The 144,179-nt window shown below is 45.0% G+C and overlaps 1 protein-coding gene and 1 long non-coding RNA gene across 2 annotated transcripts in view; one reads left to right on the top strand and one right to left on the bottom strand.

Annotated features, from left to right (window-relative positions):
• LOC123365285 overlaps positions 1–6,153 on the bottom strand; it is a 14,995-nt gene extending 8,842 nt beyond the window's left edge. Inside the window, exon 1 of the long non-coding RNA XR_006577515.1 lies at positions 6,060–6,153. This is a non-coding gene — a long non-coding RNA (uncharacterized LOC123365285). The remainder of the gene's footprint in view (positions 1–6,059) is intronic.
• A 20,681-nt stretch (positions 6,154–26,834) lies between these two features.
• Positions 26,835–142,688, top strand: LOC123363289 (patched domain-containing protein 3-like). Its single transcript, XM_045004154.1, is given in 6 exon segments — positions 26,835–27,048; positions 29,306–29,796; positions 30,811–30,932; positions 139,712–139,857; positions 140,454–142,012; positions 142,014–142,688. Coding segments are annotated over 6 exon segments (2,607 nt in total). The 3' UTR covers positions 142,089–142,688.
• Positions 142,689–144,179: the final 1,491 nt, after the last annotated feature.

Here is a 144,179-nt window from a genome sequence, read left to right as displayed (position 1 = left end):
TCCTCTCCCGGAGCCTCAGCCCATCCAGCAGCGTCCCGGACAGCTGCAGCGGCGTGGTGAGGGGGCGGGGCTGCGAGCTCCAGGCTGAGCGGAGGAAGCTGAGCTCAGCGTGGAGCTCCCAGCCCCTCCCCCTGACCACGTGGCTCTGAGCGGGGCAGGGCTCAGGCCCCGCCGGAGACACGCTGCCTCTGTTGAGCAAAGCTCCTGGATGCGCTGAGGATCTGGGTGAGAGGGGAGCCTGGGGTAAGGGGCCAGGGCTGGGGGGGTTGGCTAAGGGGCAGGAAGTCCCGGGGACAGCGAGGGGGCAGAGGTTGGGGGGGTGATCAGGGGACAGGGAACGGGAGGGTTGGATCGTGGGCATTCCCAGGGTCTGTCAGGACTCAGTGAGTGGGTGATAGGGGTTGGGGCAGTCAGGGGACAGGGAGCAGGGGTGGGGTCCTAGGGTGGTAGTGGAGGGTCTCTGGGGGATGGTGAGGGGGCAAGGAGCAGGATGGGTTGGGGATTCTGAGGGGGGCGGGCAGTTGAGGGGCAGGAAGTGGGGGAGGTCAGATAGGGGGCAGGGCCAGGCTGTTTGGGAGGCACAGCCTTCCCTACCCTAAAGCTCATTCAGCAGTTTGAGGCTTGCAGAAGAGCCAAGCTGTTAGCTTTTCCATTAGGGCTACCATCCCTTTCTCTTCTCAAATTCCAAATTATAGTCTATATTTAATTTCAGTGCCATAGGGATATTCATGTCAGGGGAGGGTAGCTTCATTTAAAATTAGTCACTGGGGGCGGGATCACATGAGAAGAGCAATATCCTACACCACCTACCTCCTTCCCAACCCTACCAAGGGAGACCTCCCCTACATTTCCTGAGGCTCCAGATGAGTTAATTCAGTGGTTCTCAAACTTTTGTACTGGTGACCCCTTTCACATAGCAAACCTGTGAGTGTGACCCCCCCTTATAAATTAAAAACACTTTTTTATATATTTAACACTATTATAAATGCTGGTGGCAAAGCAGGGTTTGAGGTGGAGGCTGACAGCTCGTGACTCCCACTAATAACCTCGTGACCCCCTGAGGGGTCCTGACCCCCAGTTTGAGAACACTTGGGGTAATTTAATTTTAACACCCTATGTCCATTCACATGCATGTGCTATTTTGAGCATTTCAGTTTTCACAACATAGGCTCATCCCAGATTTGGAACAAGCTCAAATGCTCAGTTCGTGGAGTATGTACATGAGATATACTAAAGACAAACCCACAGTAACCATTTCCAGTTTGTGAGGGACCCCATGGAGCCAGTCTCTAGGAAACAGATAAATGCATGGAGGTTAAGTCCATTAATGGCTATTAGCCAGGATGGGTAAGGAATGGTGTCTGTAGCCTCTGTTTGTCAGAGGGTAGAGATGGATGGCAGGAGAGAGATCACTTGATCATTACCTGTTAGGTTTACTCCCTCTGGGGCACTTGGCATTGGCCATTGCCGGTAGACAGGATACTGGGCCGGATGGACCTTTGGTTTGACCCAGTATGGTTGTTCTTATATTCTAACCTAAATGAACCCAAAGTTATGGAGACAGATATGAGTCAAGGAAGCCAGCAGAGTATCAGAAACCTGGAAAAATCTCTGATTGGATGGGCTCAGGTGTTTGGTTACAAGCTGAGGTGGTTCAAAAAGTTTTGGATTTTTTTTAAGCGGAATTTTTTTATTGTTTCTTTAAACAATCAAACACAGCAAGCAGCACTTTGGCCACACACTTCTGAAACCCCGAATCGTATTCAGGTTATGGCAGACTAATTTCAGCTTTTCAATTAAAAAAAACCACAACAAATTTTGGAGGAAAGCAGACGTTGTCCGTGATTTTTTTCTGCTTTTTAAAAACCCCTAGTTTTCGATCCAGAAACGGTTTTGACGGCACATATTTGTCCAACCCTTTTAATGAGCTTTAGTGCCTTTTAGCACTAGTTGATGCTGAGAACCAGTGATACCTTGTAAAGAAGTTTTCTCAAAACTGGATTTGTGCCAAGATGCAGAAGGTTTATTTTTCCCAGGGCCACCCATGGGGGGGGAGGAGCAAGTGGGGCAATTTGCGCCGGGCCCCACAGGGGCCCCCACGAGAATATAGTATTGTAATTTTTTTTTATGGAAGGGGCCCCCGAAATTGCTTTGCCCCAGGCCCCTTGAATCCTCTGGACGGCCCTGTCTGCAGCACAGGGAGTCCCCCTGCACCCTGGCTCCGGCTGCCCAGCAAGGTTTTTCCGCCCCCCCGCCCTTGCTTTGCCGCTCCGGCCACACCGTTGTTTTCCACCCTACTTTGCCGCTCCGGCCATGCCCCAGGGTTTTTTTTTGTTTTGTTTTGTTTTCTTTCCTTGCTTTGCCACTCCAGGAGCGCTGCAGGTTCCTCCCCCCTCCCCCCGCTTTGCTGCTCCGGCCACACCACAGGTTTTTTTGTTTTTTGTTTTGTTTTTTCCCCCCTCCTGCTTTGCCGCTCCGGCCATGCCACAGGTTTTTTTGTTTTGTTTTTTCCCCCTGCTTTGCCGCTCTGGCCGCCCCCCTCCTTTTTTTTTGTTTGGGGCGGCAAAAAAGCCAGAGCTGGCCCTGCCCCCTCCACCAAGGGAGAGATATTTAAGGGAAAGACTAACTCTCAGAACCCAGAGGCTAGGAATGACAGGTACCCTTCACAGGCCTCATGTTGCCAACCACAAGATGGCAGGCCTCTAGATAAGACAGACATGCATGTAGCCCATCTGTTGTTTAAAAATCCTCTTACTTGTGTTATGCTTTTGTTCCTGTTAAGAGCAAGCAATGCTTTGGCTTATGGGGGCTGTCTGTTCATTGTATTCACCACTGGTCACAGACACCCACAGATGATACTCAGGGTCCTGTCTATAAGTAGCAGAATTGCAGGATTCCACCTCAGAAGAGATAAAGGCACAAGGCCTGACACCTTTGGAGATGCACTTGAAGACCAGAGAAGGGAAAGAAGTGAAGCTAGCCCTGTAACCATGATTCCCACAGCCTTCCTGAAATACACTAATTACATGAATCAACCAATTATTCCAGACTGGTTATATGGTATGACTTTAAGTCAGATATACTCAAGCAATCAAATTCATTACCCTATCCTTCCTTGATTCAAGAGTTTAGTGACTCCTGGTGTCCATGCAGTGTTTTAATTAGATCAAATGATGTAGTCAACAACTATCTCACAAATAATGTGTGTTTGTGTCAGTGTTTGATCTAAAAGATAAGAAAATTGTAGTGGTGCTGCTGGTGGGGGGAAAATCTCCTTCCTCCATAAGAAGCCATGCCCTAAAGATTGGAATGAGTGTTATTGGAGCTCACGTATTGAAAGAGGCAGATATTAAACCATTCAAACCATCAAGAGAAGAATTGAACCAACTAAATTAGGCTGTATGGTAAATCTAATTTTAGCCTGGCAGCCAAGACACTTTGAAGATTATGATTAAGTGGTTGATGTGTAAGTTTTTATCCTTCACTATCAAAACAGACATTTCAAATGGGGCTCCTCAAGCCTACAAAAACTTGACTACGAAGGTAAACTTTTCACAAAGTTAGACCCCAGCACATTTTCTGATGTTTTTCAATCTGTTCCTTCTCCACCTCTGGAGATAGCTCACTCTGCAGAAAATGCATTTCCATGGGTGTCAGCAATAAGGCTTCAATCACAGTTTAGATACCCAGCATTAGCAATTAATTTATTTTCCCCTCTTATATATTTTTCTCTCATTTTCATAAAAAAGTCATTTTATAATCTTGACCTTCCACTTAGGTACTGTACTTCTGCTAACAGGGCAGAATATGTCAAACAGAAAGGGGTTTAGCTTCATTTCCACTCATTCAGAATCATTTCCTTAAGAAGCCTTTCAGCACATAAGTTTAAACAATAAAGGTTTACACAGGTTGTTTGTATGAAGTCCCATTAGAGAAATGCATGAGTTTCAAGAAGAGAACACACCCCTATGGATACAGTCCTGGAGTTCTTCCACATCCAGTGCTGTTCTCTACCTCCAGCAATAGCAAAGAAAACTGTGTGCTGTATAAATTATGCAAACAACACATACCTACTTTGACCTCAGACAAAGAATACAATACCTCACTTCAAAAGTGATATTATTTAAAATAAAAACATGGTTTTCTAACAGACTAAACATATTAACTCTTTCATTTTTGTACTAGGTGGTTGCTTTGTTCAGTTACACAATTTCCCCTTATTATTACAGGAGTTCTGCCAACAAATCATTAGAAATAAAAAGGAGGAACATTAGAAAATACAGCATTATTCATCTGTTTTGCCAACATGTAGCAAATAGGTATAATCCATCATTTCCAATGTCCCTTTCAATTGTATCCTTCACTACTTCAGATAATTTAACAATCACAATGACAGTCTAATTCCTTCCTTGAATAGCCAAGATGTTTTCCAAGGTAACATTGTTTTTTCTAGTAGCATATTCTGGATTCTCTGCTACAATACCATTAGAGGCAAAATGCCTTCCTTTACTTGGGACAATTTCAGGAATGTTGGAAAGATCTGGAAAACACATTTTCATTTTTCAGGTAACTCAGAAAAATCCCCACAATCTGCTCATCATTTCTGTTCCTTTTACAATCAATCTCATACTGGAACAGCACTCTGATTCTGGAAACATTTAGTTAAACTGTTTTGCTAGCTGTGAGCTCAGGGCATTTGATTGTGGGCTCTCCTCACCCATCTCTTTTAGTGGAGAAAGAAGATTATTTCTAGCAATGGGCCAAGTGTAGATTACTTGATGCACCTGAGTATCCAGCATACTTAATGGTAGGCACATGGAGTGATGTGTGTGTAGCTTCCATTACTGCAGTAGTTCCTTGCTAACTTGCACTAATGACTGAAGACCCTATTGTTTAGCATCTGCAAACAGAATTTAAAAAACAAGGATAATGCAGCACAAAAGTAATCTCGTCATTTGATAAGTGTAGCTTAGTTTGCAGCAGCAACTAGCTCTCTGTAAGATTATTTAAGTAAAATACCTGACCTACTTAGAGCCCTCTAAACAACCCTATCCTATGGGGAATAATTGTCACCACGCCTGTTATTTGTAACCTTTTATAACATAAGACATTCTAATCAAATGTGCTTATGACTAGGCCAAATGTTTGATCTCTTAGAAATGTGATATGCACTTAATAATCATGGTATAATCATGGTAGACCAGTTATACTAAGGGGACTCAGTACTAAATACCTCTCATTCTATAAAGGAAAAATAGACAAATACTGTACTCTATGGACATCCTATGTCGTGACTCAGAGTCAAGTTGTTTTTCTCTTTTAGTCAAAGGAGTGTCAGCTGTTTATTGCCTGATAATGTCATTAGCACTAGAGAAACATTTTAAAACTACTGTTAGTGTTTTTCATCATTTCTCAGGGTGGCAGTGATATTAATAGGCTAGAAATTCAATAAGAAAGTCAAAAGTTGGTTTGCTTCTGCAGCACCTCATATAGCTTCCATATATCATGCATGTGCTGGGATTTCAAGTGTCAGTTCTTTATAAATACTGATCATCCACTTTTCAAGAACATTCATTTTCTGAAACAGAGACATTGGTGATCAATCTGCAGCAACCATGTTGATGTAACAACATAGTGTATTTTATTGATACAATACCTATTCTGCTCAAGAATTCTGTAGTAGATGCCTCACCCAAAAGAGACAGGAAAACTAAAACATTGCTAATTGTTTTTAAAATTACACAAATGACCTTCTGGCAAAAACTTCAGGATATGAGTAGCCCCATTTAAACAAGACTATGTCCATAGTACTATTTATATCAGAAAGCAAGGTATTCCAGCAGAAAAAGGCTGCAGCAGCAAAAGAAATATGAATCATTTAAAAAAAGACAAACAGGAATGGGAAGCATAACAAGTATGCACTGTGGGTTGCTATTACTATGAGAGCCTCTGACTTGTAAGAATAGTAACCTTCAATTCAATCTCACATTTTCTATTTTGAATTTCCTTCTTTTTTAGGATAGAAGAACTTTAAAAAGAAAAAAACCTTAAAGACTTACGTTTTAAGAGCTAAGGCCATGGCAGTTATCTCCAGCAGCCATTGTAGTGTTGAAATATTTTCCCACACTGATGTGTCAGTAGAAGAGGTTTTAGAACAAATTGATTAATAAGACCGTAATAAGTCCCCAGGACCAGATGGTATTCACCCAAGAGTTCCAAAAGAACTCATATAAAATTGCAGAACTACTAATTATGGTATGTAATCTATCACTGAAATCAGCCTCTATACCAGATGACTGGAGGATAGTTAGGGCTTGAGAGGTGATCCTAACAATTACAGACAGGTGAGCCTAACTTCAGTACCGGACAAATTGGTAGAAATTATAGTAAAGAACAGAATTATTGAACACATAGATCAACAAATGTTGCTGAGGAACAGTTAACATGGCTTTTGTAAGTAAAATTTTCTGAGGGTGTCAACAAGCATGTGGATAAGGGTGATCCAGTCGATATAGTGTATTTGGATTTTCAGAACACCTTTGACAAGGTCCCTCACCAAAAGCTCCTAAGAAAACTAAGTAGTCAGGGGATAACAGGATAGGTCCTATCAGGGATCAGTAATTAGTTAAAAGATAGGAAACAAAGGGTAGGAATAAATGGTCCGTTTTCACAATGGAGAGAGGTTATGGCAGCATCCTGTAAGGAACTGTAATGGGACCTGTGCTGTTCAGCATATTCATTAATGATCTGAGAAAGGAAGTGAATAGCTAAGTGGCAATGTCTACAGACAATATACAATGATTCAAGATAGTTAAGTCCAAAGTTGATTGCAAAGAGCTACTGGGGGATCTCACAAAACTAGGTAACTAGGCATATGCAATTTGACATTGATAAATACAAAGCAATGCACATTGGAAAAATAATCCCAACTACACATATATAAAATAATCAGTTCATTAGCTGTTACCACTCAAAAAAGAGATCTTAGAGTCACCATAAATAGTTCTCAGAAAACTTAAACTCAATGTGTAGCAGTGGTCAAAAAGGCTAATACTAGGAACTATTAGGAAAGGGGTAGAAAATAAGACAGAAAATATATATTCATGGTGCATCCAGACCTTGAATACTGTGTTCATTTCTGGTCACCCTATCTCTATATAGTGGAACAAGAAAAGATTCAGAGAAGAGCAATAAAGACAGTCAAGCATACAGAATAACGTCTATAAGAGGAGATAGTAAAAAGATTAGGGCTGTTCAGCTTGGAAAAGAGATTACTAAAGGAGGGATATGAGAGAGGACTATAAAATCATGAATGGTGTGGAAAAAGTGAATAGAGCCGTGTTATTTATCCTTTCCTACAATACAAAAATCATGGGTCACCTGATGAAACTTATGGGCAGAAGGTTTCATATAAACAAGAGGAAGTACTTTTTCATACATGGCACAATTAACCTGTGAAACTCATTGCCGGGGATGTTGTGAAGGCCAAAAGTGCAACCGGGTTAAAAAAAGAACTAGATAAGTTCCTGAAGGATCAATGACTATTGGCAATGATAGTCAGGGATGCAATCCAATGGTCGGGGCAACCCTAAACTTCTGAAACTGGGAGGAGAAGAGAGGCGTGGATCACTCCAACTGCCCTGTTCTGTATGCCCCTGCAGCTCTGGTACTGGCTACTGTCAGAAAGAAGGTACTGGGCTATGTAAACCACTGGTCTGACCCAATATGGCAGTTCTTATGTTGCTTCCAAAATCCAACCGTCAGCTCTTCATCCCATGGAGAGAAAGGATGGTCCAGTGGTTGGTGGGCTAGTCTGCAACTTGGGAGAGTCAGCTTCAATCCAACAGACTTTCTCCAACAGAGCAAGTCATATAAGTTTGTGACTCAGTTTCTCAGGTGTTGTGAGGCTAGAATAATGGACATTTGAAAAGTGTTTGGAGAATCTCAGGCCCGGTCTGCACTAGTCAGTTATTTCAGAATTAGCCAAGTTAATTCGGAAAAAAAAATGATTCCGTCCACACGACCAAACTGTTTTTTTGCGATTTAACAGGCTCTTTTATCCGATTTCTATACTCCATCTCGGCAAGTGGAGTAGCGCTTAAATCGAGATTGCAATCCTGGGTTAAAGGTATTGTGGACGCAATTTGACGTTATTGGCCTCTGGAAGCTACTCGAGAACGCTCCCTTGTGACCGCTCTGGACAACACTCTCAACTCCGATGCACTATCCAGGTGGGCAGGAAAATCCCCGGGAACTTTTGAATTTCATTTCCTGTTTGGTCACCATCAGCACTGTTCGTCATCACAGACGACCATGCAGAGTCCAGCATCACAAGAGATCACACAGTCCCGGATTAGCAGATGAGCTCCAACATGGTCCGAACGGGATGTACTGGATCTCATTGCATGTTGGGGAGATGAATCTGTTATGGCAGAACTACGTTCCAAAAAAAGGATCACAAATACTTACGCTAACGTCTCCAGGGCCACGACGGAAAGAGGCTACTCCAGGGACACAGAGCAGTGTCGTACAAAAATCAAGGCGCTCAGGCAAGCGTACCATAAAGCCAGAGAGGTGAATGGGCTCTCTGGGTCACAGCCCCATATGCTCCGCTTCTATCATGAGCTGCATGCAATTATGGGGGGTGACGCCACCACTACCCCATCACTGTCCGTGGACACCTGCAAGGGGGGAGTTGCATGGAGTGAGGAGGAAGAGTCATTGGAGGACGAAGAGGAGGAGGAGGAGGACAGTGTACAGGTGGCAAGTGGGGAATCTGTTTTCCTCCCTAGCCAGGAACTATTCTTAACGCTGGAGCCAATAGCCTCCCCTCACTCCCAAGGTGGGCTCCCAGACCATGACCCTGGAGAAGGTACTTCTGGTGAGTGACAGCCTGATCGCAGCCACGCTGTGGGGGGCAGGGGAGAAACCCAGGCATGCTGGGCTGTTTGCGTTTAGTTTAAAGGGCTCATCCCTGCTCAGAGCCTCATCGGAGCCATGCGGTGGGGGGGAAGGGTGAAGCGATCATCCCAGAGAGCCTGCAGGCCCTCCTTTTATATGGCAAACCCACCAGGCATTGCTTGCTATGGGAAAGGGGGCCCAGCAGTTTGAAAGCATTGAAATGAATGTAGAAGAAGCAGAACCCCGCGTGCCCCTAGGCTGCCTGCAAGCTGAATTCTGTTGCCCAGCCGAGTGTGATGGCTTACTCACACCAAAGTGGCAGGCACTTCAGTATAAGAGGCAAAATGCTAACTTGTACAGAAAGAACATGTGCTGTGTACTATGAATTGCCTGTTTCACTGCGAAGGAGTTCTCTCTTTGTTCTCTGAAATGTATCTTTTAAAATACTACCCTCCCTTTTTCTCCTCCCGCAGGTGCAAATGTTTCAACGTGGCCCCTATCTACTCCTTCCCAGAGGTTGGTCCAGATTAGAAGGTGGAAAAAACGAACTCAGGACGACATATTCACCGAGCTCATGAAGTCCTCCTGCACTGATAGGGCCCAGCTGAATGCATGGAGGCAAACAGCTGCAGAGTCGCGTAAAGCATTACAGGAATATGAAGAGAGGAGGGACGCACGCCATGAGAGCAGATAGGATGCTATGGTCAAGCTCAGGGGGGAGCAAACTGGCATGCTCCGTTGTATGGTGGATCTAATGTGGGAAAGTCAGCAAGACCACAGACTGCCGCTGCAGCCCCTGTATAACCGCCCGAGTTCCATAGCCTCCTCACCCAGACGCCCAAGAACTCGAGGGGGGAGGCTACGGGACCCACAAACAACCCCAGAGGATCACCCAAACAGCAGAAAGCTGGCATATGTGAATTTTTGATTTGGTTTCTGGACTTGTTCTTCCCTCCTCCTCCACCCCCCTAACCCAATACTCCCCCCTCCCCCAGTCTACCTTCTGATTTCTCTCAATATGTTGTGCAACAAATAATAAAGAATGGTTTTTAAACAATTTTGACTTTATTTCCTTTCATGTATATATAGGGGGCAGGTAACTTCAAAAGAACCAAACACAACTGTCACACCGTACCCTGACCAGCCATGAAACTGGCTTTCAAAGCTTTTCTGATGCGCAGCATGCCTTGCTGCGCTCTTCTAATCACCCTGTTGTCTGGTTGTGCGAAATTGGCCACCAGGAGAGTTGCCTCAACCTCCCACCCCACCATAAACATCTCCCCCTTACTCTCACAGCTATTGTGGAACACACAACAAGCAGCTATTACAATTGGAATATTGGTTGTGCTGAGATGTAACCGAGTCAGTAAACTGCACCAGCGTGCTTTCAAATGTCCAAAGGCACATTCTACCACCATTCTGCACTTGCTCAGCCTATAGTTGAACTGCTCCTTACTACTGTCCAGGGTGCCTGTGTAGGGCTTCATGAGCCATGGCATTAAGGGGTAGGCTGGGTCCCCGAGGATAACTATAGGCATTTCAACATCCCCAACAGTAATTTTCTGATCTGGGAAGTAAGTCCCTTCCTGTAGCTGTTCAAACAGACCAGAGTTCCTGAAGATTCATAGATTCACAGACTCTAGGACTGGAAGGGACCTCGAGAGGTCATCGAGTCCAGTCCCCTGCCCTCATGGCAGGACCAAATACTGTCTAGACCATCCCGAATAGACATTTATCTAACCTACTCTTAAATATCTCCAGAGATGGAGATTCCACAACCTAGGCAATTTATTCCAGTGTTTAACCACCCTGACAATTAGGAACTTTTTCCTAATGTCCAACCTAAATCTCTCTTGCTGCAGTTTAAGCCCATTGCTTCTTGTTCTACCATTAGAAGCTAAGGTGAACAAGTTTTCTCCCTCCTCCTGATGACACCCTTTTAGATACCTGAAAACTGCTATCGTGTCCCCTCTCAGTCTTCTCTTTTCCAAACTAAACAAACCCAATTCTTTCAGCCTTCCTTCATAGGTCATGGTCTCAAGACCTTTAATCATTCTTGTTGCTCTTCTCTGGACCCTCTCCAATTTCTCCACATCTTTCTTGAAATGCGGTGCCCAGAACTGGACACAATACTCCAGTTGAGGCCTAACCAGCGCAGAGTAGAGCGGAAGAATGACTTCTCGTGTCTTGCTCGCAACACACCTGTTAATGCATCCCAGAATCACGTTTGCTTTTTTTTGCAACAGCATCACACTGTTGACTCATATTTAGCTTGTGGTCCACTATAACCCCTAAATCCCTTTCTGTTGTACTTCTTCCTAGACAGTCTCTTCCCAATCTGTATGTGTGAAACTGATTGTTCCTTCCTAAGTGGAGCACTTTGCATTTGTCTTTATTAAACTTCATCCGGTTTAGCTCAGACCATTTCTCCAATTTGTCCAGATCATTTTGAATGATGACCCAGTCCTCCAAAGCAGTTGCAATCCCTCCCAGTTTGGTATCATCTGCAAACCTAATAAGCGTACTTTCTATGCCAACATCTAAGTCATTGATGAAGATATTGAACAGAGACGGTCCCAAAACAGACCCCTGCGGAACCCCACTTGTTATACCTTTCCAGCAGGATTGGGAACCATTAACAACTACTCTCTGAGTACGGTTATCCAGCCAGTTATGCACCCACCTTATAGTAGCCTCATCTAAATTGTATTTGCCTAGTTTATCGATAAGAATATCATGTGAGACCGTATCAAATGCCTTACTAAAGTCTAGGTATACCACATCCACCGCTTCTCCCTTATCCACAAGACTTGTTATCCTATCAAAGAAAGCTATCAGATTGGTTTGACATGATTTGTTCTTTACAAATCCATGCTGGCTATTCCCTATCACCTTACCACCTTCCAAGTGTTTGCAGATGATTTCCTTAATTACTTGCTCCATCATCTTCCCTGGCACAGAAGTTAAACTAACTGGTCTGTAGTTTCCTGGGTTGTTTTTATTTCTCTTTTTATAGATGGGCACTATATTTGCCCTTTTCCAGTCTTCTGGAATCTCTCCCGTCTCCCATGATTTTCCAAAGATAATAGCTAGAGGCTCAGATACCTCCTCTATTAGCAGCTTGAGTATTCTAGGAATACTCAAAGATGCGAGCGTCATGCACCTTTTCTGGCCATCCCATGTTGATGTCGGTGAAACGTCCCTTGTGATCCACCAGTGCTTGCAGCACCATGGAAAAGTACCCCTTGCAGTTTACGTACTAGCTGCCCCGGTGTGCCGGGGCCAAGATAGGGATATGCGTTCCGTTTATCGCCCTGCCACAGTTAGGGAACCCCAGTGCATTAAAGCCATCCACAATAGTCTGCACATTTCCCAAAGTCACTACCCTTGATAGCAGCTGTTCAATGATCGTGCTGGCTACTTGAAGCACAGCAGCCCCTACAGTAGATTTGCCCATTCCAAACTGATTCCCGACTTACCGGTAGCTGTCGGGCTTTGCAAGCTTCCACAGTGCTATGGCCCCTCGCTTCTCCACTGTGAGAGCTGCTCTCATTTTGGTGTCTTTGCGCTTCAGGGCAGGGGACAGCAAGTCACAAAGTTCCATGAAAGTGGCCCTATGCATACGAAAGTTTCGCAGCCACTGGGAATCATCCCAGACCTGCAACACTATGTGGTCCCATCAGTCTGTGCTTGTTTCCTGGGCCCAGAATCAGCATTACACGGCATGAACCTGGCCCAATGCTACCATGATCTCCCAATCGCCACATGCCGCGCTTCTAGGGATGTCTGGGTCCATGTCCTCATCAGTATAGTAATCGCGCTGTCATCGCTTCCTCGCCTGGTTTTGCAGGTCCTGCACATACTGCTGGATAATGCATGAGATATTTACAATGGTCAAAACTGCAGCAGAGATCTGAATGGGCTCTGTGCTTGCCATGCTATGGCGCCTGCATGCGTAATCCTGGAAAAAGGGCACAAAATGTAGGAGAGCTGTTCAGTTCAAGATGGTTGATAAAAGGCAGTAAATGGTTGTCTTCTGTAGCTTTCATGGAGGCAGGAAGCTTGCTAGAGCTGCAAGAGCAGGAGAGCAGAGTTTGTGGCAGAAGCTGTGCGGCTCAGTTTGCGATGGCCAAAAAATGGCAGGGAATTGTTGCCTTCTGTAGCTTCCATGGGAGCCCAGGACAGACAACATGGAGAAATTAGCTAGTGATGCAAGAGTGGGAGAGCAGAGTTTGTGGCGGAAGCTGTGCTGTTTGGTTCACGGTAGCTGAAAAAAAGTGGGAAATGGTTAGATAAAAAAGTAGATAGAAAGACGAGAGGACATGCAAGATGGATTCATAGTACCAGGAGACAGGTGGTGCACCGTTCTGCACCGTCTGCTAGCAGTATGGCATCTGCTGTAGCTTTCATGGAGGGAGGAGCGAGTGATGACACACACCCAGAAACATCATACACTGGGAGCTTAACCCAGAATTCCAATGGGCAGCGGGGACTGCGGGAACTGTGAGATAGCTTCCCACAGTGCACTGCTCCGACATTCGATGCTAGCCTCGGTACTGTGGATGCACTTCACCAAATTCATGCGCTTTAGTGGGCACACACAACACCAAATGTATAAAATCACTTCCGAAAATTCAATTAGAGTAAGTTCGAATTAATTTTGTACTGTAGACGTACCCTCAGATGGAAAGTAAAGTATTCTTATTAGCAGAGGGTGCTTGCATGTGTAAATGGCTCATCAGGTGGCAAAATAGAAATTTGTCTGCTCAGTTGAAGCAATTGTGTGTGCATTTTTGTGCAAGGATATACATACTTCACGCATATGATAACAAAACAGCTGTTAAGCATAAAATTATATTAGGCTTTAATAAATCATTATAAATGTGTACATTTAATTTAACTGAATTCTTTATACATTATCTACTAGCCAGCATAACAGATCCATGTATTAAATTTCTCCAATCAGTGACAGCAGACACTGGTACTTAGACAATTTTTTAAAATGTGCATCATTTATTTGCAATTAACTCCCCTAGCTACATTGATATTCAATGTCTTTTAAAAGTCAGAAAGGAGATTTAGGAAGGGAGCAATGTCCAGGGCAGAAGGAAGGGGATGGGGACGTAGCCTAGAATAGTGTATATGAGAAAGAGAGAGAGCCCATCCAAAACCTAGGCATGTACTCAGGGCTGCTAGCCTCTCCCAGACTTGTGCCACCACAGCTACACTTCTATTGTTAGTATGCTAGCTCAATCGGAGCTAGTGCACGTATGTCTCCTCAAGCTGGAAATGACACCTTCCATATCTAGCATAGAGATGAGTGAAGGCATGTGCTCCCTTTGCCTCAGTGAATGCATGTGGCTTCACAGCCAATTGGGTGTGTGAGACCTTCTCTGTTCATACTAAGGAACTTTTCAGAGATGTATCCCCTCATGTAATCACCTGCAACTTCACAAGAGACTCTGTTTACTTTTAACAATATATTAACTGGACATAGGGTTGCCAACTTTCTAATCGCAGAAAACCAAACACCTCTGCCCCGCCTATTCCCTGAGGCTCCACCCCTGTCCCGCCTCTTCTCCATAGCCCTGGCCCCACTTACTCCATCCCCCTTCCCTCCGTCACTCGCTCTCACCCACCCTCACTTACTCACTCAGTTTCACTGGGCTGGGACAGGGTTTGGAGTGCAGGCGGGAGGGAGTGAGGGCTCTGGCTGGGGGTGCAGGTTCTAGGATGGGGCTGGGGATGATGGGTTTGGAGTGCAGGAGGGGGGTCCGTGCTGGGGCCGAGGGATTCAGAGTGTGGGAGGAGGCTCCAGACTGGGGCAGAGGCTTGGGGTGTGAGAGGGGGTGAGGGCTCTGGCTGGGGGTGGGGGCTCTGGGGTGGGGCCGGGGATGAGGGGTTTGGGGAAAATGAGAAGGCTCCGGGCTGGGGGGTGGAGCCAAGGGAGTTGGAGTGTGGGAAGGGGCTCCAGGCTGGGGCAGGGGGTTGAGGTGTAGGAGGAGATACAGGCTCTGGGCTGGGGGTGCAGGCTCCAGAGTGGGGCCAGAAATTAGAGGTTCAGGGTGCCGGAGGGAGCTCTGGGCTGAGGCAGAGGTTTGAGGTCCAGGAGGGGGTTTGGAGTGTAGGCTCCGGGAGTTTCGGTGTGGGAGAGGGATGGGGCAGGAGCACAGGACGGGGTTGGGGCACAGGCTCCAGGTGGCGCTGACCTCAGGTGGCTCCTGGGAAGTGGCAACCTGTCCCTCCAGCTCCTAGGCAGAGAGACTGCTGGGGGCTCTGCACACTGCCCCTGCCCGCAGGTGTTGCCCCTGGAGCTCCCATTGGCCACGGTTCCCAGCCAATGTGAGCTGTGGAGCAGGTGCTCAGGGAGGGGTAGTGCAAAGAACCCCCATTTCTGCCCCTTCTCTTAGGAGCCAGAGGGACATGTCAGCTGCTTCCCGGGAGCCGCGCTGAGGTGGGCAGGGAGTCTGCTAGCCCTGCTGCACCACCAACCAGATTTTTAACGGCCCAGTCAGCAGTGCTGACCAGAACCACCAGGGTTCCTTTTCGACTGAGTGTTTGGGTTGAAAACTGGACACCCAGCAACCTAACAGTGGACAGCTGAAGTTTTGAGAACCACAGGTCCTCCAAAATGAAAAGAAACAAGCACCGAAGCCACAGAGTTCCTGCTGATGACTTCTCTGAGCTAGTAGAAGAGTTTTTTCTGCATATTCCCACAGCGCTTTCTCCTCCTCTCTCCCTCCATAACTGTGATTGTTGCTATTTTGAAGAAAATGTAGGTGTAACTGTAGATAAATGAAACACATGGCCAGGAGAGTCAGCCTGTGTGACATGCTGCATTGCTTTCTTACTGCTAAGGGTTTGGTGCCGCCATGTGGCTATTTTGATTTTTGCACATCAGAAGCATAGCTCTGCTCTGAAAAATGTGTGGTTATGGTCCACATGCCCAGCTTGATTTGTCACAATCGTGTTAAAATTTGAGGTGTTGGCAGTTAGAAAACCACTCAATTTTTCAATGAGCAAGTTTCACCTGGAATTCAGTAGGACAAAATAAATATGGGACCACATAACAGTCTTTTTTTAAGATAGAGCTGCACCTAAGAACCTGATTTCTTTTTAAAGCCTGGCCTTAATCAGACTTTCCATATGGCCCAATGTTCCATGGAATACCACATATTCAAAAGGAAAATAAAAACACTGGCTTACAAATCATGAGTTATTTTTAAAAAATACTAGATTTGGGTTGTATTGGGATTTTATTTGCCTTCTGTTTTTTGAGTGCTTAAGATTCACATTTTCAAGCTTTTCCAGACAACCATGACAGCTAAAAACTTACTTGAATTAAAAAAAAAAAAGAATACTGAGATTCTCACATAATCAGATGACGCCAGGAGCTGGGGGCTTTAAAACAAGACCAAATGTCATGAGATTTGTGATAAAATCATGCGAGCTGGCAATACTGAGGGCTGGTCTAACTAGAAAATTAGGTCGACCTAGTTACATCACATCCCTTGAAAAACGTAGTTAAGCCAACCTAAACCCCAGTGTAGACAACGCTAGACTGATAGAAGAATTCTTACAATATGCTAGCTACAGCCTCACAGAGAGATGGATTTACAACAGTGACACATGAACCCCTTCCATGGCTGTAGTAAGTGTTCAAGCTACAGTGGTGCAGCTGGAGGGCTATAGCTGTGCTGCTGTAGCATTTTTAGTGTAGACATACCCTTAGTCTACAACTAATTGCAGTTGTCATATGTGCCATTTAGATGTTGAAGACCTCCATTTGCAGGCACAGAAAGTAATATCAGCTTTGGGAAATCTGTCCCTAAACCTACAAGAAAGAAAAGGTGGGTGAGGTAATACCTTTTATTGGACCAGCTTCGGTTGGAGAGAGAGACAAGCTTTTGAGTTTACACAGAGCTCTTCTTCCATCTTGTATTTAGACACTGACTTAAGTTTCCCAGACCCGAAGAAGAGCTTTGTGTAAGCTTGAAAGCTCTCTCTCTCTCTCTCCAACAGAAGTTGGTCCAATAAAAGATATTACCTCACCCACCTTTTCTTACTTATCCTGGGACCGACATGACTACAAGACACCGTCTAAAGCTACAATACATTTCGTGATAACTTTTAAAAAAATACACTTTTCCATAAGAAAAAGGCAAACCTTCTTTGGAAAAGATGATCCACCCCGAATCCCTCCTTCCCCTTTCCCAACTTGGCTCCCCCTTTTAGACTTAAATATGAACCAAACATTTTATGAGGATCTGAAATGTTATGTTAAGGACACTTCCCCTGGGCATCTCCTTTCCAGGATGCACATACAACAGTCTGTACCTGCCCTGTGCAGGATCAAGCTTTTATTGTAGGTCTTATGCTCTTTTAATCCAGGTAGAAACCTGTGTTTCTGGTGCTGAAGGACCAAGGCTTTTATCCTGGTTTCCCAGATGAGAGCATGCATGTGTCATCTAATAATTGTGTCTATTTGTAGCATGTAGATTCCTCATAAGGAATCACTGGGCACCATAGGACTTCTGAGGAGAGTTGGTCCCAGTGCTGTTGACTTGCAAAACTAATTCGTCTCACAGTTTGGGGGCATTTCTAAATGCTGCAGTGCTCATAATGATGCAAGCAGCTGCAGGCACCTGGGGGAATTTTAAGGGTGCACTGCTGGGTTATGTTGCAGTTTCCAATGCCTGCCAGTGGTTGTTGCCCTTGCCTAGTTGCTGTTATCCTAACTCAGCTCCCCTGCACATGCTGCCTGTGATGGGCAGCCCAGCCCAAGCTGGGAGAGCAGCAGAGAAGGTAGCACCATGTTGTATCCCCTCCCCTCCCCTCTCCTCCCACCCGACTTACTGCTACAGTGAGAGAGGCAAACAAAGTAGAAATCTCCACAGTGAAGTGACTCCCTGCAGGGCCAACTGCTCCTACTCTGCCTTCTGCCTCTCTTTCTGCTGGCCACCTCCTGTATGGGGGAATGAAGAGTGCTCAGCCAGGAAGCAGAGGGTACAGGGCTGCTGGGGATAATGCTCTAGTAGGGAGAGTGGTGCGAAGGAGGGTAGCCAGCCAGGAAACGGGAGGCGGAGGATAAGGAAGACTGACCTCTGGAGGAGTGTGAGAAGGGGATGGGGAAGCAGATGTAGATACTTAGGAGGAGCAAGAGAAGAGGATGCCCACAGGAGGAGCAGGGAAAGGAGTTCAGGGAAGCACCCATGGGACACTGGGGGAAGGGCTCTTCCCACCAGTAAGGAAGAAGACTGGGAGCCCCTCCCCATGTTGGTGTGTGGAGTCTAGGTCACATTTCCCACATGAAATAAACACTCAACAGGGAGGAAGAAAGGGGAGCTACCCCAACTGTAGTGTATTAAATTGCTCTCCGTAGGAATATGCTACTTATGGTGTATTGAGCATGCTCAGTTCATCTGAGCATGCTTAGTACATCTGCTGATGCCACTGCCCTTTACCTTGCCCTTATTAGCCCTAAGATTCTGCAGACTGCTTTTGACAGGGGCTAAAAAGGGGCAAAGGGGGTGAATCGGAGGGAGGGGGGTGGCCAGGTTCTGAGCAAGGGGTGAAAATTGACTGGTCTGGGGGGTCAAGCAGCTGGAGGCAGCATTAGGAGAGGGGCTAAAGGGCAAAATCAGGAATGGGGGAGAGGAGGCGGAGTTAAGCCCAGGAGTGAGGCGCTGGCAGAGGTGTCGGAGGGCAAAATCCTGGCACACGCAGGGACAGAGGGGGTAACAGTTAGCCCAGTGGCACTGAGACACCCGTGCTTTGCCAAATAGTTTGTGGGGGGGGGGGGGAAAGAGGCATTTTTATTTGAGCAAAGTGGCTTTTGTGTATGGTCACATGAACTGAGCATGCTCCGTAACATCTGCTGAAGCCACTGCCCTTCACCCTGCCCTTATTAGCTGTAAAAATCTGCTGACTGTTATTTACAGGGATTAAAAAGGGGCAAAGGGGGCGAATCAGAGCGGGGGGTGGCCAGGGTCTGAGCAGGGGTCAGAAAGAGACTGGTCAGGGGGGTCAGGCAGCTGGAGGCAGGATTAGGAGAGGGGCTAAAGGGCAAAATCAGGGCTGGGGGAGAGTAGGCGGCGTTAAGCCCAGGAGTGAGGCACTGGCAGAGGGTGACAGAGGGCAAAACCTGGCACAGGCGGGGCACAAGGGGTAGCAGTTACCCCAGTGGGACTGAGAGACCCGTGTTTGCAAAAATGGTGGGGGGCAAAGGGGCTTTTTTATTTCCCCTCTCACAGACAGCACCTCTCAGCATCGGCTTCCCAGGGCTGGGTTCTTAAAGGCACAGGCATCCCAATGCCTAATCAATTCAGCTCCTCTTTGTCTGATCTAACCTACTGAGGCTATGTCTACACTACAAAGTTCAAAGCGCTGCTGTGAGTGCCAGTGCTCCTGGTAATCCACCCCGACGAGGGGATTAGCTCCGACCCAAGCCTGTCCACCATAGCGCTTTAAAGCACTCAAACTTGCTGCGCTCATGAGGGTGTGTGTGTGATTTTTCACATCCCTGAGCCAGCAAGTTAGAGTGCTTTAATTTGCCAGTGTAGATAATCCCTGAGATTTAATTCAGTGAAACATTTTACACAGATCCCCTCAGAAACAAAGAATCCCTTATCACTGTATCTGACTGCATAGAGTCTCCGAGCAGTTTCCCAAGCTGTCTTATCTGCTGCTGGGATTCCCTGAATTCCCTGAATTTTTAAATTTAATTTTTTCTTTTCATTTTAGAGCTCACTGAATTTCTGGTCTAGTGTCAAAACTTTGTTTTGAGTCAATCCACCAATGGGGATTGCATTTTGGCAACTGTTATTTTGCCTCAGTCTAGCCCAGGGGTGGGCAAACTTTTTGGGCCGAGGGCCACATCTGGGTGGGGAAATTGTATGCAGGGCCGGGGCGGGGGTTGGGGTGCAAGAGGGAGTATGGGATGTGGGAGGGGGTGTGGTGTGCAGGAAGGGGCTCAGGGCAAGGGATTGGGGCAGAGGAGGGGTGCAGGGCATATGAGGGAGCTCGGAAGGGGGTTGGCGTGCAGGAGGGGTGCCAAGTGCGAGAGGGGGCTCAGGGCAGGGGGTAGGGGTGCAGGAGGGGTGGGAGGTGCAGGCACAGGGCTTAGGACAGGGAGTTGGGGGGCGGGTTGCAGGAGGGGTTCGGGCTCCGGCCCGTGCCACTTACCTAAAGTGGCTCTGGGGTGGCAGCGGTGCGAACCGGGGCCAGGGCAGGCTCCCTGCACGCCTGCCCTGGCCCCACGCTGCACCGTTCCGGAAAGCGCTGTGGCCCCTGGGGGAAGGGGGGTGGAGGGCTCCGCATGCGCTGCCCTTGCCGCGCCTCCAGGTACCTCCTCCAGAGCTCCCATTGGCCATGGTTCCCCGTTCCCAACCAATGGGAGCTGCGGGAGGCAGTGCCTGGCGGCAAGGGCAACACATGGAGCCCTCTGCCCCCCCCCCGCCCCTGGGGGGCTGCAGAGAAGTGGTGCCGGCCGCTTCTGAGACCGGTGTGGGGCCTGCAGCACCACGGGGGACAATCCCACAGGCCGGATCCAAAGCCCTGAGGGGCCGGATCCGGCCCGTGGGCCGTGGTTTGCCCACCCCTGGTCTAGCCCTTAGTGTTTTTCTGCATGCCATTGTGTACAGCATCAGTCTCAAATAATCAGTAAAGGCAGGATACTATCTCCTATAACGTCTTTCTCCCTGGAAAAAAAATCTATTGTAATTTTTGCAGAAAATTAGAACTGCCATCATGGGTCAGACCAATAGTGCACCTAATCTAGTATCCTGTCTTGTGACAGGGCCAATGCCAGGTGCTTCTAAGTGTAACCCTTCTGCCCCTCTGAGTTGGCAGCAACAAGGGCCGGGTTCAGTATCCAGGGGTTCCGTTTCAATAACACAATGCAAAACCGGTTCGAGCCTCCACCCAGCGACCTGGGACAATTACATACCACCTCCCCGGGCGCCTCTAGGAGGTAATACTTCCCCACTTGCAAGCATGGAATCTGAGTGTAGCAAAATCCTTTTAATAAAGGAGGGAAACAATGCGGCATCACATTGAAGAAACACCACTAACAGGATTATAACACAAACCATAAGCAACAAAAACCCACCTCCAAGTACATTTGGCAATGTCCTTTCCCCCTTAGGGTCTTAAGTCCAATCACCCCAGAGTCCAACAACCCGAAAGTCTCTGGTCATTGCCACCCTAGAGTTCAAAAGTTTATCTGCAGAGTTTTACCCCCCCAGCATGGGTGGAAATGGGGGGGGCACACACAGGGTGTTAAGGGGCACCTTACGTGGGCCAGGGCCAACTGCTCCGCCTCTTTGTGGAGTTCTGCTGCAGCCTTCCCCATGACCAGCTCCACTACACCAGCTATGCCACTCCTCCAGCCGACCCGTGAGCAGCTCCAGACGTCCCCACAAACCGCTCCACTCCGCTCTGCTCACTGTTCCATGGGCTGCTCCAACACGCTGCAAACTGCTCCGCTCTGCCAGCTGCTTGGCAATAGATCTTCAGGCTCCCCCACTAGTTAACACAGCACTCAGTGATCTCAGCTCAGTAAGCTTAGCTCTTTTAGTGATTTCAGCTCTTAGTGATTTCAGCTTGTAGTAGGGGAGCCCCAGTGCTGGTGCACTACTGACCCAATGTGAATTCAGCTCAGCTGTCTCTAGATGGATTCCTAATGGAATCAAAATTAGCTCTGCTCTTTAACAGTGGAGAGAGGAGGATGTGTAATGGGTGTTCCAGGCCCTCAAAAGGGGCCCATACCATAAGGTGCACACATCAGTCTCCAACCTCTCTCATTTCACTGGGTTTTGGCACCCATGTCCCTTGTCTAGCAAGTGCTACTTAATTGATTGTAAGACTCTTTGTCATAAAGCAGTCTCATAGTTCCTCATTCACATAATCAGGGTGACACTACTTTATTCCTCCTGCCCCAATAACAAAGAAATTGGGGATCCCAAAGCTGTCAAAATAACCATCCCAGGCTGCTGTGGGCTATGGTAGGTGGGGTGGGAGTGCCAATGCAAATAACTGAAATGCCAATGCAAATACCTGAAATTCCTTTCCACTCTCCCCATAATTTACCAGCAGATGTCAGGGTAGAGCTCATCCTGACTCTGCTTACATCAGGGAATGATCAGACCAGGCAATGACTCAGGGTTTGGCTACACTGGAGAGTTGCAGCGCTGGTGGTGGGTTTACAGCGCTGCAACTTACTCACCGTCCACACTTGCAAGGCACATACAGTGCTGCATCTCCCTGGCTGCAGCGCTGGCTGTACTCCTGCTCTGCCTCGGGTATAACTATTGCAGCGCTGGTGATGCAGCGCTGCTCCGCCAGTGTGCCCACCAAAAGCACTGTTATTGGCCTCCAGAGGTATTTGGAGGTATCCCAGAATGCCTGTTCAGCCACTCTGCTCATCAGTTCGAACTCTACTGCCCTGGCCTCAGGTGACCCGCCCTTTAAATGCCCCGGGAATTTTAAAAATACCCTTCCTGTTTGCTCAGCCAGGTGTGGAGTGCAATCAGTGAGTCTTTACAGGTGACCATGCCTCCACGCGCCAAACGAGCCCCAGCATGGAGCAATGGCGAGTTGCTGGACCTCATCAGTGTTTGGGGGGAGGAAGCTGTGCCAGAGCTGCTTATCTAAAAAACAAACACAGCTACTGTTTGCTGTGAATGAGGTAGGCAGGGGGCTGAATGTCTACAGCTAGTGTTTGCTTGAGGAGAGAAACAACGGGGGGGGGAAGAGAATCCCTCGGAGCAGCTGCTTATCTGGTCTGCAGGCTATTTGCATTTAAGAGTGAATGAGGAGTTGGGGAAGTGGTCAGAATTTGCAAGGCAGGGAGCTGACACAGTGTCGGCTCCAAAAATCCACTCTCTCTCTCTCCCCCACACTCCCTGTCACACTCCACTCCCCTCTTTTGAAAAGCATGTTGCAGCCACTTGAACGCTGGGATAGCTGCCCATAATGCACTGCTCCCAACACCGCTGCAAATGCTGCAAATGTGGCCACACTGCAGCGCTGGTAGCTGTCTGTGTGGCCACACTCCAGTGCTTTCCCTACACAGGTATACGAAGACAGCTGTAACTCCCAGCGCTGCACACCTGCAAGTGTAGCCAAGCCCTCAGTGAACCATCCTATTCTCCACTCCCAGCATCTGGCAGTCAAGGGACAGTTTAGGGACATGCAGAGCATGGCCCTGCATCCCTGATTATCTTGGCTAATAGCCAATGTACTTATCCTGAGGGACTGATCTAATTCTTTGTTCAACCCATTCATAGTTTTGCTTTTCAAAATATAATGAACACACATCTACAACCCCAAGATACCTTTACAACCACAAGAATTCTAAAATCATGAGTTATACACCCTCGAGTCAAGAAATTTTAATAAATAAATTATATCTTTTTTTTTATGTGCCTCTTTGTTCCTGAGCCTGTAGGGCAGGGCCACCCAGAGGATTCAGGGGGCCTGGGGTCTTCGGCGGCAGGTCCTGGAGCGGAAGGACCCCCCTGCAGGTCTTCGGGGCACTTCGGCGGCAGGTCCCGGAGCAGAAGGACATCCAGCCGCCGAATTGCCACCGAAGACCTGGAGCGGAAGAGTTTTCCGGGGCCCCTGGAGCGAGTGAAGGACCCTGCTCCAGGGGCCCCAAAAAACTCTCGTGGGGGCCCCTGCGGGGCCTGGGGCAAATTGCCCCACTTGCTCCCACCTGTGGGCGGCCCTGCTGTAGGGTGCAGTAAGGCCAGTTCCAATGCCTTGAGCCTAAACACCTGAATGAATCTTAGTCTACCCTCATACTTTCCTGTTACTTCTCCCAAACATTTAATATACTTAAGGCCATATCTACACTTTAAGTGTGGGTTAACTCAAGTTATGTCAGCATAGAGTCACTACGGTTACTATGCCAAGTATCGGGGGTAGCCGTGTTAGTCTGTATCCACAAAAACAACAAGGAGTCCAGTAGCACCTTAAAGACCAAACAGGTCAGACAGGGGAGGTTGTGGCCATGGGATCCAACTTCATATGATGCATTGTTAACTATCCACTAATATCAATATGTATCCCATACAGAAACGTATACATAATGTTTACTTTTTTTTTCTAAACCCACAGACATGCCTGGCCCACCTCTCTGTCTGCCATCTCACACAGAATCATGGAGCTTGTATGGCTCTGCACTATTGTCATGAGTGTTTGTACCCAAAGGTGCATACTCCTTTACTTTGCAGAGCAGAAAACATACATGTGGGGTGTGACATTATACTCTACATTCTTTATGAAAAAATGCTTATGATATGGATATGACATAGCTAATATATACTTTATGCAAGATGGCTGATGTGGGGTATCATTGCAAAACTTAAGACCTATTGACTATGTTTATCCAACCTGTATGCATGTAACATTTATCTCTGAGGCTAGAAATATTGATCATATCTCTGCATTTCAAATGTGTTCTGTTGGATGAAGCCAGACAATGTTAGTGGCTTATTGATGGAATGCACAAAGACATAAAGATTACCCCAGGAACTGTGTGCAATAGGAACCTCTGAATGATAGTGTTATACAATGGGGACTACTTGACCATGATCAGATACCTCTGCACAGTGGATGCTCTTTGACCCAGGTCACAGCACAAGAGCCTTCCAGAAATTGTGGGGAAGAAAGAAAAGGTGGACAATGACAGCCTACAAGAACAACCGGAAACACCTGAGGTACAAAGACTGAACAGTGAGAAGTGATTGTCCCAGCAATCTGGATGATGGGAAGACAGACATTTCAGCTCTGCTCAGCATACTGAGAATGAGAAGGATCTGACATTATCAACTACTGAAGAATAATCCAGGTGTGTATAATATATTGTATGTCCCCATTATGCAGACATAGACCTTTTTCTCACTGCTAATAAAACTAATGAAAACAACACAAGACCAGTTAAGTTTTAACAGTGAAGACAAAGGCTAAAGAAAATGTCTCAAAAATTAAATGAGAGCGCAATGAGGTGACATGTGATTACCACAGTTCTGAGTGTAATTTTTGTGGTGATACCTCTTTGCTTCTTATGTGTGTGAAACAGTGACAGAAGTGGAAGTCTGTATAAAGCACAATGGTAGATTTTCTGCCTGTGAGCTTGCTTTCCAAAGGAATTAAGTATTTCACATACTATTTATAATGTTTTTCACTACTCTCAATGTTTTGTGTGCATTCAATTTTTTTTTATTAATAGACTGTATGACCTACTATGCAATGGAAAGGCACTAATAAAGATTTCTTTTTAAATGTTCAGACTTTCATTAAGGTTTTTCATGCAATAGCCATGAAATTCCACTTGCAAAATGTTTTTTAAACAGTCCTGAAAATATAGGAATGTCGGGTTGGTTCTCTCTTCTCCAAAAATGTGTTTGGTATCAAGTGTTTGTCTAATGGGTATTTTGAGGATGGCGATTAAGCATCTTGTCATACAGCGAAAGTATCACTTAAGATTTCTTGAGTAATAAACATGTACATAAGGCTGTGACACTGGCCCTAAACCATGGTGGATTTGATTTAAATCGTTAGTCAGGAAGACTCGATTTAATCATGGTTTTCTAGATAAAAGTGCATTCTTGTTGGTTGTTATAGCCTTAATACATATTCTTCACAACTCAGAGTTAGATATATGTTTCATTTCTAGAAGGTACACACTATATATTTTTAAATAGTGATTTATTTAGAAAACCTTTAAGAGTCGTTTTACAGCTATATCAGAAAATGAATGTGTGACATTCTATACCTTGGGGGAGTGTGCCCCATGTTCCTCATTTTCATATAATTGTGATCTTACATATAAAGCATGCCATATAAGGTATCAGGGGAGAGAGTTAGGGTTACACACCAAACCTGTCCAAAGAAAAGTTTATGGCATATGGTTTTTCCTTTCAGCTTAACCTAGAGATATGCAAAAAATTGGGACTACAACATAGCTTTACCAACCCATACCATCCACAAACCAATGGACTAGCTGAAAACACAAATAAATCCATCAAAAGGTAATTTTAGGGCAGGGAAAATTACAGTATTAATAGAAAGCAGAATGCACTATGACAGAAGCTACAAATTGCTTCAAACGTTTAGTGCATTGAAACTCAACTTGTCTTTTATTTAAAGTAAAAGGAATTATCCCACTGCACTAGGATGGCCTCTTTATGCCTTTGATTGCATACAATTTCTCTCAGTAAAGACAGTCCTTTCCCCTTCCCCCACAAATAATCCATCCCCATTTTTTACAGAGCATTGCGCAAGTTGGTTGATGACAGTGTGACTAATTGTGATGAATTTCTTGGTGACATCGTATTTTCTTTGAGAACAAAACCAAAACATAACAACCAAATTGTCACCCTATCAACTACTGTACGGCTTTGAGGCAAGAGTCCCAGACCAAATGTCAGACAACTGCACGGTAAGTGTCCTTCATCTTTCAGGTCCATATGTTATTCTGCGATTATTCTTTTTACAAACATAAGTCCTTCTCCATTTGTTTCCAAAGCCAACAGATTTTGAGGAACTTGATGAATAATACTACAAAGAGTACATCATGAAAATTGAAGCTAGATGTGATGCTGAAACTAAACTGGCTATTAATAATATTTCAAAAGCACACGAAAAGCAACAAATACAGTATGCCAAAACTAAGACTCATTAACATGGAGAAATAACATTCAAGGTTGGTGACACTGTAATGTTACTGAATGCGAGAAGGAAAACAAGAAAGGGGGGCAGCTACAACCTACCTATGTTGGACCATACAAACTGCCGCTGTAGAGGGCAAAAGAGTTAAATTAGAAAACAAGTTAGGGAAAGGTTTAGCAAAGTTGTACAGTATCTCCCAACTAAAAGTATTTTAAAAGCCTCCAAAATTAGGTGAGGAAAACATATCACAGAGAAACATGGAAAAGGAAACTGCTGTGGATGACACTGTGAAAACCTCAGAGGTAGGAGAAATGGGAGGGAATGTATCTAACAAGCCTCACAACAGTCAAGTGGAGGTCACACACATGGAAAAGGAGGAGTGTGTAATGTCAAGAGTTTCAAGCAGTCATCCAGGTGATTTTGATGACATGGTTACGGAGGATGATGAAGACAGTGAATGGCTTCTCAAAGGTATTGCTTACCACACAGTTGTTTTTAAAGAATTTGTTGACACACTTCCGTTTATCAAGCATGTCAATAGTTTCCATGTAGGAATGGAATGTTTGCTTGCAAAAATCATTTCTCTATCTCTTTTGTATACTACACCACACAAGAGAGGTGGGAAGCACACCAACTTCTATCTAACACCTGGTGATAGTGAAAAGATCTGCTGCTGAAATCAGAATTGTAGCTGGCCTATTTACTCTTGAGTTAACAGTGCAGGGGGAAGTTGAGAAGACAAACTGGAGTCACACATGGTGATATAACTTGCCAAAGGTTACACAGCAAGTCAGTGGAAATCCTGGCTCTCATTTCTCTGTACTTTTCTTCAGAATCCCGAATTATAAAATTTCTGGATTTCCCTGGTAAATTCTCAAAAGGCCTGCTCAGTGTAATCTCTCTGGTATATTCCCCCACTATATTTCCAGCAGCAGCAGCTATTATCTGGCAGGTTAATCAGCTGAAACTCTCATCTTTCCAAATGTCATCTTGTGTGTATTTCGTTTTGTGCGGAGTGAGAGAAGCCAGGTGAAGGTAGGGAGTGTGATTGGGCTGGGCATGTGCAGAGTTTAGCAGAAAGCTCTTCTAACAAGAGAGAGATCTGTGTGATACTTGTTCACATCACATTTTGTCAGCTGCAGTATTCAGCATTAGTTTCTTTTGCTCCTAATAAAAATAGCAGGGTAGGTTTGATTATTGTGCTAGGCCAGCGGGTTTCAAAATATGCATTGCAGCTTGTAAGGGAAAGCCACTATCTGGTCACGGAGACACTGTTTACCTGAGCGTCCACACTAGGGCACTTTGCAGCTCTCAGGAACTGCTAATGGTAAGAATTCACTATCTCTCTACTATAGGTTGCAAATTGCTACAGATAACAATCTCACATCCCTATGGTGTGAGAAACTGCTATCTGTAGGAATTCGCTTCATCACATATATCGCAGTTACAGGCAGCACATCCCCCTACAGGTTGCAGTTTCTTTCACATGTGTCTGTCAGAAACTGCTATCTGTAGACATTCACTTTATCACATATATAGATAGCAAGTGTTACAGGTAGCACATCCCTACAGATTACAGTTTCTAACATGTATGTGTCCGAAACTGCAATCTGTAGGACTGTGTTACCTGCAGCAGCAACAGGTCCTACTTTGCTAAAAAAAAAGGCCATCTGATGTAGCTAATTCAAGCAGACAGCAGTCTCACATATCTCTACGGTGTGAGAAACTGCTATCTGTAGGGATTATCTTAATCAGATTGCAGTGTTACAGGTAGCACATCCCTACAGATTGCAATTTCTTATAATGTGTGTGTGTGTGTGTGTGAAAATGCTACCTGTAGGACCGGTCTATCTTGCCCTTAGTAAGGCCTTTGATACTGTCTCCCGTGACCTTCTCATAAACAAATTATGGAAATGCAACCTAGATGGAGCTAAAATAAGATGGGTGCAAAATTTGTTGGAAAACAGTTCCAACAGTAGTTATCAGTGATTCACAGGCTGAAAGGGCATAACGAGTGGGGTTCTCCAGGGATCAGCTCTGGATAATTTCTATTCCAAATTTTAATCAATGATTGAGATAATGGCATACAGAGTACAATTATCAAGTTTGTGAATGATAACAAGCTGCATGCATACAAAATGGGAAACGACTTCCTAGGAAGAAGTACTGCAAAAAGGGATCTGGACCACAAACTGAATATGAGTAGTCTGGAAAGGGATCTATGCAAAAAAACAGAACATCATCCTGAGATATCTGCTCTACTCTGCGCTGACTAGGCCTCAACTTGAGTATTGTGTCCAGCTTTCTGAGCACCACATTTCAGGAAAGATGTGGACAAATTGGAGAGAGTCCAGAGAAGAGAAAAAAAATGAAGGTCTAGAAATCATGACCTATAAGGGAAGTAGCATCTTTTTACAAAAGTGGTTTCTTACAAGCTATACGTATACATAACTGCTACAGATAGCACATTTCCACACGTAGCAATTTCACATAGATTACAGTGCAAGAAACTGCTACCTGTAGGAATTTGCTACATCAGGTAGCAGTTTACTACAATAGCAATTTCTTACAATCCATTGCGTATCAGTAACTGCTACCAGCAGCACATTCCTACAGGGAGCCGTTTAATACACAACACGGGCCCTGAGTGTGACGGTTCCTGCCAACCGCCCCGGAACGTTCCCCCGCACAACGCACCTGTGCCCCGGCTCCCGGCCTCCCTTTCTTTGAATCCTCACGGAGGGCGCCTTCGCCTCCCTCATCGCGGTCTCCGCCTCCGGCAACAACCTCCTGACGGCGGGAGCCTTCGGGGAGCTCCTGCGGCTGGACGGGGCAGTGCAGCGCCTCGCTGTTCCCGGGGGGGGCCCAGGCACCCAACTCTCCTACCCGGACCTGTGCGTCCGGAGCAACGGGTCCTGCAGCAGCCCCAACCCGCTCCTGGCGGCCGTGCAGGGCGAGCCGGCCCGGCTAGAGCCCCTCCTCCGGCAGCTCACCTACCCCGTGTTCGGGAGCCGCGTTTTCATGGGCACCTTCTTAGGGGGCGTTCAGCTGGCTCGCGGAGCGGGCGCCTCCCGGGTGCAGGCGGCCAAAGCCCTGAGGCTGGTTTATTACCTGCGAGAAGACGACGCCGCGGACCGAGAGAGGAGTTTGCAGTGGCTGGAAAACTTCCTCAAGCGCATCCCGGCTGAGCTGGAGGCTTTAAATCTCACCGCTGTCCAGGTACGGTGCCGAGCAGCCCCCTGGGGCACGGAGCCCTCCCCGGGCTGTGCAGCGGGACGGGAGCCTCCGGCTGGAGCCTCCCCGCTTCGGGGGCGCCGGGCTCTGTTCCCAAACCCGGCACCCAAACATGGATCCGGCCTGGGAGGAAAGGCGCTGAAATGCCGAAGGGAGGGGCCGCTCGTGCCCTGGGCTAGGTCGGAACGTGCCCTCTCCTTGTGTTCAGTTTAAGGCCAGACGCTGCTGGCACTGAAGCTAAAGGGTTTTTTCCCTCAGGACTTCAGAAAGTGCAGGATCGGGCCACAGACACTGTGCGGTTCTTGGGGCAGGGAGGGGTCCCGTTTTCCTCCGTCGATCCCCTCCAGTGAAGGTACCTCCTGAAATGTGCTGCCAGCCAGTTTCAATTCTCAGTGATGTCATGGAGACTGAGGGTGGTTAGCAGGCAGGATGAGGCCTTCACACGCTGAACTGTGGTACAGTATGGGAAATAGCATCATTCTAGTATGTTTAAGAAGCTAAAATTTAGTTAGCTAACGTGATCCTGTATTCCTAGTGCACCTCATTCCTTCTGTTGATTTCAAAGTGTTAGAGGATGTACCTGTACAATTGGACCCAGACCAGTTTCCCTCTTTAAAAAAACCTGAACATGTGGCATGCTTTAATTCAGTCTGTTCTTTTCCTTGAAGAGTGTAAAGGCAGAGGGTGAAACTAGCATTTAGTTCAATGGGAATTTTGCCTGAATAAAGATTGCAGGCCTAGGTCCAAACTATTTCAACCAAATGCTTTGCTCACCGTCATTCATCTTCTCTTGGGCTGTGTGCTTAACTGTGTGCTAATTTCTTTCTAATCTTTATGGGTGATTTTAGCTATGGCTGACAGCTAATTACAGCTAAAATGATAATGAAGATATTAAAATAGAGTCTTTGAACCTTATTCCTATAATGTTTTAAACACAGGCATACAATACAAGAGCAGTGACAAATGTTATTTAACCTGTTATATTCTTTTTAATGGCAGGTGGCTTACTTTACCTCAATATCCAGACAAGAAGAGTTTGAAGGAAATACCAGGAAAGTGATCCCCCTGTTTTCCATAACATACTTCTTAACTATAACCTTTTCCATTATTTCTTGTTTAAGGTAAGCTCTTTTCTTCTAAGATTATGAACTTATTTTTCTTATTTTTTATTTTTCTTTACTTTTCCACATCCTTTATATATTTTATATTTTATTTAAATTGCCTTTTACTTGAATTACAAACTCTTCTTTTCCAGCTGAAAAATAAGAGTTTGTAATTTGAGACAACGGCTCTCTTGCCTAGTAGTACAACAGAGCCCTAGTCCTTGGTTGAGGGTCTACTCCTAATAGTTAAAGTGTATGACTATTCATATTGATACAAAAATGGTAGGTGAGCCTTAAAGTCTTACTCATGCGAGTAGCTGTAGTGTAGTCAGACATCTTGCCCGAGTGAGAACTACTCACATGCGTAAGAATTTGCTCAAACGTGCCCATATCTATATTTTTAAGGCGAGAAACATGACTTGATGCAAATCTGGTACTGAAAAGCAGATGCATTATGACTGAAGTAATTTAGCACAGATGGACCAATCCTGTAGTAGCAGTTGCAAGGTACAGAGGGCCATGGCCACCACAGCAGGTGTGCAAAAGGCCACCACAGGTATGTGGACAAGGCAATGCTTTCTATGTACCTATGTTTGAACACTTACACAGGACACTTACACGGGACAAAAAAAGTGAAGGTGGAAAAATAAGGGGTGTGTGCGCTTTCATAGGCTTCCTTATAGCTGATCCTGTCCTCCATCAAGAGTGTGAGGGACTATTTCCTATATAACTAGTTATACCTGCTCCATTGCAGGAGAATCTGAAAATATGGATTGAAGGCAGTTGTCAATGACCAAAATGAGGATCCTGGGCTGCCAGGTTCCAAGGTGCAAAGCTTCCCTTCCTGAATACTATGCAGCTCTAGTTTTGGCCTATGTGAGATCAACCTTTCATTATGTTATCCTTGAATGGAAGAAAACATTTTTACAAAACAAAGAAAAATAGGTATGAAATGTTCAAGAAAAAGCTGTAATATGAATGTGTGCGTTTTGCTGAGTTTCATGTTTTGCTGAATTTTCTGTTTTTTCTAGGGATAGGAAAATCTCTTCTTCCAGGTTTGTTTGTGAAACCTGTAGAATCTGTTTGTTTGGTTTTAGGATTCAGTACACCAACATTTCATGTAAAGCAAAAACTAGAAAATGAATTGTTCCAACTATACAAGAATGTGTTCTCCATTTTCAATAAAAGCTAAATTAGGAAAGGTTTAGTCTTCTAACTGTCCCTGTGTTGGAATTAACTTAACCATAAATTCCTTTATTAAATCCAAAGGCCAAATGGTCTCTATGAAATTGCTTGAAACACATCTAAAAAGCCTAGACCAAGGGTGGGCAAACTATGCCCCCCGGGCTGGATCTGGCCCGTGAGCCGTTTTAAGATGGCCCGCAAGCTGCACCATGTGGCTCAGCCCTGCTCCGGCACTCCAGCCAGGGCACTGGGTCTGGGACCACGTGACTCAGCCCCGCTTCGGCGCTCCCGCCGGTGTGCAGGGTCGGGGTGGCATCACGTGGCCTCTGGAAGCCGTGGCATGTCCCTGCTCCAGCTCCTACGTGCTCCAATGGGAGCTGTAGGGGCAGTGCCTACGGATGGGGCAGCATGCCGAGCCACCTGGCCGCACCTCCGCATAGGAGTCAGAGAAGGGACATGCCACTGCTTCCAGGAGCCACTTAAGGTAAGCACCTCTCAGAGCCTGCACCACCTGAGCCTCTCCTCATGCTCCAACCCTCTGCCCCAGCCCTGATCCTCCTCCCACTCTCCAAACCCATCAATTCCAGGTTGGAGCACCCTTCTACAACCCAAACTCCTCATCCCCAGCCCACCCCAGAGCCTGCACCCTCTTCCACACCCCAACCCTGATTTTGTGAGCATTCATGGCCCACCATACAATTTCTGTTCCCTAATGTGGCCCTCTGGCCAAAACGTTTGCCCACCCCAGGCCTAGACTATAAGTAATTTACTACATCCAATGCAGTAACATGCATTCATAATTATATGATCGACTATACTTACAGATAGACCAGACCAAAGAACAGTCCTCTCATTCTGCTTTGCCTCAGCATGATTGGGCTGGATCTGGTAAAGATTCTCCAGGTTCATGGCTCTCTTTATATCCTTCAGCTAATTTGCTAGAATTAGCAAAAACCCAGTTTGAAGCAATTTATCCTTATTCCACCATGGCCTTTCTTTATTATCTCCTCCCCCCGCCTTTGCTTACCAGTAAAAAAGTGGGAAGGTTTGTGCTTGTTCCTTTTAAAACCTCTTTTATTTGTCTTTGTGATGGGTTGCCACCTGATGTACTAGGGTTTCACTGAGCCCACTTGCTCCACCAGCCTGGGCTCCCTTACACTGTTTTGCAGAGCCAGGCTCTCTGGCCTCCTCCTGCGCGCACGCATACACACACACACAGGTAGGGACACAGCCAGCTGAAGTCTCACACAGACACTGCAATGAGCTCTGCATGGGAAGACTCGGCTAGGAAATGGCCCAGCACTCAAGTGCACACAGCCCTCTGGAGGATAAATGCAAAATTAGACCATCTTGCACAGCATAGTAAACGTTACAGTGTAAGCTTATGAAGTTCGCCCCCTCCCTCAATGTGGAGAGAGATATGCACAGCTTCCCCCTCCCCCGTTATGAATTTCACAAACTGGGTTTAGATAAAACAAAACAAGTTTATTAACTACAAAAGATAGATTTTAAGTCATTATTAGAGGTAGCAAACAGATCAAAGCAGATTACCTAGCAAATAAACAAAATCGCAAATTGAGCTTGACACACTAGATAGGTAGGATATGAATTAGGAAATTCACACTTTGAATGATAATCAGGCTGGCAGAGTCTTAAGGCACAAGCTGCCTTGGCTTCCCCAGGTTTTCATTCACAGACTAGAAATCTCTCTAGCCTGTGACCATCACTTCCCACAGTTCAGTCTTTGTTCCTCAGTCTTTCCAGGTGTGTTGTTGTAGGGGGAATGAGATTGACATCATGAGGCTTTGTCCCCCTTTTATATCTTCTTCCCACTTGCTGGAAAGCTCTTTTGCTGTGACCTGGTCAAACAGTTCTCATTGTGTAGTGCTATCTCTGAGAGGTTTCTATTGTACACAGTTCCTGGGGTAATCCTTGTGCTCGTGTGCATTTCCTCAATAAGCCAACATCACATTTGGCCTTTTTACTGTTGTACCTGAAAGGCTGCTTGTGGGAGTTTTCAACCTCACAACGTGTTTCAGTAACACATACATAGCCAAACTTCATAACTTGACATATGACGATAGCACATACAATCCAATGAGATATTAATGTCTAGCAGATCAAGACTTTTAGAATGATACCTCACAAGGCGTACTTTGTACAGAGCATATCCTAATTACTTGATAGTGGTGAATATTGGGGTGCCAGGGTGTCACAGTCTTGTTATTGCAGCACTTTATTCTATAGTTACTTTTTGAACCATCCATCCATCCCATACTACATTCTAATCTTATAAATCATCATTCTCAAAGCCTTCTTTTACTTGTTGATTGGGGCCTTTTCCTTACTAACCTCAAATCATAAAGCAAATATATTATTTTCTTAACCAAACTTAAGCTAACTTTAAATCTTTAATTTCATAACTATCCCTACACCATTTAAAAACACAAACCATTTTAAAGTTAGTCTTTAAAAAAGTCAGACTAAAAATGACAAAATTAGGACTAATTGGCCTCTGTCCTCAGTTAAGAACTTCCATTTGTTCTTGAGGAATGAATAATTTAGCCCTAATTGACTTTTCTTTATTTGCATTATTTAAATCAACTTTTATTACAGGACTATTTTTCTTGTGTTTTAGCCTGTATTTAAATGGCTGAACTGTATATTGTTTAACTCTGCCTTTTTGATTTTTGAAAGATTTTTGAACACATACAATTTTCAGAAATCCATCATGCGATCAGTCTTTTGGTGAGCACAAAAGAAAGATTTCATGTTCATACTTACATTCCTAAAATAAATCACAGCAAAATGCAGCTCTTTTATCAATATTACTCTTTAATATTTCAGAGGTTTTTCTCTTTCTTGTTTAATCTAATATACAATGTACTCACTGAATGTATCATGACAATAATAAAGAATCACAGAAGCAGTCACTTTTCTTTAACACTGAAAATGGAACTTTTTTCTAATAAAGAACACAGTATTATCCCTAGAGCTACCCTGCCTCTCTCTCTCTCTCTCTCTCTCTCTCCCCCCCCCCGCTTCACTTCAGCGCTTCTGCCCAGAACCTTTCCCTGCCTCATCCTGCTAAAATGTAACAAAATGGCACACACATCCTCACATTCCTGCCACCAGCACACACACTTTTTTCTGTATAAAAATGTTTTAATTAATATTTAACACTATATTATAAATCCAGAAGAGTCACCAACTTCAGTACTTAGCCAGATTTGGTCATCTTTTGGCCTTCAGGAGGGTTTTTTCAGTTGATTTACTTGAAATATCAAATCTCTGCAGGATAGATTCAGACTCAGTAGGACTGACATTTCTCAACAGGATTATCTCCTTGCACTAAGGCTGTGGTGTGAGTACCATTTTCCAGTCACACAAGAAGTCATCTGAGTTAGGAACCAGGTAAAATGCCCCCTGTTACTTCTGAACGGGTACTTTGAACAGGTCCTCCTTTATAGTGGATCACCACACTGATTTTTCCAGCGTTTTGTGAGAACCATCTCCATGGATTATGGTTTGGTCCATGAGGCTACTTGCAGTAACTCCACTAAGGACAAACAGATCAAACACATACTCCTTGATTTTTACAGCTAGTCCAGACTTTGAACTGACCCATCAACTTATTTATCATGTGGGGCTGTTGAGCACAGTAACTTCTGCTGGTCCAACTTCAAAGTGAAACTTATCTTGTTAAAAGTCTCTTCACAAAAAAAAGTTTCCTCTGCTTCTGAATCAATTTTTAATTTAACAATAATATTGTAAATTTTGAGATCAAAGCCTGTTCATGAATGCTGTCTTTGAAAAGCGATTGCAGAAAATAGGCACTCTTGCTTAGGATATTTCTCTGACTTCTTTGCTTCCATAGACACATTCCCATATCCTTATTACTTTTTCTTAGGGCTGTCGATTAATCGCAGTTAACTCACATGGTTAACTCAAAAAAATTAACCGCAATTAAAAAAATCAGTCACGATTAATAGCACTGTTAAACAATAGAATAACAATTGAAATGTATTAAATATTTTTTACGTTTTTCTACATTTTCAAATAGAGTGATTTCTGTTACCACACAGAATACAAAGAGTACAGTGCTCACTTTATATTATTATTTTTATTACAAATATTTTCACTGTAAAAATAAAATAAATACTATTTCAATTCCTCACATACAAGTACTGTAGTGCAATCTCTTTATCATGAAAGTGAAACTTACAAATGTAGATTTTTTTTTGTTAAATAACTGCATTCAAATCAAAACAATGTAAAACTTGATCCTACAAGTCCACTCAGTCCAACTTCCTGTTCAGCTAATCGCTAAGAGAAGACAAACAGCTTTGTTTACATTTACGGGAGATAATGCTGCCTGCTTCCTATTTACAATGTCACCTGAAAGTGAGAACAGGCGTTCTCATGGCAATTTTTTAGCCGGTATTGCAAGGTATTTATGTGCCAGATATGCTAAACATTCGCATGCCCCTTTGTGCTTCAGCCACCATTCCAGAGGACATGCTTCCATGCTGATGTTCATTAAAAATGTAAGGAGAGTCTGAATGTGCTCACCCCTGACACCTAGTGATGAGCTGTAGAAGAGGACTTCAGGAGCTGATCTCCTTTGCATGGGCACACTCACCCTGCCTAGGTACTCAGCATGATGGGATTGCTTGCCCAAATGATCACTTTTGCCTGGTGTTGGATCCCCTGTCTTCTTGTTATTGGACACACACCTGCTTGATGATGAGTTCCCAATTGCAATTACATTTTGTGAGCTGTCAGGGAGTTTTTAGTCAACACCCCTTAACCGGTTTTACACTTTAAATCATAAGTCCCAAGTAAGAGAGGGATGGGGGTAAGTTCCCTCTCTTCTCTCGATGGCTCGTAGCAAATTGAGAGGTCTTTCCCCTCTGTCGGGACCTGCCAAATATCGTGGGAATACTAAGGCAGACGGATCAGAGGTGCAGTCCGGGAGAGTCAAGGGGACTGAGATAAGGTATCTTTGAGCTGTTCTGACTAATTGCAGCCTTTTCTGGTGGCAATTAATACCTTGCTTTGTCAACTCCCCCGCCACCATTAGTGTGGATCATCGGATCCAGTGCTACTGCTAATATCTTAGTGGTACCATTCGTTATAACTTCAACCTTTACAAAACCCCTTAAATGCGCGTATCACTTTAAATAATATCACTTTAATCAAAACTATCACTTTATTTTGCAGTAATATACTTAAAAACCTTACAATTAAACTTCTGAGTCAAAACCACAATACACAACCGGAAATATTGGGACGGCAGCCAAGCCGCAGCCACAGAAAGTTAAGCTTACTGCTCTCTTGCTTAAGAGAGACAGAGTTTGCCAATCACTGTAATTTTAACCATTCACTTATGCTTCAGGGGAGATGTCTTAAGGGTCCAGGGATGCCTGGAATCCCTGAAAATTCCTGTCACACACTCCTCGAAACTCCTGCCTGGCTTGCCAGCCTGTAGCCTGATCTGGGATGTGTTAGTAGTGTTGATATAATTTATCCACTTAATTTCATTTTATTTGATTAATTAATTTTATATTAATAATATTAATACTAATTATTGGATATTAATAGTATGGGCTTGGCTCACCAATATGTTTGATCGGAAGATAAAGTTCGTCCTGAATCAAGCTTCACAGAGTTTATAAAAGGAACTTCAGGGTCATGACAGGAGCTTACACTGAGACAGATATAGTCATAAAGACCTTTTTATTAAAATCAATGAAATGGTAAGCAAATGGTAAAACAGTTAGGATTACAGAATTACAAGTATGACAGTTCTTTAAGAGCTATATCTATGATAATACAATGTTATAAGCTGCAATCTTGGGTAGTACTTATACCCTGTTTTGATAACCCAGTGCTAGAAAATACGGGCCTCACCTGTAGCAATTTCCGTTTTCACACCTCTGGTAGAGGAAGCTTATTGCAGAGCTATTTGCTCTCTATTTCACTATGTATGCTTTAAAATGAAATAGACTTACAGTTTGAAAAGAATCAGAGGGGTAGCCGTGTTAGTCTGGTTCTGTAAAAGCAACAAAGAATCCTGTGGCACCTTATAGACTAACAGACGTTTTGCAGCATGAGCTTTCGTGGGTGAATACCCACTTATTCACTTGCATCTGAAGAAGTGGGTATTCACCCACGAAAGCTCATGCTGCAAAACGTCTGTTAGTCTATAAGGTGCCACAGGATTCTTTGTTGCTTTTAGTTTGAAAAGAAATAATAATACGGCCTATTAATAGTTAATAGCCGTCGTAGGTGGGTAGCATCGATACGTAGTTGAAGGTGGAGGCAATGAAGAGTAGACGGGAGCAGATAGATGGGTAGATTGCCTCCCTAATAGTGAGCTGTCTCACCTTTTTATAGGGCATTAGTCGGAAATCCTTCCTCCTATGCCCAAACTTCATCCTTCTCCCACGGAAATGTTAGGATACACTTGCCCCATAGGCTAGTATGTGTGTGCGTATGAATGACAGGTATGTACGCATTTGTGGTGTACTTGTTAGATTTGTGGGCAAAAATCCCCTTTTTCCACCCTTTACTGTTACTGGTTCAGTCAAAAGTCTCTAGACATCTGCATGGGTATTTTGTCTACTATTAGTTTTCTGAGTAAGGGTCCCAAAATGTGCTAGAGTTGCCTTAGCATCACATACAGGATGTTTGACCTTCTTGCCTTACAGCCAAACTTATTCTTAATATAAATCTATAAGCCTATTACATCAAATACTCAAATTTATAAGTAAGATATTTATACAGACCAGCAGATTAATCCTTAGGGCTACAATCCCCTTCCTTCTTGTTATTGGACACACACCTGCTTGATGATGAGTTCTCAATTGCAATTACATTTTGTGAGCTGTCAGGGAGTTTTTAATCCATTTATAAACATTTACAGCTTCACGCCTCGTGAACTTCCCTGGGCATTGCTGTTCTCTGTGGTAAGCATCTTTATGTCTCAGAATCTTGTGATATGCTCCTTCCACTCAGGGCATTCCATGTAGGTACTGGACTGAAAGACTTGTGGAGAGAAGGAACTTTGGCATTTTCTTTTCCTTTTATGTCCAAAATTAGTCAATGTCTAACATTATGTCATGTGACAAATGTAAGGACTCACAGAAGATGCTGTCCCCTCAGCAGAAAAACTCGATTTGAATAAGGAAAACAACGTTATCACTAAAGCGACACTATCCCTCTCTGCTTCACTGTAGAATTTCTATCTACAACTTTCCCCAACCCTTTCCTGCCTGGTTTTCTGTGACAGCTTTAAAGAAACGGTTCACATAGCCATGCATTCATCATGTGTAAATGATCAGCAGGACATTATCATAGCATCTGCTAGAGAGGTGGATTCTGAAAGGCAGTGAGCATCTCTTGCAAGATGCTTAGATGCTGCCTTGACGGGCATAGTATCAAGGGATTCTGTAGCTAGAGATGGAGTTTTCTTTACTCCTGCTGAATTTAGCGGGCGGATTCACAATCCTCAGGACCTTGCCATATCAAGCCCTGTGTTTTCATTTATGAAAGACACAGATGCACTAAAGTAATGTATTTCACACCGAACTAAGATATACATTCCCAACATAACTTGCATAGTTTCCTTTTCCAAGCAATGTACTAAATGACGAGGCCAAAAGAAAAATTATTACCTACTGTAGTGAGGCGGCCTGGCTCCCAGCCGCCCCAGAGAGGGATGAGTCCCAGATGCCAAAGTGGGCAGAGTCGCTGGAGCCTGCGCCCGCCCCCCAGAGGTCACGGCGCAGGACAGGAAGTATAAAAGCCCAACCGCAGGGCTCAGAAGCTGCCTGGCCACCGGAGAGGCCAGACGCTGATGCCCTAGCTCCTGCTGGGGAGACTCCTGCCACCTGTGACCGACCCAAGGACTGGCTGAGGGCAGTGCAATGACCTTATGCCTCCTGGGCTGGATGCCGACCAGATGCCAGAAGAGCCAGTAAATGGACCAGTACAAAGGGACCCAGAGAAGCTGCCCAGTTTACCTCTCGCTCAGTATCCTGAGGAGCCCATGGTGTTGGACGCCAGGGAAGACGCCGTTGAGATGCAGGTGCTGGTAGAGGGGGAGGTCGAAAGTAGCTCCTTGTGAGTAACTTTTGCTATTGCTTCTGTTGTTGTTGGTGTTGCTGGTTTCATGACATCATACAAGGTGCTCTCTCCACTATATTAGGAGTAATTGTGCTGTCTGCAGCACAAACGTACATCTTCAGAACATTTTTTAAGATTATGTTTCTCGTTATCTTGTTTGGAGCTGTTCATGGTCTTGTTTTTATTCTGGTATTTTTAACCTTTTTTGGAATTTATGGCAATCATCAAACAAAAGAGTAAATATAAAAACAATAGGAAAAAAACAGCAGCTCTTTTAGTAACAGACAAAATCCAATTAATGTCTCAAACAGCTTCATGCTGAAACCAAAGTAAATCCAGATTGCTCATAAATTCACTTACACTTTAAAATACAGCATATCAGCCAAAAAGAACATGTTGAAGGTTTCAAAACATTAATCTGCAGATTTAAATTAGCATTGTATGAAAATGTCACAGATTTGTACTGTTCAAGTTTAACACTTAATGGGAGTAGCTCAAAGCCCACTAGGGAACTTTTAGCGCACTGTAGCAGGGTTCTCATGGACAGTTACTGCACAGCATGCAAGTGTGCTATAGATTAGACCCCAGTTTGCCATGCACAAACTGTTCATCCAGATAAGCCCTTAGATCATAAGAGAAAACATGAGTCAAGTGAAATGATATCATAATATTAGAAAATTACCAAACAAAAAAACTTTGTTAAAATACATTTAACGTTAAAAGCATGTTTCAGTAGAGTCCAGATAAAACCCTTCAGAATGACGCTTTCCCTTACCAAAATGCTATATATACAACATCACATTTGTAGGAGCTGTCCTTGCTTTAAATGGTAAAAGGGAAGAAGGCAACAGACACTGGTTAATTTTCACAAAAGTGAAGGATGTTGTTCAGCCTCATCGCTCCTACTTGTACAACATATGCTGTGTAGGAGGCTTTTCTGATAAATCTTCTGGGGGAGAAGGTGAACATCCAATGAACAAATTCTTTAGGAAATATTATGGTCCTTTCCTTACAAAGATCTGGACCAAAGTGTTTGTGGTGTTGCTGTATGGAGGGTTCCTGGCTACTAGTATTTATGGGTGTACTCAGATGAAGGAAGGTATTGACCTGCAAAATCTGGCTAGTGACGATTCTTATGTCATTCGGTACTATGACTGGGAAGATGAATATTTCTCAGAGTACGGTCCTAGGATTATGGTCACTATCACAGAAAATGTACCTTATTGGAATCTATCCATTCGTAATGACATTGAGAACTGTATGGAGTCTTTAGAAAATAACTCCTACGTGGACAAGAGTCTCTCAGAGTCATGGCTACGAATGTATGAAAATGTTGCTAGAATTGGTTCACTGAATATAGATACTAAGGCGTTTTTCATGGGTAATTTATCTGAACTATATAAATTATTTCCAGAGTTTGAATGGGACATTGATATTCGCTATAAGGAAATAGCAGCCTCACGTTTTTTCATTCAAACAGTGAACGTTACTACTGCAGTTGATGAGAAAAACCTTTTACACCAATTAAGAGACCTGGCCAAGGACTGTAAGATCCCATTAATGGTATATCACCCCTCATTTATATACTATGATCAGTATATCGTAATAGTGCCAAACACCATTCAGAATATTGGAATTGCTACCGGAGTTATGTTGTGTATTTCCTTGCTGCTTATTCCCAATCCGCTCTGCTCCTTGTGGGTAACTTTTGCTATTGCTTCTGTTGTTGTTGGCATTGCTGGTTTCATGACATACTGGGATGTCAGTCTTGATTCCATATCTATGATCAACCTTGTCATTTGCATCGGATTTTCAGTAGATTTTTCTGCTCATATATCGTATGCATTTGTTTCAAGTGAAAAGTCAACTATGAATGAGAAGGCAGTTGATGCACTGTATCTTCTTGGCTACCCCGTGATCCAAGGTGCTCTCTCCACTATATTAGGAGTAATTGTGCTGTCCGCAGCACAAACGTACATCTTCAGAACATTTTTTAAGATTATGTTTCTCGTTATCTTATTTGGAGCTGTTCATGGTCTTGTTTTTATTCCAGTATTTTTAACCTTTTTTGGAATTTATGGCAGATCATCAAACAAAAGAATAAATATAAAAACAATAGGAAAAAAACAGCAGCTCTTTTAGTACCAGACAAAATCCAATTAATGTCTCAAACAGCTTCATGCTGAAGCCAAAGTAAATCCAGATTGCTCATAAATTTACATACACTTTAAAATACAGCATATCAGCCAAAAAGAACATGTTGAAGGTTTCAAAACATTAATCTGCAGATTTAAATTAGCATTGAATGAAAATGTCACAGATTTGTACTGTTCAAGTTTAACACTTAATGGGAGTAGCTCAGAGCCCACTAGGGAACTTTTAGCGCACTGTAGCAGGGTCCTCATGGACAGTTACTGCATAGCATGCAAGTGTGCTATAGATTAGACCCCAGTTTGCCATGCACAAACTGTTCATCCAGATTAGCCCTTAGATCATAAGAGAAAACATGAGTCAAGTGAAATGATATCATAATATTAGAAAATTACCAAACAAAAAAACTTTGTTAAAATACATTTAACGTTAAAAGCATGTTTCAGTAGAGTCCAGATAAAACCCTTCAGAATTACGCTTTCCCTTACCAAAATGCTACAGAAAATATTAAGAAGTTTGGAGATCATTGAAGAGCTCCAACCAGTTCCACACTGCTGCATAATTTTTTGTCACTCATTATAGTCCTGCTTGACATAATCCAGTGACCATCTTTAAGATTATCACTCTCTTGTATTCTATAAAGGATATATGTTGTTGGGTGTATTCTGTTGATTTTATATGTTCTCTGTTAAATGACCAATAAAGATTTCAAAAGAAATATTGTCAAGAATATGTTAAATTGTGCCAGCATTATTTGGGCTTTCTCATAATGTACGTTCTCATGAAATTTAAATGTAGGGTGCCCTATATTACCATGCAAGCAGACAAATTGTTAAAGTGGTTGATTGAAAACCAGGCCTAGGAGCAGCAGCAGCACTTAAGTACTACAGCAACTGGCAACTCAGGTAACAGCAGGTTATTGCACAACAGCAGAAGCACCCCGGGACCTATTGCAGCAGATGGCAGCCAAGTTGCCACCTTTGACCCATCTGGCCTCATCAGCAGCCACCCTGTTTAATAGTCACCCTCTGACCAAAATGTAACCAGATGATTTGGTGACATTTCAAAGGGTTTCCACAGTTTACCTCTGAGAAACCTGCCTGGCCCAGCCCATGTGTAGCAAAGAACAAGCTACCTTCAAGGCGTTGGAGTTTGCAGGAGCTATAGGCTACAATCAGCCAGACTGGATGGACATACCGATGCTGGTTACAGAGTGAAATATCGTCTCCTGGGACACAGCCCAGGTCAGCATGCAATGGTTTGGGGATCTCTGATGGTGGTGGCTTAAACTTGAGATCCACTCTTCTGCAAGACCTGTTTAGTTATTGGTGGTGGAGCGATTTAGAAAAATTCTGCCAGGCTGACCATGAGAATGGAACTGTTGGTGTTATACCAAACAGACAGCTGCAGATGTGCATCTCGTGGAAGACGATATGGCAGCTGAACCCCTCCCAGGGAATGACACTTCCTCAAGGGAAAGGTGCAGGATCTCTTTTGTAACGGCAGAGCCAACTGATTTGACCTGCCTACAGGAGAGATTGTAGTGAATTGAAGGCCTATATACTATTATCCTGGCTGTGGGTGCAGCATATAGAGTTGAAATTGTAGGCTCAATGGTGTTGTGGGTTAGGTTGAGGGCAGCTGAGAAGATGTCATCACCAGTCCATGTGACATTTGAATCAGCTCACCATGTGGGTGTGCTCTTTTGGAGACCAGGTGTGTGCCAGATTTTGGGCAAGCAGCTGATGTCGACTCCACAAAAGATGGCTGCAAGCATCCTTGGTTAATCTTCCATGTGTGTCTGGGTATGCCTCATTCCATGAAGGGCACAAGTTGCTCCATGCTTTACAAGTGCCCCTATGTGGGCCTACTGCAGATTTTCCCTGAGGCAAGCCAGCTGCCTGTTTATCCATGCTGCATATTGCTTTTTTATTCTTAAGGTCTACAGAACCTCTCCATAGAAGCTCAAGAGAGGAGATCATCTCTCGTCAGTTCTTCACGAGAAGTCTTGTGGGGAGTTGGGGTGGGTTCTTCAAAGCCAGATTGGCCAGCCACATCTAGTTGTGATAGGGACAAAGAGGAAGATTGTTCCTCCAGTGAGGGCAGATTGCCATCAGATCAATTTTTATGGTAATGGTGTTCCTGCGTGGCAGTGACAGCCCACTTCCCTCTCTTTGGGCCATTGCAAGTATGGAAGAAGAGATTGGAAGTGGGATGGTAGCTTTTATGTTACAACCATCATCCTATCAGTATTTACTTCCCCCGCATATACCTACCTATCTCATAGAGTTGGAAGGGACCCTGAAAGGTCATTGAGTCCAGGCCCCTGCCTTCACTAGCAGGACCAAGTACTGATTTTTGCCCCACATCCTTAAGTGGCCCCCTCAAGGAGTGAACTCACAACCCTGGGTTTAGCAGGCCAACGTTCAAACCACCGAGCTATCTATCCCCCAGGTATTTGGCCCTTGAGGGAGGATTTGCTGTTTCTGTGATATATTCTAAGAAGCTATGGATAAATATTAAATGTGCATTAATCATAAGAGGGCAGACAAAAACTACTAACCATACTGTGGAGAGCTGTCTGTCCTGGCAGTTCGAGTATGAAGCAGTGATCCTAAAAGCCCCTTAATGCCCGCTGGCAGAGGGCCCACTATAGCAATTTAAAATTCCTCTTTTTCAATAACACTCCAAAGATAAATCATTACAACACAGAGGTTACAATGCACCCTACCTAGACTAACATCACTAACTAGTGATTTGTTGTTTTCCTTTTAAATGAAAAACATAACACAGGATCTAAACCTTCCCTGATATATATATATATATATAAATACCTTACCAAATCAATTCAGGAATTGGAGCTTCTGGCAACTGGAGATTTGCTTTCATGTAGGCCCGCCCTGAGTATTCTATTAACAGTTAAATAAAACACTTAATTATGGAGAATGTGTGGTTTAAAACATCTGAAGGCTGCTCTATATTACCCAGGAACAAATGGTTTGGTCGCAAGCTTCAATGGAACACTGAAATCTATGCAGACGAAAGGGCGAGCCACTGAGAGGAAATGTGACCCTATCTGTTATTTTCTTATAGAGAGGTTCCCTGGGAATCAACAGGATTCACCCCATTTGATCTCCTGTATGGGAGAAAGGAGAGGGGGCTCTGTCATGGGGTGCACTCTCCGGTAGTGGCGCTTCTTCCTGACCATCCTCGGGATTAGATCTGGCCAGGCGTTGTGCCCTCCTCTAGTGGTGACTCTCGCATCATCATCTCACCCTGCAGATCACTCACGCTCTTGGAACCACAGCTTCTTTGAGTGCTTGTTCATGTCAATTCCAATTGTGTGTGCACACGCCGCGTGCACGACAGATGGAAGATTTTCCCCTAGCAGTATCCATAAAGTCAGTTTGTTTGGGCACCCCCTAGAGTCGCGCCTTCATGGTGCTTGATAGAGGGCCCTCCCGACCCACCACCCCTCAGTTCCTTCTTACCGTCTGTGACGGCTAGCTGGAACTCCCCATTGCTCTTGCCTCGGCAAGCTCATGTTCTCCTCAGTTTCCTTTTTAGTGTACCTAGTAGTAGTCAGTTCTTTGTATAGTTAGTGTAAATAGCTCATAAGTTTCCTTTCGGGGGCTTCCCTCCCCCCTCCCCAATGTTCCCCCAGCACCAGGCCATGCCTCAGTCCCTAGGCTTTAAGGCATGCACAGACTGTGGCAGGTCTAGGCCCAGAAGCGACCCACATACTTCTTGCTTGAAGTGTCTCAGTGAGGGTTACCTTAAAGAGCATTGTAGAATCTGCAGCGGGTTCCACCCCTGGACCTTAAAGGACAGAGATCAGCGCCTCCACATTTTACTTATGGAGGCAGCGCTCCAACCTCAGTCAGAACCCGGCACGGGGGAGCCAGCCCCAAGCACCACTTCCTCAATGCACAGTGTGTCAGTGCTCTCGACGCATGAGCCGGTGTTGAGGATGGACTCCTCTAGAAACCCTCAGCACCACCATGGCTTCACACACACAACCCAGACCTCTGTGAGGCAGCGGTCTGAATCTCTGGTGCCCCAGAAAAAGAAGAGGTCGGACATTCTCCGACCAGGTCTAAAGACCATGTGGTCAGTAAGCCTCCATCCGGAGCCCATCTGCCATGGGTCATGTCGACTCCTGCCCCAGAGGGGGCCCAATTGAGTCCGGACCCTGCAGCTCCCCTCCATGCCAGAGGCGTTCAAGGCTGCATCGGACCTTCTGGCACTTACTGCAACAACCTCCCTCCAAAGCAGGAGAGGTTACCAGCGCTGGTTCGGGCCCCAGTACAATCAATGAGCAAGCTGGTGATGAGCGCCCTGTCCCCGACGCATCGCCTCCTGGCACTGGTCGCCCTTGTGGAGGAGCTGCTCCTGTGCCCCAGTTTCCGGCACCCATCTCCGGCACCGAGGGGCTCCGCTCCCCTGTGGTCGTCCCATTTGGAGACCTCAGAGTTGGAAGTGGAGTCATAGTGCTCCAGTAGGAGCAGGAGGTCCCGCTCCCACTGAGACTGGCATCCCTGCCCGGCACCGTGACCAGGCTAGTGGCAAGCTCCTCAGAGGCCATTCTGGATGCTCTGGGCCTATCATGAAGTCCAGGGGCAGAGCCACAGTTCGAGATCGGCATCAGTAGTCTCAGCGTCCTTCGTGCCAATGCTCACACCTTGGCCACTGGGGACTTCGACAGTGACCCAGCCGACCCACATACCCGCGTTGATGGTTCCGGCACCAACTGCAGCATTGATGGCTTCAGCAACGACTGTGGCGGCACCGACTACGGAGTCGAAGCTGCAGCACTGACTATGGCGCCGGAGGTCCTTGCTCCTTGGGACCCCAGAGGAGCCAAGAGCAGAGAGCAGGCTCCTATACCGGTCAGCCTCTCCTCCTCCTCCTCCTCCCCGCATGAGGCTGTGGCCGGCACATCAACTGCCCTGGCCCTGAAGGGCAGCAAGGTCTTACAGCCGCTGCTGAGATGGTTGGCCCAGAACCTCAATATCAAAACAGAGGCGATGGTCGATATCCTTTCCCCTTCTGGGCCATCCCATATCCCACTTCCGCTGATCAAAACTATCAGCGAAACCACTGAGACTCTGTGGCAGACCTCACCCACCGCAAAAAGGTATGTGTGGACCCTCGCCAGACTCCCTGGTAGTGGACGTGGCCAGTCAGCATGAGCACCAGGGCTACCAGGGGCCCACCCTGAAAAGTCAACTGGCCAAAAAGTTTGACTTTTTTGGGAGAAAGGTTTACTCGACGGGGTTGCAGCTCCACATCGCTAACCACCAGTTGGTGGTCAGCAGATATAAGTTTAATACATGTGGGGCCTTGACAAAGTTTACCGAACTCCTGCCATCAGACTCTCGCATAGAGTTTTCCATGCTAGTAGAGGAAGGTAAAGTAATTTCCCTGGTATCTCTGCAAGCAGCTTTGGATGCACCAGATGTGGCTGCACGCACCATGGTGACTCGGGTAGCCATGAGGAGGAGCTCCTGGCTGCAGGTCTCTGGCCTCCCATATGAGGTCCAGCAGACCATCCAGGACCTCCCCTTTGAGGGTCGGGCTTTATTTTCAGAAAAGACTGACTCCTGCATGCACAACCTCAAAGACTCTAGGGCCACCCTAACGTCTCTTGGCCTTCACACCCTGGCCAACCAGTGGAGGCATTTTAGACCACAGCCCCAGCTGAGGAGTTACCAGCCGCAAAATAGGCAGGAGGTGTATAAAGCAGTGACAGAAGGAACAGAAAGAAGAATAGAAACTCTAGAAAGAGACCTCATCCCTTCTCTGGCCAGTCTAAACCCTCCTCAGGCCAAAACCAGACCTTTTAAGATGCGCATGAGGACAGCGCACCAGTACAAAGACTGGATTCATCCCACCTTACCTTTTCGTCCCATCTATCACCTTTCTACCCTGCATGGGCCCGTATCACATCAGACTGTTGGGTGCTCTGCACGGTAGAGAAAGGATATTCACTCCAATTCTCTGCCCTCCGCCCTTCCACCCCTCTTCCCCGTCCCTCTTCAGGGACCCGTCTCACAAGCATCTCCTTGTACAGGAGGTGCATTCACTCCTATTGCTGGGAGCAGTGGAAATGGTTCCTGAGGAGCAGAAGGGCAAGGGCTTCTATTTCCTAATACTGAAAGCCAAAGGCAGGCTCAGGCCCATCCTAGACCTGCAAGAACTCAACAAGTTCATAAAGAAACTCAAGTTCTGCAAGGTCTCTTTGGCCTCCATCATCCCTTCCTTGGATCCAGGGGACTGGTATGCAGCCCTGGACTTGAAGGATGCTTACTTTCATATAGCAATCACTCCATCCCCGGGCTGGATTACCCAATAGGCAGACTAAGCACATGCTTGATATTTGATATTTCAAAAAAAGCATTGAAGTAGTCCTCATGGGAAAAATCAGAACTTTGTTAGACTTCCTTACACTCCACTCCATACTCTTCCCCATTTGTCTGTTCTCTTTTTATTACTTATCCCCACCTAAACCGAGGGGGGTGGGAGGGTAGCGTCCTACTAACGTAGATTGAAATAATGCGAGGAAATCAGATCCTGTCGTGTATTGCAATAAATTGATGTTTTATTATTGATATATACTTCTGAGTTAAACATATTTGATTTGTTTTTTTTCTTTCTTACATATATATTATATATATATATATACATAAAAATAGTGTACGTTGTGTAATTACTATTTTTTTTAAGTTCAGAAAACTGAGATAAGGGGCAGGATGAAACGTAACCAACTGAGTGGAGCACAGAAACGTAAACTGGCAGAAGAAAAGAAACAAAAAACTAGTGAAATTTTCCAAAATCTTCCAAAGTTGACATAATTTTTCAAAGCAAATCCATCAGAAGCAACATCTTCTCTCAGTAGCACAGACATCATTCCAAAACCTGTAGGTGTTTCTGAGACTGACCCTTGTTCTATTGGTGAAACAAACACCATTCCAGAACATGTGGCTGTGTCAGAGACTGTAACTGATTATCCTACTGCTGGTGGTAAAACAGACATTGTTCTAGAAGGTGTGGATGTGTCAGAGACCGAATCTGCTCATGCTGTAAATAATAGGAGAAAAGATCCTGTTGGTCTCTTTCTATTACTCGCTGGGAGGCACATGCAGTGGCAACAAGTGCAATTCTGGAGTCATACTCAAAGATTGTGGATGCATTAGAAAGTATAGCTGAAGACAATCACAAAAGGGAGAAACTATACGAGAGGCAGAAAACATTGCAAACAAGATGCAAGAACTAGAGTTTGTATTCATGTTGACCATGTGGAATGAAATTTTACAACACTTTTACCCCACAAGTCAAGTTCTCCAAAAAAAAGAATTGGATTTGAAAACATGTGCAGACCTCTTTCAATCATTAGCAGACCACTTACACACTTTGAGGAATGATTTCGAAAGATCTGAAGACATATCAAAAGATATCTTGCCTGATACTAACTACAAAGAAGCCCAGTACCACAAGCGAATCAGGAAAAAACAAGCAAATGATAGCAGTGCAACAGAAACAGCATTGAATCCTAGAGACAAATCTCGTGTATCTACTTACTACACTATAATTGATACACTTGAAGCGCATATGAAGAGGAGAGGTGAAGCGTACAAAGGAGTATCAAATAGATTTTCTTTTCTAAACGATATGGACTTATCTGACGAACAATATTCACAAGGTTCCCAAAAGCTAGTTGACTCATACCCTGTTGACTTGAACATGAATCTCTGTGGAGAAGTATGGCAGTTCCACAGTAATATGCACGCAAAGTTTAATGAAACAGGAAAAATGAAATTCAGTCACATTGATCTTCATGATACAATATTGAAAGACGGAAAAATGTATATTTCCAAATGTAAAGATCGCACTACGTATTTTTCTAACATTGATGATTACTAACTGCTCCGCAGAATGCTCTTTTTCTCAGCTGAAAAGAATAAAAAACCCTCAGAGAACAACAATGTGTCAGGACAGACTTGATTCACTTTCCCTACCGTGTATGGAAGCGGACATGCTTCGTCGAGTCAGCTTCGATGAACTTATCTAGAATTTTGCAGTCAGAAAATCTAGAAAGAAGCTATTTTAATTTCAGCATGCATGTGTCATTTCGAAAAATAAAAATTTATTTTACGGTATAGTATTGTTTTTATTTTGAATTACATATGTGGGGGGGCACCGTAATCTTTTCAGTGCTTAGGGCCTCTAAAGGTCTTAATCCGGCCCTGTCCATCCTATACAAAGTACCTCAGGTTTGTGGTCAGCCACAACCATTACCAGTTCCCAGTCCTCCCGTTTGACCTCTCAGCAGCGCCATGGGTATTCACCAAGTGTATGGCAGTTGTGGTCACCTTTCTGCACAGATGGCAGGCACAGATGTTTCTGTGCCTCAATGACTGGCTGATCAAGGGCCACTCCATGGCTCAAGTGGAGGCACAAGTCGACTTCATAAGAATGACATTCGATGAACTGGGTCTTATCCTGAATGTGGGGAAATCAACCCTGACCCCGGTTCAGCAGATAGAATGTCTAGGGGCGGTTCTGGGCTCGAAGCAGGCCAGGGCATACTTCCCAGAATCAAGGTTCCGGGCCATGGGCAACATTATTTGAGGTCTCAGGCAGTTCCCCACCACCACAGCAAGGAATTGCCTGAAACTTCTGGGAAACATGGCCACTTGTACCTATAAGGTGCAACACGCCAGGCTCAGGCTTCGACCGCTCCAATTATGGCTAGCCTCGATGTACTGGCCAGTTCATGGCAGTATGGACAAGGTCATGACTCTGCCTTCTCCGGTCATTGACTCTCTCCTGTGGTGGCTCGACCTGCAGACACAGGGCCGGCACTTTCATTAGGCGACCCTAGGCAGTCGCCTAGGGCACCAGGATTCGGGGGGTGACATTTTGTGCGCTCCCTACGGGACGCACGGGAGCTTCTGGTTCTGCTCCCGTCGCGCTGCCGAAGAAAGACCTTCTGCCGATGTGCCGTGGAAAACAGCGGCAGGCAATTGAGCAGCTCAGTGACTGCTGCTGTTGCCTGCGGCATTTCGGCGAAGGGTCCTTCTTCGGTGGCGCGATGGGAGCGGAACCGGAAGCTCCCATGCGCCCCATGGGGAGCGCACAAAATGCCACCCCCCCGAATTCTGCCTAGGGCGCCAGAAACCCTGGCGCCGCTCCTACGCAGGCAGTGCGCGAGGGAGTCCCTATCACCTGTCTTCAGCCATCCCTTTTGCTGGTGACAGACTTGGGCTCGGGCACACACCTGGGAGACCTCACAACACCTCACAGCCTCTGGTCACAGGTGGAGCTTGCTCTCCACATCAACATCAGAGAGCTGAGAGCAGCATGTTTAGCATGCCAGACTTTCTGAGCCCACTTGGCAGGGAGATGTGTATCAGTTATGACAGACAACACCACGACGATGTTTTCTATTAAGAAACGGGGGTGCACGCTCCTCTCCGCTCTGCCAGGAAACGCTCATGCTGTGGGACTTTTGTGTAGCTCATTCAATACAGCTGCAAGCATCGTACCTCCTGGGAGTACAGAACGAGTTGGAGGGTCATCTCAGCAGATCATTCCATGGCCGCCACGAGTGGTCTGTACGTCCGGATGTCATGAACTCCAACTTCCAACAGTGGGGCTTTCTCCAGATAGATCTGTTAGCCATGTGATGCAACAGGAAGTGCCAGCAGTTCTGCTCCTTCCTGAATCACAGTCCGGGTTCCATCGCGGATGTGTTCCTCCTCTCATGGGGAGGCCATCTCCTGTATGTGTCCCCGCCTATCCCTCTCGTTCACAGCATGCTCCTCAAGATACAGAGGGAAGCTTCGGTGATACTGATAGCTCCAGCTTGACCCTGCCAACACTGTTACACATCTCTCCTCGAAATGTCTGTGGAAGCCCCAGTCACCTTGCCGCTCCTCCTGGACTTAATAACTCAGGATCATGGCCATCTCCAGCACCCAAACCTCGAGTCCTTGCACCTCACAGCGTGGAAGCTCCATGACTGAACCTGATGGAGCTCTCTTGCTTGGACTTGGCCAGATAAGTCCTCCTTGGCAGTAGGAAACCCCCAACCAGGACTACCTACCTGGCCAAATGGAAGAGATTTTCAATCTGGTTGGCACAACAGTGTCCATCTCCGATGCTCATCTCAGGACCCTGGTCTCTTGAAAGTAGAAGTGATTGTTGACTGGCCAGTACCCCAGACCAAAAAATAGATCCCATATTTCATAGGCTTGGTTGACAATTACCGCTGGTTTGTGCATGGGGTCAGTGACACTTGTGTACGATCACAGACTTGTATAAGAAGATAAAGCCAAACAGAGTGGTGTGACCAGGAGGTTTGTTAAGGTAAAAAATATCTTCTCAGAAAAGTCTGCTCTGACCAGTCCGGATTTTGACAAAACATTTGAACGTGCACAGATGCATCAGATATTGGGCTTGGTGCAGTTTTAATGCAGTCAAGAGAAAGTAGCAAAAAGACCTCATTGCTTTCTTGAGTAAAGAACGGACACTCACCGAGAGAATTACTTTGTCATAGAAAAAGAGTGCTATGCCATTGTACGGGCCAGAGCCAGCTCCAGCTTTTCTGCTGCCCTAAGCGGCCAAAAAAAAAAAAAGACGAGCGGCGGCACTTCAGCGGCTGCTCAATCGCGCCGCTTCTTCGGCAGCAATTCGGTAGCGGGTCCTCCCTCTCTTCCTCTTCAGCGGCAGCTCAAAGAGGAAGAGAGGGAATGAGGGACCCGCCACCGAATTCCCGCCGAAGACCTGGATGTGCTGTCCCGATACCGGACGGACTGCCCTTTGTATTCGTTGCCCCAAGCACCAGCTTCCTGTGCTGGTGCCTGGAACCGGCTCTGGTATGGGCAATCCAACAATTCAGGCCATATCTCTTTAACAGAAAGTTCAGGATTCTAACTGACCACTCTCCATTATTGTGGCTACAGAGATCCAAAGACACCAATTCCAAACTGCTGCAGTGGGGCCTGACACTCCAAGAATATTACATGGAAATTGTGCATTTTAAGGGGAAGGAAAATATACTAGTGAATGTTCTGTCTAGGAAAAATGATTTTGACCCAACACCTTTACATTAGTCAATGGCTGACCCTACTGAGTCATTGAAAGAGGTGAGGTGTGACCCTAAAATCCCCTTCATGCCCACAGGCAGAGTAGACAAAGGACTGTGGATTTACCTGTTTCACCCACTTGATTCCAGGCAGAGGACAATGAGAAGTACATTTACGTAATAGGTAAACAAAGGAATCAAGCTAACAAGCAGCAGAGGAAACAGCTTAACAACCACACCAGGGCACATAGTATACAGAAGCTCTTCCTGGCTCATGAAACCAAGACAATGGACTTTGGAAAAGTTCAGGAGTGCAAACAGACATTCTAGTTATCCATCACTTAGGGAACAAAGGGGAGAGTACCTTCTAGCTCTGTGAAGGTTGGGTCCTCTGGCCTGGAGGGCTAGTGATGCTGGTAACTTGATGTAAGTAACAAAACTCCTTAAGCAAAGATTCTAACTTGCTAAAATTAAGTGGGTTTTAATTTATTTTGTTTGTAACTGTACCTGTCTCTTTTTCTCTTGCTTAGTAGCACTTAAATCTATGTTCCTTATTAATAAACTTAGTTTATAGTAAAATTATAAACATCTCAGGACTGGTATATTGAAGTAAAGAGTGAATCCTCAGCTACCTGAAGAGTCTGATACACGTACTGTCTCTTTGGAGGTAGCGAAGTTAATAATTTCTGGGAGTATCCAATGAAAGAGACTGGACATGGCAGAGAGATACTTCTGGAGAACATGGGAACTGGGATTCACTGAATGTTACTTTCAAGCCAAGGATTAGACTGTCTCATGGAGTTTGTTGGTGAGGTGGAAAGGCTGATGTGGCGGGAGCTGACACACAGTCTAAATTCCAACAAAAGTCTCCCTTGCTGAGGCAGAGAGGGTCATACAGTGGCTGACAGTTCTGGTGGCCCTGAGCAGAGCATCACAAAAGCCTTCAGAAATCTGGATGTGTCCCATGATGTGGTGAGGGTATTTTTTTTCAAACTATATCAGTTTAGACTTGTAGTATAGAGGCAATGCTCTTTTTTTGTTGGTGCAACATTAGACAAGAAAATGCAAAAAGATGAGCTGCTAATAATGCTTATAAAGATCAGGCATCAGTGAAAGCCCATCCTGTACAGTCCCTTCCCTTTCTGCCCCACATTCCAGATGCCTCGCTGGTCCACGTGCTGTCCCCATAAGCCACACATGTATTTCATCAGATGCTGCTATAGCGCTTGGGTGGAACTGGGTTTGGGGGTAGGGCAGCAGGGACTGAGGGCACAACACTGAGAGTATGGCACACATGCAATTGCAGTGGGTTTTTAAAACCCCCAAGCAGAGACCTGAGCAGCCAGACACTTTGTACAACCAAAGTCTGACCTGACTTTGGGAAAACACAAATGGCTTAAAAATGTTTTGAATATTGTTTTTTAAGCACCCAAATCCTGCCTAAAGGTGATGCACTGCAGACTCACCTGTGCATCGCTCTATCAGCATTAATATTATTCCCTGCCTCTCAAGCACTCCCAATTTCTGATTCTTTTCTCCACCTGCTCGCCTTGATTTCTCTATCAGAAAAAGGGGGATAAAAATGCTTTCCTTCTCCCACCCTGAGTCTAACTTGTCTATTTACATTGTATGCTCTTTGAGGCAGGGACTGTCTCTCACTCTCCATGTCTGTGCAGTGATTAACACAATAGTGATAAATAATAATATAGCGCTGAGCTCTTATATAGCACTTTTCATCAGTAGTTCTCGCTGCACTTCACAAAGAAAAATCAACATCATTATCCCCATTTTACAGACATTTGGTTTAGGGAAGCTGGAAGGTTTGTGTTATTTTAGTGTGTTTTTTATTTCAGTGAGTTTACATTAAACTGTTGCCAGAAGTGCCTGAGGGTTTCAATCTCTCCATTACTCTGCTCACAAAAAACGGAGGCTGATACTAATAAAGTAGAAGACCCTAGGGTGTCAGTAGATTTTTTTTAGAGACGTGGGACCCACTCAGCAGCATCAGACTGGGTAGGCAAGGACCTACAGGGAAAAGAGGAAAAAGAGACCTCTAAGGCTTTGTCCATCCTAGTCCTCGCTGGACCTCAATCCCTTTGACTACAGTTTTCTTCTTACGTAAAACAGAAGAGTGAAATCCTGACCCATTGAAGGCAGTAGGAGTTTTGCCACTGCCTTTAATGGGGGCCAGGATTTCACCCAGGGAAGGGACACTTGGGATGGCTGTGGTCCGAGGGATAAGAGTTTTGCAGGGTTTCAAGGCTTCCACAAACCTTTGGTACGTGATCCGGTTCCTCCTGGCTTCCTTTTATGTGCCCTGCAAAAATGCTGCTGTTACCAAGGGCTAATAATTTCTAAAGCAACATTATTCTTTTTTGCATATTTGTACATTTGAATTATTAATCAATGGAAATATTTTGACATCAGTTTGTGTGTGTTTAGTGAAATCAATGTTTATTGAGATTTACCAATAAAAATATAATCTTACCAAGCCTAATCATCATAAGCAGTTCACTGAACTTCAGTGAATTCCAACTGGATTATCTTGCAGCATCTGTTGAATTTCAGAGGCTGTTGTCTTATTTTGGTGAAATACTACCCCTTCCATTTTCTCCCAGAGGTATTATTTTAAAAAGGACAATAATAAACATTGGCTCAAAGGAACCTAAGGGAATTTCACTGAGAGCTGGGATCCTAATTTCTTCAGGCTCCTCTAAAAATATCAACCTTTCCATATTACCTTTTTTTACCCTGAATGAAATAAGGGCTTTTTAAAAAGCATTAAGGAGGGAAAGGGGGGAGGGGGAAGAGGAGAAAAAGAACTAAAATAAGGCAGTGGAAAATGGAAACACTTACTAGATTTTTCTTTTCTACTGTATTTATGTGTGTGCTTTTTAATAGTGGATGGATAATAATTGATACAATGAACTGAGATCAACTTGTTATACTGTGTGCTTTTATATAGATATATTCATTCTGATATTTTTCATGGATATGTAAACTTTCATAACTAAAACAGAAAAAATGTAAGCTAGTAGCAGTTGAGACAGCTTTTTCATTTACGATATATGACGAAAAGACAAGACCAGTGTATCCTGGGACCAAGGTGGCTACAACACTACAAATAATATGTGGTAGCATCATGCAAGGCATTTCTTCATTTGAACGGAAATTATATGTATTCCTAAATAACATGTAATAGGCAAGTAATAATAATATAAATCACAAAACAATTGCTAAGATATTGTGTTGTTTTATTTTATTATATTCATAATTTAAGATGCAGATCAATTCATTAATATCCAAAACAGAAAAAATATAGTTTACTTATATTTTATCTCATATACAAATCTGCAAAATAAAGATGTATATACATCAATTTACTGTATTTTTACTAATACAAGTTAACAAAAAAAGTGTGCTACATACAGAAGGTATGAGTAAAGGGCAGTACCAAAACTAAGCTGGTTTGGTGGTAAAGAACTAACATTATCATTCAAAGCTTTACTCTACCCAAAGTGTATGATGATTGTTTTGAAAAATCACTAGGCTCCTAGTAATTCCAAAGTTACCAAATTACTACATGAAATGGATTCCTATAACCAGCTTCCATCATCGATACTTTTTGCTACATGAGTTGTTTTCTCAAGTGATCCACATTCATTAGAACTTTCTTCTAAAAGTTGTACTAAACTTGACATAGTTGTGTGAGGATCAAGTAGTTTCACAAGGGGGATCTCCACCCTTCTTTCATGAAAGATACGATTCTGTAGCGTCATGGCTAACATAGAGTCCATGCCCAGTGATGCAAGTGATGTGTTCATTGTAAGATCACTCACATTTGTACTACTGAGATAACTCACCAGTGAGGTGATATAATCTTCAGAATTGACTGGAGATAAATTCTGAGGTGTACTTTGTTCAGATAGGTCAATCTTACTGCCCAGTTCTTCTGAAATTAGTGTACAGAAGCGACTTTTGAGTGATGCTATTCGAGAAAGAACATGATTGCTTAGCGTTCCAAAATTTAATTTTACTACAGCTTGCTGAGGATTATTCAGAATTAAGCTTTTTTTAAGATATTCATAAATTTCATGTACCTGCAGAATATCTATGCCTTTGGATTCCAAAAGAGTTTGAATGTTGTTTTGATTTAGCAATAAGCCAAGATTCAAGGCACCCCAATTAATGGATTGTCCTGAAAGACCACAATTCCTCCTGTAGTGGCAGAAAACATCCAGGAAAGAATTAGCAGCAGCATAGTTTGCTTGTGTTGAATTTCCAAGAAATGAAGTCACAGAGGAGTAACACACAAAATAGTCAAGTTCCTGCCCTCTGGTAGCCCGGTGGAGATTTATTACCCCTGCAACTTTGGGACTTAACACTTTCTCAAAGTGAGATAAGTTCAGAGCTTCAAGACGTCCGTCATGCAGAACCACAGCACTATGGAACACACCTTTGATTGGGCTCTTTGGAAAGATTCTGTCAATTGAACTGATAGCTTTCTCAACCTGTAAGTGAGAAATAACATTGCACTGCAAACTGACTATTCTGCTCCCTTCACACTGATTTTGCAAAGCCTTGATTTCTTCTTGCTTTTCACTGCTTGGATTGCTCCTTGAAAGTATCGCAATACAGCCCCCTCCGTTCTGGACTATAAATTTCACAGTTTCAAATCCAAGCCCAGTGAGCCCCCCTGCCACTATGTAAACTGCATTCTGCTTAAACATTTTCTTCTCTGCTTCATATACTGGTATGTCTGAAATCCTGTTGGTCGCCACATCCCCTTTCAGCACAGCCAGTGGGATAGATTTGCAGGTGAAATAGGAGGTCGCTGCAATGTTTGTACTTTCAATGTCCTCAGTCTGCTGAAAAACAGAATGTGATAGGTTTTTAAATTGTTTCATTTGCATTGATTTGATCCATCTGTGGACAGCCCTTAGGGATTGTTTCAGAGATGCTTTCTGAAAGATACTGAAAAGTTTCAATATATGAACACGAATGTTTTCTTGATCACTTCCAATAAGGTATCGAAAACATTCAGACTGTTGATTATCATGTACTAAAACAAGGTCTCGGAGATGGGAAAGACGGACTAGAACTTCCTTAGACATTCCATCTACTGGAGGTAGATAAACAAGGGCATTGCACTGATTTACACGTTGCCACTCATCAGACGTAGGTTTTGCAAGTACTGTTCTCCAGCCCATTTCCTGTGCTGTCAGAGTGAGCACTTTGCATAACACTGACTCTGGGTCAGTAGAAATAATACCTAAAGTCCCACTGTGTTTCACCTTCGGTAATGTTTGATTTACAATTTCCCATGCTACCATAAAGTATGACACACAAGGTACATTTCTAAAGCATGGAAACTTCTTGATGTTGAAACAAACTGTCCCTGGAACCTTGACTCTTGATGATGCAACAACTGGATAACATGAAGCCACATGATCTCCCACCTTAACTTTTTTCACTTCACTGCCTACTGCAGTTACTGTGCCACTGAAGTCCAGAGCTAAAAGCTTATGTTTGTCTATTGTATATGAATTCCAATACAATGTATTCCCAAAGTTACAGCTTGAAACGCTAACAGGAAAATAGTCTTCTGAATGGATGCATACTTTATCCATTTGAACTTCAACACTGTGATTTGCAAGCTGAGTAATGGTATTATTGGCTATTTCAGCAGATAAATCTTTCACTTGGTAAGGATCTGTAGTGTATAAAGTGAATGTCTCTGAGTTCTGAAGAGACTTTGAAGGTTGACTGTAATCCACATCTTTAAATGGTGTGCGTCTGATTTCCGAAGTGTAAATTCTTCCTTGATTGATCCAAATTTCTGGATGATCCTGTCCTTCATACTTTACAATAACATCTGCTAAGGCTGAGATGTCCAGTGTACTCGAAGAGCTGATGTCAATCATCTGAAATGTGATTTCTGAAACTTCAACTATGCAGGTTCTCGTCATGCCACACAAAGCAAATCCAGGGTTAAGATGATCTACATTTCTATCCGTTGTTCTGTAGGTGATTATTCTAACTGAACAACCGGATTTTTTCTCTCTTAATGCCACAATAATTTGGCGATAAGCCTCACAACACTTAGCTAAATGTGCCACCAATTTGCTTGGGAACTCGTCATTTAACTTCTGAATTCCCCACATGAACAAAACTTCCTGGTAGTCTTCAAGCTCCTTTTTCATTTTATGTTGTGCGGACATTTCTGAACTCTTGGCTTCCAGCAATGTGTCCCAGTCTTCATACATAACATATCTTGACTCATTGTGTAAGTATCTTTTGAGCTGCTGAGCTATTCCAAGTTTGTCAGCAAACACAATGACTCTGGGTGCTTCCCCTAAACTTCCTATGGTCTGAGTGGGAAATATTTCTTTCCACTTATTTTCAAAGAGAAAGTCGTTGTCTCTGGGGGATGTTGGCTTCATAAAGGTGATCCCAACACGTTTCAGTTCTGCCAAAACAGAGCCATGTTTATCTGCAAAGCATCCACAAACCTCTAAGTAGTTCCCAGTTGATCTGCTTGTTTTCAAATATATCATCATTTCCTCCTCCAAAGGTCTGAAAACTACAAGGCTGCCTATGCTAGAAGGAAAGCCTGCTCTGGTTTGGAAAGTTATTGTCGTCATGACAGCGGTCATCTGTAGAAAACAGTCTAACAGCACAGGATGGATACAATAGTCAGACATCTCTTCTCTTGTCTCTCTGTTCACCTTTATGCTGGTTATAGCTTCCTTTAGCTCTTCACAATAAAATACATCACTTAACTGTCTGAACATGGAACCATATTGAAATCCAACCTGAGATAGTGTTTCATAAACCTCATCTGCAGTAACTACTGATTTACACCTTTGAAAGATGTCTTGAAAGCAGATGCTGTTTTCTTCCACTGCAGCTTCAGACTTTTTTGTAATTTGTCCTGATGCGTAAACTGCAGCTGAGGATGACAGTATTTTGAAATCTGTCACTGTTTTTTGTGACGCCAATTCTATCTTTAAGTCATGGGAATTCTGGTTTAAAACACATGGTGCCAAAAAATTGATACTAATCTGACAAGTATTTAAAGGCACTTTCGGCCTCAAACTACTCATCATAGATGCCAAACCGAGCTCTGCAAAAAATGCACCTGGAACTAAAGCAACACCATTGTTCTTGTGCTCATACAAATAGGGTGCTGATGCCTGGGAAACTGGGCAGTTGAATTTGGTGTTCTCGTTGTTCAAACTGTAAATCAAAGGATTATTTGGGTTTACAGCTCTTCGATTTGCTTGTTGATGGATGTCCAAATAGGTCATTAGCTTCTTACGATCAAACTGGTACCTGGGAAAGGCTGCTGGAATACTTTGATACCCTTCATAAAAGTGATGCCAGTCAGGATTATATCCCAGTTCAAACAGATTCCCTGCAAGGCTAAGAAGAGTCTGATATTCTTTTTCAGTTTGCAAGGAGGACAAAACTCTAGTTTCTTTGCCTAGCGTTTCTATTATGTACCTCTGTAATGCTTTTTCTGGGCTTATTTCAACAAACACAACATTGTCCTTTTCTTTAGCTGAAGTCACTATGGCCTGTGTGAAAGCTACAGGATCTCGAGCATGTCGGGCCCAGAACTTGCCCGTAGTGAAATCATCTACAGAAGCAGCCTTCCCAGTCAGTGTTGAAATCACTTCACTTACCGGCCTCTGTTTTTCCAAATACTGTAAATGCTCCATCATCTCCTTTATTATTGGATCCATCATGTGGCTGTGGTATGCAGCTGGGACATGTAAAACACGAAGAAATATGTCTCTCTTGCTGAACACTTGAGCTAGTTCTTTCTGAAGGGCACTCACAGAGTCTGCATCTCCAGACAAGGTACAGGAAGAAGGGCTGTTAAAAGCTGCAATGCACACCTTCCCAGAATACGGGACAAGGGCTTCTGATACTTCTTGAACAGGGATGTTACCAACTACCAACATTCTGCCTCCGGTAACCTTCGCCTGTAACCTACTCCTGTGATAAATTACTTTGACAGCATCTTCAAGGGAAAGAAACCCTCCACAATGGGCGGCAGCAACTTCTCCAACTGAATGGCCAACAGCTGCCACGGGCTTAATTCCCCAGTGTTTAAGAAGAGAAGTTAAGGCAACCTGGAGAGTAAAAAGCAATGGCTGCGCAATTTCTGTCCTCGATAAATCCTCACATTCACTTTCTGTTAATCCCAGGAGGCTGATGGGTACATATTTCTGAAATAACATTTCTATTTCTTTACATTTATCTCTGAATACTGGCTCTGAACTCAATAATGTCTTGCAGATCCCTTTGAAATTTACTCCATTAGCACAGAAGACAAAAACTAGTTGTGGAGTCATCTTTGACGGAGTTATTTCTGTTTTAGCTGCTAATGCAACTTGTTGCTGTAGATGTCGATGAGAGTTTGTAACAAATGCTTTTCTGTACTTGTAATTTACATGGCTTCTTCTACAGGCAGATGTATAGGCCAGATTTGGGAGAGTTACTGAGTTGCTTATGTTTAACTGCTCAGCTGTGTCTTCCATCGTCAATTTAAGGGATTTTCTTGAAGCCGCAGAGAGTACAAATAATTCAATCGGTCGTTTAAAAGAGGGAAGAACCTGTGTTTGCTTGAACTGTCTGACAACAACATGGGCATTGGTTCCCCCAAATCCAAAACAGTTCACACCAGCTACTCTTCCAAATTCTCTCGACTCTTCCCATTTCTCTACTCTTGTTGGAATTGATAGATTTAATTTCTCCGTATTTATGCTACTAATATCCTCTCTGTAGTGCAAAGATGGAACAATTGTTTCATGGTGCATCATTAAAAGAACTTTAATTAATGCAGCTGCGCCAGCAGCTGATTCAGCATGGCCAACATTCCCTTTAACAGAACCGATCTTTAGAACAGGCATTTTAGGAGATCTGTTATTACCAATGATGCTACCTAGGCTCTCTGCTTCTGTAGGATCTCCAGCAGGAGTTCCTGTGCCGTGTGCTTCAACATACTGCACAACTGATGGGTCAACATGAGTCAGATAAATGCCACGTAGTAACTTTTCCTGTGCTGTCTGAGATGGTCTTGTGATTGGAGTCACGGATCTGCCATTCTGATTTATTGCACTGATGTTTATAACTCCCCATATTCTGTTATAGTCTTCTAGTGCCTGTTTTCAAAAAAAGGAAAAAATATATGGGATTATTTGGGATTTTTACAATAGAAAGAAGATCAAGGGCAGACAGAACGTTCTGTTTAACTGTTAAATGTACCCTTTTTATACTAAGGTCAGTGCTTACATATTTTAGCCCTGGATATTAACCTCACAGTAGAAAAGTCCAGAGTTGTGAATATGTCCTCCCATAAGAGGACATATTAGAATGGGAATTGCAGAGTCCTGGGTATTTGGAAATCTTATTTTTGGAAGCTTTATGAAAATGAACCTACCTTTTTTAGTGGCTTCAGTAAAAGAACGCCACAGCCTTCTCCCCTTCCATAACCATTTGCCTTTTTAGTAAAGGGCATACTCATCCCCTCGGGAGAGATCATTTTTGCTTTACTCAGAGATACGAAGGTGCGGGGATCTATAATGCAGTTCACTCCTCCACACACAGCCGCTTCACAGTCTCCTGTGGTAAAATAAATGTGTGGCTGTTTTCCCATCTTCTGTGCATTTCTACAGATTTACATTAATACATTGTAGTAATATTTGGAATTGTTAACATTGCCCATTAGTGATAAAATGATAGAAATTGCAGAGAGATTATAAAAACAGAACTGACCCACTGAAAGTGCATAGACATATTCAAACTTTCAGGCCCTGATACCCAACAGATGGTAAAATTCTCAGTGTTTGGAATCGGCCTGAGTAGACAGCAGCATATTAATAGAAGCCATTGAGAGAGTAAACACTCTTGGTCTTTTATAAAAACAAAAAACATACACCCCTTCATGAATCATGATAATGTGATTTGAAAGAATGGCAGACATTAACAAAGGCTTACACCTTTTATGGGTGCCAAAAATCAGTGATATTGTTTGACAGTTGCTGTTGCCTGTCACAGGTGGTATAAAGCCCTGTAACCCGTACTGGTGGAACTGAGGGTGCAAACTTTCATTTTGGTAATGGCAAAAAACAAATGGTTTTAGCCCTTACCAACTGTGACATTAGTCAAATTCCAGTGAGACACTGCACATATATACCTTAGTAACTTAACTACAGTATCAACCCTAATTTATTTTCTTATTTACTTTTAGTCCCAGTACCTTGTTTAACTGCTTGCGAGGCATAATGCAAAGCAAAAAGAAATGATGAGCAGGCAGTATCGATGGAAAGTGATGGTCCAGTCAGATTAAAAGTGTATGAAATCCTGTTAGCAGCTATGCTTACTGCTACCCCAGTTCCATCATAATGATTTATTTCAGTTACTGCTCTGCTTGATATGATCTCATAGTCTCGATTCATAAGACCTGTAAAAACAGCAGACATGTTTCATGTTAACGAGAGAGATTAAAACATATGATCAGATCCAAACCTAGTGGTGTTCTTTGCTCTTGTAGTTTTATCATGTGCCACCCTACATCAGCACCTAGAGTGAAATCCTGGCTGTACTGAAGTCAATAGCAAAACTCCCATTGACTTCAGTGGGGCCAGGATTTTACTCCTTATCTACATATTTAACATTTGAAATTTGTCTGAAGGTATTAAATGACATGAAGGCCTCGTCTGCAAGAGAAAGTTGCACTGGTCTAACTAAAGGTGTGATTCTAAACTGATTCAGTGACACTAGGACAAACCCCTATTTTGGTTTAACTTAAACGGATTCCTAATTAACTTAAACTAAACCAAAATAAGCCTTGTTTAAAACTGAAACCGAGTCTGTGGAATCTTTTGAACTATTTTAACTGACTGGGTTTTAAAATCATACCTTTAGTGAAACCAGCACAACTTTCTTGTGTAGCCCCGGCCTTAGTGCTCGATACTGGCACAGCCCTATGCAGCCAAGCAGGGCAGTGAGGCCTTATAAGAACCATCCCCATCCCGTGTGGCCATGCAGGACTTAGCTGGCTTATGAGACATTGGGTTGAGTGAGGCAAGAGCAAGAGCTGCACTCCCAATAGACTCCCTATGAGCAGGTAGATGAGGGGAAAGGGGCCGTGTTGCTGATCGTGTGGGCATGCAGCCATGCAGTGGGAGGAGAGAGGAGTACAACCAGCTGGAGCACCAGAAGCTGGAGGCAAAAGGCTGCCAGAGTCATCAGGAGTGCAAGGGAAGCTTCCACACTGCTATCTCCATCCGGAGAGCACAGCGTCCATCCCCCTCCTTAGCCAGGCAGTGCTGTTTGTGATTTATGTAACAATGAACAATACAATTAATTCATTAGACAATGTCAGCTGTTCATAACATACAGTGTGCAGCATTGTTCAGAGCATGGTAGCTTTAGATATTCCATCATTAAATAAATAATGTTAGATAACTATATAAAGTATATGGAAATGTGTACTGTTTTCCAAGATGCTAAGTTTCCGAATTGGTTCACCACTAGACTGCGAGCTTACCAACAAAAACCCCTGTTTTGCTGCCACTGACATGTTCCATCGTGACTCCTGCATCCTCCAGTGCTCTGTACGTGCATTCCAGGAGTAACTTTTGTTGAGGATCCATGCGCTCAGCTTCCACATCACTAATTCCAAACAGCTTGTTGTCAAATGTGTTAAATCTAAGACATACAGATCAGGAAATGGCATGAGATTCTTATAAGGAAGCTAGGGAAATGTGATCTAGGTGAAATTACTATAAAGTTGGCGAATAACTGGTTGAAAGAGTGTAATCCAAGAGTAGTTATCAAAGGTTTGCTATCAAACTGGGAGAGTATATCTAGTGTGACAAAGTTCCTCCTCTACCTTGGTGGGTCCTGCGCTTATTGGCAGATTTGCTCATGTCATAAACAGATAGTTAAGGGTTAATGTCTCTTTTACCTGTAAAGGGTTAAGAAGCTCAGTAAACCTGGCTGACACCTGACTAGAGGACCAATGAAGAGACAAGATACTTTCAAATCTTGTTGGAGGGAAGGTTTTGTTTGCGTTCTTTGTTTTGGGGGCTGTTCACTCTTGGGGCTAAGAGGGACCAGACATGCAGCCAGGTGGGGGAGAGAGATAGCTCAGTGGTTTGAGCACTGGCCTGCTAAATCCAGGGTTGTGAATTCAATCCTTGAGGGGGCTACTTAGGAATCTGGGCCAAAAATTGGTCCTGCTAGTCAAGACAGGGGGCTGGACTCAATGACCTTTCAAGATCCCTTCCAGTTCTAGGAGATTGGCATATCTCCAATTATTACCATTACCAGGTTTCTCTAATCTTTCTGAAACAGTCTCTTATATGTTCAAAATAGTAAGTACTAGTTAAAAAGGCAGATTAGTCTTATATTTGTTTTCTAACTTGTGAATGTGTATTTTGCTGGAAGGATTTTTTACCTCTGTTTGCTGTAACTTTGAATCTTAGAAGCAGGGAGGGAGTCCCTCTAGGTTATATGAACTGAATACCCTGTAAACATTTTTCCATCCTGATTTTACAGAGATAAATTTTACTTTTTCTTTCTTTAATTAAAAGCTTTCCTTTTTAAAAAGCTGATTGATTTTTCTTTGTTTTAAGATCCAGGAAATTGGGTCTGGACTCACCAGGGATTGGTGGGGGGAAAAAGGAGGGAGGGGGATGGTGAATTCCTCTTTGTTTTTTTAAGATCCAAGGAGTTTGGATCAGTGTAGCCTCTCAGGGTGACCAAGGGAGGGAAAGTCTGGGAGGGGAAAGGTGGGGGAATGGTTTATTTCCCCTTTTGTTAAGACCCCAGGGGTTTGGGTCTTGGGTTCCCCAGGGAAGCTTTGGGGGGAATGGAAAGTGTACCAAAACACTGTATTTTTGGTTGGTGGCAGCGCTATCAGATCTAAGATAGGAATTAAGCTTAGAAGGGTACATGCAGGTCCCCACCTTTTGGACGCTAAAGTTCAAAGTGGGGAACAAACCTATGATAGTTCACCTCAGTGATCTTCCCCTCTGGTGGAACCCTCAGTCTGGGTCAACTCCTCCTGTGTCTGATCAGGAGTTGGGAGGTTTGGGGGGAACCCGGGCCCGCCCTCTATTCCGGGTTCCAGCCCAGGGCCCTGTGGATTGCAGCTGTCTATGGTACCTCCTGTAACAGCTGCATGACAGCTACAACTCCCTGGGCTACTTCCCCATGGCCTACTCCAAACACCTTCTTTATCCTCACCACAGGACCTTCCTCCTGGCGTCTGATAACGCTTGTACTCCTTAGTCTTCCAGCAGCTCTCACTCTCAGCTCCTTGCACCTCTTGCTCCCAGCTCCTCACACGCACACCACAAACTGAAGTGAGCTCCTTTTTAAACCCAGGTGCCCTGATTAGCCTGCCTTGATTGGCTGCAGGTGTTCTAATCAGCCTGTCTGCCTTAATTGGTTCTAGCAGGTTCCTGATTACGCTAGTGCAGCTCCTGCTTGGTCACTCAGGGAACAGAAAACTACTCATCCAGTGACCAGTATATTTGCCCTCTACCAGACTCCTGTACCCCACTGGTCTGGGTCTGTCACACGAGTGAGGTCCCATGTAGGTCAGTGCTGGGTCCAGTACTATTCAATATTTCATTAATGATTTGCATAATGGAGTGGCGAGTATGCTTATGAAATTTGTGGATGACACCAATTTGGGAGGAGCTGTAAGCACTTTCAGGGACAGGATTAGAATTCAAAACACCCTTGATAAATTAGAGAATTGGTCTGAAATGAACAAGATTAAATTCAGCAAAGGCAAGGGCAAAGTCCTGCACTTAGGAAAAAAATCAAATGTACAACTACAAAATGGGGAATAACTGAATAGATGGTAGTACTTCTGAAAAGCATCTGGGGATTATAGTGGATCACAAATGTAATGAGAGTCAACAATGTGAAGCAGTTGTGAAAAAAGCTAATATCATATTAGGGTGTAGTAACATGAGTATGCAACACACGTGAAGTAATTGACCTGCTTTACTTGCCAACTTTCTAATTCTAAACATAGTTACACTCTGGAATAGGGTTCCAACGGAGGTTGTGAAATCCCCATTACCGGGATTAAGAACAGGTTGGACAAATACCTATCATGAATGGTATAGGTTTATTTGGTCCTGCCTCAGTGCCGGGGACTGGACTTGATGATTTCTCAAGGTCCCTTCCAGCCTTACATTTTTATGATTCTATGATGTATACAGCATGCACTATGAGAGAGTTTATTTGTGTTGCATATTCAATTGTGATTACATGACAAGCCAAACCTCTGTATCCCTCCAGGAAAAATTCACATCAGAAAGAAGCATGCCAGTTAAGCTACAAATGTACCGAGTACAAATGTGACCATAACGAATGGCTACGCAGGTGGTGTCGGAGAGAAGGCTTTGGATTCTTCGACCATGGGATGGTGTTCCAAGAAGGTGGAGTGCTAGGCAGAGACGGGCTCCACCTAACGAAGAGAGGGAAGAGCATCTTCGCAAGCAGGCTGGCTAACCTAGTGAGGAGGACTTTAAACTAGGTTCACTGGGGGAAGGAGACCAAATCCCTGAGGTAAGTGGGGAAATGGGATACCGGGAGGAAGCATGAGCAGGAGAGTGCAAGAGGGGAGGACTCCTGTCTCAGACAGAGAAAGCGGGACAATCAGCGAGTTATCTTAAGTGCCTATACACAAATGCAAGAAGCCTGGGAAACAGGCAGGGAGAACTGGAAGTCCTGGCACAGTCAAGGAACTATGATGTGATTGGAGTAAGAGAGACTTGGTGGGATAACTCACATGACTGGAGTAATGTCATGGATGGATATAAACTGTTCAGGAAGGACAGGCAGGACAGAAAAGGTGGGGGAGTTGCATTGTATGTAAGAGAGCAGTATGACTGCTCAGAACTCCGGTATGAAACTGTAGAAAAACCTGAGAGTCTCTGGATTAAGTTTAGAAGTGTGAGCAACAAGGGGGATGTCGTGGTGGGAGTCTGCTATAGACCACCAGACCAAGGGGATGAGGTGGACGAGGCTTTTTTCCGGCAACTAGCAGAAGTTACTAGATCGCAGGCCCTGGTTCTCATGGGAGACTTTAATCACCCTGATATCTGCTGGGAGAGCAATATAGCAGTGCACAGACAATCCAGGAAGTTTTTGGAAAGTGTAGGGGACAATTTCCTGGTCCAAGAGCTGGAGGAACCAACTAGGGGCAGAGCTCTTCTTGACCTGCTGCTCACAAACAGAGAAGAGTTAGTAGGGGAAGCAAAAGTGGATGGGAACCTGGGAGGCAGTGACCATGAGATGGTCGAGTTCAGGATCCTGACACAGGGAAACAAGGAGAGCAGCAGAATATGGACCCTGGATTTCAGAAAAGCAGACTTTGACTCCTTCAGGGAGCTGATGGGCAGGATCCCCTGGGAAAATAACATGAGGGGAAAAGGAGTCCAGGAGAGCTGGCTGTATTTTAAAGAATCCTTATTGAGGTTGCAGGAAAAAAACATCCCGATGTAGGAAGAATAGTAAATATGGCAGGTGACCAGCTTGGCTTAACAGTGAAATCCTTGCTTATCTTAAACGCAAAAAAGAAGCTTACAAGAAGTGGAAGATTGGACAAATGACCAGGGAGGAGTATAAAAATATTGCTCAGGCATGCAGGAGTGAAATCAGGAAGGCCAAATCACACTTGGAGTTGCAGCTAGCAAGAGATGTTAAGAGTAACTAGAAGGGTTTCTTCAGGTATGTTAGCAACAAGAAGAAAGTCAAGGAAAGTGTGGGCCCCTTACTGAATGAGGGAGGCAACCTAGTGACAGAGGATGTGGAAAAAGCTAATGTACTCAATGATTTTTTTGCCTCTGTCTTCACAAACAAGGTCAGCTCCCAGACTGCTGCACTGGGCAGCACAGTATGGGGAGAAGGCGACCAGCCCTCTGTGGAGAAAGAAGTGGTTCGGGACTATTTAGAAAAACTGGATGAGCACAAGTCCATGGGGCTGGATGCGCTGCATCCAAGGGTGCTAAAGGAGTTGGCGGATGTGATTGCAGAGCCATTGGCCATTATCTTTGAAAACTCATGGCAAACGGGGGAGGTCCCGGATGACTGGAAAAAGGCTAATGTACTGCCCATCTTTAAAAAAGGGAAGAAGGAGGATCCAGGGAACTACAGGCCAGTCAGCCTCACCTCAGTCCCTGGAAAAATCATGGAGCAGGTCCTCAAGGAATCAATTCTGAAGCACTCAGAGGAGAGGAAAGTGATCAGGAACAGTCAGCATGGATTCACCAAGGGCAAGTCATGCCTGACTAACCTAATTGCCTTCTATGAGGAGATAACTGGGTCTGTGGATGAGGGGAAAGCAGTGGATGTGTTATTCCTTGACTTTAGCAAAGCTTTTGATACCGTCTCCCACAGTATTCTTGCCATCAAGTTGAAGAAGTATGGGCTGGATGATTGGACTATAAGGTGGATAGAAAGCTGGCTAGATCATCGGGCTCTACGGGTAGTGATCAACGGCTCCATGTCTAGTTGGCAGCCAGTTTCAAGTGGAGTGCCCCAAGGGTCGGTCCTGGGGCCGGTTTTGTTCAATATCTTCATTAATGATCTGGAGGATGGCGTGGACTGCACTCTCAGCAAGTTTGCAGATGGCACTAAACTGGGAGGAGTGGTAGATACGCTGGAGGGTAGGGATAGGATACAGAGGGACCTAGACAAATTAGAGGACTGGGCCAAAAGAAACCTAATGAGGTTCAACAAGGACAAGTGCAGAGTCCTGCACTTAGGACGGAAGAATCCCATTCACTGTTACAGACTAGGGACCGAAAAGACTAGGAAGCAGTTCTGCAGAAAAGGACCTAGGGGTTACAGTGGACGAGAAGCTGAATATGAGTCAACAGTGTGCCCTTGTTGCCAAGAAGGCTAACGGCATTTTGGGCTGTATAAGTAGGGGCATTGCCAGCAGATCGAGAGTTATGATCATTCCCCTCTATTTGACATTGGTGAGGCCTCATCTGGAGTACTGTGTCCAGTTTTGGGCCCCACACTACAAGAAGGATGTGGAAAAATTGGAAAGAGTCCAGCGGAGGGCAACAAAAATATTTAGGGGGCTGGAGTACATGACTTATGAGGAGAGGCTGAGGGAACTGGGATTGTTTAGTCTGCAGAAGAGAAGAATGAGGGGGGATTTGATAGCTGCTTTCAACTACCTGAAAGGGGGTTCCAAAGAGGATGGATCTACACTGTTTTCAGTGGTACCTGATGACAGAACAAGAAGTAATGGTCTCAAGTTGCAGTGGGAGAGGTTTAGGTTGGATATTAGGAAAAACTTTTTCATTCAGAGAGTGGTGAAGTACTGGAATGGGTTACTTAGGAGGTGGTGGAATCTCTTTCCTTAGAGGTTTTTAAGGTCAGGCTTGACAAAGCCCTGGCTGGGATGATTTAGTTGGGAATTGGTCCTGCTTTGAGCAGGGGGTTGGACTAGATGACCTCCTGAGGTCCCTTCCAACCCTGATATTCAATGATTTTATAATGTAAATTTAATACCCTCGTAGCGAGGAAAATGACAAAGGAAGCCAGCTAAAGAGAAATTAAAAGAAACTGTCATAAGAATGAAATACTTGCAAACACCATAATAAAAGTTCACACTAAATGTATATCCAAAATTTTAAAAAAGTAAGAGGACCAAAAAAATGCCACCATGACAAAAAGAGGTGGTTAGAAGAAAAATGATATATTTTGAAAATTGGAAGGCAAATCTTACTGAGGAAAACAGAAAGGAGCATAAACACTGGCAAGTCAAGTAAAAGTATAATGAGGCAGGCCAAAAAAGAATTTGAAGAGCAACTAGCAAAAGACACAAAAACTGACATCAAAAAATTTTTTTAAGTACATCAGAAGCAGGAAGCCTGCAAAACAATCAGTGGGGCCACTGGATGATTGAGGTGCTAAAGGAGCATTAAAAGAAGACAAGACCATTGTGGAGAAGTTAAATTAATTCTTTGCATTGATCTTCACGGCAGAGGATGTGAGGGAGAGTCCCACACCTGAGCCATTCTTTTAAAGTGACAAATCTGAGGAACTGTCCCAGATTGAGGCGTCAGAAGAGGAGGGTTTGGAACAAACTGATAAATTAGAAAGTAGTAAGTCACCAGGATCAGATGGTATTCACCCAGGAGTTCTGAAATAACCCAAATATGAAATTGCAGAACTACTAACTTTGGTACATAACCTATTGCTTAAATGAGCTTCTGTATCAGATGACTGGAGGACAGGAAACAGAATGCTGCTTTTTAAAAAAAGGCTCTAGAGGTGATCCCGGAAATTAAAGGCCATTAAGCTTAACTTCAGTATCAGGCAACTTGGTTGAAAATATAGAAAAGGACAAAATTATCAGACACATAGATGAACCCGGTATGTTGGGAAAGATTGAGCCTGGCTTTTGTAAAGGGAAATCATGCCTCATCAATTTATTATAATTCTTTGCGGGAGTTTACTAGGAAGTGGACAAGGATGAGCCAGAAACCCTTTGACAAGATCTCACACCAAAGGCTCTTAAGCAAAGTAAGCAGTCATGGAATAAGTATCAGTAATTTGTTAAAAGATAGGAAACAAAGGTTAAGACTAAAGGGTCAGTTTTCATAGTGGAAAGAGGTAAATATCAGGGTCCCCAAGGATATGTACGGAGACCTATGCTGCTCAATATATACATAAATGAGCTATAAAAGGTGGCAAAGTTTGCAGACAATACAAAATTACTCAAGATACCTGAGTACAAAGCTGTCTGAAGAATTACAAAGGAGGTCTCACAAAACTGGACAACAAAATGGCAGGTGAAATTCAATGTTGATTAGTGCAAAGTAATGCACATTAGAAAACATATTCCCAACTATACATACAAAATGATGGAGTCTAAAGTAGGTGTTACCACTCAAGAAAGAGATCTTGGAGTTATCATGAATAGTTCTCTGAAAACTTCCGCTCAATGTGCAGCAGCAGTAAAAAAAATAACAGAAAGTTAGGATCCATTAGGAAAGGGAAAAATATTGACAAGAAATATCACTATCATAATGCCACTATATATATATATTCACCCACGAAAGCTCATGCTGCAAAACGTCTGTTAGTCTATAAGGTGCCACAGGATTCTTTGCTGCTTCTACAGAACCAGACTAACACGGCTACCCCTCTGATATATAAATCCATGGTATGCTCACACCTTGAATACTATGTGCAGTTCTGGTTGAAATTTGTCCTGTTCTGTTCATTCCCTCTGAAGCATTTGGCACCAGCCACTGTCAGAAGACAGGATACTGGGCTAGATTAATCGTTGGTCTGACCCAGCATGGCTGTTCTTATGTTGTTCTTTTATCTGTTACGCACTCCCTCCAAAAATATTTACCTTTACAACAGTATATGTACCAAATAGCCAGAGGGATTCACTGAAAAAAAACTATATAAAGAATTGAAATAAATAATGGAAGAAAACAAATATTAAGAGAAAAATATTTTTAAATGTTATACCATTAATCTAGGGAAATAAGATTATTATTCACATTTATAAATAATAGTAATATATATATAACTGTAGATATACATTAGATATTGATATAGCACTGTCAGGTTTCACAATAAAAGTGGTTAGACAAATTCCAGTGACACGTTTTTAGTCAGAATTTGCTGATTTGTGAAAATCAAAATGATCTGCCGAGACAGTTTGGTATCAATGAAGTTCCAATAGAACCCAGGCAGAGGATTCCTAGGTGTCCCACAGAGTCACGCTCCACTGCCCTGTGGCTTTTTTTTTTTTGGTTGGTTGGTTGGTTGGTTGTTTAGAAAAAACATGAATGGAAACAGTTTGACTTTTCCAAAACAGAAGATTTCAGAATTTCAGACATTTTGAAATGTCAGAATTTCCTGTGGAATGGAAATTCTGAGTTTCAACCAGCTCATCTTATGAACAAGGGGCCAGATTCTCAGATGGTGTAAATTTTGGTAGCTCTTCTCAAGCCAGTGCTAATCACTTCACTGGGAACAGGATTACACTTTAACATCTAATGTAAGAAATTTGACCAATGATTTAGGAGCATAGAAACAGGCTTACCCATCAATAAGTGCAGCTCGCGTCGTGCATATTTTTCCTGGTTTGGTATCATCTGGATCATACCATTCTCTGGTATTGAATCTTTCTGGGGTTATTTCTATGGTACAGTTTCTTCCCTCCACTAGTACTTGCCAGAAATTGTCGACTCCTTCACCTGTTGCATCAATAGTTTTTAAAACAGGATTAAATGTTTTTCCCCCTCTACAGCACATACCAACATAGAAACCCTTCAAGATCTACCTTGTAAAAGTAAAATATTATATTGTCTTTTTTTTAAAAATGACTGGAGATAAGGAAATGTAAATTCCCCAATGACAAGGAATTACTTCTTGCACTCCGAGTATTTACAAAATTACAAAACAAAAAAGCAAACCCCACAAAATCCTGTTGTCTCCATTTTGAGAAGCATTGAGATATTTTTCATAGCTATTAATGACCTAGCTATTTTCCAAGCTATTAATGGCATCAGAGACATTCACGTCTGCCATGAAGCTTATACAATATATACTGATCACAATTCAATATTTATCAGTGTGCACAAACTACCTGCTTTCCTGCATCACAGTATGTGTAATCCTGTCCACTGTTGTGTTGATGTAAGTTAACTTCATTGAAGTCATCAGCGTTTACCCAGATGTAAAACTGTTGTGATGTGGCCTGTCACTGTTCCTTATAATGTACAGTATTTGTTCTTTTAAAAGGTAAGTTTTACGTTCATATACTAGGTTACACTGTCTGGTTTGTTTCTATAAATATAGGTAGTTGGTGTTTTATTGGGGGTAGGGGTCAAGTTTTATCTTCCCAGAAATAGAGCTGCAGTTGCATAGAGATGATCTATAAAGGGTTTACTTGTCTTTTCACTTACTGCACGGTGCTTTCCATCTGTTGAGAGCTAATAAAATGATAGGCTGCACAGATAGTGACTCCTCTAGTGACACTTCCCATTGTAAATCCTATTGTCAGTTATTTATAACTTTGTCCATATTGTTTTGTTGCTTAGGCTGCTGGTGTGCTAAGACCACAACCTAGCATCCTGATTAATATTGTCTCACTGTTTCCTTTTACTCCCCTGTCTGTCTGTATCCATCTGTTGTTTCTTGTCTTATACTTAGGGATCCTGGTCCATGACTAGGGCTCCTAGGAGCTACAATAATACAAAGAACAATCATGTAAATTCTTATAACCATTTCATTGAGAAGCTCTTGAACCTCAATGCTTTGGAGAAAGGACTTGAAATTACACACCATGGTCACTCTGGAGACAGGTATGTGCCTTTTCCCATCTCTGTGAAAATCTGCCCAAACTTGACCAAGATATAAGCTTCTGAAAAATCTCAGTTTGCATATGCTCAGTAGGAGTTTGTTAGAATTTGGCAACTAAATTCTCTGAAGGTTCCATCTGCACTGAGCATGTTCCACCCTCTTCATGTGCTGATCAGACTGCATATGCCAGGGGTGACCAAACTTAATGACCCTCCGAGCCGCATACAACAATCTTTAGAAGTTCAAGAGCCGGAGCCCTGGCAGGGGCACCCCACAGGGTTGAAGGCCCACCACCCTGCTGCAAGGCAGAGGTCCCAAGGCCCCCCTCCCCCAAGTCTGGTAAGTGGAGAATGGGGCGGGGGGCTCCGCGAGCTGCACTTTAATTGTAAAAGAGCCACACGTGGCTCACGAGCCACAGTTTGGCCACCCCTGACATATGCACTATCCCTGCTGAGTGACTGAGCATGCGCCGGCCAGGGGATGCAAGGAGGAGCAGAACTTTCCATGGAATTGCTGCTTCTGGCTGCTGCAGACCTGTAAGGAGACTGTCTTTCCTCTGTGCTCAGTGCTCCCAGTGTGTGATTTGAATGCGGAGGAATGGGAATTGGGGGTGGAAGAGGTGGAGGGCAGGGAAGGAAGGGAGTTAAGAGCTGGGAGTGAGGGGACAGGGGCAGGAGAAGTTGGGGTCAGAAGATGAGGAAGAAAGGAACAAAAGGGAGTGCAGGAGCCAGGGATGAGAGGATAGAGGTGAGGAAAGAAGGAGCAGGAGCTGTGTGGGGGAAGGGGAGTTGACATGCAGGAGCCAGGGGGATAGAAAAAGGGGAGGAGACACAAACTGGGTGTGGGGGACAGGAACAGAATGGGACAGGGAGAGGATCACCATAACCACTAAAGAACATTCCCCTAAAGAAACTGGGATTTGAACCTATTACTCCTGAGTGTCAACATTATTGTGCTGTCTAGCAAATTGCTGTGAAACCCACTGGCAAAGTGTGTATGTCTCATCCCCCTGTAGTGACAAGTCCACCTAGAAGATACCAACCTTCTAGTGCTCTCAGGTACTTCGTTAACTCAACTGGTGAAGGACTGTGCTGCAGAACTAAAGATCCCTGCCCTGATGATGATCCATGTGGGGGGTCAGGATCTTTCTACCCAATGAAATTTGGATTTCTTTCATTTTTTTAAGTTTTTTTTTAAACTTAGGAATTTACTAGGGCTGTCAATTAATTGCAGTTAATTCAAGTGATTAACTAACAAAACAATTAATCACAATTAATTGTAGTCTTAATCACACTGCTAAACAATAATAGAATATGCTTCTATGTTGATAACACTCCTTAAAAAAATTACGTTAATTACACTTTTGACTGAACTTCTAGGGGGAGAATTGTATGTCTCCTGCTCTGTGCTTTTACCTGCATTCTGCCATATATTTTGTGTTATGGCAGTCGCAGGTGACGACCCAGAATGTGTCATTTGATTTAAGAACTCTTTCACTGCAAGTCTGACGAAATGCAAAGAAAGTACCACAGACAGCTATATCACTTGACCCAAGGTTTAAGAATCTGAAGTGCCTTCCTAAAGCTGAGAGGGACAAGGTGTGGAGCATGCTTTCAGAAGTCTTAAAAGAGCCACACTCCAATGCAGAAACTATAGAACCCGAACCACCAAAAAATATCAACCTTGTGTTGGTGGCATCTGACTCAGATGATGAAAATGAACATGAATCTGTGTGCACTGCTTTGGATCGTTATCAAGCAGAACCCATCATCAGCATGGAGGCATGACCTCTGGAATGGTGGTTGAAGCATGAAGGGACATACGAATCTTCAGCGTATTTGGCATGTAAATATCTTATGACGCCGGCTAAAACAATGCCACGCGAATGCCTATTCTCACTTTCAGATGACATTATAAAGAAGAAGCAGGCAGCATTATCTTCTCCAACCTCAATCATGGTAAATTTGGCTCCGAATTAGTATTTTTTTCAAAACCAGATTTTTAAGCCTGATTCTTTGGCATGGATTATGTATGTTTGTTTAAACTGTATCTAATTTTTATGTCTGTGGTTCTAATTCAGGTTCATATAATGGGATGGGCCAGTGCATGTCATTTAAGGAAGAATGACTAGTTTGCAAGTCCCGTATGGGAAATATAACCTACAGCTACTACAGAAGTAGTCTATGGGTAATAATGAAAGCATAATAAACAGAATGTTAAAAAGAAAATCCTGTTTTAGAATGTATGCATGCACAGAATTCTGATATAGTCCATAAAGTCCATAAAGTTCTCAAGTTGCCAGAACAGTTTGTGTATGAGAGAGAAAATAATGGCAAACCGTGATAATATGTAATCAAACAGCCACATCTGAAAGCTGACACATACTTCTTGGCTACTGCTGCATTACCTTGTCTAGTAGTCTCAGATTTTTAGGAGTATTTATGTTCCTATAACAGCTACAGAATAATATCACCACCATCTTTTCATTTAGCAGATTAGAGCAAAATGCAGACTCGGGATAAAGCATGTATCTTTATGGAGTTGAACCTGCTTACCTCAGGTCTCAATATGGCCTATAGCCTACAAATGACCCCACTTTTTACTCCATGTGAACAGTTGTTTGCAATGATGTTGTAACTGTGAGGGTCCCAAGATATCCGAGAGATAAGGTGGGTGAGATAACATATTTTATTGGACCAACTTCTGATAGTGAAAGAGCCAAGCTTTAAAGCTACACAGACCTCTGAACTGAACTCTTGACAGTCATGTTAAAAAACTCGTGAGTTTTACAAGCTGTTCTTAAATAACATTTTGAGTTAGCTTTGCTCTAAATCTCAAAGCAATGAAAAACTGCCTCATGTTTATCGGTGTGAAGAAGCAATTAGTAGAGATTGGGCCCCATCGTGTTGTTATGGAAGCAGAAGTCAGGAGCACAGGGAGGAATGTAGTCAGAGGTTAATGCTTTGAGCCTAATCAAAGCCAATAAAGTCAATGGGAGAATTCCTGGTAACTTCAATGGGCTTTCGATCAAGTCCTTTATTTGTCATAAGCAGGAAGTGACACAGACAGCCATACTACTTCCCGGAGCAGTGAGACTTACAGTATTCACTTACAAATGTCTTTTCTGAACTTAAAACATCAGGGAGTGTTCTAAATCTAAACTCAGATCCTCATTTAGTAGTTTGAACCTACTAACAATGCATACCCTTCCATATGACATTCCTCCTGGGGGAATTCTGCTCCAAAAAATTAAAAATTCTGCACACAATATTTTAAAATTCTGCAAAATTCTGCATATTTTATTTGTCAGAATAACACAATATAATCACAGCAGTTTCAATTAGCTTGGTAATTTATTTCAAAATACCTGTCAGCAAATATGTCTGTAACAATATGGACACTGAAAAAGATTCAGGAAATGGGTTTTTGTCAGATTCCTTACTAGGCATATAAATACAGAATTTTGAGTAATTCATTTGAACTACAATACAAAACCATATTTTCCACTCTCCTCAGAAGCAGTGCAAAAGCTTGGGGGAGTCAACGGTAATGGAGGAGCTGAGGGAGAGGGACGGAGTCTGGGAGTGAACCTGGTGGGTTGTTGGGTGTGTGTGGGAGAAATATGGAACAGGTTTTTTGGGGGGTGGGGAGGGATTGTTAGGGAGCCTCTCCCATACAGACCCTGGCTGACCTCTAGGCTCTCTCATTCAGTCAGGCACATCTTCCCCTGTCCCCATGTGTCCCTCCACCCCCATTGAGTCACTTACTCCCCCCATCCCCATATGTCCCTGCACCCCACTCAGCCACCCCCATGTGTCCCTGCACGCCCTCCCCTATGTGCCCCTGTGCCACCCAGCCAGCCCCCTTTCCTCATCCCCGTGTCCCTGAACCCCCTCCCCCATCTCCATGTCTCTCTGTGCCCCACGCTGTCTATCCCCCTGTCTCCTAACCTGGCCCCAAAGGCGTGGTTCTGCCAGGCAGGCAACCTCTTCCTTTCCCCATTGACAGCTGAGTCTGCTTCCACGTGGGAGCAGCTGTTCTGTTTTAGTGACATAGCGGCCCCTGGTGGGCAAAAGGCAGAACTGCAGCAACTTTCCAGCAGAAGTTACTTTCTGCAGGGAAAAAAAGTATGGTATTTGCAGCATACTAATTATACATGTCTGCAGTGGTGCAGAATTCCCCGAGGACTAGATATTACTAGATATTACTACATACTGCACGGCAGCACAAACTTACTATAGATACAGTAAGATTACTGTAGTCACACGGAAATTAATGCTTTGGGCCTAATCAAAGCCAATAAAGTAAATGGGAGAATTCCTGGGAACTTCAATGGGCTTTGGATCAAGTCCTTTATTTGTCATAAGCAGGAAGTGACACAGTCAGTCACACTACTTCCCGGAGCAGTGAGACTTTCACTATTAACATACAAATGTCTCCTCTGAACTTAAAACATCGGGGAGTGTTCCAAATCTAAACCCAGATCCTCATTTTGTAGCTTGAACTTACTAATAATGCAATCCCTTCCATATGATATTACTACATATTGCACAGTAGCGCAAACTTACTGTAAACATCTTATCACATAGTAAAACAAAGAGAAGATTGAATGATAGCACTCTTTGATACTCTCTCAGTATTGTGATTTGTATTTATTCAAAACTTACCTCCGGGAAAATTGCATCCTATCCCCACTATGGCAATTTCATCTCCAGTTGCCGTCATTTTTTCAAATCTGTTCTTGAACTGCAAAATACACTTTTAGATATCACATAATTCAAATGAAAGTATATTTCTCTCATTAAATAAATATTCTTGCAGAAGTTGAACTTGCCATAATCACACACATCCAGACAAAGCTTGATTAATCTCGAGCATTCTGTGTGGGTTGTGTGAGATTCATACTCCCAAATGGTGACCAGACTGCTACTATCTCAGTCTGTTTGATAGTGGACTTTTTTGCAACTGTATTACACTGTTGACTCATATTCAACGTGTGATCCACTATAGCCCCAGATCCTTTTCAGAGGTACTACTGCCTAGCTAATTATTCTCCATTGTGTAGTTTCACATTTTATTTCTTCTTCTGAAGTGTAGTACTTTTGCCTTTATTGAATTTCATCTTGTTGATGTCTGACCAATTCTTCAATTTGTCAAGGTGATTTTGAATTCTAATCCTATCCCCCAAAGTATTAGCAACCCAATCACGTTGTGACAAATTATGAAGAGGTCATGTGATGGGGTTTCACCCCATTACAGGCTAGAAAGGTGTTGATAGCCAATTAGTTACATTTATTGCACCTGTGCTATAATTAATTCATAGATTCCAGTACCAGAAGGTGCATAGGCGACAGGTTTGTATAATTTTTGGTGGGGCCCAAAATGGTGGTGCCCCCCCGCTCCCGCCCTGTAAGCCGATATAAAATGAAGCTACAACGCGTCAGCGCCACAAGATTACAAGGGTCAATTAAAAGTGGAAAGTCAGAAGCAGCACTTGCCTACTGCAATATACAGTATTATATTTTGTTGTACCTGTTGTGATGAAGTGGGAATGTTCTTAATATTTTCTCTGAATACTGTGTGGGTGCCTCAGTTTCCCCTGCAAGATGCCAACTGAAGGTGTTGGGGACAAAGAGATCAGGTGGCCTCCTTGTCCAGAAGAGACACAGAGGCCAGAGGAGGGAGTGTCAGTTTGGAGCTGGCTGGGGAAATGGGGAGAGACTCAGAACTTGGTTCTGGGCTCCCCACCCCGCAAGATGGACCTGACCGAGGGGTTCTGTTTTCTGTACCAACAAGCTCTGTTTAAACTGTGTTCCCATCATCTAATAAACCTTCTGTTTTACAGTCTGGCTGAGAGTCACATCTGACTGCCGAGTTGGGGTGCAGGGACCTCTGGCTGCCCCAGGACCCCGCCTGGGCGGACTCACTGCGGAAAGTGCATGGTGTGGAAGGACATGCTAAATGCTCTGAGGTCAGACCCAGGAAGGTGTTAGCTTCTTGCCCTGGAGACAGTCTGCTCAGAGAGGAGGCTCCCCCAGAGTCCTGACTGGCTTTGAAGGAGTGGTTCCAGAGCATCCCAGCATCTCCTTCCACCCCATGCACTTCTCAGAAGTCCACACAGGCACTAACACTCCCTTCTCTGGCCTTTGTCAAGAAGGCTAACATCATTTTGGGCTGTATAAGTAGGGGCATTGCCAGCAGATCGAGGGACATGATCATTCTCCTCTATTCAACATTGGTGAGGCCTCATCTAGAGTACTACGTGCAGTTTTGGGCCCCACATTGCAAGAAGGATGTGGAAAAATTGGAAAATCCAGTGGAGGGCAACAAAAATGATTAGGGGGCTGGAGCACATGACTTCTGAGGAGAGGCTGAGGGAACTGGGATGGTTTAGTCTGCAGAAGAGAAGAATAAGGGAGGATTTGATAGCTGCTTTCAACTACCTGATAGGGGGTTACAAAGAGGATGGATCTAGACTGTTCTCAGTGGTAGCAGAGGACAGAACAAGGAGTAATGATCTCAAGTTGCAGTGGGGGAGGTTTAGGTTGGATATTAAGAGAAACTTTTTCACTAGGAGGGTGGTGAAACACTGGAATGGGTTACCTAGGGAGGTGGTGGAATCTCCTTCCTTAGAGGTTTTTAAGGCCCGGCTTGACAAAGCCCTGGCTGGGATGATTTAGTTGGGAATTGGTCCTGCTTTGAGCATGAGGTTGGACCTTATGACCTCCTGAGGCCCCTTCCAACCCTGATATTCTATGATACTCTAAACTGACCACCAAATTTAAGTTGCGTGTTTTTCCCGTCAGGTGAGGACTCTGGGGCAGGGCTGGGGATAAGGAACTTGGGGTGCAGACAGGCTGCCCCAGGGCTAGGGCCAAAGAGGACTCCCCTCCACCCTCCCTGGCAGCAGCAAGCTCCAGGGGAGGGACCCCTCCTCTCCCCCGCAGTTCACTGCACATGCTCCTAGGGTCCCTCTCAGGTCCAGAAAGCCCACTCGGCTCCCCTATGGTGGGTACCGAGGGGGGAGGTTGCCATCACGTATGGCCTCCCCTGCTGCCACCCCTCACCATAGCCTCACTGGGGATGGGGCTGCCCCTTGCCCAGCATGGTGCAGGAGTGGGGACTGCAGGGTGGTAGCTGGGAAGGGGCACAGTATCACAAAATTCACCTAAGCCCCAGCTGCACAGGTCTAGGAAGCTCCCTTCCCCAGTGGTGTAGCCAGGTTCTAACATCAGGGGGAGCAAACATATCCAATTACTAAAAAAGATGCCAGCCAACATATCCAATTACTAATCAGGTAGTTCTATAACAGGCTGCCGTGACCCCATCACCCCCTGAAGCACAAGGTAGGGGTAGGCACCACCATGTTGTGCAACAAACCCTTGACAAAATTACTGGACTTAGTGACGGACAATGCAGGCAGGTGGGTATTATGTCATTCAATCATTCAACCCATAAAATTGCACACATTTTGCCTCAGTGAAATTAAATATCCAGAGAATTACTGGGCCTGTGATGATGATGATGACCAGGGCTTGCTCACCTGTGGCTCCCCCTCCCTGTGCTGTGGAGGCACAGCCAGGCAGGTCTGCATCTGCAGGCAGGCACCCTGCCTCAGGTGCAGCTCCCATGGGCCCTGCTAGCTACTAGACTGGGAGCCTCCCGGCCAATGGAATGGGCTGGGCTGGGGGGCGGAAGGCAAAGGGGGAGATTGTAGGGAGCTTTGGAGGAGGGGAGGCAGTGGGGGAGGGGAGTGGGCTGGCACAAAGGGGAGGGCTCTTTGGAGAGGAGTGACAGGGGCACAGGGGTCATTGGGAGTCTCTCGAGGGGGCAGAGGGTTGTGTGGGTCTCTGTGGGGCAGGGGGCTGTGATGGGCGGAGCCAGCTGCAACCTGGGTCTGCTCTGCGGGGGGTGTTGCTATAGTCCCCTCAGGAAGCCCCCCCCCCATCCTGTGTATTTTATACCAGCCCCGGGGTGCCCATTGCTGCTCCTTTCCCCATCCACGGCTCCATCTGTCTGTCCCCACAACTCCCCCGGCTGTGTCCGTCTGTCTGTCCCACAACCCCCTGGCTGTGTCCTTGTGTCGGTCTGTCCCACAACCCCCGGCTGTGTGTGTCTGGCTGCCCCCACCACCCCCGGCTGTGTGTGTCTGTCCCCCTTCTCCCCCGCTGTGTGTGTCTGTCCCACAACCCCCTGGCTGTGTCCTTGTGTCTGTCTGTCCCACAACCCCCGGCTGTGTCTGTCTGTCTGTCTGTCTGCTCCCCGCTGTGTGTATCTGTCCCACAACCCCCAACCCCCTGGCTGTGTCTGTTTCTCCCCACCAACCCCCCCCCCCGGCTGTGTCTGTCTGCCCCCCGCTGTGTGTGTCTGTCCCACAACCCCCAAGCTGTGTGTGTTTGTCCCCACCAACCCCCCCCCTCCCCGGCTGTGTGTGTGTGTCTGGCTGCCCCCACAGCTCACAGGCTGTGTCTGTCTGTCCATTCCCCCCCCCCCCGTGTGTGTCTGTCCCACAACCCCCTGGCTGTGTGTGTTTGTCCCCACCAACCCCCCCTCCCCGGCTGTGTGTGTGTGTCTGGCTGCCCCCACAGCTCACAGGCTGTGTCTGTCTGTCTGTCTGTCCGTCCCTCCCCCCTGTGTGTCTGTCCCACAACCCCCTGGCTGTGTGTGTTTGTCCCCACCAACCCCCCCTCCCCGGCTGTGTGTGTGTGTCTGGCTGCCCCCACAGCTCACAGGCTGTGTCTGTCTGTCCGTCCCCCCCCCCCGTGTGTGTCTGTCCCACAACCCCCTGGCTGTGTGTGTTTGTCCCCACCAACCCCCCCTCCCCGGCTGTGTGTGTGTGTCTGGCTGCCCCCAAAGCTCACAGGCTGTGTCTGTCTGTCTGTCTGTCCCCCCCCCCCACCCTGTGTGTGTCTGTCCCACAACCCCCTGGCTGTGTGTGTTTGTCCCCACCAACCCCCCCTCCCCGGCTGTGTGTGTGTGTCTGGCTGCCCCCACAGCTCACAGGCTGTGTCTGTCTGTCCGTCCCCCCCCCCCCCGTGTGTGTCTGTCCCACAACCCCCTGGCTGTGTGTGTTTGTCCCCACCAACCCCCCCTCCCCGGCTGTGTGTGTCTGGCTGCCCCCACAGCTCACCGTCTGTGTCTGTCTGCTGCTCACAATGCCCAGGGCTCAGCCGCTGCCTGTGGCTCGCTCCCCCTCCCTGCTGTGGAGGCGCGGCCAGGCAGCTCCGGCACCACCCCCGGCAGCTCCCATTGGCTGGGGTTCCCAGCCAATGGGCTGGGAGTCCAGTCGCTCCTGAGGCCCCCTCCCAGGAGCTGCCGCTGCCGCTGCGGTGAGTGAGAGCGCCGGGTGTTGCAACGGGGGGACCCCCAGCACAGGGCCTGGGGCCCAAACATTGGTGGGGCTGAGCCCAGCTCCTGGATTATTGGTGGGGCCTGGGCCCCACGGGCCCATATAACTCGCCGCCCCTGAGAAGGTGTGATCATCTAGTCTGACCTCCTCCATAACACAGGCCACAAAACTCCCCCCAAAATAATTCCTAAAGCATATCTTTTAGAAAAACATCCAATCTTGTTCTTAAAATTACTAGTGATGGAGAATCCATCATGATCCTTAATAAATTGTTCCAATGGTTAATTACCTTCACTTTTTAAAATGTATTTCTTATTTCCGGTAGAATTTGTCTAGCTTCAACTTCCAACAACTGGATCGTGTTTCTTTGCTAGATTGAAAAGCCTATTACCAAATATTTGTTCCCCACGCAGGAACAGGCTTATAAACTGTGATCATGTCATTCAGTAACCTTCTCTTTGTTAACCTCAGTAAATTGAGCTCCTTAAGCCTATCACTATCAGGAATATTTTCTAATCATTTAATCATTCTCATGGCTCTCCTCTGAATCCTCTCCAATTAATTCGCATCCTTCCTGAATTGCGGACACCACAGCTGGACACAGAATTCCAGTAGCAGTCATACCAGTGCCAAATACAGAAAACCAATCTCTCCACTCTTACTTAAAATTCTCCTATTTATGCATCCAAGGATCACACTTGGCCCTTTGGCCACAGTGCAGTACTGAGAGTTCATGTTCAGATAATTATCCACCACTACACCCAAATCTTTTTCAGAATCATTGCTTCCCAAGATAAAGACCCCTATCATGTAAGTATGGCCTACATTCTTTGTTCCTAGATGTATATATCACATTTAGCTGTATTAAAATCCATATTGGTTTCTTATGACCAACTTACCAAGCAATCCAGGCACACTGCATCAGTGATCTGTTAGTTTGACTACCATTAATTATACTGTCCTCCATTAATTCTTTATTGATCAAGTCCCATATCATCCACTCCATTAACTTGCCTGAGTTCAATGTTAATTAGTTGCTCTTCAGCCAGAGGGGCAGGAAGAGGCATCAAGTGATAATTTAATGGACACCTGGGCCTCGCAAAGGGAGACGGTTCCTTCTGAAAGAAAGATTCACAGGGACTTCTGTAAGGGGCCTGAGCTGAAGTCTGCAGGTACACAGACACCCAAGGAAGGCAGTCTGAGGGATGAGTGCTCAATACTGGAGCTGGGGGAAAAACTTCAGACTAGCTGACATAGGAGATTGAAGACAGAACCCAAAGGAAAGGCTGTTTTGTTGGATATTAGCTTGTGTTTTTCTTGAGCCAAAAGGGATCTGAACTATACAATTCTCAGTGGACGGCTGAGTTGCGCACAGCGACTGATGGTCTACAGGGTGCACTGGAGATTAAGACCCCTGAAACATTGCACCCTGATGTGCTGGGGCACTACAGGAGTGAGTGTGCACCATAACAGGTGGTGCCTCCATTCATACTGGAGGCAATAAAGGGGCACTACTGCCGCAAAAGTGGGAAATGTTGGCTAAAAGGGGGCATGCTGAGGGAAACAACAGAGTAAGAATTCAACATTTCCCTTCAGAGGTGCCCACTGGTACACTCCCCATAATGCACTGGAAAATACTGAAGTTGTCTTTGTCCCAGTTCAGTAGCAGCGCTACCCGAGCATAGAGGAAGAAGCATTAACTATCTTCTGGTGGTATGACTGTCCTTGGATGCAATCAATTGGACTGATGCAGAAAAGAATACTTTCCATCCACTTTTGATGGTTTTGTAGAATTCAGTCCAATCTGCAGAAAACTAACCCCCTTTAGTCTTTGTGCTTGTGGCCAGATTTTCAATGGGAGCCACTGAGTGCAGCTTTTGAAAATCTGTCCCGAAAGATAAATTTGTTTTAACTGTTAATACTGCATTTCTAGTAAAAAAAAAATTAGTAATGAAGACATTCAAACTCTGGGGGTCAGATTCTGACCTCAGTTACACCAGTGTAGAGCCAGAGAAACGTCACTGTCTGCAGTGCAATTATTTTAAATTGACACTGGTGTAACTGAGATCAGACTGTGATGTTTTAGATCCTGTAGGTTGTTTATAGTTACAGTTTCTGATAGTTCTTTTTTTCTAATGTTTAAAGTTGGTACACTCACTCATGCTGAGTAGTCTTACAAATACTGTGGTGTAAGGGGTTACCAAACTTGAGGAAGGGGGTCAGAATGTGGCCCTCCAGAAGTAAAAATCTGTTTTTATATGTGTCTATAAAAATTATTTTCTTTGTATTCTTTCAAAAATTGCCCCCTTATGAAGCCTGGAGATGTTCTCCCAGGAAGCAGAGAGAGACCGACAATTATAGAAATGGCAAATATTTTGTTGGTTTTGGTTTATAAAATATTCTATAAAAATCTGGCCTCAATTTTTTGATCCAATGAAGTTATATCTTTTTAAGCTAAAGCTGGAAAGTCTAGTATAGACACTAACAGAAAGCTACTTATAACTGATTGTTATTGTTAAACTAGAACCTATGTAGTGTATGAACAATTGCAATGGAAAAATAATAGTCACAATTAAACATAACATATTTCAAATTATATAGCATTCTTGTCTCTTAAATGACATATGTTGTTCTTACCTTGTTTCATTTCTTCTGAATGGTGTTAAATGCTGATTTTCTTGAAAGCCTTTATATAGTCTTCTGAGAAGTTTCAAATTCAATTAACCTCAATAAAATGGGGTAAAGAAATGTTAACATGCTTTAAGGAACAGGAAACCAAATGAATAACTGGAATAGGCAGTGCCCGTGACTGAAGTTCAAACCATTTGCTATAAGTGGTAATTTCTTACACTGGTAAATATGGAGCAATTAATGTTTTACAGTGGCTAAAGTATCAGATTTCTGAAATACATAATAAAGTCAATGTACTATCAAATGGTGCTTTTGCAGTAATTACTGTCCTAAACAGGAGATGTTATCGTCACATTACACTAATCCACAATGTGCTCTAAACGTAAGAAATCAGCTAAGCACAACTGTCTTCCAAGTAATGGATCAAGACTGTCTGCCCTTTATCTCAATAAATCTCAGATATTATTTAAAGACACATTGCATTCATAGCAGTTTTGATGCCTAAAGAAAAAATCCTATATCAATTGAAATTGTTTTTTGTGTTTCATTTTGTGGCTTCTATTTTTAAGTTGTTTTCAAATTTGCAAATACAAAACTTCTTTAAAAGTTGAAAATGTGTTTTATTAGAATGCGGCTAGCACTGAAAAACATACCATATGTACTCGTTCATAGGCCGAATATTTTTGGCAAAAAAGTGACGCATCAAAGAGCGGGGGTCGGCTTATAAACGGGTCTACACCAAAATTTGATGATTTTAAACTCTATGGAATCATTGAATTGAATATCTAATACATTGTTATTTTGTTTACCTGGAGCGTCTGCAGGCATGGAGCCCCTCAGCTCCCTGTGGCCACAGTTCGCTGCTCCCATTGGCTGGGAACGGCAAACCTCAGACACTGGGAGCTGAGGGGCTCCATTCCTGTGAATGCTCCAGGTAAACAAAACGTCCAGGCCCGCTAGTGGCTTACCCTAATGGGCCAGGAGCCAAAGTTTGCCAACCCCTGAAATATAGGGTCGGTTTATGAAAGAGTCATACAGTTTTTGCTACTTTTACCTAACCATCTTGGGGGGTCGGCTTATAAACGAACGGGCTAATGAACGAGTACATGGTACTATAATTTCTTTTTAAAAATTCTGCACCTTTAAAAATAACAACAAATATTGGCATGTCCAGAAGTGAATGGTTAATGGATTCAGTCAGTTCCTCACTACTATATGATTCTTCATCACTTCCCCATCTGATTTTGCACCACCCACCCAAACCTATCTCAGCCCCTTTGTTTTGATGTGAAATGGAAATATGTTCTTGTATATATATATATACTGTTGAGTGTATATGTTGTTAACTTAGGACCCATCTTACAATTGGATCCTTTCCAAAAAGGGAAAATAGTAAAAAAGAAAATACTGAACATATTTAAAGAAACAATTCAAGTTACCACTCAAAACCCATGAAACTGTAACCAAATTCTGCTATCAGTTACACTGGTGTGAAGCTGAGTAACTTCACTGTAATGAACAGAGTAGTCATTACTGATTTATAACATGTAAGTGAGCAGAATTTGGGGTCATTTGTTTAAACAGTCATGCAAATTACCGTTTCTAAGTAATTAATGCTGTAGCAGTATTTCTAAGGTCAAGGAACATGTGCCCTGCACGTCAAAATTCAATGACAGAGTTCCCACTGATTTTAATGGAGACAGGATCAGTCTGGCTGTGAACGTCACTGAAAAATTAACAATCCACAATCTATCAGTGTGCTCTGATCATACGTAGTTCTGACTAAATTTGCATCATGGTTCTATCTGCATATGTTCACAAGAACACTAAAAGTTATAATGGTTTAGTGATTAATGAATATCCAGTAACTAGGAAATATAAACCAGACAAATAAGGACTACAGTGATAATGGCTAAAGACCTGATCCTCTCACTGACTTCAGTGGTACAAGACTGAAGCATAAAAGCTTGTTTCTGCAACTAATCTAAATCATTCAATTATTGACACATTAGAGAGGAAATTCAAAATGGCAAAAAGTTAACATTTTTCAGGCAATGTAGTCAACTTCTCTACCACATAATGATATTGTCCATGTTTGAACTATATTTTGACAGTTTCCAAATGTGTGTCAGGCACCAAGGTTGTATTAATTTCAATGGAATAAATGGGCCCAGAGAGTCATAGATATTAATATGACCTTGTCACTGTACAACATTGAACAAGGTTCAGGGTTTCAAGTACAGAGACCTCAGCCTGCTTAGTACCATGGCAAACACACTGTTAAACATCTTTTCCAATTTTTATTAAACATACAGAAAAAGAAGGAAAATTAGCTAAAGCATTTGAACCAACGTATTAAGTAGGATTTTCAGAGATGCATAGATCCAAGGCCAGAAGGGAAGCATTGTGATCATCTAGTCTGACCTCCTGCATAACAGAAGACACAGAACTTCCCCCAACATAATGCCTAGAATTTATCTTTCAGGAAGAAAACCCCAACAAATCTTGATTTAAAAGTTTTCAGTCATGAAGAATCCACCATAACTCTCGGTAAGTTGTTCCAATAGTTAATTACTCTCTCTCTTAAAAATGTATGCCTTATTTCCAGGCAGTCTGGGCAGAGCTTTTATCCAGGAGTTGAAGCCTCTGTGGGTATGTATACATGGGGATAAACAGCCCACGGATGGCCCGGATCAGCTGACTTGTGCTCACAGGGCTCAGGCTACAGGGCTGAAAAATTGCTGGGTAGATGTTCGTACTTGAGCCTGATCATCCCCACAGCAGTTTTCAGTCCCAGAACATGAGCACCACAAACCTGAGTCAGCTGATCTGGGCCAGCTACTGCCATGCCATGTGGATTTTATCCCCATGTAGACATACCCTGTGTCTCTGGGCACCACAACACATGTTCTTTGGGTCTTCATCTTGTAACATAACCCATTCTGCAATTCTACTTGACAATACTTAAGAACATAAGAATGGCCATATTGGGTCAGACCAATGGCCCATCTAGCCCAGTATCCTGTCGTCTAATAGTGGCCAATGTCAGATACTTCAGAGGAAATTAATGGAACAGGGCAATTATCTAGTGATAATTGAGTGATATCCTCTGTCATCCAGTCCCAGCATCTGGCCAGTCAGAGGCTTTGGGACACCAAGAACATGAGGTTGCATCCCTGACCATCTTGGCTAATAGCCATTGATGGACCTATCCTCCATGGATTTTTCTATTTTTTTTATCCCAGTTATAACTTTCACCTTCACAACATCCCCTGGCAACGAATTCCACAAGTTGACTGTGCATTGTGTGAAAAAGTACTTCCTTTTGTTTGTTTTTTAAATCTGCTGCCTATTAATTTCATTGGGTCAACCCTGGATCTTGTGTTATGTGAAGGGGTAAACAACACTTCCCTACTCACTTTCTCCACACTCTTCATGATTTTACACACCTCTGTCACATCCCTTTAGTCATTTCTTTTCCAAGCTGAATAGTCACAGTCATTTTAATCTGGAAGGTGTTACATATAGAAGGTGTTACATAAGTTTAATCATTCTTTTCCATTTCTAATATATCTTTTTTTAGATGGAGCAATCAAAACTGCACACAGTATTCAAGGTGTGAGCATACCATGGATTTATATAGTGGCATTACCACATTTCCTGTCTGATTATCTATCCTTTTCCTAATGGTTCTTAACATTCGGTTAGCTTTTTTGACTGCTGCTTCACACTGAGCAGAGGTTTTCAGAGAATTATCCACAACAACTCCAAAATCTCTTTCTTGAGTGGTAACAGCTAATTTAGATCCCATCATTTTGTATGGAGAGATGTTTTCCAATGTGCATTACTTTGCATTTATCAACACTGAATTTCAGCTGCAATTTTGTTGCCCAGACATCCAGTTTTGTGAGTTCCTGTGACATTACCCAGGGTGCAATTCAGACTGTTGAATAGTGCTGTCCCATTAGCATTTTATCCAAAGGTGCCTTTTACACTGCTTTTCAGTCAGAACATCCACTCCTGGCCTGTTCACACAGCCTTCAGCATGCAAATTCACTCCCAGCTCAATTCATGAGCACTCTGACCAGTCACTCATGAATCACATATAGGATGAAACTCACAAATTCCCAGAAATGTGCATTGTGTACTACTCAATACCCTTCTGAACTATACAGGCTCATAGAAAGTCTGTCATTTCATCAAAGGAAAATGATAATGCACCTACCTTGTTATCCCAAATGGAATTTTCCACACACTTTAACCAAAAACACTGGTTAAGATAAAACCATAAGCTAAGTTTATTAACTACAGAAAGATAGATTTTAAGTGATTACAAATGATGATGCATAAAAGTCAGGATTGGTTACAAAAGAAACGAATAAAGAGTAAAACGCAAGCTAATTCCTAATTTAACAAGCTAAGTGAATTTAAAAGCAAAAGTTTTTGTCTCACCATGTGCTAGAGTAAATTTCAAAGGCAGGATCGCCTTTCAGCATGGGGCCCCTTTGCCCTTAGTTCAGTGTCCTTCAGGCATTCCTTGATGTCATGAGCACAAAGATGAGAGAAGGAGTGAAATCAAGTGTTTTCCTCCCCTCTTTATAATTCAATTTCTTGTGCTAAAAACATCATTGCTGAGTCATGGTGACGTGCAGTCCATTGTGGACCTGAGGTTTGAACTGTCCCTGTGATTAAATGTAAATTTCTTGTTTACACCTTCCCGTTGTTGGAGAATGGCTGGGTTGCCTGTGATTTTGTCTCTGAAAAACTGGTTTGGGCCTGCTTTTCTTAACCTTGGAGCATGTTAGAACAATGTTATACAGTATAAACTTGTAACTTTGCATACAATGTTGATACACGTGTTTCACCAGGACAATAATGTTCAGCAGATTAAGAAATTTTGAATGATACCTCACAAGGCATACTTTGTACAAAATTTATCATAGTCTTGTAAAAGTGGTAAACATAATAGTATAGACCAGGGGTTCTCAAATTTGGCTCGTGGCTTGTTCAGGGTAAGCCCCTGGTGGGCTGTGAGACACTTTGTTTACCTGAGCATCTGCAGGTACGGCAGCTCCGAGGGGCCATGATTCACCATTCCCAGCCAATGGGAGATGCGGGAAGCGGCATGGGCTGAGCCACCGCTTCCCGCAGCTCCCATTGGCCGGGAATGGCGAACCGCGGGCACTGGGAGCTGCGGGCGGTCGTACCTGCGGACGATCAGGTAAACAAAGTGTCTTGCAGCCCGCCAGGCACCTACCCTGAACAAGCCGCGAACCAAGTTTGGGAACCCCCGATATAGATCATCAGAGATCCCTTTGTAACTTTTCACAGTCTACTTTGGATTCAACTATCTTGAGTAATTTTGTATCAGCTTCAAACTTTGCCACCTCACTGTTAACCCCCTGTGAGGCTGTCTAGCAGGTTACTGTCACTCCAATGCTGGCAGACCAGCTCAGATTAGAGCAATAAGGCAATTCACTTGTGTGTGAATACCAAAGAAATGCTAAAAGGTCATAGTGTATTCAAGCCAATTCACTTGTTAGTATAGAGCAAAAGGAAATGCTAATGTTATTGTATCAACTGTCTGTTTCCTGTGCTTGCTATCCTTGTTCTTAATTAACCCTAGAACAATAATGACATTAGTATTTAGGTGTGAATTTACTTGATGTGTAAAACTGCATGAAAACTAATGAAGAATTGTTTCTGGCTATCACACTGTGTTAATACTATGTTTACCTCTTGGAAATTGGAGCCTTGGAAATGTAACTGAAGCCTTGGAAATGTAACATGTTGACATGTTGGAAATTGGAGCCTTGGAAATGTAACATGTTGACTTCAAAGTGTGGGTCATTGTGTGCCCAACAATGAGGGAGCTACAGATCCATGCTGTACTGAGAACATTCTGCATCTCTGATCCATTTGGAGGTTGTCAGCAGATATTCCAGATACAAGACAGAGGTCCCCAAAGCCATTTTGGGCAACTCAGAGAGACCTATGGCAAACTAGGAGATACCACATCACTGCCATAATTTGGATTTATAAACTCTGACTCACCTGTTATGTATTTTATCTACTTTAACCTCTCAATAACTCTCATTTCTTTTTCTTAGCTAATATATCTTTAGTTAGATTACTAGAGGATTGGCTGTCAGCGTTGTTTTTGGTGTGAGATCCAGAGCATCCATTGACCTGGGATAAGTGACTGGCCCTTTGGGGCTGGGAGTAACCTAATATGTGGTGATTTTTGGTTTTAATAACCTTTCATCACAGAAGTTCAGCTTGTCTGAGTGGCAAGATGCACTAGAAAGTCTAAGGGGACTGTGAGTGGCTCCATAGTGAGACTAATAGAGTAGTCCAGGAGTTCACATTTGTTACTGCCTTGGTGAAATCTAATTATGGAATAGACCACCAGTATGGGGTGTCTGCCCTGTTTTCTGGCAGTCTGACCTAAGTTTGGCACTCTCAGTTATAAGCTGCATACCAGACACCATGACAGCTGAAATAGTCAGCAGGATTCACATGCCACAGATCAACTGGGCCTTAAGATCAGAATCCAATGCTATTTAAAGTTTAAATTTGATATTGAGAGTTTTAAGGGTTAAAGATTAGATGCAATGAGACAATCACAGTCATATGAGACCCTTTACAAAAAATAACTTAAACATTATGAAAAGAACGGAGTATACCTATTAAGAAGGCTATCTCAGAGCAGGAACCGAGAACTTTGCTAATGGATTTTGACTAAAAAGCAGGGTCCCAGTCTCGCCTCTCCCCCTCCCCTTTCCCAAATGATGCAGAAATGATCCAAATGCAGCTCCTGACAGCCAAGAAACATCATGAACATGAAATAAAAATGATGGAACTCCAAATGAAGGAGAAGAAAGCAATTGGTGAGATGGAGACAGAAGCGCACCAAAGACACACGCAGCAGTGGGCAGTTGAGGAAAAAAGTCACCAGAGATAAGTGGAAGCTCACACACTGCAGCTGCAAGTCCTGAAGCAGCAAAAGGAACAGCTACCTCAGCCTGTGGGTACATCCCCTCTCAACAGCAGAGAATGGAAGCCTGCCCAATGTATCATGAGTCTGACTGCACTGAGGAAGTCCTATCCACCTTTGAGAGACTGTGCAAAAGTAAATGGCATTGAGTTTGGAGAGATACGGCATCTCATGTTACTTTGGTTATGGAAAGTTTTGTGAGAGATGAAGATAGATTGCCTGGCAGAAGTATAAATCTTTTGGTTTTAGCTGAATTTTCAGTGACTGGCTAAAATCCACCTTGAGTGGGAAGATTTTAAAGTGAAATTGTGGTTAGCATTAGGAATTTGCTACCCGCTGATATTGTATTAGGTAATAACATTGTCATTGTGTCTAAACAAGTTAATGTTACAAAGTTTTATAACCAGATCCTAGGGAAAGTATAAATCTGATTCCTCTACTTTGCCTGTTGTCAGTGAGGAGGCCTGTGAAGGGTAGGGGAATCCCTGCAAGCAATTATCTGTTGAGAATGGCAGCTTGCTGGCTGAGAAAGGAGTTGAGGATTCTATTGTACCAGAATCTCCTCTGGATTTAAGTGGAACACAAAAAGAAATTATATCTGCCCTTAGAGAAGTGAATATAATAATATAGACCATCACAGATCTCTGTAACTCTTTGCCATCTGCTTTGGACTCAAGTATCTTGAGTTATTATGTATCATCTGCAAACTTGGCACCTCACTGTTTAACTACTTTTCCAGATCATTTCTGAGTATGCTGAACAGCATTGGTCCCAGTACAACGCTATTTACCACTCGCCATTCTGAAAACTGGCCATTTATTGCTACTTTTTGTTTCCTGTCTTTTGACCAGTTACCAGAGGTAAAAGTGAGCTGGTATGGGCCAGCACAGAGTACCAGTAAGAAGTGGCCACCAGTACAGGCCTGTACACAACTGACGTTAAAGTACTGCCACGGAAACATTTTAACATTACTTTCCCTTTTGCCCTCCCCCCAGCTGCTGGGGGTGGGGCAAAAGGGGCAGCTGCCTCAGGGTCCGGTGATTTAAAAGGGCCTGGAGCTCCAGCCGCTGCCACTGCTACCGCGGCAGCAGTCCCGGGCCCTTTAAATTGCCACCAGAGCCCTGGGTGGCACGGACTGGGTAGTGTGGAAGGGCTGGCTGGGGGAGGCTGACCGCAGACTCGCCCCTTCTGCCTGAGGCCCCACCCCTTCTGCCTAAAGCCCCACCCCTTTCACCTGAGGCTCCGCCCCAGGGGCCCAGAGCTGGGCCCACAGACCAGTAAGACTTTTAAGTTACTCTCACCCCTGCCAGTTACTGATCCATGAGAGGACCTTCCCTCCTATCCCATGACTGCTTACTTTGCTTAACAGCCTTTAGTCCAGGACCCAGCTTTCTGAAAGTCCAAGTACGCTATATCTACTTGATCCCTCTTGCCCACATATTTGTTGACCCTCTCAAAAAATTCTAATAGACAGGAGAGGTATGATTTCTCTTTACAAAAGCCATGTTGATTATTCCTCAACATATTTTGTTCATCTATGTATCTGATAATTCTGTTCTTTACTATAGTTTCAACCAATTTGCCTGGAACTGAAGTTGCGCTTACTGGCCTGTAATTGCCAGGATTGCCTCTGAAGCCTTTAAAAAAAATCAGTGATATATTTTCTATCCTCCCGTCATTTGGTGCAGAGGCTGACTTAGTGGTAGGTTACATACCACAGTTAGTTGTTCTGAAATTTCATATTTGAGTTCAGAACTCTTGGATGAATATCATATGGTGCTGATGAGTTTTTACTGTGTAATTTATCAATTTGTTCCAAAACCTCTTCTACCGACACCTCAGTCTCGGACAGTTCCCCAGATTTGTCACCTAATAAGAATGGATAAGGTGTGGGAATCTCTCTCACATCTTCTGTAGTGACGACTGATGCAAATAATTCATTTAACTTCTCCACAATGGCCTTCTCTTCCCTGAGTACTCCTTTAGCACCTCAATCGTCCAGGCCCCACACTGATTGTTTGGAAGACTTCCCGCTTCAGATGTGCTTACAAAATTTTTTTGCTGTTAGTTTTTGTGTCTTTTGCAAGTTGCTCTTCAAATTATTTTATTGCCTGCCTAATTATACGTTTATACTATAATTGCCATAATTTATGCTCCTTTCTATTTCAGCAGGATTTGACTTCCAATTTTTAAACGATTTCTCTTTGCCTCTAACTTGGGCTGGTAGTGAAGAATTCATTTTTACTCTATTTGACTCTTTTACTCTGTTGTTTAGCCACGGTGTCTTTTTTTGGGGGGTGGGGAGAAGGGACCTCTTACTGTTTTTTTATTCTTTGGAATATACATTTAGCGTGAGCCTTTATTGTGGTGTTTTTACACAGTTTATGGTGTTACACAGTTTCCAGGCAAGTTGCAGGCATTTCAGTCTTGTGACTGTTTCTTTTCATTTCTGTTTACTTAGCTTCCTCATTTTGTGTCGTTTCCTTTTTTAAGTTAAATGCTACTGTGGTGGGCTTCTTTGGTATTCTCCCCTCCCCACAAGGATGTTATTTTAAATTCCATTATGGTTGCTATTAGCAAGTGGTTCCGCTATATTCACCTCTTGAACCAGATCCTTGTGCCACCTAGAACTATATCAAGAATTGCCTCTCTCCTTGGGGGTCCCAGGACTAGCTGCTCCAAAAAGCCATCATTAATGGTGTCTCAAAATTTTATCTCTGCATCCTGTCCTGAGATGACATATATCCAGTCAATATGGGGATAGTTGAAATTATAGAGCTTTCTGTTTTTGTAGCCTCTGTTATCTCCCTGAGCATCTCACTATCACCATCACCATCCTGGTCAGTTGGTCAACAGTATATTCCTACTGCTATATTCTTATTATTTAAGGATGGAATTTTTATCCATAGAGGTTCTATGGTACAGTTTGATTCATTTAAGATTTTTACTATATTTGACTCTATGCTTTCTTTCACATATAGTGCCACTCTGTACCAGCACAACCTACTCTGTCCTTTCTATATAATTGTACCCTGGTGTTACCATGCTCCATAGATTATCATCGTTCCAAGTTTCTGTGATGCTTATGTGACGTTATCTGATTAAAATATGACTACATAGATCATTGTTGCAACCACTGTTACATATTTGCAGCAAATCTTGTACAAAGGTTATCAAGGAAGGTGTCTATGGAAAGGTTATGATTTGTTAAATATAATTATGCTATCTGTATGCCTGTATCACTTTTGTATTTGAAGTTATGAATATTGGCTCTATACCTGGATTTCAAATGTTTGCTCCTGGTGTAATACCCACAAGGTAGTTAGCCAGCACATCTTGGAGGGACTATTTAAATTCAGTGGCCCATAAAAAGGACACAACTCACAATGGACCATGGGAGATGCCTATCTACACTTAATTGAATTTCCTGCTGTGACTAAGTGAAATGCATGGACATGGGACTTGTCCATGTGACGCCAAACTACGTCTTGTTGCTGTAATTTTCCACAGTAAGAACAATGGGATTCCCTCCACATGGCAGAAAATATAAAAGGGCCTGGAAATACTTCTATTTTGCCTCTTTCCTGCCCATACCTCTTGACTATACCAATGGGAGCATTCTGATCAATGGACTGAGGACCTTCCAATGATTTGGAAGCAGCCAGAGACTTGACTTATGCCAGCAGTTTATTCCATCATTGAATAATTCCATCAGGTTACAAACCTGAACCAAGAACTTTGCATTTATTGTATGTATTTGATTCCTTTAACTAATTTTAACTCTCACCTTTCTTTCTTTCTATGAATAAACCTTTAGATACTAAAGGATTGGTTTGGGTAAGAGCTAAGTTCTATGTTGACCTAGGTGTATGGTTGATTCTTTGGGATAAAAAAATCTTTTATTTAATGAGATTGGTTTTAAAGAACCACTCATTTTTAAATCCATTGTTTTTGGTGGTGATACAAGGACTGGAATGCTGAGGAAATTGCTGTTCTGACTTCTTGTTAGCCAATGTAATGAAGCAGAAGTTTACTTTTGTTGCTGGCTTGGTATATCTCATGGGGGATTAGTCACCAATCTTGGGGTGTATCAGCCCTATTTCTCAGCAGTTTGTCCTGAATTTAGCATTCTCAGTTGTGACCCACAAAGGCACGGTTACAGCTTATTATATCAATATCCTCATTTAATACCAGGCACTCATGTTCACCCATCTTAGTATTTAGACTTCTAGCATTTGTATACAAGTACTTATAAAATTTGTCAATATTTTTTTGTCTTCCTTGATATGATATAACAGAATGGGATTCTTTTTCATTTAACCATTTTTCTTCTGGTCCTACCTGTACTTTATCAACTTCTATCCTCTCTTGGATAGGATACGGAGAATCTACTAGGATACGGAGAATCCCCATTAATACATCCTCCTACAAAGAATGTCTCTGTCTGAACCATGTGCTCCTTCATACCTGCTGGCATACCATAAGCCCATATCCTATCACAACATCTCATCTCATAGAATTTTGAGTGAACACAGTTCCTTTCTGCACACTGGCCCTGATTACAAGTTCTGAGCACATGGAAACACAGTCCTGGGCTGTATTGGGGAAATCTGGCCCCAAAAGTGTCTCAAATGAGACATCCCAAAAATGAGACATCATAAAAAAATCAGCAGCCTCAGTTGGAGAAAAATACCCTGACAGCCTAAAGAAGAGAGAAGTTGGTTAATAAAGACAACAGAAATTTTTTTCTCGGCTTAAATTTTCAGGAGTGGCTACTGATCCTGGGTGTCTGAATGCCCTCTGATAGCCAAGATCCCTTTAAGGGTTCTCAGTATTGTTGCTTTTGTTTCTGCCCCTGCTTATGAGTTTGTTGTTAAAAGGACATCCAAGATTAAGGAAGTCTTCCCCCCCCCATAATCTAAGGATTCAAAATCAATCAAATGTTGACACTGCCCCCAACTGTTAAGGCCCGCACACCTTTCACCATAAGCCCCTAACCTAGAGTATTACTTGAGGAGCCAAGGTTGACACATGACTAGAAGCAGGAGTTGGCATGTGACCACTTCTAAGAGATTCCACTCCAATTGGTAGAGGGCAGTAGGGGTTTCAGCCTCGTAGGACCTCCCTAGGAGCCAGGTTGACTAACCAGGGGTAAGTTCTGCGGTGGGGAGACCCCTCTTCCCACTCCCTTTGCCAATTGGCCTGGGTTTCACCCCCCGTAGGTCCTGCCAGAATGGAAACATGTACTAATCAGAATAAATTAAAACAAGGGTCTAGACCAGAAACCCCAATCTCTGGAGTTTAATGGTTGGCCAGCGGGCACCACCATCCTCAGAAGCCCCATCACTGTGTGGAAGAGGCTGTCTTGTTTCAATAGCATGTTTTTCAGAAATTGTGGAAATGCTCAGAGGAAACATGGCCTTCTTCACCACCCTTGTGAGAACTACAAAACTCATTTTAGCTCCAAGGGTGCTCAATTGCCTGAGAAGAAAGCACTACATCAGTGACAGCTCTGAGGAGGAGGAGGGAGTTGCCAAAGGGGGTTCGTTAGCCTAGCCATTGATGGAGATGCCAGAACCTGACTTTGAGACTCAAGTGCTTATGCGGCACATTGATAAGCATGATGGCCACCCATTGTCTTTCCCCATGAAGGAAGGCAACCACAGCTCATTGGGGGCACTATTGGACAAGGTGAACAGAGAATATGTTGCTCAGGCAAATAAACTATAAAAAGTGACTGTCAAGGATGAAGTGTAATGGGGTAGGAACCAACTTAGGGTGGTGAAAATCTAAAAACAGGGGACTTACAGCTGTTTCTTTTCTGAATATCTCTCAACAGCTCAATGACACTTTTCTAGAGGACTCAGAGGCCATGGACAATGTTGCATCAGAGAGTGAAGATGAATCAAGCCCAGCTTGTTTTTGCTCAGCATCAAGACAAATTGTTCAAGAGTACACTGAACATGAAGAGGATGACAGCTATCTGGATTTAAGGAAGGCCCTTGGCATAGAACTATGAGTTCTTTATTTCTATAGTTCTCAAGGACTCATGGACTGCCTTTAAAGTACCTGTCAGGCATTTGCTCTCACCATCAGCATCAAGAAAATGGTTGTATTAGGACAGGGGATTCCACAAGATCCTTCAATTACCTTAAATGCAAACCAGCTAGAAGTAGTCCAAAAATTCAGCTATTTAGGTTCTACAGTGACCACCAACCTCTCACTGGAGTAAATGTTCGCATTAGAAAGGCTGCTACCACCTTTAGCAGACTAACTAAAAGAGCATGGAACAACTGAAAGCTTACCATCAAGACCAAAATGCTAATGTACCAAGCTTGCATCCTCAGCACTCTCATGTATGGTGGCGAAATATGGACAACTTATGTTCATCAGAAGAAAATGTTAAACAATTTCCACCTATGTTGTTTACGCCACATACTCAACACCAAATGGCAGGATAAAGTCACCAATGCAGAGGTTCTTCAAAGGGAAAATATACCAAGTGTGACAGCTCTGTTCAAGCAAAGATGACTGTGCTGACTGGGCCATCTGAGTAGGTTGGAAGACTGATGTATAGCCAAGGACATGCTATACAGGGAGCTATCAGAGGGAACAAGAACAACAGGATGTCTCAAGTTTCACTGTAAAGACACATGCAAGTGAGATATGAAGGAATTTGGAATCGATCCTGATTAATGGGAAATCTTGGCAGGTGATCGTAACAAGTGGTGCTATCGTCTCCATTAGGGTATGAAAGTCCATGACAGAAGTTGGCTCCTACAGCTTGAAGAGAAAAGAAAAGAATAGAAAAGGAGCAGGCAGCTCCTAACCAAGATACATACATTTGCAATAACTGCCAAAGACCATGCAATTCTCGAATTGGACTATTCAGTCACATTGCAAACCATCTACATCATAGGCTGCAATTCCCACCACCTCTCGCAGAAGAAAGGATGCTAACAATATGAAATTGAAAACAAACCAAGATTCCCCATCAAGCCTTTCATCTTATTTAAGGACGACACAGACTTTGTAACGGAAACACAGACAGTCACGAAGACTTTTTCAACAGATATTTTTATTTACAGATATCAAGATTTATAACGTTATGTCACATGTTTGTCTTCTCTCCATTTTCTAACTTAATCTTTTTAGATTTCTTACAACTCGTCTTTCTCATAAGCAGGTTTGTATATGGTGGTTTGATATTTAATACTATAAGAACGCTATGTAGTGCTCTATTTTTAATTGAAACAAATACATTTTACCTAAATTAACCAAAAGTTGTCCTGTTGTGTAGACAATTTAATTTTCACCCACAAATCACAAATGGGAATCTTTGGGGACAGGTGCATTGTGAAATTTGAAAGCAGATGCTTGTGCCTGATAATTTCAGGACAGAGTTGCAGCAGTTAGTCCATGATTGCTTATTTTCTTCATCAAGCAGTCTAGCAGCAGTCATTCTCTTCTGTTGTAAAAATACAGGCTCCAAAAAAGCTCAGGTTTTTATACCCACCCCACCTCTTTGTTTCAAACAAAGTTCAATTTCTGTATTTGGTTGGTTGACTTGTTCACTGCAGATCTTAATTAATAGATACGTACGGAATTTAGGCACCTGTCCCCAAAGATCCCCATTTGTGATTTGTGGGTGAAAATTAAATTGTCTACACAACAGGACAACTTTTGGTTAATTAAGGTAAAACGTATTTGTCTGTTTCAATTAAAAATAGAGCACTACATTTGATTCTTTGGCTTTCTGGTACACTTGTCTCAGCTCCTTAAGTTTCACACAGCACTGTGTTGAGTCCCTGTTGTGGCCTCTGTCCATCATGGCATTGGAGATTTTTTCAGATGTTTTGGCATTTCATCTTTTGGAACAGAGTTCTGATGGAACGGATTCATCTCCCTGTTAGGTTCTATGGGGGCCGCAAGCCCTCCCAAAGTGCTCTGCAAGAACGAGGCCCACACACACTGAGTTATAGGCTTTAATGAAGGTAAAGTGACACACCCGCAATGGGGACTCCAAGCGTTGCTGTCACGGAGGCGGGGAACCCAGCACCCCGTAGCTCGGCCTGGTACGGAGTCCGAAAGCAAGCACAAATCATGCTCATATTTATATAAACAACAGCAAAGCATCTCATGCATAATGCAATGGGGACTTTCCACCCTCCAGGCTTCCCCCCTTGGCCAATCGCCAGGGGCTTTCCACACAGCGGTTCCAACCGGTTATGGCAGGTTGGAATTAGCATGCCGTGCCGAACTTCAATAACCGGGCACTGAGAAAGCGGAACTGCCTAAGCTAGGCCATAACAAAGTCTTCCGTGAGTCCCTGTCCTCCTACACTCCCCATACAGAGATTAGATTCAGTATCTCCTGTACAGTCCGTGCTGGAGCTCTTTTTTGATTCTGGGACTGCCTGGTCACGTGTGCTGATCGACGCTCCAAGCTGGGCAAACAGAAAATAAAATTCAAAAGCTCGCAGAGCTTTTCCTGTCTACCTGGCCAGTGCATCTGAGTTCAGATTGCTGTCCAGAGCGGTCACAATGGTGCACTGTGGGATAGCTCCCGGAGGCCAATACCGTCGAATTGCAGCCACACTAACCCTAATTTGAAATGGCAATGTCTATTTCAGCACTACTCCCCTCGTCGGAGAGGAGTACAGAAATTGATTTTAAGAGCCCTTTATATCGAAGTAAAGGGCTTTGTTGTGTGGACGGGTGCAGGGTTAATTCGATTTAACACTGCTAAATTCGAGATAAACTCGTAATGTAGACCAGGCCTGAAATAGAGTGAGAGATTGGGAACACCCAAACCCAGCCTTTCAGTTACAACACAGGAGTAGTCATCAATAGCCAACACCCATGAAGAAGAGAATCCACTATCCCAGAGACTCCTCGGAAAAGGCACATATGCAATGGAGGCTGCTTAACCAATGGGGATTTCCTGACTCCCATGTCACAGCACAGATCTTTCCAGCAAGCTGAAAGAAAGTATAAGAGAGGAAGTGACATCATCACTTGGCCTCTTCCCTCCCCCATCTCAACACCTGGAAGCACATCTGAAGGAAGAAGACTTTGAATTGAGGGAGTTTGCTCCCAGGCTGGAAGTTAGTCCCAAACTGTGTATTGAGGAACTGTAACCTCCTTGTACCATCTGTCAGGGTGAGAAAAGCAGTTTTATTCAACTTGCTTAAAAGTTTGGGATTTAGAATGCCTGTTTACTTGTTATTTTCTTAAGGTAACTGTCTATGACCTTTATGCCTACCATTTATAATCACTTAAAATCTGTCTTTCTGTAGTTAATAAAGCTGTTTTATATTTTACCTAAAACAGTGTGTTTTGGTCAAAGTGCTTGGCAAATCTCAGCTCAGGTTACAAAGGCTGGTGCATGTCCACTTTCCTATGAAGAAGTGGTGAACTAACTAATGAACTTACATTGGGCAGGCTTCTGACTAATGCAAGACTATACAGTTCAGGGTTACAAGACTGGTGAACTAGGGGAAATTGGATGGAGTCTCTCTGTTGATGGTTCATGAGTGCCTGGGAGATCATTCATGTAATACAGTTGGGTGTATCCCTGCCTGTGAATGTCTGGGTGCAGTGCCTATCAGAGATTCGTCATTTGACATCAGCATCACTGTGTGAGATGGTTGGTGAGCGTGGAGGACTCAGTGGTCCCTCAGTCCAGGTTGCACTCTGGGACCTCATGTGGCGGCGTGCTGTGAGTGCTGTGAATGGTAGGGAGACCATATTTTAACATTCAAAAAACAGAACACTGCAGGGGGAGGGAAGCCCACTCTGCCACCACCCACTCCCTCTGACTGCCCCCCACAGAAACCCCAACCCATCCAACTCCCCCCCTGCTCCCTGTCCCCTGATCACCCCCTCCTGGGACCCCTGCTCCTAACTGCCCCTTGGAACTCCAGCCCCTATCTAAGCCTCCCTTCTCCTTGTCCCCAACTGCCCACTCCTGAGACCACCCCCAAATTCCCTCCTAGGACCCCACCCCCTACCCTGTCCCCTGACAAACCCCTGGGACTCCCATGCCTATCCAACTGCTGCCTGTCCCCTGACTGCCCCCCCCCCGAACCCCTGACCCATCTAACCCTCCCTTCTCCCTGCCCCTGACTGCCCCCCCAAACCTCCGCCCCATCCAACCCCCCCCTGCTCCCTGTTCCTTGACTGCTCCCTCGGAGCCCCCTACCCCTTCTCCAGCCCCTCAGCCCCCTTACCATGCCACTCAGCTCAGCATGTCTGGCTCCGCGCAGCTGGGGCGGCAGGAGGTGTGTGTGGGGGGTACTGAGGGGGGGAACGGGGGAGCCCAGGGCTGGGGTGGGGGGAGGGCACTGGTGGGGGGGAAAGGGGGAAGCCCAGCGCTGGAGTGGCAGGGGGTGTGGGTGAGGGGGGAGAGCCCAGGTCTGGGGCAGCAAGGTGGTACGAGGGGAGCCCAGGGCTGGGACAGGGGCAGCCAAAATTTTTTTTTGCTTGGGGAGTCAAAACACCTAGAGCCAGCCCTGAGTGCTATCACCATGCTATGATCATAATTATTTCTGACTAAATTTGCATGACCTTGTCACCGTACAACATTAAACAAGGTTTGGAGTTCCAAGTACAGAGACCTCAGCCTGCTTAGTACCATGGCAAACACTGTTAAACATCTTTTCCAATCTGTATTAAACATACAGAAAGAGAAGGAAAACTAGTTAAAGCATGTGGAACATAAAGTATTAAGTAGGGTTTTCAGAGATGCATAGATTCCAAGGCCAGAAGGGAAGCATTGTGGTCATCTAGTCTGACCTCCTGTATAACACAAGAGACAGAACTTCCCCACATAATGCATAAATCTTGATTTAAAAGTTGTCATTGATGGAGAATCTACCATGACTCTAGGTGAATTGTTTGGTTAGTTACTCTCTCAAAAATATACATCTTATTTCTAGGTGGTCTGGGTGGTGCTTTTATCCAGGAGTTCAAGCTTCTGTGAGTATGCATACATGGGGTTAAATACACCTGTGGCTGGCCCAAATGTCCACACAGCAATTTTTAACCCCAGACACCAAGTCAGCTGATCCAGGACAGCTGCAACTGTGCCATGGAGCTTTTATCCTTATCCAGAGACACAGGGGATGTCTACATATCATGGAGCTCTTTGAGTCTTCAGGCTTTAACATGCCCCATAGTACAATTCTGCTTAACAGCATTTAAGAACGTAAGATAGGAATGGCTAGACAGGGTCAGACCAATGGTCCATCCAGCCCAGTATCCTGTCTTCTGACAGTGGCCAATACAAGATGTTTCAGAGAGAATGAACAGAACAGGGCAATTATCAAGTGATCCATTCCCTGTCATCCAGTCCCAATATCTGGCAGTCAGAGGCATAGGGACAAAAAGCATGGAGTTGTATCCCTGATCCTCTTGGCTAATAGCCACTGACAGACCTATCCTCCATGGATTTATCCAATTCTTTTTTTTTAATCCCAGTTATACCCTTTGCCTTCACAAAATTCCCTGGCAACAATTTCTATAGGTTGACTATGCATGATGTGAAGTAGTTTTTGTTTTTTTAAACCTACTGCCTATTAATTTTGCTGGGTGACCCAGGGTTCTTGTTATGTGAAGTGGTAAACAACACTTCCTTATTCACGTTCTCCACACCATTCATGATTTTACAGAGCTCTGTCATATCCACTCTTAGTGATCTCTTTTCCAAGCTGAACAGTACCAGTCTGTTTAATCTCTCCTCAAATGGCAGCTGTTCCGTATGTTTAATCATTTTTGTTGCCCTGCTCTGTACCTTTTCCATTTCTAATATATCTTTTTTGAGATAGGATGACCAAAACTGCATATAGTATTCAAGGTGTGGGTATGGACGACAGGTGATGCTTCCCCTTGGAGAGGCTAGCTCCTACTCCCGCACCTTCCACTCATGATCCTGCCCACACTCCACTCCCACTCTGCCTCAGGCCCCGCCCTCTCCCCACTCATAGCATCCTTCCTTTCCTTCCCTGTCTGTGCTTGCGCCCCCATCCCTCCTCCCACCAGAGCTCCACAATTCTCCCTTTACCTCCTGATTCCCCTCTATTGCCCCATCCTCCATGCAGCGCACCCATTGCCCCTGCCACCTGTCAAAGTTAGACTCAGGACTCACAGTTTGTCAGACCACTCTGTTTTATTAGCACAGCGCTCTGCTAACAACACCCAGATCATGTGAGCACTATGCAGGACACAAACTCTCTTATTTATACAGATAAAAGGGTGAGAACTTAACAAGATAACAAAGGAAGCAGAATCTGATAAGTTTACCTGGGCTAGGCATGCATAGCTTATTTCCTTACTAACTATTACCGATCTTCTGTTAATGTTTCACCATTAGCACAATTGTTTATGCCTAATGTTTCTTTTCCTGGCACCTGTATTTCAACATTTCTTATTTCTGCTTAAAGGTACATACAACATTTCTTTAATCCATTCTTATTTTTACAATATAATTTATTCCAACTTTAACACGCCCCTTCACACATCCCTGTTTCCCCTATACTCCTAGGGTGACCAGAAGTCCCGATTTTTGGGTCTTTTTTTTAAATATAGTATTCTATTACCCCCCACCTCCTGTCCCAATTTTTCACACTTGCTGTCTGGTCACCGTATTCAATCCCCTTTTGTGCACCGCTTTCTCCCCTCCCCCCCACCCCAATAGCTGATATGCAGCTTGTCCCTGCAAGAGGTACACAGGGCTGCCCTGTTTCAGAGCACACAGAGTGCAATATAAGCCCCATAAATGGAGAAGGCTCAAGAATACCACTTTCAAAATCAGCAACAACTTTTTGTTTAGATTCAGAGCGAGGGGGTTTGGTGGAGGAAATTAAAGGCTCATCAGCAAAAGTGATCCCTAGGAGTAATCTCTTCAGTTAGAGTCTCCTCCTTCACCTATCCCAATAAAGCCACTCTCCTAATAGACATGAGGGGAGTACAGGGGTGGTAAAACTGTGTTAGAAAGGAATATTATTGATTTCTTGTTTTAAATGGCACATGAAGAGTAACTGTGCACAAATGCTGCACTTCGCTGTCCAAGCCGTTAGTGCACTGATCTCATAGCAAGTAATGAGAAACACTCAGATGATAGGAAGGCAGGCAGGCATGTACAAGAACACACCAACTGTTTGCAGAGGAGTGCAATGCATGTCTGTAGGTATAGCTGACACGGCGAGGGGCATGCAAGCAAACCCATGTGTGCGCAGAAAGAGCAAGGAGCACAGCACTCCCATGCAGCAGCACGCTCTCCCTTCTCTGTCCCCCAACATGTCACTATCCCAGTCCTCAGCACAGTGCAGACTGGCTTCACACACCCTGCAAAGAATGGGAGCTGACAGCAGCTTTCCTGGGCACAGGGCAGGGAACAGGGGCGGCTCCAGGGCCCAGCACACCAAGCGCGTGCTTGGGGTGGCATGCTGCGGGGGGTGCTCTGCCGGTCACCGTGAGGGCGGCAGGCAGGCAGCCTTCGGCGGCATGCCTGCGGAGGGTCCACTGGTCTCGCGGCTTTGGTGGATCTCCCACAGGCATGCCTGCAGAGGGTCCGCTGGTCCCGCGGCTTCGGTGGACCTCCTGCAGGCGTGCCTGTGGGATATCTGCCGAATCCGTGGGACCAGCAGACCCTCCACAGGCACGCCGCCAAAGGCAGCCTGCCTGATGTGCTTGGGGCAGCAAAATGCCTAGAGCCACCCCTGGCAGGGAATCACAGCCAGCCCAGCTGGTAGCAACCTGGGGCCAAACCCTCCCCCTGCAGTCAAGGTGGAATGGGAAGGCACTGCTCCACCGGTGGGAGGAGGGGAAGGTCTTTTACCTTCCCTCCAAATGGTGCCCTCCCTGGGAGCAGGGTCTGAGTCCAGGCAAGAGATACCCAAGCTAGGCTGAGGTCTCTGCACTGGGAGAGTCTCTGGGACAGGGGGGCTGCAGAGCAGTGGAAATGGTGCCTCGCTAAGACCCAGGAGGAACTGGCTGGGACAGTGGTCTCCAACTTTTTCATCTGGTGGATGCCAGACGAAGGACCGTGGTGGGGGCCATTTACAATTACATTTGGAGAACTCAGACAGTTTTTCATTCATTTAATGTGCACCAGGTTGATTTTGTCTCATTCTAGTTTCTTAATCAAAATGTCATACCTTACTAAGTCAAATGCTTGCAGAAGTCTAAGTAACAATATTATTACCTTTATCAACCAAACTTGTAATCTCATAAAAAAAGATATCACGTTAGTTTCACAAGATCTATTTTCCATATACCCTTGTTGATTTGCATTAATTATATTGCCCTCCTTTAATTCTCTATTAAGATATTCCATTATTTTGCTCAGGATCAATGTCAGACTGACAAGCCTATAATTATCTGCGTCACCCTGTTTACTCTTTTTAAATATTGGCAAAACACTAGCTTTCTACCAATACTCTGGAACTTCCCCGGCATTTCAAGACTTGTTGAAAAATCAGCATTAACATGCACAGAGCTCCCCACCCAACTCTTTTCAAACTGTTGGATACAAGATATCCATACCTGCTGATTTTGAAATATCTAGCTTTTTAACATCCTCCCTGGTCACTGTTGAAATAGAAAGTATTACATCATTACCATCATCAACATCAGATATGACTACATCTGACTTCTTACCAAATGCAGAACAGAAATGTTTATTTAACACGTGTGACTTTCTGCACTATTATTGACAATTCTACCATTTCCATCCAATAATGTACCAATACCATTTTTAGGATTTCTTTTGTTTGTAATATACTTTTAAAAAGTCCTTCTTATTGTCTTTAACTCTGCTGCCATGGATTTCTCTTTGTATCATTTTGTTTCCCTAATCAATTTTCTACAATTCTTAGTGTCTGATTTTTATTCACTACAACCAAAATTTCCCTTTGTTACATGTTTGGTTTTTTTTAATTTTTATTTTGTATAGTTCTTTCAGTTGCCCTCTAAAGCAATTTGGGTTGGTTTTTTTTTTTTTTTAAACTGTGGCTTCCTTATATTACATGCTGTTATAGTAAATGAAGGGGCTCTTTAGGTATTGTGGGTTATGTAAGGTACTTATTTTATTATGCTATTAAACCACAGATGGCAATTTTGCAAAAGTGGTTAAACTCAGATATAATCAATAAAATAAAACTTTGACCTATGGGAAACACTATGTTTAAATACATAGTGGGGCAGTAAATACAAACAAATTCCCCCCTTAAGATTTAACAAAAAGTGCTTTGCCAATAAATATTTCGCACTAACATATATATTACTGAAGCATTTTGCAATAATAAAAATAACCTCCTTTCTACACATATAAACACACTGATAACACATAAAACGTTCTCAACTGAGCTGATAGCTAACGAATTACAACATGAAACCTGCAACTGTCAAACTGCTCACAAAACTGTCCCTTAAGGAAAAGCTGGTTCTCTTCAAGATTTAGAGAAGATCTAATGTCACGGCTGCATCTTATGCTTTGTAACACTTATTAGACAGGCATAAACTTCTGGACTCACACCCTGTGCACAAACGCTCCTGGGGCTTGCCAAGTTTTGATAGCATACATGAGGGTCCCACACAGACATGAAGAAACTGCAGTACAGTTTTTGTGGAATGTTAATGCATATACACAGCTTATCTAACAGGCCAAAAGCCCTACATGATATTTCATTATTTTAAGAAACTTCACACACGATGCATATGAGCACCACAAATAACCAGTACAGGTGTACACACCCACAAAGTTAATCACATACACAAAGGAAAAGAAAAAAAGCCACTTGCAGTCACTCACACACATGATGTACATACATTCATACAGCCTTTTATAACAAGTGTGACAGGCTCGGGCCAGATGGCTAAAGGACAGTGATCCTGTTGGGTACTGGGAAGTGGGCGTGTGGAAGCCTGCCCACAGCTAAAGGCCCTTCCCCCAGACTGGGGAGGAGCTACTGAGCCCAGACCTCAACTAAAGTTGTGGGACAACAAAGGAAAAAGATGGGACAGGTGCAGGGGTCAAAGGGCCATAACTAGGGAACACCGAGCAGAGAACACCAGACAGTGCCCACTGCTTCTCAAAAGCATCCAAGGAGCCAGCGGATGCCACCCAAAGGTACTCTGCCTGGATGCGTGAAGGGATGAAAGAACGAAAACAGGCCCCACAGTCACAGGCCCCACCCCCAGCCAACCTCCTCTCCCTGGTGTTATAAATGGCCACTTTGGCCATGGCTAGGAGGAGGTTGACAAGTGGTCCCATGACTTTGTGGGGCCACGGATGGGGTAAGCATATAGAAAAGGTGTGGGGAAAAGTGCAGCCAGAGCTTCAACAAGAGGTTTTGGGGAAGCCGGAAGAGGGGCTGCAACCTGGTGCACTGCAGATAGACAGGTCCCAGGGTCTCCCTCACACCGCAAAAAGGGCAAGTGTCGGGAAGAGGAGTGAACCGTGCCAGGTACACACCCATGCTCATGGCTCCATGAAGGAGCCGCCAACTAATGTCCTCGGAAGGCCATGGAACCAGGATGGAATACAGGCTGGCCTACCGGGGTCCCCCACACTCTGCAGCTGGTAAAAGGTTCCGCCACTTAGTAGCGAGGTGGGACATGAGGGTGGGGAAATGAAGCGTGTGGAGCATGAGCATGTAGAGATGGTCCTGTGGCCCAGTTCAAAAATGAACTGGCTGCAAATCGTGCAGCCGGCTCGGGGTACAAATGGGTGGGGGTCTTGAAGGCTCATGGGGCAGGGGCCCGATGAAGAGATCTGAGGGAGACTCCGCCACCTGCACACGAAGATGGGGATTGTGTAGCAGGGCTCCACGAGGAGATCTGCCCCCCCCAGTGGCCACCACAGACCTGGTCGCCAAAACCAGCTTCCAGGTCCAGAGAAGGTCCTGGCAAAAGACCGGCATCTCAGAGAGGTCTTGTGGAAGACCTCTTGGGTGAGATAAAAGAGCTGCCAGTCATATTGGAGCACTCAGAGGTGGCGCGGAGGAAGGCGTGCACCAATGTACTCCACACCAAGCTACCTGCACCATAAAGGAGTCTCTGCAGCACCTAGAGGCGAAGGACATGGACCTGCGTGTGCAAGCACATCAGGCCCTGTCCTCCTCCTCCAGAGGAGGATGCAAAATCCTCAGAGACCCAGTGCAGTCCTAGGCAAAAGAACTCCAGAACTAACTTCTGGAGCCAGACCAGGAACCCCAGGGCCGGGTACAGGGTGTTGAGCCAGTGCCAGAGCATGGACAGGACTAGCTGATTAAGCACCAGTGCCCTCCCCTGAAGGGAGAGGCACTGGAGCAGTCCTGCCCACCTCCGCAGCAGGTGAACCACCTTGCCCTCCAAATTGTGCCAGTTCTCCAGTGGGGAAGGATGCATGGCAGAAAGATAAATGGCAAGATAGAGCAGTGGACCCGTGCCCCACCAAATGGCCTGAAGCACGGATGGGAGGGAGCTTGCCTGCCACCTGGCCCCAATCATCAGGCTAGAGTTCTTGACCCAGCTGACCCAGGCAGAGGAGGCTGCCAAGTTCAGAGCTTGGCAGGCCTCCACCAGCACCAGGTCGCCCGGGTCCTGGACCATGAGGAGTACATCATCAGCCTACGCTGATGGGACCAGCCGCATCCCTGGCTCATGGAGCACCATCCCCGTCAACCTCTTCTAGAGGAGATGGAGGAAGGGCTCAATGGCCAGAGTATACAACTGGCCTGACAGCAGACAGCCTTGACTCACTCCTGGCCTGAAGTCGACGGGTGCAGTCAGTGTCCAGTTGAGCCTGACCAAGCACTCTGCAGAAGCGTACAGCACCTGGAGAAAACCCACGAAATGGGGCCCAAAGCCGAATGCCCGCAGAGTGCCCAGGAGATACCCGTGGTCCATCGGGTCGAACACCTTCTCCTGGGAAAGGAGGGTAAACAACAGACTATCACTACACCCAAGCTCAAGGAGATCCCAGACCAAATAAAGATTGTCGAAGATGGTACAGCCCGGGATGGTGTAGGTCTGGTCAGGATGGACCATGTCCACCAGCACAGACCCCAGTCGCAGCGAGATGGCCTTCACCACAACATTATAGTCTGTGCTGAGGAGCAAGATGGGACACCAATTCCTAAGGTGATGGAGGTCCCCATTCTTTGGAAGCAAGGCGAGCACTGCTCTCCTGCATGACAGAAGGAGGACCCCCACTCTCCAAGAACTCAGCCCAGATGATGGCAGAGTTGACAATGGTCACAGATGGAGGAGAGGTGACCCCAGGCAATCAGGGCCACAGGTGATGAAAGGGATAATGCCCTTCTGAGTATCAGGGGTCCCAGATGCCGCTCCAAGCTGCGCCAGGGGGCAGTCCCTCCAGACATGCCCCGCCACCCGGCAGAGAGCGCACCAGGCCCCTGAATAGTAGTAAACCCGATACTGGGCCCCTCAATGGGGCACCAGAAGGGACCCTTCCAGAGCCTCCCTGTCACATGCTGCCTGCAGTACTTAAATCTGCCCCTGCCGGCAGAACTACAAAATGTGGCGAAGGGCGGGTACCTTACAGCCCAACAGAAGCGGACTGAGGAGGGACAAGGGCTTCCCCAGGGTGGAGAGGAATGGCAAATGGGCGGCATTGGAGAGGAAGGGAGGAACAGAGGAGACCACCACCCATATGCCCAGGTCCTCCAAAGACTCAAGTGGGACGTGAACGACTCCCACCACCAAGCCCCTCTCCACCACCTCCTGGGCAGTGGCCTCCGACACCAGGAAGAACGCCACCTTCCCAAACATCTTAGAGGTTGCCACCACGGCCGTGGGCCCCACCACCCGTGCCAACGCCCGCATGTAGGTTTCTATGTGGGGCAAGGCTGACACCAAGAGGCAACGCACCCTGTGCTCCCTGGTGAGGGTGGGAAAGGGGCCCCGGCCACTGGGAATGGTATTCCAGGAGGCGGCTGGAGCAGACGGCAAGGTGGCAAGGAGAGGGGTTGTGGTTACCTGGGTGTACGCCCTGGGGGTTGAAGAAGCAGCACCTCCAGGGCTAGTGGAGGGAACAACGGGACAAGGGAAAAAGGGGGCTGTGGCCATTGATGGCACCACAGTGGGAGAGGGAGCCATTGCTGCAGGAGGTTTCACCTTCCAGGCAGGGCCCTTGCCCCTCTTCATCCTCTGGCCCTTCCCACCGGCCAAGGGAGCAGTCTCAGAAGCACAGGCAGCAGAGGTCGTGGCAGTAGCAACAAAGTCTCGGGAGTCCCTATCCATGCCTGCCACCGACGGTGCCTCAGTGGCAGCGCTGGCAGGCAACCTGGCAGTAGCATTTGAGGTGGCCCTCGCGGGGGAGGGAGACTGAAAGGGAACTGCAGGGGCATCCAGAGAAGTCTCACCCCCCGAATCACCCACCACAGGAAGGGAGGGATAGGGACAACCACTAGGGCAGGGAGAGGGGAAGGGAGGGGAGAAACAGCTACCACCCCCCTGCCCCCCGCTAGGCTGAAAGCAGGGCAGGAGGGCGCCAACAGAAAGGGACAGAGGAAGACAAGGAACACAACTCCCAGCACAGGATGAAAAAACTGGCTCCCCCGGCTTCACTAAGGAAAGGAAGGGAAAACTAAGACATCATGGGGAAATGTGCATCAGTGAAGGGATTAACAAAAAAAAAAAGAGGTGGGGGACCTCAAGCACTGAAAAAGGAACGTGGGCATGCAGGCAATGAGGGCGGACCAGGAAGGGGGCAAGAAGCAAGGGGTTGGAATGAAGGGGAGGGTCAGATCAAGTACTCTACAGGCATGAAACAAAAAACAAGGTGGGTTCAAAAGCAACCTAACCAAAAGGGGGGAAATGGGGCTGACAACCACCGTGGGACAAGGGTTGAGCAGACAAACTAACCAGGGACCAAAAAAAAACCAAAGCGGGGCAAACCAGAGCAAACAGGGTGCCTAGAAGAGGGACGGGCAGGGCAGGCAGCAAAGGGAAAGTGGGCAAGCAGCTGCAAAGACAGGGCATAGGGCGAAGCAGAGGGAAAGGGAGCAAAGAAGGAGGGATAGCTCAGTGGTTTGAGCATTGTCCTGCTAAACCCAGGGTTGTGAGTTTAATCCTTGAGACGGTCACTTAGGGATCTGGGGCAAAAATCAGTACTTAGTCCTGCTTGAGAAGGCAGGGGGCTGGACTCAATGACCTTTCAAGGTCCCTTCCAGTTCTAGGAGATTGGTATATCTCCAATTATTTCTATTTCACCAGCCAAATGCAGTAGGGGAGAGAGGACAAAGCCAAGGGAAAGGAAACGCACACCCACAGGCACCTAGAAAACAAGTGCCCACCTGCTGCCACTACTGTCCCAAGGTGGAAGGGAGGACAAAACAAAGTACTTGGCTGGGGAGCGGAGAACAGAGCCTGAAGGTAATGGAGAGGTGGAGGGGGCAGTAGTGGTGGCAGTAGCAGAGCAAATGAGGAAGAGGCTCTACATCACTCCCCCAGTTCCCCACTACAACAGCACCTACAACCACAGAAGCAAGAATGTTACAAACCCCCTCCACAAAGCAGGGCCTCCTGAGCAGCAGCAGCCAAAGGCAACAGCAACCCAGCCAGGAGAGGCCTCAAAAATGATGGGAAAAGTGGGGTCTCACACTCCCCTCTGAGGGTCACAGCAGCCAGGGGGGGGCAACCAGCCAGCAGGATGGCCTCAAAAGAGTAGAAGACAAGTATCTCAGCCTTCAGAATAAGTAGGTCCCTTTTCCCTGGGTAAAGTAACAGGGGCAGTTCCAGAACAATCAGGAACTTGCTGGAACCAATTAAGACAGGCAGGATAATTAGGACACCTGGAGCCAATTAAGAAGCTGCTAGAATCAATTCAGGCAGGCTAATCAGGGCACCTGGTTTAAAAAGGACCTCACTTCAGTCAGTGAGATGGTGTGTAGCTGGATGACTGAGGAGTACAAATGCTATCTGGCATTAGGAAGACAGTCCTGTGGTGAGGATAAAGAAGGTGTTGGGAGGAGGCCTTGGGGAACTAGCCAAGGGAGTTGCAGCTGTCTCACAAAACACTATAGGCAGCTGTGATCCACAGGGCCCTGGGCTGGAACCTGGAGTAGGGGCTGGGCCTGGGTTCTCCCCATCTCCCTCCCCCTACTGAATAGAAAAGGAGTTGACCTGGACTGTGGGTCCCACCAGAGGGGAAGGTCCCTGGCCTGTCCCCTGATCCACTAGATGGATCAGCAGAGACTGCAGGGTTTGTTCTCCTTCCTTTTCCCTATGCTAGCTAGTGATGAGGTTAGCTGAGTGAATGGTAGGTTTGAGACACAAGCAAAAGTGGCCAAACTGAGGGCTGCCATGAATCTCTGAGGCGAGCAAATCCACCAATAAGCACAGGACCCACCAAGGCAGAGGAGGAACTTTGTCAGACAAGTTATATCAAAAAACACAAAAAAGCAACAAAGACAAGCCTTATAAAATCTTCCATACACGTCTCTGTATCCAAGCATAATCTTCCCTAGGTAAACAAATATCAGACCTTCTGGTTGCTAAGAGACTTTTGCCCTTACTAAGATGCTGTGTTTATTTTATGTTGTTAGCAAACCAAATCAGGCCTCTGTATTTTAGGTTCAAGATCCACTCTTTCTTCATAGTCCTTAACAGCCGCAATTATAACAAAAGAAACATGTAGTCTAAAAATAGCAGAGCTGTAAACAGTGATTTTCCTATCTGGGCTAGTTTCTTTTCCTGTGCACTATCCCTCTGGTCTCTCACTCCCCAGGCACAGCCAGAAAGGTCAGCTGGTTCCTAACTAACATGTTAACAAGGCTCAACAACTGAAAGTACAGGAAGGACAGGTTGGCTGGGAGTCTCAGCCTTTCCAAACTGGGACCAAATGGTGACCCTGAGGCATACAATGTAATTTTTGGGAAGGTAGCGAACACAGCCAGGTAGGATAGGGATTCATGGGCCACCCAAATGGCTACTTTTTCAACAAGAGAGGTGCAAGAAGCTTACTAGGTTCCGGGTCAGGACCTGGAAAAATACCAAGACTCCTTTGCACTGCTCCAATGGCATAAAGGAACTTAAAGTGGCCTTGAAGCATAGGACATGTGTCAAGGTTTCCTCCCCCACTCTGAGCTTTAGGATACAGATGTGGGGACCTGCATGGATCCTTCTAAGCTTAATTCCTAGCTTAGATCTGGTAACACTGCCACCAGCCACAGATCAGTGTCTGGCACACTTTCTGTTTCCCCAAAACCTTCCCTGGGGAACATAGATCCAAACTACTTGGATCTTAAAACAAGGAGAAATTAACCATCCCCCATCCTTTTTTCCCCACCAATCCCTGGTGAGTTCAGACCCAATCCCCTTGGGTCTTAAAACAAGGAAAAATCAATCAGGTTCTTAAAAAGAAAGCTTTTAATTAAAGAAAGAAAAGGTAAAAATTATCTCTGTAAAATCAGGATGGAAAATGCTTTACAGGGTGCTCAGATTCATAGAGACCAGAGGGGGACACCCCCCCCCCCCCGCCAAAGCCTTAGATTCACAGTTACAGCAAACAGAGGTAAAAATCCTTCCTGCAAAAGAAACATTCACAAGCTGAGAAAACAAACATAAGACTAATCCGCCTTGCCTGGCTATTACTTACAATTTTGAAACATGAAAGACTGATTCAGAAAGATTTGGAGAGCCTGGATGTCCGTCTGGTCCCTCTTAGTCCCAAGAGCAAACAACAACAAAACAAAGAGCACAAACAAAGACTTCCCTCCACCAAGATTTGAAAGTATCTTGTCCCCTCATTGGTCCTCTGGTCAGGTGTCAGCCAGGTTTACTGAGCTTCTTAACCCTTCACAGGTAAAAGAGACATTAACCCTTAACTATCTGTTTATGACAACATGTGTCGAGTGTTCGAGGGCAAGGAGGAGACAAGGCCAATGAACACTTCACTGACAGAACATTGAGACAGAGTGAATATGTCTGGCAATAAATTCATATTTCTTAACCAGGAGAGGTGAGTTTTAGGTTTAGAAAAAAAAATCACCCATCCAGGCAAAACCAACTTCCTCAATGAACAGTGAGGATGGTCCATCACAAACCACTTAATTTAATTGACAGGTAGGTCTCTGAAATGCAGTCTCCGTGTTGATCATGAAGTCTTTGAAAGAAGGACACTCAAGGGCATTATATGCTCAATGAACCCTCTCCTAGGCCTTGGGTACACAAACCTATAGAGAAAGCAGCAAGTCCAAAACTCTTTATTTTGTGTAGGTGTGAAAGAGTGTATGAGAAAAGGGTACTCAAGGATGCCTAGAGACAGTCCTCAGCCTGAGGACATGAGAGTGGGGGAAAACCCGAGTAATCTGATACAGGAGTCAGACAAAGACTTGGTCAACTGCTCCAAAGGCAGGGGCAGCTCCAGGCACCAGCACGCCAAGTGCATGCTTGGGGCAGCAAGCCACGGGGGGCGCTCTGCCGGTTGCCGTGAGGGCGGCAGGCAGGTTGCCTTTGGCGGCATGCCTGCAGAGGGTCTGCTGGTCCCGCAGCTTCGGTGGGCCTCCCGCAGGCGTGCCGCCGAATCCGCGGGACTGGGGACCTCCCGCAGGCAAGCTGCTGAAGGCAGCCTGCCTGCCGTGCTTAGGGGTGGCAAAATCCCTGGAGCCGCTCCTGCCAAAGGGCAGCAGGGTACCGGGCTGAAGAAACTAGGGCAAAGACTGAGAGGAGTTGATAGGCACCATGGAGCAAGTGTGAGAAGGGCTTAACTGTTTTCAATAATTAAAGTAATTTGCAGACTCAGATGCAGATTTGCCTGTTGAGTCTGGGTGAGCAACAGAAACAAATCCAGCATTCAAAGGACAGACGGAAGGAGCTAATCAAGGAGGAGAAAAGCCACTTGGCTGTGGCTAAGGTGGATGAACAAGTACCCAGACTGGAAAATGAGACCAGCATTTATGACTCTCTCAGACTAGGAGACAGGTGTCATTGAGCACTGACAAATGCAAAGCTGGAAACCAGTCTGGCTCACCTGTGTGTTAGTATTGTTAAACTAGATGTTAAATTTATAAGAAAAGGTTAGGCTTCATTAAATGCTTGTAGGATGCTGCATGTATTAATTTTACTTATAAAAGCTTTACCCTATGTTATAAGATTATCTTAAATGCTTGCATTGTAATCCTCTGTAATTGTGCAAGTCATCAAATGGAAAAGGAGTATTAATTAATGTAGAAATGCTGGCTTCCTACAAAAAGTCTTAGGTCCTGCCCTCCTGGAAGGCCCATTGAGACCGAATGGGACTTTGTGAAACATCGAAGATCAAAGACTTTTTTGGTTGCTTCCCCTACACACTGTTGAAGAGAGAACCTGCAGGTGGACATGGCCCATCACAGCTTGAACTCTGGTCAAAGGGAATATAAATCCCTGACCAGAAGAAACTGTATCGCTTTGCTGCTTGGAATTTGGAGAGGGTAATATTTCTAAGCATAAGCAGGGGATCTCCAAGCTGCTTAGCTTGGGCTAGCCCTAAAGGACATATAGAACAGCTTCTATTGCCTTTTGAAACCTAAGACTGTAACTCATTTTTGTGTGTGTGTGTGTGTGTGTATTTACCAGCTTTAACTTTGTAAATAACTTCTTTTGTTTCTCCCTGCAGGCTGCCCATTACAGTTTACTATCCCTTTAAGTGACAGGCTGAAGCAGAGATGCCAAGGGTTGGCTGTCCTTAGGAGTGAGATTCAAAGCCAAAGAGTGGGACTTTCCAGGTGGTGTGTTAAGTCATTGCTTAAGATAGGACCAAAGATGAGAGTCCCTTCATGACATCCAAAAGTCAAGGTTTTTAATCCAACCACCATTTAATAGTTCTTAAATGTACACTGCTTAATATTGCATATGAAACACTTAAATGTCCTAATTCATACTAAAGTCTAGGGCACATGAGAATTTTATATGCAATGCAAACCAATTGATTTTAATAACACCAATTTGCTGGTTGAAACAAAAGCCTGGATGGCTAGAGATCCCTGAGGATCAGAGTTAATAACCCCTGGTTTAGACACAGAGTCAGTGGACAGAACAAGAGAAAGGTTAAAAAATAAACTGTTTTTATATGAACCTAACAAAAAAGAAAACTTTTATCAATACAACGTTTATTATGCATATCACCTTGTCATAGTGATCATCTATTTGAAAAACACTTAACAGTACAAATAATCTTTGGTTTGTATATTACTGCTCATATTACATTTACAGCAAACTAAAGTGATCAGATTCCAAAATAAATAAATGTAAAATAAGTTAATTAAATAAACACAACCAAACAATACATTAAATGAATATAAAAATAAAGTAATTAAATTGAATTTTATTAGTTTGAAGCGAACAAACCATAAATAAAGGATTCCAATTCCACATTTCTTTTATTATCTAATTTGCTTTCACATTTTATTCATGTGCTTTGTTATATTTCCATGTGGTCCCTTTTGCTGTTTTTATAACTTCTTTTGGTGGCTCAAACTTGAAACATGGCTCAGGATTTGCCAGCTTCACTTGGACAATAGAGGACAGTGTCCTACCTAATCCAAGGTTTGGTCAAAATGGTGCCTTATTTTTTTGAACAAGACTGAACACTCTCTTCTCCTGCATTTGAGTGGGGTAAAACTGAGGCAAACCTGGACATTAATGGGAACCTGAGAAGACCACTTCGGCTTTTGACATTGCTAAGATATGCCCGCACAGTGTCCATCCTGTATTGTACAGTAATGTTATGTGTGTGAGTTTGTAGTACTGCCTCAACCCATACACACTGAGGGATATCTGATTTCTGCATCAACTGGTAATCAACAAGCTCCTTTTGCAGCTTCTCTGTCTCAGGTGGAGAGAAATTAAATGTGTGCTGGTATCTGCCAGCAAAGTTTTCCCTACTATCAAAGTTCACAAATGCTGCCATCTTTAACATTTCATAATTCGGAGGTAGCTTCTCAGATGCATGCCTGGCTACACTAGTATAGAATGCTCTGGCTGTACAAAATAACTTCTGTTTTGCAAGAAGATTAATATCAATTTTTTCTTCCAACTTCTATTCAACCTGTTTTGTGACCAAAGCTACACACAGATGTATTTGGAAGCTGATTGTCAGAATTAGCAAAAATCTATATATGAAAGTGAGACACCATTTTTGATCACTTGCACTTGAGTAAACCTTCCTAGTAGTTTTCTAACAAAAGTAAAAAGTACATTATCTACCATGTAATAGAAGGATCTTCCCTCTGCATAAACTTGTAAGTGGTGTTAAACATGGGAGGACAGCCTGGTAGAACAATAGATAAACCTCTCTCATAGGATCCCTGAAAGCAGAACTTAGGCCTTGTCTACACTACAGAGTTTTGTCGAAAAAGTCAGCTTTTGTTGACAAAACAGTGGAGGTGTACATACTGAAATGCTCCTCCCACCGATGTAACTCCCTGCTATGCCAACGTAACAAAACCGCCTCAATAAGGCCTGGTCTACACTAGGAGTTTATGTCGAATTTAGCAGCGTTAATTCGATTTAACCATGCAACCGTCCACACCAGGATGCTAATTAGTTCGACCTAGAGGGCTCTTTAGTTCGAATTCGGTACTCCACCCCGACGAGGGGAGTAGCGCTAAATTCGACATGGCTATGTCGAATTAGGCTAGGTGTGGATGCAAATCGAACTTAGTAGCTCCGGGAGCTATCCCACAGTGCACCACTGTGTTAACGCTCTGGACAGCAGTCCGAGCTCAGATGTTCTGATCAGCCGTACAGGAAAAGCCCCGGGAAAATTTGAATTCCTTTTCCTGTCTGGCCAGTTTGAATCTCAATTCCTGGTTGGACATCGGGGCAAGCTCAGCAGCACTGGCAGCGATGCAGAGCTCTCCAGCAGAGGAGTCCATGCAATCTCAGAGTAGAAAGAGGGCCCCAGCATGGACTGACCGGGAAGTCTTGGATCTGATCGCTGTGTGGGGCGATGAGTCTGTGCTTTCGGAGCTGCGCTCCAAAAAACGGAATGCAAAGACCTACGAGAAGGTCTCCAAAGCCATGGCACTCAGAGGATACAGCCGGGATGCAACGCAGTGCCGCGTGAAAATCAAGGACCTGAGACAAGGCTACCAAAAAATCAAAGCGGCAAACGGACGCTCCGGAGCCCAGCCCCAGACATGCCGCTTCTACGAGGCACTGCATGCCATTCTCGGTGGGTCTGCCACCACTGCCCCACCAGTGACCGTGGACTCAGAGGATGGGATAGTGTCGACGGGCAGTTTCTCGGCGATGTTTGCCGATGGGGAAGATGAGGAAGGGTTTGTGGAGGACGAGGCAGGCGAAAGCGCTTACAATACTGCTTTCCCCGACAGCCAGGATCTCTTCATCAGCCTCACAGAGATCCCCTACCAACCCTCCCCGGCCGTTAACCCGGACTCTGAATCAGGGGAAGGATCAGTCGGTAAGTGCTATAAACATGTAAACATTTATTTTTTAAAAAACAGGAATAAAAACTATATGAAAAGAAGGTCAATACATATAGGGATCGAACAGAAATCCTCTTGGGACAGTTCCACGAAGCTCTCGTAGAGGTACTCGAAAAGCCTCCGCAGGAGGTTCCTGGGGAGAGGTGCCTTATTGGGTGCTCCGTGGAAGCACACTCTTCCGCGCCAGGCCATCCTGAGGTACAGTGGGAGCATTGCCTCGACCAGCATGGCAGCATAGGGCCCTGGTCTGTGCAGGGATTCACGCAGCATGCGTTCTCTGTCTCTCCTAGTGACCCGCCTCAGGGTGATCTCGCTCGGCGACTGCTGCATCTAATTAGGGGAATTACTGTAATGTTACTATTGTGAATGCTTGACTTTTCCTTTGCATGACAAAGATCATCGTTTAACAGCCATGTGGTGGAGGCTGCAGAGGAAAAGCATACAGGGATCTTTCCTGGGGACAGCCGCGAGGGGCTGGAACAGGGTCAGACTTTATGCTTTCCAGATTGCCTGCAGCAGGAGGGCACTGCTATCCATTAACTGTTAAGCAGCCTAAAGTTTACGGCTTACCAGGCCTGGCTGCTACACGGATTCTGGTGTCCTGCCCCGCTTGTCCGATCTCCAGTGCAAGACCCCAGGCAATGAAAGCGAATGCCGAAAATTCGAACTTGTCCTGAGAGCACATGAGATAGGTGCCCTGTATGGTCTTGTTCACAGAAACTGAGTAGACTGTGTTCACTGTTCGCAAACATGTATCCTTGCAAGGAAATCACTTCCTTTTTCCCATCACACAGCTGCGGCTCTTTCCCGAACTGCCCCGGCATCCCCCTCACAGAGGCTGGCGCAGATTAGGCGGCGAAAGAAAAAGACTCGGGATGAGATGTTCGCTGAACTGATGGCCTGCTCCAGAGCCGAGGCGGCCCAGCAGAGCCAGTGGAGGGAGACCCTCTCTCAGCAGCAGCGCTCACACAGCGAACGGGAGGACAGGTGGTGGCAGGAAGACCAGCAGGCGACTCAAACGCTGCTTGGACTAATGAGGGAGCAAACGGACACGCTCCGGCGCCTTGTGGATGTTCTGCAGGACTGCAGGCAGGAGCAGAGAGCCCCCCTGAACTGTATCTGCAACCGCCCTCCCCCGCCACAAAGTCCTGTCCCCCCCTCACCCAAAATCACAAGAAGGAGGGGCGCTAGGGGCCATGAAAACTGTCACTCCACCCCAGCAGAGCGCTCATGTACCAAACAGCTCTCATTCCCTAAAGTATGAGAATTGCTTCCCTTCCTGGCTCACCCAATCCCAAATCCCAGTTTCATCCCCCAACTGTGTAGTTGAGTATTAAAAATAGTTTGCTGTTCATTACTGTTTCCGTCATGTTTCTTTGCAGAAGACTTTGTGTGAAGGGGAGATAGGGGTTTGTTAATTGCATAGGACAGCCACCATTACCAGGGTACAGACATGGGGGCAGGATCAACAGCAGGTCACACACAGAGTGCAGTCACTAGGCACCCGGGTCACTCTGGGAGGTGTCTGCTGCCCCAGGTCAGTCTGGGAGGTGTATGCTGCCCCAGGGTCCGAGCGCCTGGCATCCACAAATGGCAAGGCAGGCTGCCTTTACCATGCCCTTCCACCCTAGCCATGAACCTCTCCGATGCCCTGAGCCCCAGCCAGAGCCATCATCCCCCTACACCTACTCACCCTTCCCACACACCCCTCACCCCTTCCTGCAAACCCACCCCTTCCTGCACACCCTCCTGTAACCGTCCTCCCCCCAGAGACCGCTGTAGGAGCAGGAGCCTGTCAGTCCTTGAGTGTAGAAGCGGTCTGTACATCACTGCACACCGTACCCACCACAGTCTGCGTCCCTGTTTGAACCCTTTAACGCGAATTCGTTAGTAAAGAAAACTTTGTTAATTAAAAATGTTCCAATAACTTTATTTTTAAACGTCTGTTGGAAGGGGGGAAACCTGGTGAACGGGGTATGTAACCGCTGAAAAAAGTCAATAGTAACTGAAACAGGGGCAGGTTCAGCTTCTCTGTAAAGAGACTGGACAGTCATAGGTTACCCTGCTCTCTGAGGAACCTAGCTTTCAAAGCCTCCTGGATGCACAGCGCTTCCCGCTGGGCTCTTCTAATGGCACGGGTGTCTGGCTGAGCGTAATCAGCAGCCAGGCGATTTGCCTCAACCTCCCATCCCGCCATAAAGGTCTCCCCCTTGCTCTCACAGAGATTGTGGAGCACACAGCAAGCTGCAATAACAATGGGGATATTGGTTTCGCTGAGATCCGAGCGAGTCAGTAAGCTCCTCCATCTCCCCTTGAGACGTCCAAAAGCACACTCCACCACCATTCTGCACTTGCTCAGCTGGTAGTTGAAGAGCTCCTTGTCACTGTCCAGGGCGCCTGTATAGGGCTTCATGAGCCATGGCATTAGCGGGTAGGCTGGGTCCCCGAGGATCACTGTAGGCATCTCCACATCCCCAACAGTTATTTTGTGGTCCGGGAAGAAACTACCTTCCTGCAGGCGTCTAAACAGACCAGAGTTCCTGAAAACACGTGCGTCATGAACCTTGCCCGGCCACCCGACGTAGATGTTGGTAAAACGTCCCCTATGGTCCACCAGTGCTTGCAGCACCATTGAAAAGTAGCCCTTTCAGTTAATATACTGGTTGGCCTGGTGGGCCGGTCCCAGGATAGGGATGTGAGTGCCATCTATAGCCCCACCGCAGTTTGGGAATCCCATCACGGCGAAGCCATCTATGACGACCTGGACGTTTCCCAGGGTCACTACCTTTGAGAGCAGTAGGTCAATGATTGCGTGGGCTACTTGCATCACAGCAACCCCCACAGTAGATTTGCCCACGCCAAAGTGGTTCGCTACTGACTGGTTGCTGTCTGGCGTGGCAAGTTTCCAGAGGGCTATGGCCACTCGCTTCTGCACAGTCAGGGCTGCTCTCATCCGGGTGTCCTGGCGCTTCAGGGCAGGGGACAGCAAGTCACACAGTTCAAGGAAAGTGCCCTTACGCATCCTGAAGTTTCGCAGCCAGCCACTGTGATTCATCCCAGACCTGCAGCACTATGCGGTCCCACCAGTCCGTGCTTGTTTCCCGGGCCCAGAATCGCCGTCCCATAGCATGAACGTGACCCATTGCCACCATGATCTCCGCGGCGCGGGATCCCGTGCTTTGTGAGAGGTCTGTGCCACTCTGACACTTCATGTCCTCACCGTGCTGCCAGAGCCTCCTCGCCCGATTTCTCAGCAGCTGACTGTGGAAGAGGTGGACGATAAGGTGCGAGGAGCTGACAACGGCCATAAGTGCAGCGATGATCACAGTGGGCTCCATGCTCGCAGTGCTGTGGCGTCCGCGCTGTCACTGACCAGAAAAGTGCGGTAACAGATTTCCCGCCAGCGCTTTCAGGGAGTGAGGGCGGGAGTGACGGTTGAATGATGACAGTTACCCAAAACCACCCTCGACACATTTTTCCCCCAGCAGGCATTGGGGGCTCTACCCAGCATTCCAATGGGAAGCGGGGACTGCGGGAACTGTGGGATAGCTGCCCAGAATGCACTGCTTCCAATGTCGACGCTTGCCCCGTTAGTGTGGACTCACAAAGTCGAATTAGTGTCCTTAGTGTGGATACACAAATTCGAATTCATAAGGTCGAATCCACAAATTCGACCTAAGTTAAATCGAACTACTCTTGTAGTGTAGACATACCCTAAGAGTCATAGGACTTATGTCAGTGTAGTCAGGGCGATGCAGTGTCTATGTAGACACTGTGTTCCTTATATAGGCTAACTGTAATTCTTGTCAATTTCACAGCTCCTGCTGCATGGTCTCTACTTCAAGCCAGGCTGCCACCCAGGCTCCTGGCTTGAGCTGCCACCTAGGCAACCCACTCCCCATTGGGAGCCCTGCTGCATTCCACAGTCCCAGCTCCCTGCTACCCACCGAGACTCCGGACGTGGATCTCCCCGCCGGAGGAAAGAAGCCCTGGGTGGCTTTCCCCTGGGTGTTGACTTCTTCTTGCCAGGGTTGTTAAAGTGACTATGGCTATCTCAAATGTGGGAAATTAAGGTGAGGCCCACCTACAACATGACACCAGGCTACAAAGGGGTGGTCTGTGACTGTGTGATAAGCAGATATGTGTAGGGCTTTCTCCCTACTGGTTACAGCTCAATTGGTGGTAGTCCTGCTCAATGGCAATAATTCAATTGGTGGATGCTCTGCCTAGGGGCAATAGTTCAGTGGGGCGGATGTCCTGCCTAGTGGCAACCAAACAGATGGGATACGGGAACCCGGGCCCACCCTACTCCACTAGATTCTGACTAAGAGCCCTCTGCAGCCAACTTAGCTGATCCCCTGCTCTGTACCTCATCACCTTCCCTGGTCCATTTCCAACTCCAGTCTGTTTCCCATCTGGCTGCCCCTCGACTCTGGGGAAGGTCACTTTCGGGCTCCCAGCCCTCATTCCTGCTGCCGGGTACTGAGTCTCTCCTGCTTGCCAGCCTGAGGCAAGCTCCAGTCCATGGGAGATCCTAGGGTACATCCTCCTCCCATTATGTCCAGAGGATCATGCATCCTGTGCTTGCAACGCTCATGACAATAGTGCAGAGCAATGCAGGCTCCATTTTTCTGTCAGAGATGGTGGGCAGTGAGGAGGGCCACATGGTTTGTAACATTTTGAAAAAAGGCACAACAATTATGAGATAATAGGCAACTCATGGGAGGGGCAAAAAGGGGGCACCAGCTAAAGGGGAGGACACGTGACCTCCCCACATGACTCCTCCCCACCCCTCCCCCAGCCCACACTGTCCCCATCCCATGTTACCTGGGAGAAGCTCTGTCTTTCCACTGTGCCAGCTCCCCCTGGCATGTTCGGCTACTCTCCCTAGGAGCCAGGCCCCGGAGCAACTCCTGGAGGCGGCCCATTGCAGCACAGCAGCTGCCTGGCTGGGAGAGCGCCTGGCTGCAGCTGTGCCTGCCTCCCACCTGGGCTTGGCTTCTCGGACAGCGGCTGAGCGAGTTAGAGCCCCCATGCCCCTCCAGCATGCTCACAGTCGGCTCCTGTCCCCAGAAGCTGAGCCTGGGCAGGGAGGGGCAGTGGCAGCAGTCCACTCCCTGCCCAGGCTCAGCTTCTGAGGATAGGAGCCAACTCGGAACATGCCGGAGGGGACCGACCCTGTCCCCAGAAGCTGAACCTGGGTGGGGGCAGCTGGGCAGTGTCCCAGGCAGTGTGGCTGGAAGAGGAGAGGCTCTGGCCCCGCCTCTTCCCGTCCAGCTCTGGCCCTGCTCCTCCTTCTCCCCGGCTGGGCTGGCTGCTGGAGGGGCACTTGACCAATGTTCCCTCTAATATTTCCCATCCACGTGCAGAATGAATTTTGTTATGTGCACCAATATGGAGGTGACGTATGGTGAGGTGGGACTGTGGGAGGGGGCTCCAGACTGGGGCAGAAGGTGGGGTTTGAGGGGGTGAGGGCTTCAGCTGGGGGTGCAGGCTCTGGGGTGGAGCCAGGGATGAGGCGTTCAGGGTGTGGGAGGGGGCTCAGGGCTGGGGCAGAGGGTTGGGGTAGAGGGGTGAGGGTTCTGGCTGGGGATGCGGGCTCTACGGTGGGGCCAGGGATGACAGGTTTGGGGTACAGGCTGCCCATGGCTACGGTGGGGAGAGAGGACTCCTCCCAGCCCTCTTTTCCCACAACAGCACCTGGGCTGGAGGAGGGCGTCTCTCCCCAGCTGTAGAAGCTCCCGCTCTGAGGCTGGGGCCAGGAGAGAGGGGCCTCTCCCCAGTCACAGCAGCTCTGGGGCTGGGAGAGTCCTCTCTCCCCACCACAACCCTGGAACTGTGGGGAAGAGGCATTTTGCCCTGCCGCAGTCCCAAATCTGGGGGAGTTGCCCCAGCCCCGTATGCCCCAACCTCCCCCATCGCCACCCCCAAACTCATCCCACGTTCCTGTGTGCAGTGTGCACACATGCATAGCCCTTGGTGGCCTCCTGTGCAACGACGCAGGTGCGCACTGTACGGGGAACGTAGCACTTGACTCTGCTGGAGGGTCACTTGGCCCTTTGTGCCTCTCCCATGAGTCTCCACTAGATGACATTATGGCTCTGGCAGGATGGAGCCTTTTCCACTGCCTCCCCATTGCCAGAGCCTTTCACTATGCTCCACAATCTGGACACAGCTTTCCTTTCACTGCAACATGGAGCTACACTGTCACATACCTTACCTGCCATGACCAGTGGTGTGCAGTATACACATAGCCTCAGTTACGTATTCTGGAGGGGGGAAACCAAGTACAAGTCATAGCTGGGACTTGAACTCCTTAAATATTCACCCCACCCTGTGAAAAGGACAAGAATTAAGCAGAGAATTGAAAGACTGAGGTGGACTTGGATGGGGGGTGTAAGGGTCCGGTAAGGGGGTTCGTCCTTCTCAGGCGCGGCGGGGAGCCAGGGCGCCTCACTACAGGCAGCAGTCCGTCTCGGGCTCAGACCCCTCAGTGGGGGGGAGCAAACCAATATTCTCTAAACAAGGCAGAGTCCCAGCCCTTTTAGCAGGGCCCGAGTAAACACAATAAGCCCAGCCCTGGAGCAGGGCGTGGCAACAAGCAGTTCCAGCTCAGGCTGCTGAGGAAGCGGGGGTGAGCAAACCCAGTATCTAAGCCCAGGTCCTTGGGCAGGGCGGGGCAGTAGCAGTTCAGGCTCAGGCCTTTCAGCAGGGCTGAGCAAACACAGTATCTAAGGCCTCCTCAGGCCAGGGGGAGGGGGAGTCTGCTACCCTTGGAGGGGTGGCAGGGGGAACGCAGGCGCTCCCTCTCCACTGCGTTCCAGCCCGGGGCGGGGCCCTAGCAGCAGCAAAGACTCGCTGCAGTCAGTGGGGATCCTGGCCACAACACACTGACATTGGCTCGCGGTCCCCTGGAGCCAGACTGGGGTCGGCTACCCCCGGGCCGCTTCCAATCTCCCCCTCCCTAGGTACCTGTCTCTCGCCGGCGTCATCCGGTGGGTCCCAGACCATGGGCTCCTCCGGATACCGGGCGGAGGGGAAGCTCAGGCCAGCGCTCCTCTGGATACCAGGCACAGGGAAGGCTGGGCCCGGTGGGAGCTCGAGCACCAGCGTCTGTCCTCTCCAGCAGCCTCCTTCTAACGGAGCGCTGGGGCCTGGCTTTTATTCTTCCTGTCCCGCCCCTTGACTTCCGGGGGGCAGGGACAGGTGGCGGTGGCTCCGCCCACTCCAGCGCCTGGTCTGGTTCGTCCTTCTCAGGCGCGGCAGGGAGCCAGGGCGCCTCGCTACAGGGGACAATGGAGAAAAAGAAGAATTGATAGAACTGGGGTAGAGAACAGACTAAGGAAAGGCAGAGAAGAAGGATAAATGGAGAATAAATGGAGACACTGGAGCACTAGCAAGAGCAGAGGGCCAGGGAGAAAAAAAAGATAGGAGAAGCTTGGCAGAAAGAGAGTAAATGTGGTACAGGGGTGGAAGCAGGAAGACAGAATGTGGGGGATAAAAGATGGCATGAGATGAACAGAACAGAGAGAAGGAAGGGAGCGAGGAAAAAAATAATATGGACGGGGGAGGTAAGATAGCTAGGGAAAGGTGTAGGCAGGAATGAATGAATGAGTTAAAATTGGAAGAAGCAGAGGAAAAACTGGGAGAGGCAAGAACAGTGGAGAAACAGAGAATGAAAGGGGAAATGAAGTTATTTAGGAAAAACACAAGGAAAACAGACATAGAAGAAAAGAAAGTTGAGTCAAGAAAGAGGAAGACCAAAAAAATTAGAGCGACAGTAAATTTCAAGTGTAATAATGTAACAGAGTCTGGTGACAAAATCCTATATAAAACCAAACATTTGTGTTTATGGGGATGAGCAGGGGGTTGAGTAAGCTGACTCCATCTTTAAACTAAAAACGGGGATACTTCTGTGGCACCATATTTAAGAGTTCCACAGGAGCCACACAGAAGATCAACATACACTTTTTTTAAAAGTGCTTATGTCACTACCGCCAGCCAGAGGCTGCTCAGGAGACTCTGCCGCCCAAAGCAACACTTCAGAGGGCCAATTTTTTCCCAATTGCCCCACTGCCATGAGGGAGGGGCACGTGTGCCAAAACTACGGAATTAGAAGTGGTGTTGCAGCCTGGCACAGAGAGTCACAGCACCATTCTGGTTTGGCCCAGCTGCCCCTCCCTCATTATGAAGGGGTGGTTTAACCAAATCTGCTGCCTTAGGCATCTGCCTAGCTGGCCTATAGCTACAGTGGCCTCTGCTGCCAGTTGACTTAATAGCAACGTGTATATTTCTTGGATTTAGCATGAAATATCAGCATTCACCTTAAGAAAAACAGCTTTGATGACTCATTCAATTTTTCGCTTCATTGCAAGCACTATTCATTAAGCTGAACATTTATTCCATGGAATTGTTCCTCCATGGTAAACACAGAGAGAATTCTATTCAGAAAAAAAAAATACATCTTGGAAAATATTTTGTAGTTATTAAAAAAAAGGTGTAAAACCCCCAAACATCTTGATTGATTACATGAAAAATGAAGACAGCATATGACAAAAATGCAACTGTTTCAGTAAAACTTGGACAAATGGTCATTTTAGGGTTGGGGGGTTTGATTGTAGTTGTTCTGGGAACCTAAAGTTCTACACTGTATATGGAAAAAGAAATAAGCTACTTTGTTTAAAATAACCTAAAATATATCACACCACTGACACTGTTTTTAAAGTATTTTATGAAGGACTTTTGCGTATGCTTAGAATGACATGAGTAATGCTTTTGAAGTCAAGGGCTTTTGGGTGCACAAATGTTGGCATGTTTATTTATCACTGGCAAGCAACTCTAGAATTCCAAATAAATTGTAAGTACATGTCCTGTCTCTATCTCTCATTTGATTTGGCTTTTTCCTTCCCCTGAATCTTTGTCAAAATTTTCTGAAATGAAGAAAATTCTATTCTATTGTATTTAGATTCTTATACTATGCCCACTTTGTCATTTGAGTACCTTGTATTAAATAATTTGCTAAGGAAGGACCCTTCTATTTATACATTATTAATTATGTGTATTACATATAATGTGTAAGAGTCTCAATCATGTATCAGGACCTCACTGTGCTAGGTCTTGTACAAATGTATAACAAAAAGGCAATCCCTGCCCCCAAAGTGCTAAGTATAAAACAAAGAGCTAAGTATATAGCCTGGTGTACGCTAGAAAATTAGGTTGGTTTAACCACACCCCCAAAGTGGCGCTGTTAAGCCAAACTATGTGCTCATGGAGACAACACTAGGTAGAAGGAAAACATTTTCGGTCAACATAGCTACCGCCTCTCAGGGAGGTGGATTAATACCTACGGACATAGGTAGTGTAAAGGCAGAGGGTGAAACTAGCATTTAGTTCAATGAGAATTTTGCCTGAATAAAGATTGCAGGCCTAGGTCCAAACTATTTCAACCAGATGCTTTACTCACCGTCATTCATCTTCTCTTGGGCTGTGTGCTTAACTGTGTGCTAATTTCTTTCTAATCTTAATGATTTTAGCTATGGCTGACAGCTAATTACAGCTAAAATGATAATGAAGATATTAAAATACACTCTTTGAACCTTATTCCTATAATGTTTTAAACACAGGCATACAATACAAGAGCAGTGACAAATGTTATTTAACCTGTTATATTTTTTTTAATGGCAGGTGGCTTACTTTACCTCAATATCCAGACAGGAAGAGTTTGAAGGAAATACCAGGAAAGTGATCCCCCCGTTTTCCATAACATACTTTCTAACTATAACCTTTTCCATTATTTCTTGTTTAAGATAAGCTCTTTTCTTCTAAGTTCATAATCTTTTATTTTTTTTTACTTTTCCACATCCTTTATATATTTTATATTTTATTTAAATTGCCTTTTACTTGAATTACAAACTCTTCTTTTCCAGCTGAAAAATAAGAGTTTGTAATTTAAGACAACGGCTCTCTTGCCTAGTAGTACAACAGAGCCCTAGTCCTTGGTTGAGGGTCTACTCCTAATAGTTAAAGTGTATGACTATTCATACTGATACAAAAATGGTAGGTGAGCCTTAAAGTCTTACTCATGCGAGTAGCTGTAGTGTAGTCAGACATCTTGCCCGAGTGAGAACTACTCACATGAGTAAGAATTTGCTCAAACATGCCCATATCTATATTTTTAAGGCGAGAAACATGACTTGATGCAAATCTGGTACTGAAAAGCAGATGCATTATGACTGAAGTAATTTAGCACAGATGGACCAATCCTGTAGTAGCAGTTGCAAGGTACAGAGGGCCATGGCCACCACAGCAGGTGTGCAAAAGGCCACCACAGGTATGTGGACAAGGCAATGCTTTCTATGTACCTATGTTTGAACACTTACACAGGACACTTACACAGGACAAAAAAAGTGAAGGTGGAAAAATAAGGGGTGTGTGCGCTTTCATAGGCTTCCTTATAGCTGATCCTGTCCTCCATCAAGAGTGTGAGGGACTATTTCCTATATAACTAGTTATACCTGCTCCATTGCAGGAGAATCTGAAAATATGGATTCAAGGCAGTTGTCAATGACCAAAATGAGGATCCTGGGCTGCCAGGTTCCAAGGTGCAAAGCTTCCCTTCCTGCATACTATGCAGCTCTAGTTTTGGCCTATGTGAGATCATCCTTTCATTATGTTATCCTTGAAGGGAAGAAAACATTTTTACAAAACAAAGAAAAATAGGTATGAAATGTTCAAGAAAAAGCTGTAATATGAATGTGTGCATTTTGCTGAGTTTCATGTTTTGCTGAATTTTCTGTTTTTTCTAGGGATAGGAAAATCTCTTCTTCCAGGTTTGTTTGTGAAACCTGTAGAATCTGTTTGTTTGGTTTTAGGATTCAGTACACCAACATTTCATGTAAAGCAAAAACTAGAAAATGAATTGTTCCAACTATACAAGAATGTGTTCTCCATTTTCAATAAAAGCTAAATTAGGAAAGGTTTAGTCTTCTAACTGTCCCTGTGTTGGAATTAACTTAACCATAAATTCCTTTATTAAATCCAAAGGCCAAATGGTCTCTATGAAATTGCTTGAAACACATCTAAAAAGCCTAGACCAAGGGTGGGCAAACTATGCCCCCCGGGCTGGATCTGGCCCGTGAGCCGTTTTAAGATGGCCCGCAAGCTGCACCATGTGGCTCAGCCCTGCTCCGGCACTCCAGCCAGGGCACTGGGTCTGGGACCACGTGACTCAGCCCCGCTTCGGCGCTCCCGCCGGTGTGCAGGGTCGGGGTGGCATCACGTGGCCTCTGGAAGCCGTGGCATGTCCCTGCTCCAGCTCCTACGTGCTCCAATGGGAGCTGTAGGGGCAGTGCCTACGGATGGGGCAGCATGCCGAGCCACCTGGCCGCACCTCCGCATAGGAGTCAGAGAAGGGACATGCCACTGCTTCCAGGAGCCACTTAAGGTAAGCACCTCTCAGAGCCTGCACCACCTGAGCCTCTCCTCATGCCCCAACCTTCTGCCCCAGCCCTGATCCTCCTCCCACTCTCCAAACCCATCAATTCCAGGTCGGAGCACCCTTCTACAACCCAAACTCCTCATCCCCAGCCCCACCCCAGAGCCTGCACCCTCTTCCACACCCCAACCCTGATTTTGTGAGCATTCATGGCCCACCATACAATTTCTATTCCCTGATGTGGCCCTCTGGCCAAAACGTTTGCCCACCCCAGGCCTAGACCATAAGTAATTTACTACATCCAATGCAATAACGTGCATCCATAATTATATGATCGACTATACTTACAGATAGACCAGACTAAAGAACAGTCCTCTCATTCTGCTTTGCCCCTGCATGATTGGGCTGGATCTGGTAAAGATTCTCCAGGTTCATGGCTCTCTTTATATCCTTCAGCTAATTTGCTAGAATTAGCAAAAACCCAGTTTGAGGAAATTTATCCTTATTCCACCATGGCCTTTCTTTATTATCTCCTCCCCCCGCCTTTGCTTACCAGTAGAAAAGTGGGAAGGTTTGTGCTTGTTCCTTTTAAAACCTCTTTTATTTGTCTTTGTGATGGGTTGGACCCCCCTATCTAGGGTGCCACCTGATGTACTAGGGTTTCACTGAGCCCACTTGCTCCACCAGCCTGGGCTTCCTTACACTGTTTTGCGGAGCCAGGCTCTCTGGCCTCCTCCTGCGCGCACGCACGCACACATACACACACACACACAGGTAGGGACACAGCCAGCTGAAGTCTCACACAGACACTGCAATGAGCTCTGCATGGGAAGACTGGGCTAGGAAATGGCCCAGCACTCAAGTGCACACAGCCCTCTGGAGGATAAATGCAAAATTAGACCATCTTGCGCAGCATAGTAAACTCTACAGTGTAAGCTTATGAAGTTCGCCCCCTCCCTCAATGTGGAAAGAGATATGCACAGCTTCCCCCTCCCCCGTTATGAATTTCACAAACTGGGTTTAGATAAAACAAAACAAGTTTATTAACTACAAAAGATAGATTTTAAGTCATTATTAGAGGTAGCAAACAGATCAAAGCAGATTACCTAGCAAATAAACAAAATCGCAAATTGAGCTTGACACACTAGATAGGTAGGATATGAATTAGGAAATTCACACTTTGAATGATAATCAGGCTGGCAGAGTCTTAAGGCACAAGCTGCCTTGGCTTCCCCAGGTTTTCATTCACAGACTAGAAATGTCTCTAGCCTGTGACCATCACTTCCCACAGTTCAGTCTTTGTTCCTCAGTCTTCCCAGGTGTGTTGTTGTAGGGGGAATGAGATAGCCTCATGATGTCATTGTCCCCCTTTTATATCTTCTTCCCACTTGCTGGAAAGCTCTTTTGCTGTGACCTGGTCAAACAGTTCTCATTGTGTAGTGCTATCTCTGAGAGGTTTCTATTGTACATAGTTCCTGGGGTAATCCTTGTGCTCGTGTGCATTTCCTCAATAAGCCAACATCACGTTTGGCCTTTTTACTGTTGTACCTGAAAGGCTGCTTGTGGGAGTTTTCAACCTCACAACGTGTTTCAGTAACACATACATAGCCAAACTTCATAACTTGGCATATGACAATAGCACATACAATCCAATGAGATATTAATGTCTAGCAGATCAAGACTTTTAGAATGATACCTCACAAGGCGTACTTTGTACAGAGCATATCCTAATTACTTGATAGTGGTGAATATTGGGGTGCCAGGGTGTCACAGTCTTGTTATTGCAGCACTTTATTCTATAGTTACTTTTTGAACCATACATCCATCCCATACTACATTCTAATCTTATAAATCATCATTCTCAAAGCCTTCTTTTACTTGTTGATTGGGGCCTTTTCCTTACTAACCTCAAATCATAAAGCAAATATATTATTTTCTTAACCAAACTTAAGCTAACTTTAAATCTTTAATTTCATAACTATCCCTACACCATTTAAAAACACAAACCATTTTAAAGTTAGTCTTTAAAAAAGTCAGACTGAAAATGACAAAATTAGGACTAATTGGCCTCTGTCCTCAGTTAAGAACTTCCATTTGTGGGTCTACCAACTATTGAGGAATGAATAATTTAGCCCTAATTGACTTTTCTTTATTTGCATTATTTAAATCAACTTTTATTACAGGACTATTTTTCTTGTGTTTTAGCCTGTATTTAAATGGCTGAACTGTATATTGTTTAACTCTGCCTTTTTGATTTTTGAAAGATTTTTGAACACATACAATTTTCAGAAATCCATCATGAGATCAGTCTTTTGGTGAGCACAAAAGAAAGATTTCATGTCCATACTTACATTCCTAAAATAAATCACAGCAAAATGGAGCTCATTTATCAATATTACTCTTTAATATTTCAGAGGTTTTTCCATTTCTTGTTTAATCTAATATACAATGTACTCACTGAATGTATCATGACAATTATAAAGAATCACAGAAGCAGTCACCTTTCTTTAACACTGAAAAGGGAACTTTTTTCTAATAAAGAACACAGTATTATCCCTAGAGCTACTCTGCCTCTCTCTCTCTCTCTCTCCCCCCCCCTCCCCGCTTCACTTCAAGGCTTCTGCCCAGAACCTTTCCCTGCCTCATCCTGCTAAAATGTAACAAAATGTCACACACATCCTCACATTCCTGCCACCAGCACATACACTTTTTTCTGCATAAAAATGTTTTAATTAATATTTAACACTATATTATGAATCCAGAAGAGTCACCAACTTCACTACTTAGCCAGATTTGGTCATCTTTTGGCCTTCAGGAGGGTTTTTCCAGTTGATTTACTTGAAATATCAAATCTCTGCAGGATAGATTCAGACTCAGTTGGACTGACACTTCTCAACAGGATTATCTCCTTGCACTAAGGCTGTGGTGTGAGTACCATTTTACAGTCAGACAAGAAATCATCTGAGTTAGGAACCAGGTAAAATGCCCCCTGTTACTTCTGAATGGGTACCTTGAACAGGTCCTCCTTTATAGTGGATCACCACACTGATTTTTCCAGCGTTTTGTGAGAACCATCTCCATGGATTATGGTTTGGTCCATGAGGCTACTTGCAGTAACTCCACTAAGGACAAACAGATCAAACACATACTCCTTGATTTTTACAGCTAGTCCAGACTTTGAACTGACTCATCGACTTATTTATCACATGAGGCTGTTGAGCACAGTAACTTCTGCTGGTCCAACTTCAAAGTGGAACTTATCTTGTTAAAAGTCTCTTCACAAATAAAAGTTTCCTCTGCTTCTGAATCAATTTTAAATTTAACAATAATATTGTAAATTTTGAGATCAAAGCCTGTTCATGAATGCTGTCTTTGAAAAGCGATCGCAGAAAATAGGCACTCGCTCTTGCTTAGGATATTTCTCTGACTTCTTTGCTTCCATAGACACATTCCCATATCCTTATTACTTTTTCTTAGGGCTGTCGATTAATCGCAGTTAACTCGCATGGTTAACTCAAAAAAATGAACCGCAATTAAAAAAATCAATCACGATTAATAGCACTGTTAAACAATAGAATAACAATTGAAATGTATTAAATATTTTTTATGTTTTTCTACATTTTCAAATAGAGTGATTTCTGTTACCACACAGAATACAAAGAGTACAGTGCTCACTTTATATTATTATTTTTATTACAAATATTTTCACTGTAAAAATAAAATAAATACTATTTTTCAATTCCTCACATACAAGTACTGTAGTGCAATCTCTTTATCATGAAAGTGAAACTTACAAATGTAGATTTTTTTTGTTACATCACTGCACTCAAATCAAAACAATGTAAAACTTGATCCTACAAGTCCACTCAGTCCAACTTCCTGTTCAGCTAATCGCTAAGAGAAGACAAACAAGTTTGTTTACATTTACGGGAGATAATGCTGCCTGCTTCCTATTTACAATGTCACCTGAAAGTGAGAACAGGCATTCTCATGGCAATTTTTTAGCCGGTATTGCAAGGTATTTATGTGCCAGATATGCTAAACATTCGCATGCCCCTTTTTGCTTCAGCCACCATTCCAGAGGACATGCTTCCATGCTGATGATGTTCATTAAAAATGTAAGGAGAGTCTGAATGTGCTCACCCCTGACACCTAGTGATGAGCTGTAGAAGAGGACTTCAGGAGCTGATCTCCTTTGCATGGGCACGCCTAGGTACTCAGCATGATGGGATTGCTTGCCCAAATGATCACTTTTGGCTGGTGTTGGATCCCCTGTCTTCTTGTTATTGGACACACACCTGCTTGATGATGAGTTCCCAATTGCAATTACATTTTGTGAGCTATCAGGGAGTTTTTAATCCATTTATAAACATTTACAGCTTCACGCCTCGTGAACTTCCCTGGGCATTGCTGTTCCCTGTGGTAAGCATCTTTATGTCTCAGAATCTTGTGATATGCTCCTTCCACTCAGGCCATTCCATGTAGGTACCGGACTGAAAGACTTGTGGAGAGAAGGAACTTTGGCATTTTCTTTTCCTTTTATGTCCAAAATTAGTCAATGTCTAACATTATGTCATGTGACAAATTTAAGGAATAACAGAAAATGCTGTCCCCTCAGCAGAAAAAATTCGATTTGAATAAGGAAAACAACGTTATCACTAAAGCGACGCTGTCCCTCTCTGCTTCACTGTAGAGTTTCTATCTACAACTTTCCCCAACCCTTTCCTGCCTGGTTTTCTGTGACAGCTTTAAAGAAACGGTTCACGTAGCCATGCATTCATCATGTGTAAATGATCAGCAGGACATTATCATAGCATCTGCTAGAGAGGTGGATTCTGAAAGGCAGTGAGCATCTCTTGCAAGATGCTTAGATACTGCCTTGACGGGCATAGTATCAAGGGATTCTGTAGCTAGAGATGGAGTTTTCTTTACTCCTGCTGAATTTAGCGGGGGGATTCACAATCCTCAGGACCTTGCCACATCAAGCCCTGTGTTTTCATTTATGAAAGACACAGATGCACTAAAGTAATGTATTTCACACTAAACTAAGATATACATTCCCAACATAACTTGCATAGTTTCCTTTTCCAAGCAATGTACTAAATGATGAGGCCAAAAGAAAAATTATTACCTACTGTAGTGAGGCGGCCTGGCTCCCAGCCGCCCCAGAGAGGGACGAGTCCCAGATGCCAAAGTGGGCAGAGTCGCTGGAGCCTGCGCCCACCCCCCAGAGGTCAAGGCGCAGGGCAGGAAGTATAAAAGCCCAACCGCAGGGCTCAGAAGCTGCCTGTCCATCGAAGAGACCAGACGCTGATGCCCTAGCTCCCGCTGGGGAGACTCCTGCCGCCTGTGACCGACCCGAGGACTGGCCATACCTGCGAAGGCTGGATGCCGACCAGACACCAGAAGATCCAGTAAATGGACCGGTACAAAGGGACCCAGAGGAGCTGCCCAGTTTACCTCTCGGTCAGTATCCTGAGGAGCCCATGGTGTTGGACGCCAGGGAAGACGCCGCTGAGACTCAGATACTGGTAGAGAGGGAGGTCAAAAGTAGCCCGGGGGCAGACGATCCTAGTCTGGCTGCAGAACACCCAGAGCCAATGTCAGTGTGTTGCGGCCAGGATCCCCACTGACACAGCAGCAGGCTGCCTGCTGCTGTTAGGGCTCCGGGCTGGGACGCAGGGGAGTGGGCAGGCCTGCGTCCCCCCTGCCACCCCACTCACGCGTGGCAGTCTGCCCCCTCGCCCCGACGCTCAGGTCTGAGCCCTGAACTGTTGTTTGCTGCCCCGCCCTGACCTAGGGCCTGGGCTTAATACTGAACTGTTCGCTCAGCCCCTGCCTGAGGGTCTGAGCCCTGAGCTGTTGTTTGCTGCTCTGCCCTGACCTAGGGCCTGGGCCTAATATGGAACTACTTGCTCAGCCCTCCCCGGAGGGCCTGAGCCCCTGACGGTTTCCTGTCCCACCAGGCTAATCCACCCACTCACAGGACTCGTGTAGTGAGGTGGCCTGGCTCCCAGTCGCCCCAGAGAGGGGCGACCCCCAACAGCGGACGTCTACACCTACCGATAAAGTTTGTCAAATTTGGACTCACCAGTACTGGGACCATCTGGGAGACCCCTGAACTCTGTGCAGAGTAGAGAAGCTATCACAGAGCTGTGTAAGCTGTGAAGCTGGGCTTCAGGCCCAGGCAGTGTGCTCATATCAATCTGTCAGACAGGCACTGTACTACAGCCAAACGTGCTCCTGTCAGGGGAGCCCACTTGCTGCTCATAGGAGAGGCAAAGACAAGACATGCTGGCATCCACCTCAGAGGTGGGAGTCATAATGTCCAATTGAATGACTGCCCCAGTTGAGCCTTTCCCACCCCGCAAAACACAGGTGCTCGGCAGCAGAGCTCAGAGCACTGCCTTTCATCCTCTCTCTCCAGTCTGGAAGAGAGCCCTCAGGTTTCTTGCTTCTGGTCATTTCCTTTCCTTTTTCTTATCTTCTCTTTTTCCTTAGTGTTCTGCAAGATAGTGAGAGAGAGGCAGAAGGAGGGAGAGAACAGGAAAAAAGACTCCACAGGTCTCAGGCAAGGAGCCTAGGAGTCAAAGAAAACTGCGGTTTACATATCAGGGCAGAATTTCACAACTCTTTGCTTCCCAATAGGTGGCATCATATTGCTTTCTTTTAACTCATTGTTGTATGATGGGGGAATAGAGAGCTACAACAATTCTGCTGTCAGTTAAACTCTTGCACCTACACTGAGTCACTGGTTGTGCAGTTTAAACTGAAGGACTGATTTGGCCCATGTTGTGACTTTAAAATGTTAATATCTGATGCTCTCATTAAAGTATTAATGAGAATCATGTAACCAAAGTTGCTTTTACAAAACATGGTAATTATAATGTATGTATTATAAGGATTTTGCATTCCATTGCATATTTTATATTATTTATAATATAATTATATAATATAAAACCACAGCATTTAAAAGCTTAACAAGATGCTTTGTACACAATTTTCCAGGGTTGACTGTGTACGAAATAAAGGGTGGGTTGCAGCCTTTGGAGTGCTGTCTTCTGGGTTAGCTGTGCTAAGCAGCTTTGGACTGTTGCTGTTCTGTGGGGCACCATTTGACATGACTGTAGCAAGTGCACCATTTCTTATATTGGGTAAGTGAAAAGAAATTGGGCTTGATGGAAAAAATGGAAATGCAAAATGTGCCTAGTGGGAGATTATTGTTACATGGCATGAATCAGAGATCAGCACAATTACAAGTTAAGACCACTGGGTATGATAGTCATTTTCCAGGTGTTTATCCATTCTGTTATTCAACAGTGCAGAATGTGCAAAATAAGGGTTCACATTTAATGGTTTATAGCAGGAGGTACAGTAGCAGGGGGTCATTCAGCTTAGTGTGAGATTGAAGGTGGGTTCATGCTTCCAAAAGCAGTTCTGTATTTTCCATAGCATGGATGAGGGATCTACCTCATTATCCTGGGTGTGCTTTCTCTTTCAGAGAAATGTGGTGAGAGAGAAAGAGAGTCCTCACCTAAAGAGATCTCACCATGGGAAAATGTAATACATTACCTTGTATATGGAAGGGATGGATGGCATTTATTTTCTGTGGGTCCATAACTTCACTTAGTGTGAACACAATGCTTATTGCTCAGCTTAAGTCATTGCTTGTTTTGCAATTTTGCTCTTTTCCATTAGAATTGATATTGATGGTATGTACAATAAGCTATTAACCTTTTCCCTTTTGTAGGGGTTGGTGTTGATGACATGTTCATTATGATCTCCTGCTGGCAACAGACTAATCCTAAAAATAACATTGAAAAGCGGATGTCTGAAACTTATGCAGAGGCAGCAGTGTCTATCACAATCACCACTCTCACTGATGTTTTAGCCTTCTACATAGGGATGATAACTTCCTTTCCATCTGTGAAGTCCTTTTGTCTCTACACAGGAACTGCTTTCATCTTCTGCTATATATACAACATCACATTCGTAGGAGCTGTCCTTGCTTTAAATGGTAAAAGGGAAGAAGGCAACAGACACTGGTTAATTTTCACAAAAGTGAAGGACGTTGTTCAGCCTCATCGCTCCTACTTGTACAACATGTGCTGTGTAGGAGGCTTTTCTGATAAATCTTCTGGGGGAGAAGGTGAACATCCAATGAACAAATTCTTTAGGAAATATTATGGTCCTTTCCTTACAAAGACCTGGACCAAAGTGTTTGTGGTGTTGCTGTATGGAGGGTTCCTGGCTACTAGTATTTATGGGTGTACTCAGGTGAAGGAAGGTATTGACCTGCGAAATCTGGCTATTGACGATTCTTATGTCATTCGGTACTATGACTGGGAAGATGAATATTTCTCAGAGTACGGTCCTAGGATTATGGTCACTATCACAGAAAATGTACCTTATTTGAATCTATCCATTCGTAATGACATTGAGAACTGTATGGAGTCTTTAGAAAATAACTCCTACGTGGACAAGAGTCTCTCAGAGTCATGGCTACGAATGTATGAGAATGTTGCTAGAATTGGTTCACTGAATATAGATACTAAGGCGTTTTTCATGGGTAATTTATCTGAACTATATAAATTATTTCCAGAGTTTGAATGGGACATTGATATTCGCTATAAGGAAATAGCAGCCTCACGTTTTTTCATTCAAACAGTGAACGTTACTACTGCAATTGATGAGAAAAACCTTTTACACCAATTAAGAGACCTGGCCAAGGACTGTAAGATCCCATTAATGGTATATCACCCAGCATTTATATACTATGATCAGTATATCGTAATAGTGCCAAACACCATTCAGAATTTTGGAATTGCTACCGGAGTTATGTTGTGTATTTCCTTGCTGCTTATTCCCAATCCACTCTGCTCCTTGTGGGTAACTTTTGCTATTGCTTCTGTTGTTGGTGGTGTTGCTGGTTTCATGACATACTGGGATGTCAATCTTGATTCCATATCTATGATCAACCTTGTCATTTGCATCGGATTTTCAGTAGATTTTTCTGCTCATATATCGTATGCATTTGTTTCAAGTCAAAAGTCAAGTATGAATGAGAAGGCAGTTGATGCACTGTATCTTCTTGGCTACCCCGTGATACAAGGTGCTCTCTCCACTATATTAGGAGTAATTGTGCTGTCTGCAGCACAAACGTACATCTTCAGAACATTTTTTAAGATTATGTTTCTCGTTATCTTGTTTGGAGCTGTTCATGGTCTTGTTTTTATTCCAGTATTTTTAACCTTTTTTGGAATTTATGGCAGATCATCAAACAAAAGAGTAAATATAAAAACAATAGGAAAAAAACAGCAGCTCTTTTAGTAACAGACAAAATCCAATTAATGTCTCAAACAGCTTCATGCTGAAGCCAAAGTAAATCCAGATTGCTCATAAATTCACTTACACTTTAAAATACAGCATATCAGCCAAAAAGAACACGTTGAAGGTTTCAAAACATTAATCTGCAGATTTAAATTAGCATTGTATGAAAATGTCACAGATTTGTACTGTTCAAGTTTAACACTTAATGGGAGTAGCTCAAAGCCCACTAGGGAACTTTTAGCGCACTGTAGCAGGGTTCTCATGGACAGTTACTGCACAGCATGCAAGTGTGCTATAGATTAGACCCCAGTTTGCCATGCACAAACTGTTCATCCAGATAAGCCCTTAGATCATAAGAGAAAACATGAGTCAAGTGAAATGATATCATAATATTAGAAGATTACCAAACAAAAAAACTTTGTTAAAATACATTTAACATTAAAAGCATGTTTCAGTAGAGTCCAGATAAAACCCTTCAGAATGACACTTTCCCTTACCAAAATGCTACAGAAAATATTAAGAAGTTTGGAGATCATTGAAGAGCTCCAACCAGTTCCACACTGCTGCATAATCTTTTGTCACTCATTATAACCCTGCTTGACATAATCCAGTGACCATCTTTAAGATTACCACTCTCTTGTATTCTATAAAGGATATATGTTGTTGGGTGTATTCTGTTGATTTTATATGTTCTCTGTTAAATGACCAATAAAGATTTAAAAAGAAATATTGTCAAGAATATGTTAAATTGTGCCAGCATTATATGGGCTTTCTCATAATGTACGTTCTCATGAAATTTAAATGTAGGGTGCCCTATATTACCATGCAAGCAGACAAATTGTTAAAGTGGTTGATTGAAAACCAGGCCTAGGAGCAGCAGCAGCACTTAAGTACTACAGCAACTGGCAACTCAGGTAACAGCAGGTTATTGCACAGCAGCAGAAGCACCCCGGGACCTATTGCAGCAGATGGCAGCCAAGTTGACACCTTTGACCCATCTGGCCTCATCAGCAGCCACCATGTTTAATAGCCACCCTCTGACCAAAATGTAACCAGATGATTTGGTGACATTTCAACAGGGGTGGCTCCAGGCCCCAGCATGCCAAGCGCGTGCTTGGGGCGGCATGCCGCGGGGGGCGCTCTGCCGGTCACCGGGAGGGCGGCAGACAGGGCTCCGGTGGACCTCCCGCAGGCGTGCCTGCGGAGGGTCCCTCGTCCTGCGGCTTCGGTGGAGCCGCGGGACCAGCGGACCCTCCGCAGGCACGCCTGCAGGAAGTCCACCGAAGCCACGGGACCAGCAGCCACGGGACCGGTGACCGGCAGAGCGCCCCCCGCAGCATGCCGCCGTGCTTGGGGCAACGGAATGTCTAGAGCCGCCCCTGCATTTCAAAGGGTTGCCACAGTTTCCCTCTGAGAAATCTGCCTGGCCCAGCCCATGTGTAGCAAAGAACAAGCTACCTTCAGGGCGTTGGAGTTTGCAGGAGCTATAGGCTACAATCAGCCAGACTGGATGGACATACCGATGCTATTACAGAGTGAAATATCTTCTCCTGGGACACAGCCCAGGTCAGCATGCAATGGTTTGGGGATCTCTGATGGTGGTTGCTTAAACTTGAGATCCACTCTTCTGTAGGACCTGTTTAGTTATTGGTGGTGGAGTGATTTAGAAAAATTCTGCCAGGCTGACCATGAGAATGGAACTGTTGGTGTCATACCGAACAGACAGCTGCAGATGTGCATCTGGTGGAAGACGATATGGCAGCTGAACCCCTCCCAGGGAATGACACTTCCTCAAGGGAAAGGTGCAGGATCTCTTTTGTAACGGCAGAGCCAACTGATTTGACCTGCCTACAGGAGAGATTGTAGTGAATTGAAGGCCTATACACTATTATCCTGGCTGTGGGTGCAGCATATAGAGTTGAAATTGTAGGCTCAGTGGTGTTCTGGGTTAGGTTGAGGGCAGCTGAGAAGATGTCATCACCAGTCCATGTGACATTTGAATCAGCTCACCATGTGGGTGTGCTCTTTTGGAGACCAGGTGTGTGCCAGATTTTGGGCAAGCAGCTGATGTCGACTCCACAAAAGATGGCTGCAAGTATCCTCGGTTAATCTTCCATGTGTGTCCGGGTATGCCTCATTCCATGAA

The sequence above is a fragment of the Mauremys mutica genome, chromosome 2, assembly GCF_020497125.1.
Source record: "Mauremys mutica isolate MM-2020 ecotype Southern chromosome 2, ASM2049712v1, whole genome shotgun sequence".
Lineage (NCBI taxonomy): Eukaryota > Metazoa > Chordata > Testudines > Geoemydidae > Mauremys > Mauremys mutica.
This window is presented reverse-complemented; position numbering and strand designations above follow the sequence as displayed.